Source organism: Bubalus kerabau, chromosome 17, assembly GCF_029407905.1.
Source record: "Bubalus kerabau isolate K-KA32 ecotype Philippines breed swamp buffalo chromosome 17, PCC_UOA_SB_1v2, whole genome shotgun sequence".
NCBI lineage: Eukaryota > Metazoa > Chordata > Mammalia > Artiodactyla > Bovidae > Bubalus > Bubalus kerabau.
Genome location: NC_073640.1, coordinates 67642912 through 67778309, shown reverse-complemented (window position 1 = coordinate 67778309; position 135398 = coordinate 67642912). Strand labels below are relative to the sequence as shown.

The 135398-nt window shown below is 55.2% G+C and overlaps 5 protein-coding genes and 3 pseudogenes across 9 annotated transcripts; 2 read left to right on the top strand and 6 right to left on the bottom strand.

The window, feature by feature from the left end:
* Positions 1-12477: 12477 nt before the first annotated feature.
* Positions 12478-16166, bottom strand: LOC129631460 (leukocyte immunoglobulin-like receptor subfamily B member 3; annotated as a pseudogene).
* A 22382-nt stretch (positions 16167-38548) lies between these two features.
* On the bottom strand, positions 38549-41567 carry LOC129631465 (leukocyte immunoglobulin-like receptor subfamily B member 4). The gene is made up of 6 exons (XM_055552496.1): positions 41386-41567; positions 41201-41236; positions 40742-41026; positions 40212-40514; positions 39156-39273; positions 38549-38787 (listed from the first exon to the last, which is right to left on the bottom strand). Exons 1-6 carry the CDS (start codon positions 41417-41419, stop codon positions 38748-38750), a joined length of 816 nt encoding a protein of 271 aa, XP_055408471.1. The 5' UTR covers positions 41420-41567; the 3' UTR covers positions 38549-38747.
* Positions 41568-41851: 284 nt separating this feature from the next.
* Positions 41852-49376, bottom strand: LOC129631456 (sentrin-specific protease 3-like; annotated as a pseudogene).
* Positions 49377-62040: 12664 nt separating this feature from the next.
* LOC129630762 (leukocyte immunoglobulin-like receptor subfamily A member 6) lies at positions 62041-78329 on the bottom strand (annotated as a pseudogene).
* A 12419-nt stretch (positions 78330-90748) lies between these two features.
* CDC42EP5 (CDC42 effector protein 5) lies at positions 90749-96029 on the top strand. 2 transcript variants are annotated; one of them, XM_055551880.1, is made up of 3 exons: positions 90749-90876; positions 91103-91244; positions 95547-96029. In XM_055551880.1, exon 3 carries the CDS (start codon positions 95547-95549, stop codon positions 96006-96008), a length of 462 nt encoding a protein of 153 aa, XP_055407855.1. In that variant the 5' UTR covers positions 90749-90876; positions 91103-91244; the 3' UTR covers positions 96009-96029. The 2 variants fall into 2 exon arrangements, with proteins under 2 accessions (XP_055407855.1, XP_055407856.1); XM_055551881.1 differs by lacking the exons at positions 90749-90876; positions 91103-91244 and adding an exon at positions 92605-94888.
* A 914-nt stretch (positions 96030-96943) lies between these two features.
* Positions 96944-98533, top strand: LENG9 (leukocyte receptor cluster member 9). The gene has a single exon (XM_055551879.1). It carries the CDS (start codon positions 96944-96946, stop codon positions 98531-98533), a length of 1590 nt encoding a protein of 529 aa, XP_055407854.1.
* A 38-nt stretch (positions 98534-98571) lies between these two features.
* On the bottom strand, positions 98572-108567 carry LENG8 (leukocyte receptor cluster member 8). 3 transcript variants are annotated; one of them, XM_055551876.1, is made up of 16 exons: positions 108435-108567; positions 106693-106785; positions 105903-106077; positions 105477-105578; positions 104816-104908; positions 104328-104580; positions 103990-104131; positions 103646-103834; positions 103095-103373; positions 102870-103010; positions 102440-102725; positions 101930-102031; positions 101775-101843; positions 101546-101675; positions 101263-101470; positions 98572-99305 (listed from the first exon to the last, which is right to left on the bottom strand). In XM_055551876.1, exons 2-16 carry the CDS (start codon positions 106728-106730, stop codon positions 98588-98590), a joined length of 2925 nt encoding a protein of 974 aa, XP_055407851.1. In that variant the 5' UTR covers positions 106731-106785; positions 108435-108567; the 3' UTR covers positions 98572-98587. The 3 variants fall into 3 exon arrangements, with proteins under 3 accessions (XP_055407851.1, XP_055407853.1, XP_055407852.1); XM_055551878.1 differs by having other exon boundaries at positions 99187-99766; XM_055551877.1 differs by lacking the exon at positions 98572-99305 and having other exon boundaries at positions 99625-101470.
* Positions 108568-111635: 3068 nt separating this feature from the next.
* TTYH1 (tweety family member 1) lies at positions 111636-125191 on the bottom strand. Of its 2 annotated transcripts, XM_055551855.1 has the most exons (14): positions 125066-125191; positions 121948-122126; positions 120000-120111; positions 118969-119189; positions 117121-117216; positions 115778-115850; positions 115149-115224; positions 114630-114685; positions 114385-114477; positions 113965-114057; positions 112599-112741; positions 112426-112471; positions 112152-112232; positions 111637-112042 (listed from the first exon to the last, which is right to left on the bottom strand). In XM_055551855.1, the coding sequence occupies exons 1-13, from the start codon at positions 125189-125191 to the stop codon at positions 112194-112196; spliced, it is 1353 nt and encodes a 450-aa protein (XP_055407830.1). In that variant the 3' UTR covers positions 111637-112042; positions 112152-112193. The 2 variants fall into 2 exon arrangements, with proteins under 2 accessions (XP_055407829.1, XP_055407830.1); XM_055551854.1 differs by lacking the exon at positions 112426-112471 and having other exon boundaries at positions 111636-112042.
* Between the last annotated feature and the right edge of the window lie 10207 nt (positions 125192-135398).

The window sequence follows — 135398 nt, the reverse complement described above, 5'->3', positions numbered from 1 at the left end:
TGCCCTTGCTCCCACCTCCCTCCCCTCTAGGTTGTCACAGAGCCCTTGTTTGAGGTCCCTGAGTCACACAGCACATTCCCCCGTGGTCTGTTTTACACAAGCTGGTGTGCGCATTTCCATGCTACTCTCTCCACTCATCCCACCCTCTCCCTCCCCTCTGTGTCCACAAGTCTGCTCTTTATGAGGGACACTCGGTCAGCATCTCCCTGGCTCAGTGGAGTCCATGTGCCGAGAGCCCAGAGGAGATGGTCACGGAATAAGAAAGGAAAATGACTCCTCTCCTGCCCCGGAGTGTGGTTTCCCTGTCACAGCCCCCTTGAGGGTTGTCTCTCTTTATCGCATCACCGTCCAGCCTGCCTTCCTGGGAACAAGCCCCTGGGTGCTTCCTGCCTCCTCGGGGCCCCAGGGTCCTTGGGCACAGTCTCCCCCTGGTCTTGTCATCACCTGCAAGCTTTAGGGGGTATTGATTGTGGTCAGGGCTCTCACTCTGTTGGAGAACAGATACTCTTGTAAACATGTGCCAGCTGCTCATGTAACCTGGGGTGGTGGTGCCCTTTTTCTCTGCGCTTGAGTTTCCTGCTCTCCTGTTGTCCCGACCCCAGCCCTCAGTGGGGCTGCGGGCTCTTGCTGCCGTCATCGTGGTCAATTTCCAGATGAGGTGACTGCAGGAGAGGGTGGACGTGAAGGGCTGCAGACTGAGACTGCACGAAGAGGGTGAGTGTGGTGCCCACCCAGAGCCTCCTCTGCTCCTAATGCTGCGACGTGCTCTGCAGAGTGTTTCTGAAACACGTAGCCACAGACCAGGGCAGAAAGAAAGTTCCCCAAATGGAGGGGAACCACAGCACAGCAGCGGAGGTAGGCCATGTGGCTCCGGTGGTGGGGATCATCTCAAGGTCAGAGGAAGGTGTCCACCCATGTGGACACACAGAGAGAACCATGGTCACAGAAACATAAAGGGAGGCAAGCATGTGGATTATTTTATAGAAGAACAGGTGGTCACTGAAAAGAGTTGAAAATGTTCAACGTGAACAATACAGTAGATTCAACACGTTAAAAAGTCATGCAGTCAAGAAGACAGCTGAGCGGCCACGTATGAAGTGGGAGTATGGCATTGAGGAAATGGTCCAGAGTGCAGCACAGAGAGCAGACAGGGAGATTCAGGAGAGGCGGGCCTGTGCTGAGGGCCAGTGTGCTATCTGTCGTAGGTGTCAGACGGGAAGACGTTCACGACAGACGGCAACGGCTGAGGAAGCAAATAACGGAGCCTCCTTTACTGACGAGAACCGACCTTCGAAGGGCTGGGACTCATGCGTGTGCACGTGACACCTGAGGGCCGCCCCGCTGGGCCCCTGACTGAGACTCCGCGCTCCTTACTTAGGGGCCCGGGCGGGATCACCGGCCAGAGATCCAGACACGGCACACTTGGGCTAAAGACCCCACACCCTGCAACGGAGAGCCTGTGTGTGGCAGCGACGTCAACAAATAGGTTAATTAATTACATATTTTTAAAAATAAATGGAAGTATCATCCGTATCTTGACCTTTCATAGTAAACTGAGAAACTGAAGGTTAAATTTAAAAAGTATTTTGTACTGAATTATACAATTTGAAACAGTTAATTCTATTTTAAGTAAATTTCAACTTAAAAAAAAAAAAAAAAAAAAAAAGAGGGTGGACTGAGGCCCTGAAATTGTCCTGAAACTACTTCCAGTGGAAAACGCAGATTATCAAGAGAATGACCAGCCCACTGGGAGCAGACTGCCCCCTACCAAAAGGGGGCGCTAAAGGGTACTGGAGCCACGCTGTCAGGGAATCAACCAGGAAGACTTCCCCCTGAGTCGGAGCACTTGCAAGGGGCACAAGTGAGAGCTTCATGCAGAGCACATCCCCAGCTTCCAGGAGGTTCCGCACTGCCTCCCGTTGTGGGCCGTGCCTCAGCCTCAACGCACCAGGTCCTGAGAGAGGAGGAGGGCTCTGGGGGCATGGGGCCCTTAACCTTGACAAGCGTTTTCCTCTCCTAGTACTTGAGTCACACGCTGGATTCCAAATAGGAAGTGTTCTCAAGCAACTTGATAAAAAGAGACTGAGCGTGAAAGAAGGCATTTCCAGAGGTGCAAGTTCTTGGATATTGACGGTTTTCACACAGAAAGGAATACTAAGAGATGGCAGAGAGACAGGGAGATGCAACACAGAGGAACGCATGGCCGAAAATGAGCTTTGGAAAAGTACACAGACACACGCTTGACGCACAAAACACCCACACGTGTGCATGGAGAGAGCCGTGCACAACCCACACACGTGTATATGAGTACCCAGAGTTCAGGTGAAGCACCGTCAGAACTTTGTCTTTTCTAAAGGAGGAGGAGGATGCATACGTGTTCAGAAATAAAAATGTAAATACGTATTTTAAGCACGATAGCAAGTGCGTAAAATGAGAAATGGAATAACTCCCAACGTGCCTGGTGTAATTAAATGAAAGAAAACCTTTTCAGCTTTACTGAGGTATAATTGAGAAAATTGATGCTGTAAAGAGCAATATTGCCTAGGAACCTGGAATGTCAGGTCCATGAATCAAGGCAAATTGGAAGTGGTCAAACAGAAGATGGCAAGAGTGATGGTCGACATTCTAGGAATCAGTGAACTAAGATGGACTGGAATGGGTGAATTTAACTCAGATGACCATTATATCTACTACTGCGGTCAGGAATCCCTCAGAAGAAATGGAGTAGCCATTATGGTCAACAACAGAGTCCGAAATGCAGTACTTGGGTGCAATCTCAAAAATGACAGAATGATCTCTGTTCGTTTCCATGGCAAACCATTCAGTATCACAGTAATCCAAGTCTATGCCCCAACCAGTAACGCTGAAGAAGCTGAACGATTCTATGAAGACGTACAAGATCTTTTAGAACTAACACTCCCCAAAATATGTCCTTTTCATTATAGAGGACTGGAATGCAAAAGTAGGAAGTCAAGAAACACCTGGAGTAACAGGCAAATTTTGCCGGGAGCCGGCATATTGCATATTGAGTGCATATTGAATATTGAGTGCAGCACTTTCCACAGCATCATCTTTCAGGACCTGGAATAGCTCAACTGGAATTCTATCACTGCCGGGAGCCGGCGTGAGGAACTCCGCCCATGACAAAGGTCATGAGGAAGGAGGCTCGGCATACACAAAGGCGGGATCGAGCCTCAGGAGTCCCCCTGGAAATTCTCGAGCATCTACCCCCCAAACCAGAGTCTGCCTACTTTCTGCTTTGTGCTTTCACCTACACCTCTGACTTTACAGGGGGCTGTCCCCCACTACCTCTCTCTGAAAAAAAGAGTTAGCTTACAGCTCCAGTTAATAATTCCTGGGTGTGACAGTGTTTCAACCTACAAACTCCTTTGGAAATCCTCTAGCCTGCCTGAATAGGTTTTTCCGGCCACATGTGATTGTTCAGAGCCTCCCAACTGTGAGAGGCAGGAGATGTTCTAAACTGCCTAAACACAGATTCCTTTGAGTAGTTAAAAGATTGATTAGAAATTGTATTGGTGAAGGGTTTTTCACTTGTTGGGCCAATGTTTGCTGCTAAGTCTCCATACTCCTTACCTACTGTGTCCTTGGCAGTGTATTGATTGATATAGTGGGTGTATAGAAATGTAAAATGCAGCTTTGTCCAATGCTTTTTGGAAGGCTGGTGCCTGACTTTGGAATAATCACCTTTAGAGAAAAATAAGTTTCTTAAAATGTTAACAGGCCTCCGGGCCAGAAGATGATGTCAATCACCTGAACTTTTGCATATGATAAGTTTGCAGGAAGAAAGCCTGGCTTGCTGCATGACTCTACCCCTTCCCCCATTATCCTCTATGCATAACTTAAGGTATAAAAACTACTTTGGAAAATAAAGTGCGGGCCTTGTTCACTCAAACTTGGTCTCCCCATGTCACTCTCTCTCCCAAATTCTAGCTGAGTCTCCATCTGGAGTGCGGAACCCACCATGCTTGCTAATTATGCCTGGGCTTCTAAGATCCGACCGGGGAGGCCTCAGTGTCTCCTCTCCTTCGGGAGAACGGAAGGACGCCTGCGGCCTACGTAAGTGGTGCAAACTTCTTGTCTTGAAGTTTTATTGGTCTCCCACGTAAACCAAGCTACTCAGCCTCTTTTCTCCACTGAATTTTCCTACTGAGCTATCCTCATTCTATTACTCTTTGTATCCTTAATTAACGTGTAATTAAGCAGTTGTTTCCTGACCCTCGCCTATGCCGTCTCTCCTTCAAATACCCTGGATCAGCTGGGGCTGGACCCCGGCAAAATTTGGCCTTGGAGTACAGAATGAAGCAGGGCAAAGGCGAATAGAGTTTTGCCAAGAGAACGCACTGGTCATAGCAAACACCCTCTTCCAACAACACAAGAGAAGACTCTACAGGTCAACACCAAAATCAGATTGATTATATTCTTTGCAGCCAAAGATGGAGAAGCTCTATACAGTCAGTAAAAAGAAGACCAGGAGCTGACTGTGGCTCAGATCATGAACTCCTTATTGCCAAATTCAGACTTAAATTGAAGAAAGTGGGGAAACCACTAGACCATTCAGGTATGACCTAAATCAAATCCCTTATGATTATACAGTGGAAGTGAGAAATAGATTTAAGGGACTAGATCTGATAGAGTGCCTGATGAACTCTGGATAGAGGTTTCTGACTTTGCACAGGAGCAGGGATTAAGACCATCCCTATGGAAAATAAATGCAAAAAATGGCTGTCTGAGCAGGCCTTACAAATAGCTGTGAAAAGAAGAGAAGTGAAAAGCAGAGATATTCACTTTGCTGTGAAAGATATTCCCATCTGAATGCAAGTTCCAAGAATAGCAAGAAGAGATACGAAAGCCTTCCTCAGCAACCAATGCAAAGAAATAGAGGAAAAGAACAGAATGGGAAAGACTAGACATCTCTTCAAGAAAATTAGAGGTACCAAGGGAACATTTCATGCAAAGATAGGCACAATAAAGGACAGAATAGGTATGGACCTAACAGAAGCAGAAGATATTAAGAGGTGGCAAGAATACACAGAAGAACTGTACAAAACAGATCTTGATGACCCAGATAATCACGATGGTGTGATCACTCACCTAGAGCCATACATCCTGGAATGTGAAGTCAAGTGGGCCTTAGAAAGCATCACTACGAACAAAGCTAGTGGAGGTGATGGAATTCCAGTTGAGCTATTTCAAATCCTGAACGATGATGCTGTGAAAGTGCTGCACTCGATATGCCAGCAAAGTTGGAAAACTCAGCAGTGGCCACAGGACTGGAAAAGGTGAGTTTTCATTCCAATCCCAAAGAAAGGCCATGCCAAAGAGTGCTCAAACTACCGCACAATTGCACTCATCTCACACGCTAGTAAAGTAGTGCTCCAAATTCTCCAAGCCAGGCTTCAAAGTACGTGAACCGTGAACTTCCAGATGTTCAAGCTGGTTTTAGAAAAGGCTGAGAAACCAGAGATCAAATGGCTGCAACTGGAGAAAAGCCCACACAGCAACAATGAATAAATAAACAAACATAAAAAATAGATTTCTAATGCAGGTTTTAGAAGATGCTTTGATAAATGATAGGAAATTCCCTGCTACTTATGACTTTTTCATTATAAATTGGTGGTGTATTTTATCCGAAACTTTTCATCTGTTATCATGATGTTTTAAAATTTGTTCTTTTAATATTTGAATTGTATTGATTGATTTTTGTGGATGAAACCAACCACACATTCTTGAAAAAAATAGGTGCACGTGTGTGATATGTGGTCCATTTTATTTACTGATAAATCCTCTTTGTGAATGTTTGTTTAGGAAAACAGAAACCAGGAAAAAAGAGCTTCCTGAGATTTTCCCATTTTGTAGTTTCCATGTCACCATTTGGTCTCAGGTTTTTCTGGTGCAGTGAAATGTTTTGTGGAGTGTGCCCTTCCTTCCTTCTCCCCTCTCTGCGTAAGCTGGTGTAAGCTCGGTAGGTGTGTGTACGAGTGTGTGCTTCATGAGTGCCCACATGTTCAGATGCATTCACCTGTGAAACTCTCTGGATTCAGAGTTCACTTTAACATATAGGACAATTCAGATTTTCTGTTTATCCTTATGTCCATAATTTTGATAAATTTTATTTTTGAGGCTTTTGGTCTGTGTCATCTACATTTTCTACTATAATAGCATAAAACTGTCCTTCGATGAAGTTTTATCTTTCTAAAGTCTGAAGGACCTGCTGTCGTGTCCTGATGGCGGTAAAGCAATGCCTTCTCTCTGTCCTTGGTCCTTGTGCCTAGCATGTGTGAGTGTGATCCACGCTCTCAGGGACGAAGCTTTCTGGCTTTTCTGATTTTCCTCTCCTTGTTTGTCCTCAGTGGTCGCTACCCTTGTCATTGTTGTTTCCCTGTTCCTCCCTTCGTTTGGAGTCATGTGCTGATCTTTTTCAAAATCACTGATAATTGAGAGTCTGTTGCCTTCTTTATAAAATATGAGGATATTAATTACCTTTTTTAAGGAAACTGAAACATGCCTTTCAGTTTTTTAGTAATCTGTTTATTTGTGGCTGTGCTGGGTCTTCCCTGCTGCGCGTGGGCTCTCTCTGGTTGCAGCGAGTGGAGGGTGGTGCCTGGCTGTGCACGGCCTGCTCACGCATTGGCTCCTCTCGAGGAACACCGGCTCTGGGCACCAGGGCTTCGGCAGCTGCAGCGCCCCAGGCTCAGCTGTCCAGCAGCAAGTGGATCAGACCCATGTCCCGTGCATTGGCTGGCAGACTCTTAACTGCTGGGCCACCGGGGGTCCAAGATGCTGTTTCTGAGGGTAGAACCAGTTGACCGGAAAGGGTCCCAGGGGCTCCCGGTGGTCTGTTAGGAGCCCAGGTACTGCTGCTGGTGGTTAGGTGGTATCCACTGCTGGCAGCTCACGTGCCTCCTGGGGTCTGAGATCTGGTCCCGGAGCCTGGGGTCGGGTTCTTCCGGGGCTAGTGAATGGCGAGAGCAGCGTACTCACTGCTCTCTGGGGGCTCTGGGCTCTGGGCTCTGCTGGGGGCTCCCCTGACGGGGGGCCGGGGGTGTGGCCGTCCCCTTTCTGACGGTCGAGTGGTTCAGCTGGGCGTAGGTCACGTCCTGGGGGGCTTCAGATGTGGCAGCCTGCGGGGGTAAGGTGTGTGAGATGGGGCGCCTGGGGGCCCGGAGAGGAGGGACCCATCTGCTGTGTGTTTGTCCATCCTTCCCGGAATCCCCCCGACTGGGAGGACAGGGGGGCGCCTTCGGCCTTCGTGATCTCGGGGGCTCACAGGGTGCCCGTCCCCTCCTGGGGCCTGCCTCCCGCCTGTTTTGCTGGAGGGAGACAGTGAGGCAGGACAGGCGCCTCCTGGGTCTGCCGCCCTTGGGTCAGGTCAGCTCTCTTTCCTGATGGAAACTCCAGGGGCCTCCTGACGCCCGGGAGCCTCCGGGTGCTTTGTGCGGCCCTGGTTTCTGTCTGAGCCCAGACCTCTTTCTCATCTGGCCCAGCACATAGCCGTCTTCCTGCTAAAGCGCGTCCCTCCCGCCTCAGGATCTTCCTACCGAGTGTGCCTGCCCCGAGCGCCCAGTCCCGTCTCTTGATTTACTTTCCTCGTCAGCACCTTGCATTCTAGGACTCCACAAGCTTGTTGGCGTGGGGCCCTTCTCACTGCGAGGTCAGCGCCTGCCGTACCTACAGGGCCTGGGGGGTGGCGCCCGCTCTCCCCTGCCCTTTGCTGGGGGGTGAAGGAGGGAGCCTGGGGCGTGCAGGCCATCCACTGATGCATGCATCCTCATGAGACCTGGGGCTTCACCCCCACACCAGAAGGTCAGCCAGAGGACATGGAGCTGAGAAAGGCACCCCGAAGAAGGGGCCATGAGGTCACAGGCCAAGGGGAGTGTGGGGTCACAGCAGGACCCAGGGAGCCTGGAAGGAGGGGTGGGGTGGGCGTGGCTGGAACTGGGGTGTGAGCACAGCGGCCCGTGTGCTGGGCTGAGTTTGGCAACAGGAGGTCTGTGGTGGCCAGACAGGAGCAAGGGTCTCACCCGATGGTCCAGTGGCAGCCCCACCTCAGAGTGTGCGTCGCTCACGACAGCATCTGCAGCAGAGCAGGGGGCACCTCTGGGTGGGGTTCCAAGAGCCTCAGGGCTGGAGCCCCTGCCTTGCACCCTGTAGGGTGGTGCTGCGTAGTCCCCCACCTTTCTGAGCATCCCCCCCCCTCACGGCCTCCAGAGGTCTCTGTGCCCCCCCCTACCCTGCACCTGGGGGAGCGCTGTGTGGGGTTTCAGTCCCCAGCCCTGGTCCCCCACCCTTCTGAGTGTCCCCCCCTCACTGCCTCCAGAAGTCTCTGTGCCCCCCCGCGGGCTGCCATCTCTCCTGCTCACAGATGGCCTGGTCCTGGGCATCTGTGGCTGGGCTGGAGCTGAGGAGGAGACGGTGTGTCAGGGGGAGAAGTTGGGGTGCTGTGGGCGGGGGGCTCTGGGGGTGTTAGGGTGGGAGTTACCTGCTCTGCTGGCCCCTGTCCTCGGGCCCTGGGTCTGCGGCCCCTGTGGGAGGTCGGAAATCAGCCTCAGCCTGGGCTGGGTCCCAGGACAGAGGCTCGGACCCGTGGACATGGTGCCCCCGCCCTCCACGTGGGATTCAGGAGGAGAGAAGGCAGCCTGGGCTCGTGGTGCATGTCAGTTCGTGACATTGAGAAGGAGGGGAATGGCTTAAATGAGTGCAGGTGGGCTGACAGTGGGTGTTTTTTTCCACAAGATTTTCAGATTTGAGATTCTGGAAAAATTTTTAAATGAAATATCGTTGGTTTGTAATACATTAGGTTCAGGCATACAACATATGATTCAATGTTTTTATAGGTTATACTCCATTTAAAGTTACTACGAATTAATTGCTACATTCCCTGTGCTATCCAGTATATCCTTCTTGTTTATTTCATACACAGTAGTCTGCATAGGAACCTGGAATGTCAGGTCCATGAATCAAGGCAAATTGGAAGTGGTCAAACAAGAGATGGCAAGAGTGAATGTCGACATTCTAGGAATCAGCGAACTAAAATGGACTGGAATGGGTGAATTTAACTCAGATGACCATTATATCTACTACTGCAGGCAGGAATCCCTCAGAAGAAATGGATTAGCCATCATGGTCAACAAGAGAGTCCGAAATGCAGTACTTGGATGCAATCTCAAAAACGACAGAATGATCTCTGTTTGTTTCTGAGCAAACCATTCAATATCATAGTAATCCAAGTCTATGTCCCACCCAGTAATGCTGAAGAAGCTGAAGTTGAATGGTTCTATGAAGACCTACAAGACCTTTTAGAACTAACACCCCCCAAAAATGTCCTTTTCATTATAAGGGACTGGAATGCAAAAGTAGGAAGTTAAGAAACACCTGGAGTAACAGGCAAATTTGGCCTTGGAGTACAGAATGAAGCAGGGCAAAGGCTAATAGAGTTTTGTGAAGAACATGCACTGGTCATAGCAAACACCCTCTTCCAACAACACAAGAGAAGACTCTACACATGGACATCACCAGATTGTCAACACCAAAATCAGATTGATTTTATTCTTTGCAGCCAAAGATGGAGAAGCTCTATACAGTCAGCAAAAACAAGACTTGGAGCTGACTGTGGCTCAGATCATGAACTCCTTATTACCAAATTCAGACTTAAATTGAAGAAAGTAGGGAAAATCACTAGACCATTCAGGTATGACCTAAATCAAATCCCTTATGATTATACATGGAGAAGGCAATGGCACCCCACTCCAGCACTCTTGTCTGGAAAATCCCATGGACGGAGGAGCCTGGTGGGCTGCAGTTCATGGGGTCGCGAAGAGTCAGAGACAACTGAGCGACTTCCCTTTCACTTTTAACTTTCCTGCATTGGAGAAGGAAATGGCAACCCACTCCAATGTTCTTGCCTGGAGAATCCCAGGGACGGTGGAGCCCGGTGGGCTGCCATCTATGGGGTCGCACAGAGTTGGACACGACTGAGTGACTTAGCAGTAGCAGCAGTAGCAGTATGATTATACAGTGGAAGTGAGAAGTAGATTTAAGGGCCTAGATCTGATAGATAGAGTGCCTGATTAACTATGGAATGAGGTTCGTGACATTGTACAGGAGACAAGGATCAAGACCATCCCCATGGAAAAGAAATGCAAAAAAGCAAAATGGCTGTCTGGGGAGGTCTTACAAATAGCTGTGAAAAGAAGAGAAGCAAAAAGCAAAGGAGAAAAGGAAAGATATAAGCATCTGAATGCAGAGTTCCAAAGAATAGCAAGAAGAGATAAGAAAGCCTTCCTCAGCGATCAATGCAAAGAAATAGAGGAGAACAACAGAATGGGAAAGACTAGAGATCTCTTCAAGAAAATTAGAGATACCAAGGGGACATTTCATGCAAAGATGGGCTCAATAAAGGACAGAAATGGTATGGACCTAACAGAAGCAGAAGATATTAAGAAGAGGTGGCAAGAATATACAGAAGAACTGTACAAAAAAGATCTTCATGACCCAGATAATCACAATGGTGTGATCAATGACCTAGAGCCAGACATCCTGGAATGTGAAGTCAAGTGGGCCTTAGGAAGCATCACTATGAACAAAGCTAGTGGAGGTGATGGAATTCCAGTTGAGCTATTTCAAATCCTGAAAGATGATGCTGTGAAAGTGCTGCACTCAATATGCCAGCAAAGTTGGAAAACTCAGCAGTGGCCACAGGACTGGAAAAGGTGAGTTTTCATTCCAATCCCAAAGAAAGGCAATGCCAAAGAATGCTCAAACTACCTCACAATTCCACTCATCTCACATGCAATAAAGTAATGCTCCAAATTCTCCAAGCCAGGCTTCAGCAATACGCGAACCGTGAACTTCCAGATGTTCAGGCTGGCTTTAGAAAAGGCAGAGGAACCAGAGATCAAATTGCCAATATCCGCTGGATCATGGAAAAAGCAAGAGAGTTCCAGAAAAACATCTATTTCTGCTTTATTGACTATGCCAAAGCCTTTGACTGTGTGGATCACAATAAACTGTGGAAAATTCTGAAAGAGATGGGAATACCAGACCACCTACCTGCCTCTTGAGAAATGTGTATGCAGGTCAAGAAGCAACAGTTAGAACTGGACATGGAACAACAGACTGGTTCCAAATAGGAAAAGGAGTACGTCAAGGCTGGATATTGTCCCCCTGCTTATTTAACTTATATGCAGAGTACATCATGAGAAATGCTGGACTGGAAGAAGCACAAGCTGGAATCAAGATTGCCAGGAGAAATATCAATAACCTCAGATATGCAGGTGACACCACCCTTAAGGCAGAAAGTGAACAAGAACTCAAAAGCCTCTTGATGAAAGTGTAAGTGGAGAGTGAAAAAGTTGGCTTAAAGCTCAACATTCAGAAAACAAAGATTATTACATCCAGTCCCATCACTTCATAGGAAATAGAAGGGGAAACAGTGGAAACAGTGTCAGACTTTATTTTTCCGGGCTCCAAAATCACTGCAGATGGTGACTGCAGCCATGAAATTAAAAGACGCTTACTCCTTAGAAGGAAAGTCATGACCAACTAGATAGCATATTCAAAAGCAGAGACATTACTTTGCCAACAAAGGTCGGTCTAGTCAAGGCTATGGTTTTTCCTGTGGTCATGTATGGATGTGAGAGCTGGACAGTGAAGAAGGCTGAGTACTGAAGAATTGATGCTTTTGAACTGTGGTGTTGGAGAAGACTCTTGAGAGTCCCTTGGACTGCAAGGAGATCCAACCAGTCCATTCTGAAGGAGATCAGCCCTGGTATTTCTTTGGAGGGAATGATGCTAAAGCTGAAACTCCAGTACTTTGGCCACCTCATTCGAAGAGTTGACTCATTGGAAAAGACTCTTATGCTGGGAGGGATTGGGGGCAGGAGGAGAAGGGGACGACAGAGGATGAGATGGCTGGATGGCATCACTGACTCGATGGACATGAGTCTGGGTGAACTCCGGGAGTTGGTGATGGACAGGGAGGCCTGGCGTGCTGTGATTCACGGGGTCACAAAGAGTCAGACACGATTGAGCGACTGAACTGAACTGAACTGAGTCTGGGTCTCCTAGTCCATACCCCTAATCTGCCCGACCCCCTGGTAACCATTAGTTATTTTTCTATATCAAGGACTCTGTTTCTGTTTTTCATATACATCCCTTTGTATTATTTTCCAGATTCAGTATGACCAATGCTATCATGAAGCGTTTATCTTCCTCTGAGTTATTTCAGTAAGCGTAATACTCTCTAGGTCCATGAATGCTGTTGCAAATGGCAGAGTTCCCTTCTTTTTTATGGCTGAGTAATATTCCATTGTATGTATATGTGGGTATACACACACACACACACACACCACATTTTCTCTATTCATTTCTTGCTGGACAGTTGGGTTGCTGACATATCTTGGCCATTGTAAATTGCCTATATGAATATTGGAATGTTTGTATCTTTTCAAATTCATTTTATTGAAACATATATCCAGCAGTGGATTTTCTGGACCATATGATAATTCTGCCTTTACTTTTTAAGGAACCTCCATATGGTGGGAAAAAATTTTTTAAGCTGACTGTTCCCATGTCCTTGGTTTCCCTCTGTCTGATGCCCTAAGGCCTCCAGGGGTCCGAGTCACCCCGTTCCCTACTAACCGACTTCCTGCATCTGTCCTGACCCTGGTGTCGGAGGAAGAGGAAGAGGAGGACGAGGAGCAGCAGGACGAAGGTCACCGAGACCCCAATGAGGACACTCAGGTACCACGTGAGGCCTGGGGCACCAGAGACGCCTGAGTGAGCCAGGGGTGCCGTTTAACTGGGCACCTGCAGTATGAGGACTCATGCTGGGGTCTGTGTGTCCATCTCCAGCCCATCCCACCCATTTGCAGACGAGGAGACTGAGGCCCAGGGAGATCCAGCCTGGAGCAGGCAGAGCCGGGACTGGAACCAGGGCCATGAGCGTCCTGAGCTCCTCTTGTGCTGGCCCCCAGGAGGACACCAGCTTTCTGCTCTGGGGGCTCCTCACCTGCAGGGGGCTGTCCGAGGGTCTCACCTGGAGCTGAGGGTCCTCCCTTGTCCCCTCCCCTCCCCCACCTCAGCGGGTAGGGGCAGGATGCGTGGAGGGGCTTCTGGGTTCTCCCCTCCCTTCCCACATGCTGCAGTGGAGGGCACAGATCCCCACAGTCACCTCTTTGGGGGCTCCCTGTGCTCCTTGCCCGATGTGGGGTCATACCCAGGTCAGAACAGAGGAAATCTAAGATCTGGGGCACGGGTCTCTCCATTAACACTGGGAGAAGCTGAGGCCCGCACCGGGGTGTGGTGACGGTGAGGGAGTCCACATCAGTGTCTCCAGAGGCGCCTGAACGGGCAGCATAACTCAGCCCTGCTCCTCCGCAGAACCGCCACCACGTCCCCAAGAGCCTGCTCCCCTCTCTGCAGTTTCTGACTCCACTGTGGGGTGGAGCTGATGGAAAAACTGATTCCTGGAGGCCCCTGGGGGTCAAGAGGGGGTGGGGACGGGGCCGCTTTCCACCTCCGCAGCCCTGCTAGCCCCAGCCTGGACCCCGACCCCTGGCCCTTCACCCGGCAGCTCAGAGCCCCTGCAGCCTGTGTTTCCCGTTGATGACCTGAGGGGGTATTAGATCTTCTGGCTCCCACACCGCCCTGGGCTGGGCTGTCTCCCCTGAGCACAGAGCCCCGAGACGCCATAGGTTCGGATCTGGGTCTGTGGCTGGGAGAATGGGATCTTGGGAGGTTGAGCCCAGGAAGGGGTGCCCTGGGCTGACCCGGGGTCCCCACCTCACTCCCCTCCGCCCTGCACGGCCCTGTGGGCTCCCCAAGACCCTCGCACTGCCCACCTGCCCCTCCGGGACCGCAGTGCGGGAGAAAGGGGCGGGGCGCGGGCTCCGAGAGCCCCTCCCTCAGGGGGCCCCTCCCTCAGCGCCCCCTCCTCCACCACCGCCCTGCCCTCCCAGGGCAGAGCCCCGAGCTGCTGAGTTGACGGACAGACTGGGCCTCACCTGAGACCACGAGCACCAGGGGCTCACTGGGCTGTGACAGCAGGTAGGGGTCTGTGCTGAGTGAGCGGTAGCACCTGTAGGTGCCCCCGTGGGCTGAGGTCACAGGGCTCAAGGAGAACTCGGCCTGGTACCGCCCGACTTGGTCCTGGGAGCGCAGACGCAGAGGACTATGGGCTGCCCCCTCCTTGGACAGAAGGAAGGTGTCCGTCCTGTCTCCTGACTGACACAGCAGTCACATTCTGCCCCGGGGCCACCGAGGGGCCCGGCCGCACCGAGAAGGAGGGTCTGTCTCTGAGCCGTCCTGCAGAGAGGAAGGGGGTGCGGGCGTCGGGCCTGGTTCTGAGCGAGACTCCGCGGGCCTCTCTGGCACCTCAACGCTGTCTCTTTTCTCCGAGTCTCTCCCCTCCCCCCACCCCGTCTCTGTCCCTTACTGGGACCCCTCTCCCTGGTCCCAGCATCACCCCTGGGGCTCCCCGGTGGGGCCTGTGCAGAGTCTGGTCCCCAACTTACCCGCTGGCTCCTCTCCTGCCACCAGCAGCTCCAGGGGCTCACTGGGGGCCGACCACTCGGAGGAGAGGCCGTGTCCACCGTAGCATCTGTACCCGCCCCCGTGGACGGTGCCCACCGGGCCCAGGGGAAGTCGGCCTGAGACAGCCCCCCCTGGGGCCTCCGGGCAGGGCACTGGGGGAGATCCTGTCCCCCCTCCTTGGACAGAGCCAATCTGGCGTAGCTGACATCAAAGCGACACTGGAGGGTCAGGTTCTGTCCAGAGGTGATGACAGGGCCCTGCGGGGTCAGGAGGGAGGGCTTCCCAGACAGCCCTGGGGAGAGACACGCGCTGGGTTGTAGGGACCGCTTCCCCCGTGGATACCCCTCTACCAGCCTGGCCCCAGGCCTCGCCGTCTCAGTCTGTGTGTCTGTCCTGTGAGCCCCATGCTCCTCTCCCCACCCTCTCACAGGGGCTCCCCTGGGAGCAGAGACCCCAGTATGTTGTCTTGTCTGCACAAATGTATGGGGTCAGGACGGGATTCCTCACCTGAGACCAGGAGGTCCAGGGGGCCGCTGGGGGCCGACCACACCCTGGGGGTGTCCCTGTAAAAGCCGTAGCATCTGAACATCCACCCGTGCCCGGGGGTCACGGGGCCCACGGGGAACAGGGCCTGGGTCTGCCAGTTGGGGGTTTGCTGTGCAAGGTCCAAGAGGCCTCGTCTTCTCCTTCCTTGGTCGGAAGGAATCTGTTAAATCCCTGACAGGAGCCACACTGGAGGGTCACATTCCCTCCCGAGGTCACCACAGGGCTCAGCAGGGCTGAAAGGCTGGGTTTGCCGTAGAGTCCTAGGAGACAAGCAGGCAGCCTGTTCCGTGAGGCTCTCGCCCTCCCTCCAAGGGCTGGGCTGGAAGAGCACCCCCTGAGAGCAGACCCCCCTCCCGAGGGCAGAGCCTGAGGCCCCTGAGTGTCCCTCACCTGTCACCACCAGCTCCAGGGGTCGCTGCGCTCTGACCAGCCAGTGGGGGCGCTGTAGTAGCACCGAGAGCTCCCTGCGTGGTCCTGCCCCATGTAGTGGATGGAGAGCCTGGCCTTGTCCCCAGGACCCGGGGGTTTCTGTCTGTCCCAGAGAACCAGGCCTCCCTCTTTATCCAGATGGAACTCCTGGGCCTCCAGGGTCCCCCCGCACCAGATGGTCACGGGGCTCCCCCAGGGGACCACAGAGCCTGGCTCAACCCAGATGGTGGGTTTGGGGAGGGTCCCTGGAAGGAAATCAGAGGCGGGCTCACTGGGCGTCTCCCCCAGGCCCCGGCTCTCAGCCCAGACCTCCCAGACTCCCCTTCCATGAGCCCTGAGCTGCCCTCCCCCTTCCCATGGCCTGGGGGTGACCTCGTCCCCATGAGAGGAGGGAGCCGGGCCCTGGGAGAGACTCACCAGCCTGCACCTGGGTCCTCAGGCCCACACTCAGCCCTGGAAGAGAGTGCCCTGTGAGAGGTGTGCCCTCAGCTCTGAGCATCGCCTCTCCTCCCCGGGAGCCTCCTGGGCCGTGGGGTCCCCTGAGGGAGCAGGCTGGCTGGGGGGTCCCTCCAGACCACGGCTCCCCCTGCCCCTCCCATCTCACTGAGGCAGAGCAGGACGGGCAGCGTGGGGGCCATGGCATCTCCTCCCTGCGGTCCAGGCTGTGAGGATGGAGAAGACCTGGATGTCCTCTGGACAGACAGACCACAGGGTGTGTCCTCTCTGAGGCTGGGGCTTCACGTCATATCAGCAACGCCACAGGAAGGGGAACTACCTCTTCATGAGAACCTAGCTCTCATTCCTGTGACAGTCCCAGTGTGTTCCTGAGACGCTCATTTCAGGTGTGGGCAAGCAGGGCATGTCCTTCCCTCCGAGAGCCTCACCTCGGGGTCTGCTTCCTCCTATGCCCGTACAACAGAAGGTCTCCGGCGGTCCTCTCCGTGGACGGGTCACCTGGCCCTGTAAATGCTTCGGGGAGGATGCCAGCCCCTTCTGCCCTGCAGGGCTTAGATCCCCAGAGACAGAGGTCAACAGCTTCCTGGGGCTCAGTGGAGTCCATGTGGCTGAGAGCCCAGAGGCGCCACTCAGGGAATATGGAAGGAAACTGACTCCTCCCCTGCCCTGGAGTGTAGGTTCCCCCCATCACAGCCCCCTTCAGGGGCGTTTCTCTTTATCGCATCACCGTCCAGCCCACCTTCCTGGGAACAAGCCCCTGGGTGCTTCCTGCCTCCTCAGGGCACCAGGGTCCTTGGGCACAGTCTCCTCCCGGTCTTGTCATCACCTGCAAGCTTTCAGTCAGTTCAGTTCAGTCACTCAGTCGTGTCCGACTCTTTGCGACCCCATGAATCGCAGCACGCCAGGCCTCCCTGTCCATCACCAACTCCCGGAGTTCACTCAAACTCACGTCCATAGAGTTGGTGATGCCATCCAGCCATCTCATCCTGTGTTCTCCCCTTCACCTCCTGCCCCCAATCCCTCCCAGCATAAGAGTCTTTTCCAATGAGTCAACTCTTCGCATGAGGTGGCCAAAGTACTGGAGTTTCAGCTTTAGCATCATTCCCTCCAAAGAAATCCCAGGGCTAATCTCCTTCAGAATGGACTGGTTGGATCTCCTTGCAGTCCAAGGGACTCTCAAGAGTCTTCTCCAACACCACAGTTCAAAAGCATCAATTATTCAGCACTCAGCTTTCTTCACAGTCCAACTCTCACATTCATACATGACCACGGGAAAAATCATACCCTTGACTAGATGGACATTTGTTGGTAAAGTAATGTGTCTGCTGTTGAATATGCTATCTAGGTTGGTCATGACTTTCCTTCCAAGGAGTAAGCGTCTTTTAATTTCATGGCTGCAATCACCATCTGCAGTGATTTTTGAGCCCAAAAATATAGTCTGACACTGTTTCCGTTGTTTCCCCATCTATTTCCCATGAAGTGATCGAACTAGATGCCATGATCTTCGTTTTCTGAATGTTGAGCTTTAAGCCAACTTTTCCACTCTCCTCTTTCACTTTCATCAAGAGGCTTTTTAGTTCTCTTCACTTTCTGTCATAAGGGTGGTGTCATCTGCGTATCTGAGGTTATCGATATTTCTCCTGGGAATCTTGATTCCAGCTTGTGCTTCTTCCAGCCCAGTGTTTCTCATGATGTACTCTGCAAGCTTTAGGGGGTATGGGTTGGGGTCAGGGCTCTCACTCTGTTGGAGAACAGATGCTCCTGTAAATATATGCCTGCTGCTCATGTACCTGGGGCGGCTTTGTCCTTTCTCTGCGCCTGAGGTTCCTCCTCTGCCTGTTGTCCCGGCCCCAGCCCTCAGAGGGGCTGCTGGCTCTTGCTGCCGTCATCATGGTCAATTTCCAGATGAGGTGACGGCAGGAGAGGATGGATGTGAAGGGCTGCGGGCTGAGACTGCACCAAAGTGGGTGAGTGTGGTGCCCACCCAGGGCCTCTTCTGCTCCTAATGCTGAGACGTGCTTGGAGAGTGTTTCTGAAACACGGAGCAACAGACAAGTGCAGAAAGAAAGTTCCCCAAACGGAGGGGAACCACAGCAAAGCACGGGAGGTAGGCGGTGTGGCCCCGGCGGCCGGAGTGTTCTCAGGGTCAGAGGCAGAGGTTTCCACCTGTGTGCACACAGAGAGGCACCCATCCTCACAGGCAGGGAGGGCCAGGGCTCCGGATGGAGGCTGGTACCCGGAGCCCCCCTCCCGCAGTGTCTGGCGGGCACTGGGAGCCCTCCGCTCATAGCCTCAGGCCTGCAGTCAGCACCATGCAGCCTCCCTCACCTGGCAGGAAACACACTCGGCCCCACGCTATCAGCCATGGCGTCCATGTGCGGGAGGCTGTGGGGCCCCCATGCCCCATCCTGAGGGCACAGCTCTGAGCAGGGGCAGAGTCTGTGGCCGTGGACTCCGGGGCATGGTGTGGCTGCAGAGGGCCCCCCGTCAGACTGCCTCCCAGGCCACTCCCGGGAGAAACCTTCTATGAGAGATGGTGAGTGTGAGGAGTGGACCTCGGCCTGACCCCCAGTGAGGACAGTGCTGTGGAGAGCAGCCTGCTGAGACGTGGGGTGTCCGAGTCAAGGAAAGAGAGGCAATAGGAAAAGGTGAAGCTTATTTTAAATACACTGTTGTTCAGTCACTAAGCCGTGTCTGAGTCTTTGCAACCCCCATGGACTGCAGGATGCCAGGCTCCCCGGTCCATCACTGTTTCCCAGAGCTTGCTCAAACTGATGTCCATTAAGATGGTCATGCCGTCCAACCTCTCATCCTCTTTTGCCCCCTAATTCTTCTGTTCCCGATGTTTCCCAGCATCAGGGTCTTTTCCAATGACTTGCCTGTTCACATTAGGTGACCAAAGTATTGGAGTCTCAGCTTCAGCATCAGTCCTTCCAATGAATATTCAGGGTTGATTTCCTTTAAGATTGACTGGTTTGAACTCCTTGCAGTCCAAGGGACTCTCAAGAGTCTTTTCCAGCACCACAGTTCAAAGGCATCAGTTCTTCAGTGCTCAGCTTTCTCTGTAGTCCAACTTTAATATTCATACCTGACTACTGGAAAAACTGTAACTTTGACTAGACGGACATTTGTCAGCAAAGTAATCTCTCTGCTTTTTAACACGCTGTTTAGGTTTGTCATAGCTTTTCTTCCAAGGAGCAAGCATCTTAATTTCATGGCTGTAGTCACTGTCCACAGTGATTTTGGAGCCCAAGAAAATAAAGTCTGTCACTGCTTCCATTGTTTCCTCATCTATTTGCCATGAAGTGATGGGACCAGATGCCATGATGTTAGTTTTTTGAATGTTTAGGTTAAACCAGCTTTTCTACTGTCCCCTTTCACCTTTATCAAGATGCTCTTTAGTTCCTCTTTGCTTTTTGCCATTAGGGCAATGTTATCTGGATATCTGAGGTTACTAATATTTCTCCCAGCAATGTTGAATCCACGTTGTGCTTCATCCAGCCCAGCATTTATCCTGATGTACTCTGCATACAAGTTAAATAAGCGAGGTGACTATATACAGCCTTGACGTACTCCTTTCCCAATTTTGAACCAGTCAGTTGTTCCATGTCCGGTTCTAACTGTTGCTTCTTGTCTTGCATACAGGTTTCTCAGGAGGCAGGTCAGATGGTCTGGTATTCCCATCTCTTTAAGAATTTTCTACAGTTTGTTGTGATCCACACAGCCAAAGGCTTTTGTGTAGTCAATGAAGCAGAAGTAGATGTTTTTCTGGAATTCCTTTGCTTTTTTTATGATCGAACAGATGTTGGCAATTTGATGCCTGGTTTCTCTGCCTTTTTCTAAATCCACCCTGTACATCTGAAGGTTCTTGGTTCAGGTACAGCTGAAGCCTAGACTGAAGGATTTTGAGCATTACCTTGCTAGCATGTGAAATGAGACCAATTGTATGGTAGTTTGAGCATTCTTTGGTATTGCCCTGCATTGAGATTGGAATGAAAACTGACCTTTTTCAGTTATCAAGAGAATGGCAAGCTTATTGGGATCAGACTACGTCTTACAAAAAGGTGATGCCAGGAGATATTGGAGAAGCACCTTCATGGAATTCATTAGGAACAATTTTATACTGAGTCAAAAAATTATTTGTAAAGGAGAAACATGAAAGGGTCATTAGAGGGAGAAGTCTCTGAATCCTGAAATTCGGGCACCACTTCTGACCTGTGGGCAGAGTCTCAGCCACTAAGCCCACCAGGTCATGCTGCTTCTTCCTCAGCGAGAAGGAGTGCTGTGGGAGGATGGGTCCCTTAACCTTCACCTGTATTTTCCTCTCCTTGTCGCTGAGACACACCCTTCTTTAAAAAAATAAAATGTTTTCAAGTAGCTTGATAGAGAATGAGGGTGAAAGATGGCATTGCCAGAGGAGCCAGGGCTTAGCTATTGACTGTTTTCACACTGAAACGAATACTAACTAATGTCATGGAGCAAGTGAGATGCAAGAGTGAGGAAAACAGGGCCAAAATGTGAGCTTTGGAAGATTACACTGGCTCACACAAACGCGGCCACAGATGCATGACATGTAGGTACACAGGTGTGCACGCACGCACGCCCATACATGAGTGCTCAGAGTTCAGGTGGAGTATATTTAGGACCTTGTTTTCTTCAGTGGAGGAGGAGAATGCACATTTGTTCAGAAATAAAAGTGTCCGTACATATATTAAACATGAGAGTAACTGGCTTAAATTAGAAATGGAATCACTTACAACATGTTTGTTCTACTTAAATGAAGGAAAACTTTTCAGCTTTCTTGAGGTGTAACTGACAAGACTTGTATATTTCAAATGCAGAGCCTGATGTTCTGATACACGCTTACCCTGTGAAACAGCACGATCATGCTAATTAGCGTGTCCATCAGCTCCTGTAGTTCATCTTGGTTTGCGGATCTGGTGGGGACACTTCCGGGCTACCCTCTGAGCATTGAGTCTACAGTAGAGTATGGTCAGTGCTAGTCGCATCGCTGCACATCAGGTCTCCAGAACTTTCTCGTCTGCATCCCTGAAACTTTGACCCCATGACCAGCCCCTCCCCATTTCCACCCCCCCTCCCTTTCCCAGCCTCTGACAACTACCCGTCTGGTTCTGAGTCTATTAGATCCCACAGGTCAGTGAGCTCCTGCTCACTGTGTTTGCTGTCTGTCTTGCTTTACTTGGCATAATGTCCTCCAGGTTCATCGATGATGTCTCAAAAGGAAGGATTTCCAACGTGTTAAAGGCTGAAAAATACTCCATTGTGTTTGTGTGTCTCATTTTTCTTTTATTCCTTTATCTATTGACAGACCCTGAAATTGTTTCCATATCTTGGCCATTGTGAACAATGCTTCAGTGAACACAAAGGGCAGATACGCCTGTGAGGTCCTGGCTTCCTCACCTTTGGATACATACCCCGGAGTGGAATTGCTGGATCATATGGTAGGTAGTTCTGTTTTTAGTTTTTGAGGAAAATCCATAGTTTTCCATGGTAGCTGCACCGATTTGCCTTACCAACGACCATGCACAAGGTTCTCTTCTCTCTGCATTTTGGCAGCACTTGTTGTCTTTTTCCTAGGAGTCAAGTGTCTGTAACACGTGCAGTGACATCTCACTGGCTCTGGCGTGTGCTCCCCTGAGGACTGGTGGATGCTGAGCACCTTTCCATGTCTGTTTGGTCATTCAGACATCGTCTTTTGAGAGATACCTGTTCAGGTCCTGTGCCCATTTAAAAACCGGGTTGGTGTTACTTTGGGTTGAGTTGTGTGAGCTCCTTGTATATTTGAGAAGTAGCTCCTTATCAGATGTGTTTTTGCACACGTCTCCCGTTGCACCCATTGCCTTTCCTGTGACTGTTTCCTTTGCTGGGTGGGTTTTATTTACCGGACTCCCCCTGACCTGGTTCTGTCTTTGCTGCCTGTGCTTTTGGTGTCATATCCAAAGAAACCTTGTCCACACCCATGTCCCGACGCTCCCCCTGTGTTTCTTCTTGTTCTTTCATGGTTTCAGGCCCTGTGTTTAAGTCTCTGCTGCGTTTTGAGATGATTTCGCATATAGTGTGAGCTGAGGGTCCCGCTTCATTCTCCTACCTGCTGTCATCTGGCTCTTTCAGCACTGTTTATTGAAGGGACTCTCCTCTCCCCTTCTGTGTTCTGGGCACCTTGTGGAAGGTCAGTTCACTGAACCTCTTTAAGACAATTGTTTTCACTAATTAGGAACTCCTACATCTGCATTTCTGGACGACTGTCTCTTGCCCTGGGTGGAGTCACAGTGCCCCAGTTCTTGAGCCCCAGAACTACTTTGTAGAATCATAGCTGCTTTTTTGTTAAACAGAGGCAAGACCTGCCGGGGAAGGGAAATGCAATTTATCCACATTCAACATAGAAACGCACGGTACTCTTTCTGAAACCTCGTGGTTCAAACTCCCAGTCCAGGGCTTTCTGCTGAATTCATCACCTTGAAGTCTGCAGTGCTATGATGTGGCAGAGATGTGGGAATGAGCAGTTTAGGTGGGAGGTTCATTTAACCAGTGAAGTGTGAGACTCTCACCGAGGGGTCCTTAAGAGCCTCGCTGGACCAGTTGGGCTCATCGTCTCTCCTGGACGCAGCTGGCTTTTTCTGAGGGCGGACGAGGCACCGATTCAGCGGGAAGTCCTGGGGGTGTCTCCTGAACAGGGTCTTGCCGCGAGGACAGACTCTGCTATGTCTCTCATGTGCCCTCTAGTGGCCATGGGCAGGATGGCTCTAAACTGGAAGAAAAGTGCCTTTCAAGGTACGAGAGATGAAGCTAGTGGTAAAGAAGCCGCCTGCCAAGGCAGGAAACCAGAGAGTCTCGCGTTCAGCCCCTGGGTGGGGAAGATGCCCGGATGATGGCATGACAACCCACTCCAGTATTCTTGCCTGGAGAATCTCATGGACAGAGGAGCTTGGCAGGCTACAGCCCATGGGTTTGCAAACAGTCGGACATGACTGAAGCACACACATGTCCCAGTGGTGTCGGAGGGTTCTCTTTTCTCCACACCCTCTCCAGCATTTATTACCTGTATTTGTTGATATCCATTCCAACTGGTGTGTGATGGTAACTCATTGCAGGTTTCATCTGCATTTTTCTAAATATTGACAGTGTTGAGCATCTTCTCGTGTGCCCGTTGGCCATCTGTATATCTTTGGGAAAATGTCTGTTCAGTTCTGCCTATTTTTGATGGGTTGTTTGTTTCTTTGATTTTGAGTCATATGAGCAGTTCATATATTTTGGTCATATCATTTGCAAATGTTTCTACCTTTCCATATGTAGTCTTTTCTAGTTGAAGGTTTCCTTTGCTGTGCTAAAGTTTATAGGTTTGATGAGGTCCCATTTGTTAATTTTTGCTTTTATTTATTTTGCCTTGGGAGGCTGATCTATGAAAATATTGATACAATGTATATCAAAGAGTACTTGGCCCATGTTCTTTTCCAGTAGTTTTATGATGTTATGTCTAACATTTAGATCTTCAAACCGTTTTGAGTTTTTTATATAGTGTGGGAGAATGTTCTAGTTTCATTGATTTACATGTAACTGTCCAGTGAACCCTCCCACCTCTTTGACCTGGAAATGAGAGGCCACCTTCACTCTGCCCTGCATACTGTGGGGCTGATTCCCTTGGTGCCCTTGATTCTCAAGCTCCGGGAATCAGCACCACGGACAGAGGCGAGGAGGCCACCTTCACTCAGCCTACACACTGTGGGGCTGATTCCCTTGGTGCCCTTGACACTCAGGCTCCCGGGAATCAGTACCACGGACAGAGGCCACCGTCACTCTGCCCTGCACGCTGTGGGACTGGTTTCCTTGGTGTCCTTGACTCTCAGGCTCCGGGAATCAGCACCACGGACAGAGGCGGGGAGGACGCCTCCTCTTCTCTCCCTGCCCAGCTGGGTGGCTTCCCCTTCACGCAATTCTTCTCACTATGAGCAGCCAGTAGGGACCAGTGAGCTCAGTTATACTTGGGACCTGAAGCCCACTCCCTTCATCCCCACCCCACCCTAGACCCTGTGGGAAACAACCTGTAAAGGTTTAGTGGGGAAGGGGGAGCAGGAGGTCGCCCAGGGCAGGAAAACTCTGTCTCCTCTAGGCTAGGAGGACTCGGTTACTCAGCGGACGTGGAGCTCGCGCATGTGGGTGGGGTCTGCAGGCCCCAGCTGCTCCCTGGAACAAGGACAGAAGGAGGATGTGGGGGTGTGCCTGGGTCTTCATGCTGCTTTTAGCTCCATGTCTTCCCTCAAAGCCCAGAGCGTTCCCCTCTTAAGTCCCCTCTCTGCACACCTAGCACTGCCTGGACCCTGGGGAGGGAGTATGTGGAGCAGAGGGAGAGGGGCCCCCTTGTATTATCCATCCCTCCGTGAGGTGGGGTCTCCTCTGGCTGACATCCCCGTGTCTCCCTTCTTCCCATGCAGCCCAGAGCTGCCCGGGGACAGGGCTGAGCTGTGGGTCTGACTTCTTAGTGGGAATGGGCAAGTGTCTCCTCACCTAAGAGCAGGAGCTCCAGGGAGTTGCTGGGGAGGGACAGCATGTGTGTGTGTGTGTGGGTGCTCTGTGAGCTGTAGCACCTATAGGTCCCACTGTGGGCTGAGGTCACAGCACTCAGGGTGAAGTTGGCCTGAATGGGTGGAGCCGGGTCCTGCAGACGAAGGTGCTGGGGAGCAGCGAGCGACCCCTCCTTGGACAGATGGAAGGTGTCTGACCGGACCTCAGAGCGACACTGCAGGGTCACATTCTCTCCCCGGGGCACTGAGGCCCCCGGGCGGGCAGAGAGGGAGGGTTTCCTGTGCATTCCTGGGGGAGAGGGCAGAGGTGATGAGCAGAGAACCCCTCCCCATACCCCGGACCCTGAGCAGGGGGCTTCCCTGTGAGCCCTCCCAGCTCCTCTCAGCCTGTCTGTGTGTCTTTCCTTAATCTCCGTGTCTCTCACTCCTGTTTTCACATTCCCCCCCAGACCCCTGCCCCACCTGGGCCTCTGCTCCAGCACCCTCTCCCCGGACCCGTCACCACAAAGGCCAACCCTGGTCCAGCGCCCTGAGCAGACAGTCGGGACCTGGGCCAGGACAGGGGCTCCTCACCCGTGATCAGGATGTCCAAGGGGGCACTGGGGGCCCACCACATGTAGAAGAGGTTGTGTCCACTGTAGCATCTGTACCGGCCGCCATGGGCGTGGCTCATCCAGCCCAGGGGGAGGTCGGGGCTCTGCTGCCCTTCTAGAGAGAGGGGAGGGGTGAGCCCCTCGTCCTTGGTCAGAGCAAATCTGCTAAGGCCGGCCTGAACGACACTGGAGGGTCAGGTTGTCTCCGGGGAGCACAACCGAGCCGGGCTGGGTCGACAGCGAGGGTTTCCTGTACATTCCTGCGGGTGAGGGGCTGTGTTAAAGGGGGACTGCCACCCTAGTGACCCCAGGTGTGGGCTGGGAGGGCAGGGGCCCCCTAAGCACACACTCTGCTCCTCTGCCCATGAGGAGGCTCCCACGGTGGGGGGGACCTGGAGGGACCCACCCCGCCCTCTTACCTGTCACCACCAGGAGCAGGGGGTCACTCTGTGCTGACCAGCTGTACCTGCTCTGATATGCACACTGATACTGCCCGGCATCACTTGAGCTCAAGGATTCAAAGGGCAACCTGGCCTTGTTCCTGGAACCCTGAGGGCCCTTAGCCTCCCAGTATACAGAGCTCCTCTCTTTATGCAGAGGGTAGACATCAGCCAGCAGAGACCCCTGACACCAGATGGTCACGGGGCTCCCCTGGGCGACCATGGTGCCTGGGTCAGCCCGGATGGAGGGTTTGGGGAGAACCTCTGGAAAGGAATCAGAGCTGAGGAGTCAGGGCACCTTCTCCCCCAGGTTTCCCAGCTGCCACCCAGGCCCCTCCCAGATGGGCCACCAGTGGCCCTGACCCGCTGTGCTCCCCAGTGAACAGGGGTGGTGGGTGGAAGCAGGAGGTCTGGGGGCTCACCTGGTTGTCCCTGGTCCCCTGGGCCCCAGCACAGCCCTGAAGAGAGTTCCCTGTGAGTGCCCGCCCCACCACATGTCCTGGACGCTCCAGGTCTGCTCTGCGCCCTGAGGTCTGGGGTCAGATCCGGGCTGAGGACATTCCCCTCTCCCCCAAGAAAGTCTGTCCCCACTGAGCCTCCTGCATCCTGGGGTCTCTGTCTCTGTGCTTTGGACAGAATACCATTTGAAAACAGTGAATGGTGTTTTTTTAATCCACTCATCAGCAATGGACATCTGGATTGTTGTCCTTTTTTGTCTCCTGTGGCTACCTCAGTGAACATACCTGCATAAATGTTTGAGTATCTGTTGGCGGCTTTCTGTTTTTTAATTGTGGTAGGAGCGCTTAACAGGGGGTCTGCTTTCTGTGCCGCCTGGTGCACAGCACGGTGTAGCCAGCCACAGGTCAGCACTCCGTGCCTCAGCATGTCTCCAGAGCCTATTCATCTTGCAGAACTGAAACTGCACCACAAAATGGGCCTTCTACGCCAAATGCTAATTCCGGTTTGCTTTTCCAGGAACTGCCAACTTGCTTTGCACAGTGGTGGAGCCATTTCCCATTCTCACCCGCAATGTCACAGCTTCAGGTTTCTCCACTGCCTCATCACCAGTTGTTAATTTCTCAAATCATGGTCTATCTCCTTGAGTTCCAACGGTATCTCATCGTGGTTTAACTTTCATTTCCCTAATGACAGATGTTCTAAACATCCTTTCCTGTGCTAGCCATCCACCTGTATATCTTCTCTGTAGAAATATCTATTTAAGCCTTTGACTGTTTTAAAAATATTGGGTCACTTCTTGTTATTGAGTTAAAGATATTCTTCATGTATCAGGATACTATACTCTGACTAGACGATGTGCTAATATTTTTTTCAAATTTTGTTGGCTGTCTTTTATACTCTGGAGAGTGTTTTTGAGGTACCACCAGGGTAAATTTTGGTGAAATTCATCTTTTCTTTTTCTTTTCTTTTCTTTTCTTCTGGTCCTTTTCCTGTCATAGCAAAGAATCTATTGTCAAGTCAACAGATGAAGATTTACTTTCTGTTTTCTCTTAGAGAATTTTAGCTGTCACATGGAGCCATTCTGAGCTGATCTTTTTATGTGGCGTGTGTCACATCGATCTTCGTTCTGCGGGTGGATATCCGAATTTCCCAGCTCCGTTTGTCTCAGAGAATGTCCTCTCCCCCTTGAGTCGTCTTGACCCTGTCAGAACCTCCCGCCCCCCCCCCCCCCTCGGTCGTCTGTTTGTGTGTCAGCTTCCATTTTACCCCTGAGGACCGAAGCAGAGAGCGGGGGAGGGCTCGGGGCCCCTGCCCTGTCCGCACCACCTCCTGAGGGCCTTCCCGGTGCCCGAACTTGCTGCCCACCTGCAGGGACCGGGGCAGCTGTCCTGTCTGGGGGTCTCAGGGCGCCTGCTGCCGCCGGAGCTCGGAGCGTCCCTCCTTCCCCCGCCCCGAGTCGTCACCTGCTCAGTGCTCGGCACACGAGGCTGCACACCCGGGATGGTGGTGCAGAGAGATCCTCTGATCAAGAGGCCCCAGGCTTCCTCCTCTCCACACGCAAGTTCTCTCAGGGAGGGGAGACTCGTGTCAGGCCCGTTATTTCAGGGCCTGTCATCAGAGCTCTCCTTCTGCCGGGGCCTTTCCATTCGCCCGATGACAGCACCAAGGCTCAGGGTCACTGGGTCTGTTCTTCAGGCTCAGATCTCCAGAAATTTCCATCTGGGAATGGAAGCCCGGCAAACCTGACCCCAGAGCCTGACTCCCCTGTGCGCGGCTGCCGGCCTTGGTTAGAGAGCCTGGGGTTGAGATGACATCCGACCATGCCGGTGGGCGTGAGGGTCCTGCCAACTCCTCAGGGCGGCACTGGGTAGGTCTGAGCTGGGAACCGTGTGGCAGAGCAGGCAGATTCCTGGAGTCAGACACGTCAGTGGTTTAGACCGTTGCCCTAATCCCGTGTGTTTTAGGTAAATTCCCGCATGAACCTGGGAGCACCCTCACAAAAGAGACGCCCCAACCTCGTAGTTTCGTGGTGGAGTGCGTGGTGTGTGTGGTGTGCTTGCGGCACCCACATGGGCGGGGCCCCAGGAGGCCCCCCGGAAGTCCTGGCGGCACCGCGGTGTGCACCCGCCGGCTGCCCACTGCTGCGTGCAGAGCCGCTCGTGGGCGGGGCTCTGCGATCAGACAGGCTTCCACCTGGCTTTAATGCTCTCCGGTTACCGTCTTGACATGTGAACGTGGGGCCCTGCATTCTCGATTTTCACTGTTCCCCTAAATTATGTAGCTGATCCCGGCTCTACAGCTGCGCTTTTGTATTTGATCGGCTCATTCTAGTTCGTCGCTGCGAGGACCTGGGCACAGGAACTCCAGAGGAGAGGGACGCCCTTCCCTCCATGAGCATTCTCCTCCACCCACTGCCCTCACTGAGGACCAGATAGAGCCCAGGCTTCCTGATTTGGTTCACTCTGGAACCAAACATTCTGTGACCCCACCCTACCGCGCATAGGGTTGAACCCTTCACGTCCATAGTGGCGACCTCCAGCCAGATTGAGATTCTTGATTTTTATGTTCAGAAACTGACATGGACCCCATTCAAATTCTGCACCTCATGTCGTCCGGTGGTAGAGTGTGTGTCTGAGGCCCTGTTTCCCCCTGGTCAACGGCTCATCGTCTGGCTGGACTCATGATGCCGATCGGGCAGCTGAGGTCATGGTGTGTGGAAACACGCTGAGAGTGTGTGGAGAGTTTGCCGTGACTGATGGACGGCTACTTTGCTGTGAATCAGCCCCTAGGCAGGGGTTGGCCTTCCCCAGCCTGCTTCAGCCCCGCTCCACTCAGAGGTGAGAAGCTAGGGAGGGTGATGGAGCAAAGGGACGGCTCACCAGTAAGGAGCCACAGACAGGAGTCAGTACCTGTGGGTCAGGAGGGACAGGACCGCATTCCAGCAGCCCCTGAGCTTCCCTCTGACAGTGCCCCCGCCCCCTCCTCCGTGTGTGAGGACCAGGAGGTCACGTGGGAGCTTTCCATCCTCTAGTTGTCAGTTCAGCTCAGTCGTGTCCGACTCTGTGACCCCATGGACGGCAGCATGCCAGGCCTCCCTGTCCATCACCAGCTCCCAGAGTTTACTCAAACTCACGTCCATTGGGTCGGTGATGCCATCCAACAATCTCATCCTCTGACGTCCCCTTCTCCTCCCGCCTTCAGTCTTTCCCAGCATCTGGGTCTTTTCCAATGAGTCAGCTCTTCCCATCAGGTGGCCAAAGGATTGGAGTTTCAGCTTCAGCATTAGTCCTTCCAAAGACTATTCAGGACTGCTGTCCTTTAGGATGGACTGGTTGGATCTCTTTGCGGTCCCAGGGACTCTCAAGAGTCTTCTCCAACAGCACCATTTAAAAGCATCATTCTTTGGCGCTCAGCTTTCTTTATAGTCCAACTCTCACATTCAAACGTGGCTACTGGAAAAACCATAGCTTTGACTAGACGGACCTTTGTTGGCAAAGTAATGTCTCTGCTTTTTAATATGCTGTTCTAGGTTGGTCATAACTTTTCTTCCAAGGAGTGTCTTTTAATTTCACGGCTGCAGTCACCATCTACAATTATTTTGGACACCCCCCCCCCGGCCCCCAAATAAAGTCTGTCACTGTTTCCACTGTTTCCCCATCTATTTGCCATGAAGTGATGGGGCCGGATGCCATGATCTTAGTTTTCTGAATGTTGAGCTTTAAGCCAACTTTTTCACTGTCCTCTTTCACTTTCAAGAAGCTCTTTCGTTCTTCTTCGCTTTCTGCCATAAGGTGGTGCCATCTGCATATCTGAGGTGATTGATATTTCTCCCGGCTGTCTTGATTCCAGCTTGTTCTTCATCCAGCACATCTTCCTCTAGTCCTAAGAATCCACAAAGTTCTTCCTCCCAAGTAACACGTGCGTCTCCTTGTGAATTGGATGCAGCGGGATACATGACACACATACACAGTGTTTCTTCACTTTTTCGCTATCATGCTTGAAAATTGGTCTGTATTACTGTAGTAGTTGAACTTGGTGACTGTCTGTCATTTAAAACTCCACCGCAGGGCGGGTCGGAGCTCGTTGGTGGCTGTGCCTGTGAGCTGAGGGCATTGCGGTCCGGGTGGGTCGCACGCGGGGGGGGGGGGGGGGGCGGTGCTGTGCCAGGCGCGCGGGGCGGGGCGGTGCGGAGCGGTGCGGGACGGAGCGCGGCGGTGCGGAGCGGGGCGGTTCCAGGCGGGGCGCATGGCTGCCGGGAGGGGCTGAGCCCCACCGAGCCGGTCTACCTCTCCGCGCCTCACACAGCCTGAGCCATCGGCTCCGCAAGGGCGAGCGCGGGTGCCTGGTCAAGTGGGGCGACGGGCCCCCCAGACGCAACGGCTGGGCGCCAAGGAAGACACCCCGACCCGAGCCTGCCTCGGCTTTCCAGAAGAGGAACCCGAGGGGCAGGTGAGAGGCTGGAAGCGCGGCCAGCGCCCTGGGGCAGGCCGGGGACGCGCACGGGTATGTCCACCTGTAGGCGGCGCTCCAGGCTCAGGAACCCGGCGCCCCCTCCAGTCCAAAGCCTCTCTTTCCTCTCCGTCCTCTCCGGCCTCCCGGTCCTCCTAGTCCTCAGAAGGAGAGGATGAGCCGACTTAGACGCCCGGGGGCCCCGGCCTGGAGACTCACCCGGTGCCTCAGAGGCCGCCCGGATCCTGGTAGGCAACCCCAAACTGAAGCATCCCATCCCGAAGAAGCGGGCCGCAGCCCTTGGCCCCGGCGCTGAAGTCGGCCCGGAGGCTCACGAGCCGGCCAGGGTGCCGAAGACGTCCGAAGGGACCTGGGGGCGCCGGGCGGCCAGCTGCTCCATCCCTGCAGGCAAGAGAGACCATGTCCACGCCGCACACCCCGGGCAGGAGGGCCTACCGACCTCGGGAGAAGCTGGGAAGACGGCGGGGAGAAGAGAAGCTCCTCCTGGGGCCCTGCCCGGCGCCGGCAGGGCCTCTCCGGGTCCGTCCAGACCAGCCGGGACTAGGGGCCCATCCGCGGCCTCACGGAGCGGTCTTCGTCCCCGACGTCACCGCCAGCCTGCTCACGGTCCCCGTGAGGGAGTTCCCTGCCGCCCTGGGCTTCTTCAACCTGAGGTGTTTCTGACAGCGCCTGGGCGCCGGGCTCCCCGGCCCTTCTCTGGCCTGTGGCTCTGCTCTGATACGGGGGCTGGCGTCCCAAACTCTCCAGGGGCCGGTGGCCTCCATCACGGGCAGGCTTGGGGGGAACCCGCCCGTACCTGGCCCTGCCTGTGACTTCAGCAGGGGGGCCACAGTGACGCCCTGCTGCCTGGCCCTGCTGCCTGGCCCCGCCCTGGTTCCTGCCGCTGGGCCTTCACTCTGCTGCGCATTCGTCTCAGGCAGTCTGGGTGGCCTGGGGCTCAGCGAAATGTTCCCCAAGAGCGTCCTGTATTTCTCAAGCCCTACCGTGTTCGCTATTTGAACTGCCTCCGGGGTCTGTGAAGACCGCGGTGGTCAGCTTGCCTCCCAGTCTCCCCTGGGCAGGGGTGTTAGAGCAGGGGGCTTCTCCAGGTCGGCTGGACTGCCCAGTGGCTGGAAGAGAAGGGGTAATTAAGGCTGGGGAGAGGCAAGGCCTGGGGGCCACTCCAGAGAGGGCTCTGCTCGGTGTGTGGAAGCAGACAGGGGAACGGGAAGGGGCTATGCTGGTGAGAACTGCCCCTCAGAGCATTGCATGAGCAAGGGTGGCACTGTTCCCCGTCCTGGCCCTGCCCCGCCTCCTGACCGCTGAGGGCTGAGGCCTTCACGCAGAGGACTGGGTGGCAGTCGGGCTCAGGAACCCTGGCGAGTGGGCGTGGGGGCCGTCTCACCCTGATTCGGGTCAACAGCTGCAGTCCCTAGGTGATGACCCCTAGTGCACCCGGGGTGGGGGGCGTCCCGGAACTGTTCCACCTGAACCTCCTGAATCTGGGGGACAGGAGGGGAGGGTGTCCTTCCACTGCCATCCTTTCTGCCCGCCTCTGCAAGGACTGCCTTAGTCCTAATGGTGGCTTCGCAAACTGCCCCAGACACCCGGGGTGGTGGGCGGTTGCTGGAAGGAGGTCTCCCCGCCGGACCTCCGCCCGGGGTGCAGTGCTTCTGCAGTCCTCACGCCCTCCCCTGACAGTCCCCCCACCCCTGGGCTCCAGGTGCTCTCTGCCAGCTGAGAGGCTGTATCCGTGTACCGCCTGGGAAGTGGGCCAGGTCTGAGTGTCCAGCTGGCAGAGGGCTCTCAGAAAGGCCAGCGCTGCCAGCCCGACCGCCTCCTGCAGAAGGCTGAGTCCCAGGGCTGTGCCGGCCATTCAGACCAGCCACAGAATCTCCGCTGCTGACTTGGGACTGAGAGGAACCTCGGTAGTGGGTCACTGGTCTTCGATGCCGAGAAGTGGGAGTGCAGGATCATGGTGGGCTGTGGTTTCTGGGGCTGGGCCCGCCGGAACTCCGGTCCCCTCTGTCTCTCAGCCTCCAGGCCGAACAGGAAGAGATGGTGTGTGTAGCCAAGGCAATTTCAGCAGCGTGCCTTTGGGGACAGGTGCACCCCCAGGACCTGGTTGAGGGGCATCCACCTGCAGCTTCTGGCTCTTGTAGGTGGTGGCCGTGCTGGCTGCAGCAGGAATGGGCGCCCCTTCCCCGGGCAGACCCGAGGGCCGGAAGGTGGGCAGTGAAGTGGAGTACGTGCCCTCCAGGGTCCCAGCAGGAGATGCAGAGAGGCCAGCACACCATGCCCTGTCCTGTCCTCCGATGGCCCTGCATGTGACCACAGGGGCTCCCCTGGGCTGCCTCGCCACCACAGTGGTGAGCACCAAGTCTTGCCGCCATGGAGGCCATGGAGCCCAGCCGGAGCTGTCCCTTCCCGGCCCTCAGGGCGCCCCTGCTCCGGGCTCATGATGGCCCTGCCGCCAGGGCGCCAGACCCAGCTATGTGAGCCCTGGAGTCTGAATCTGCGCACACCTCACTCCAGCCACTCTGGTGTTGCATGTTTTTCTTGGTGCTTCTGACGCCAGGTGGTTTGTGTGTAAAAGTGTGTGTGTGTGCGCGTGCATGCACGTGTGCAGGTGTGACCACCTTTGGGGAGGAGTTGGACAGATGCGCAGAGCTGGCCGTCATGTTTCCTGAGAAGCAGAAGTAGTGCTTGCCTATTTGCTGCTGTGTGTGGCTAGGCGCTGCTCACACATCTGGCAGCGTTTCCTTTTGTGAACCGCATCACAGTGCGGATTGAGTTGGGATTTCAATCCTGTTTTGTTTTTCGGTTTGCTTTTGTAATGGATGGGAGGAAGTGGCCAGTCAGGACCCATAGGAGACGTGGGTTCAGTCCGTGAGTCAGGAAGATGCCCTGGAGGAGGAAATGGCAACCTAACCCAGTATTTTTGCCTGGGAAATCCCATGGACAGAGGAGCCTGGTGAGCTACAATCCATGGGGTCGCAAGAGTCGGACATCAGTGAGCACACAAGTTCACACGTACATATATACATATATGTATGTGTATGTGTGTGTATAAGGGATTTGATTTAGGTCATACCTGAATGGTCTAGTGGTTTTCCCTACTTTCTTCAATTTAAGTCTGAATTTGGTAATAAGGAGTTCATGATCTGAGCCACAGTCAGCTCCCGGTCTTGTTTTTGTTGACTGTATAGAGCTTCTCCATCTTTGGCTGCAAAGAACATAATCAATATGATTTCGGTGTTGACCATCTGGTGATGTCCATGTGTAGAGTCTTCTCTTGTGTTGTTGGAAGAGGGTGTTTGCTATGACCAGTGCATTTTCTTGGAAAAACTCTATTAGTCTTTGCCCTGCTTCATTCCGTATTCCAAGGCCAAATTTGCCTGTTACTCCAGGTGTTTCTTGACTTCCTACTTTTGCATTCCAGTCCCCTATAATGAAAAGGACATCTTTTTTGGGTGTTAGTTCTAAAAGGTCTTGTAGGTCTTCATAGAACCATTCAACTTCAGCTTCTTCAGCATTACTGGTTGGGGCATAGACTTGGATTACTGTGATATTGAATGGTTTGCCTTGGAAATGAACAGAGATCATTCTGTCGTTTTCGAGATTGCATCCAAGTACTGCATTTCAGACTCTTTTGTTGACCATGAAGGCTACTCCATTTCTTCTGAGGGATTCCTGCCCACAGTCATAGATATAATGGTCATCTGAGTTAAATTCACCCATTCCAGTCCATTTTAGTTTGCTGATTCCTAGAATGTCGACATTCACTCTTGCCATCTCCTGTTTGACCACTTCCAATTTGCCTTGATTCATGGACCTGACATTCCAGGTTCCTATGCAATATTGCTCTTCACAGCATCGGACTTTGCTTCTATCACCAGTCACATCCACAGCTGGGTATTATTTTTGCTTTGGCTCCATCCCTTCATTCTTTCTGGAGTTATTTCTCCACTGATCTCCAGTAGCATATTGGGCACCTACTGACCTGAGGAGTTCCTCTTTCAGTATCCTATCATTTTGCCTTTTCATACTGTTCATGGGGTTCTCAAGGCAAGAATCCTGAAGTGGTTTGCCATTCCCTTCTCCAGTGGACCACATTCTGTCAGATCTCTCCACCATGACCCGCCCATCTTGGGTTGCCCCATAGGGCATGGCTTAGTTTCATTGAGTTAGACAAGGCTGTGGTCCTAGTGTGATTAGATTAGTTTCCTGTGAGTATGGTTTCAGTGTGTCTGCCCTCTGATGCCCTCTTGCAACACTTACCATCTTACTTGGGTTTCTCTTACCTTGGATGTGGGGTATCTCTTCACGGCTGCTCCAGCAAAGTGCAGCTGCTGCTCCTTACCTAAATCAAATCCCTTATGATATTACAGTGGAAGTGAGAAATAGATTTAAGGGCCTAGATCTGATAGATAGAATGCCTGATGAACTATGGAATGAGGTTCGTGACATTGTATAGGAGACAGGGATCGAGACCATCCCCATGCAAAATAAATGCAAAAAAGCAAAATGGCTGTGTGGGGAGGCCTTACAAATAGCTGTGAAAAGAACAGAAGTGTAAAGCAAAGGAGAAAAGGAAAGATATTCCCATCTGAATGCAAAGTTCCAAGAATAGTAATAAGAGATAAGAAAGCCTTCCTCAGTGATCAATGCAAAGAAATAGAGGAAAGCAACAGAATGGGAAAGACTAGAGATCTCTTCAAGAAAATTAGAGATACCAAGGGAACATTTCATGCAAAGATGGGCTCGATAAAGGACAGAAATGGTATGGGCCTAACAGAAGCAGAAGATATTAAGAAGAGGTGGCAAGAATACACAGAAGAACTGTACAAAAACGATCTTCACGACCCAGATAATCACGATGGTGTGATCACTGACCTAGAGCCAGACATCCTGGAATGTGAAGTCAAGTGGGCCTTAGAAAGCATCACTACGAACAAAGCTAGTGGAGGTGATGGAATTGCAGTTGAGCTATTTCAGTCCTGAAAGATGATGCTGTGAAAGTGCTGCACTCAATATGCCAGCACATTTGGAAAACTCAGCAGTGGCCACAGGACTGGAAAAGGTCAGTTTTCATTCCAATCCCAAAGAAAGGCAATGCCACAGAATGCTCAAACTACCACACAATTGCACGCATCTCACATGCTAGTAAAGTAATGCTCCAAATTCTCCAAGCCAGGCTTCAGCAATACGTGAACCGTGAACTTCCTGATGTTCAAGCTGATTTTAGAAAAGGCAGAGGAACCAGAGATCAAATTGCCAACATCCGCTGGATCATGGAAAAAGCAAGAGAGTTCCAGAAAAACATCTATTTCTGCTTTATTGACTATGCCAAAGCCTTTGACTGTGTGGATCACAATAAACTGTGGAAAATTCTGAAAGAGATGGGAATACCAGACCACCTGACCTGCCTCTTGAGAAATGTGTATGCAGGTCAGGAAGCAACAGTTAGAACTGGACATGGAACAACAGACTGGTTCCAAATAGGAAAAGGAGTACGTCAAGGCTGTATATTGTCCCCCCGCTTATTTAACTTATATGCAGAGTACATCATGAGAAACGCTGGGCTGGAAGAAGCACAAGCTGGAATCACGATTGCTGGGAGAAATATCAATAACCTCAGATATGCAGGTGACACCATCCTTATGGCAGAAAGTGAAGAGGAACTAAAAAGCCTCTTGATGAAAGTGAAAGCAGAGAGTGCAAAAGTTGGCTTAAAGCTCAACATTCAGAAAACGAAGATCATGGCATCCGGTCCCATCACTTCATGGGAAATAGATGGGGAAACAGTGTCAGACTTTATTTTTTTGGGCTTCAAAATCACTGCAGATGGTGGCTGTAGCCATGAAATTAAAAGCCACTTACTCCTTGGAAGGAAAGTCATGACCAACCTAGATAGCATATTCAAAAGCAGAGACATTACTTTGCCAACAAAGGTTCATCTAGTCAAGTCTATGGTTTTTCCTGTGGTCATGTATGGATGTGAGAATTGGACTGTGAAGAAGTCTGAGCACCGAAGAATTGATGCTTTTGAACAGTGGTGTTGGAGAAGACTCTTGAGAGTCCCTTGGACTGTAAGGAGATCCAACTAGTCCATTCTGAAGGAGATCAGCCCTGGGATTTCTTTGGAGGGGATGATGCTGAAGCTGAAACTCCAGTACTTTGGCCACCTCATTCGAAGAGTTGACTCATTGGAAAAGACTCTGATCCTGGGAGGGATTGGGGGCAGGAGAAGAAGGGGATGACAGAGGATGAGATGGCTGGATGGTATCACTGACCCAATGGACGTGAGTCTGAGTGAACTCCGGGAGTTGGTGATGGACAGGGAGGCCTGGCATGCTGCGATTCATGGGGTTGCAAAGAGTCGGACATGACTGAGTGACTGAACTGAACTGATGTGTGTGTATATATATGCATGTGTATGTGTGTATATGTGTATATATATATGTGTATATATGTGTGTGTATGTGTGTATATGTGTGTATGTATGTATGTGTGTGTGTACGTGTGTGTATGTGTGTCTATATATATGTGTGGGTGTATGTGTATGTATATATTTGTGTGTGTGTTTGTGTGTGTGTATATGTGTGTGTGTGTGTGTGTGTGTGTATATATATATATATATATATATATGTCATCAAAGAGGGTCCTTGTTTCTCTTTGCACTCAAATTCTGATCTGAGTAAGAGGGAGCTGGGCTTCAAGGTTTCATTAGGGGAACCTTCGGGGGAGGACCAGAGGTTTGGACCGTTGCCAAGCACTGGCTTGGTTTGTGTTTACACTAAAAAAGAAAAGCCAAATAATTCATGTATGCCACTTCTAGTTCCTCTCAACTATGGCCGTCTGCTCCACTAAGAGAGAGAGAACAAAGGTGGACATGCTGTTGCCCTGGGAAGCCTAAGGTCCTTGCTGACCCAGCACAGCAACCCAGCGCCTGTAATTGTTCAGATCAGTGGGTCGAGGAAGGGCCCCCCACGCCCCCGGGAAACCCGCAGTGGTTTGGGGGTCGGTGTGGGAGGAAGGGAGAGGCGTGCCTGGAAGACCAGAGGTTTCCAAGTACAGCAACTGATTGGCGGGTTTCCCAGCAGTTTTGGAAAGCTAATACTAGCAACAGGTTGCAGATCTTTCTAGACTGGTGTTAATGTATTTTACAAGGGAGAATCACTAGCAAATGGTTTCTGAGGAGTTTTGTCTTAACTTTTTGTTAACTCAGTATGTCAGTGCGGTCTTCTCTTAACTCAAAAAAAGCTCCATCGCATGCATTCATGTTTGTGAGGTTTTCTGTGATCTGTCTGATGTGAGCGACCCTCTGACCTTACTCTCCTGTTTGTGTACTGGTGGTTAGGCACAATTTCCCCCTCAGTTACATAACTCTGGGTGGGGGCTGTGTGTCTCTCCCTTTTAACTGATGGCTGTTATTTCCTCCCCAAATTACTGAGGCGGTTTGCCCTTCAAGCTGCAAAGTATTGGAGCCAAAGTGCTCCGTGTTTTCTCCCGCAACTGGTACTTGCATAGTTTTCTCTTTCCCCCTCGTCTGATGAACTAAGGTTTTGGCATCTGATTTCGTGGAAAGTGGGGCTTGAAACTGACATGGAAATGATCTAACCTAACACAAAGGAGACATCTGTGCGCGTGGGGCCATCGGTGGGGGCTGGCTGGATCAGACTCGCTCCTATGGGAAAGTCAGCCTGCTCCTTCCTTCCCACCCGGCCTTCAGCGCATTCACCCGGGCTCCTTGAGGTTGGCCACGGAGAGCGTTTGCACCAAAGGGGACACACAGCTCACACATCTGGGCTCTTTATAAACTGTTGTATTCCTTAGCTGTTTACCAGCAGAGCACCTGGCTGTCACTTCAAACGTCAGGGTGTCCCCTCGCAGCGATGGTGTCTGCAGAAACGACACCGGGTGTCATCTGATGAGAGCAGGGCGTGAGGGGTCCAGGGGGTTCAGGGAAGAGTTCTGGATCCATCTGCTCCCGGTGGGGCCCCACCTTCACCCATTTATTCAGTTTCTTACATGACAATCTGTTTTATATACAAAAGTATTTATTTATTTGTTTTTGGCTGTGTTGGGTCTTCACTGCTGCTGCCCCCGGGCTTTTCTCTGGTTGTGAAGAGTGGCGGTTACTCTCCAGTTGCAGCCCAGGGCTTCCCCTGCTGCAGAGCGCGGGGGCATGCGGGCTCAGTCGTTGGGGCACATAGGCTTAGCTGGGATCTTCCGGAACCAGGGATCAGACCCGAGCTCCTGCACTGGCAGGCGGAGTTTTAACTCTGGAACCCTGGAGAAGTCCACATCATTCTGTTTCTGAGAAGGGATGGAGGTCTTAGCGCACACCAGAGGCGGCTGGCATTAACAATGAAGCTCACGTCCTCCATAAGTGGACAGAGCTTACCGGCATGCAGGGCGAGGACCCGCCCCCTAGCATTGGGAGGTGCCTTGAGCCGGGGGTGAGCGGAGACAGGAGTCGGGGCTTCCGCCCTGGGAGGGAGGGGCCCCCGCGTCCCGCCCCGTGAGCCAAGGCCGAGCCCCCAGCGCCCCGCTGCCGCCGGGGCCTCCTCCCGCCCAGCGGCGCGTCTCTCCCCCGGGGTCAAAGGCTCTTCTAGAAGCTCCTGGGCCGGAAGCTCGCCTCCCGGGCTCCAGCGCTCAGGGCGGTGCGAGGTCCCGGTTCTCACCTCCGGGCTGCTTCTCGGGCTTCTCTGTGGTCGCGCCGAGCCCGGCAGAGCAGGATCCCAAGGAGCAGCAGGACCGAGGCCGCGAGGCCCACCCGGATGAGATTCTGCACCGTGTAGTCTGGGTTGAGGGCGCACTGGTCAGCGCTGGCCCCGTCACCAGGAACCGGGGTGTGCGCCCAGGGCACCCGTTCCTGGGAGAAGACGTGGCCCCGGAGCCCAGCCCCTGACGGGGACGATGTCCTCGTTCCCACTCGCGGGTCTGACCGCGGTGCTGGGGGAGGGTGTCAACGGGGCCCGAGGGTCCTGAAGGGAGGCTGTGGGTGGGCCGTGTCACGAGGCCTCTCTATCTTACTGTCTCAGACGTTCCTGCTCAGGACTCTGAGCTGACGGAGCTCAGACACCACAGGGTGGGGCCCACCCCTGAGCGGTGGTCTGCGGGGTCCCATGGACCCATCACCGCCCCCCACAGGCGCTGGCTCAGCCCTCTGCCTCTGTCAGCTTGACTCTGCCTGGGGAGGGGGTGATCCCTGGAGCTTCCGGGGGCAGGATGGATTGGGATGGGCCTGCTCTTTCCCAGACTGATTCCCATGCAGCAGCCTCAGGCCCCTGCAGCCTGTGGCTCCCCCGTCATCTCCGCCTGACTCCCCACCGGCCCTTGACGATCTGAGGGGGCCTTGTTCTCCCAGAGAATATCAAAGCGCCCTGGGGTGGGCTGTCTTCCCTGAGCAGAGAGCCCCGAGACTCCCCAGGTTCGGATCTGGGTCTGTGGCTGGGAGACTGGGTCCTGGGAATGAGCCCAGGAAGGCGTACGCCAGGCTGACCCGGAGTCCCCACCTCACTCCCCTCTGCCATGCACGGCCCTGTGGCCTCCCTGAGACCCTCACACTGCCCACTTGGCCCTCTGAGACCCTGGTGAGGGAGGAAGGGGCAGGGCACAGGCTCTGAGGCCCCTCTGTCATGGGGCCCCTCCCTCAGCGTCCCCTCCTCCACCACGGCCCTGCGCTCCCAAGGCAGAGCCCCGAGCTGCTGAGTGAGAGGGACAGACCAGGGCCTCACCTGAGACCATGAGCGCCAGGGGCTCACTGGGCTGTGACAGCAGGTAGGGGTCTGTGCTGAGTGAGCGGTAGCACCTGTAGGTGCCCCCGTGGGCTGAGGTCACAGGGTTCAAGGAGAACTCGGCCTGGTACCGCCCGTCTTGGTCCTGGGAGCGCAGACGCATGGGGCGATGGGCTGCCCCCTCCTTGGACAGAAGGAAAGTGTCCGTCCTGTTTCCTGACTGACACAGCAGGGTCACAGTCTCCCCCTGGGCCACCGAGAGGCCCGGCCGCACCGAGAGGGAGGGTCTGTCTCCGAGCCGTCCTGCAGAGAGGAAGGGGGTGCAGGCGCCGGCCCGGGTTCTGAGCAAGACTCTGCGGGCCTCTCTGGCCCCTCAGTGCTGTCTCTGTTTCTCCGAGTCTCTCCCCTTCCCAACCCCCGTCTCTCTGTCCCTCCCTGGGACCCCTCCCCCTGGTCCCAGCATCACCCTTGGGGCTCCCCGGTGGGGCCTGTGCAGAGTCTGGTCCCCAACTGACCCGCTGGCTCCTCACCTGCCACCAGCAGCTCCAGGGTCTCGCTGGGCTCTGACCAGTTAACTCCGATGAAGTGGGAACAGTGGTATCTCCCTGCCTGCTGCTCTGTGACGTGCCTGATGGAGAAGCTGGCTTTGTCCCAGGGCTCTAGTGGCGGATGTATGTTCCAGGGGGCTGAGCTGCCCTCTTTTTTCAGGCTGAAGCTTTTGGCATGCAGGGGCCCTTGACACCAGATGGTCACGGGGCTCCCCGAGGGGACCACAGAGCTGGGCTCAGCCCAAATGATGGGTTTGCGGAAGGTCCCTGGAAGGAAATCAGAGGCAGGCTCACGGGGTGTTCCCCCCCAGGCCCCGGCTCTCAGCCCAGACCTCCCAGACTCCCCACTCCATGAGCCCCGAGCTGCCCCCCGCTCCCCGCAGCCTGGGGGTGACCCATATCCCCATGAGAGGAGTGAGCTGGGCCCTGGGACAGACTCACCGGCCTGCACCTGGGTCCTCAGGCCCACACTCAGCCCTGGAAGAGAGCGCCCTGTGAGAGGTGTGCCCTCAGAGAGCAGTGCCTCTCCTCCCCGGGAGCCTCCTGGGGTCTGGGGTCCCCTGATGGAGCAGGCTGGCTGGGGGGTCTCTCCAGACCAGGGCTCCCCCCTCCCCACCTCATCTCACCGAGGCAGAGCAAGGCAGGGAGGGTGGGGGCCATGGCGTCTCCTCCCTGCAGTCCAGGCTGTGAGAATGGAGAAGACCTGGGTGCCCTCCAGACAGAGAGACCCACAGGCTGTTGGCAGCCTGAGGCGGATTTTTCTCGTCAAGGGTGTCACTTCAGTGTCCCCACAGAAAGAAGAACTGTCCCTCCCAGGAAGCCTGGCATTTGTCTCCATGACAGAGCAGGAAGCCAGCCCCGTGACTTCCTGAGACGCCCCTTCCAGATGAGGAAGGCCAGGCTCCTTCCCTCTGCAAGCTTCGCCTCGGGGTCTGCTTCCTTCTCTACCCGCCCATCAGCAGGTCCCTGTGGGGTCCTCACCATGGCTGGGGTCATGAGGCCCTGGAGATGCTTCAGGGAGGATGCCAGCCCCTGCTGCCCACAGGACTCAGATCCCCAGAGACACTTTTTTTTTTTTAATTGGAGGATCGTTACTTTACAATATGGTGCTGGTTTCTGCCATACATCAGCATGGATCAGCCATATGTGTCACATGCCCTCCCTCTAGAACCTCCCTCCCCTCTAGGTTGTCACAGATCCCCTGTGTGAGCTCCCTGAGTCACAGGGCACATTCCCCCGTGGTCTGTTTTATACGAGCTGGTGTGCGTGTTTCCATGCTACTCTCTCCATTCGTCCCACCCTCTCCCTCCTCTCTGTGTCCACAAGTCTGCTCTTTATGAGGGGCACACGGTCAGCGTCTCCCTGGGCTCAGTGCCGTCTGCGTGGCCGAGAGCCCAGAGGAGATGCTCAGGGAATAAGGAAGGAAACTGACTCCTCCCCTGCCCCGGAGTGTGGGTTTCCCCCATCACAGCCCCCTTCAGGGACTTGTCTTTTTCTTGTATCGCTGTCCCCTGCCCTCCTGGGAAGAAGCCCCTGGGTCCTTCATGGCTCCTCGGGGCTCCATGATCCTTGGGCAGGGCTTTCTTCTTCATTCTGTGCTTTTTGTCTAAAACTTCTATGACAGTAAGCTGAATTAGATCTCTGAGTTATCTGGAGAAATTGATATTTACTTGTTGTTGAGTTGCTAAGTTGTGTCTGACTCTTTGCGACCCCACGGACTGCAGCACTCCAGGCTTCCCTGTCCTTCACTATCTCCCAGAGTTTACTCAAACTCATGTCCACTAATCAGTGATGCCATCCAACCCTGTCATCCTCTGTCCCCTTCTCCTCCCACCTTCAATCTTTCCCAGCGTCAGGGTGTTTTCCAATGAGTCAGCTCTTCACATCAGGTGACCAAAATATTGGAGCTTCACCTTCAGCATCAGTGCTTCCAATGAATATTTTGAGTTGATTTCCTTTAGGATTGACTGGTTCGATCACCTTGCAGTCCAAGAGACTCTCAAGAGTGTTCTCCAACACCACAGTTCAAAAGAACCAATTCTTTGATGTTCAGCTTTCTTTATGGTCCAGCTCTCACATCCATACATGACTACTGGAAAAACCATAGCCCTGACTAGACGGACCTTTGTTGGCTGAGAGATGTCTCTGCTTTTTAGTACACTGTCCAGGTTTATCATAGCTTTTCTTTCAGAGACCAACCAGCATTTAATTTCGTGGCTGCAGTCACTGGCTGCCGTGATATTTATTTAAATATGTGTTAATCACCCACTGCTTGTGTGAATTGAGCAATCAGGTTACAATCGGACTCCCTCCCCCCCCCCCCATTTTTAAAAGTTCTTTTCAATCTAAGTTGATTTGGGAGACTGAGATTCGAGTTTTCCTCTCTTGAAATAGTCTTGTCAGATATTCATGGTATTCATGATAGGCTATGAAAATGTGTGCCAATGTGTTTACTCCAAGATAATGGCTGTAAGTCAAGAATATAGCCAATATTTTATAATAACTTTATATGTAGTCTATAACATTTTGAGTATAATCTGTAAAAATTTTGGATCACTAGATTGTACACCTGAAACGATGATAATACTGCACATCAACAATACCTTAATAGGAATAAAGAAGGACTTCCCTGGTGGTCCGGTGGTTAAGGATCTGCTTTGCGAGGCAGGGGACACGGGTTCATCCCTGGCCGGGGAACTAAGACCCGCACGCTGCAGAGCACACAGGCCCACGTGCTTCGACTGCCGAGGCCACACACTGCAGCTGGAGCGGTGGCCCCTGCAGCGCAAGATCCGTGTACTGCAGCACAGGGCAGCGAGACACAGTCACACGTAAACATGTGTATGTGTAAGTCAGTCCACCGCACCAGCCAATCAGTGTCTCTAGACGCTGCCATGACAAGGGAAAGGATTGAGAGCAACGTTTGGGTGTTTGGGAGTGATGAGCCCTGAAAAGTAAGAGGCCTTTGCAAGTTGTCCACGTGCTACTGAGCTGCCTGCTGGGTGGACTGGGCAGGTGGCTTATGGGTCGCTGATTACATAAGGCTGGCTCTCAGGAAGGAGGTGGGTTAGGAAATACTTGTGAATGATGAGCATACAGAGGGTGCAGCTGTACTTTGGGATCTGACAACCTAAAATACAGACTGGTCTCATGTGTTAACACAATGGCTGGGGTGCCCTTCCTGTGAGAGGAGGTGCCCAATGCCTATAGGTGCCCCCCAAGGCACATTGTTGGGTGGTTCCACTGCATCTAAGTCCACAGGGCCGGAGGGAAGAGGAAATGGAGTGAAGGGGAGACAGGGGATCCTAGGCTAGGGTGAGGCTAGTCTACACGGGTTTCTGTGTGAATAAGAAAGGGCAAGCATCTCAGACCCCCGGGACTCTCTTGTGCAGTGCACACACTATGCAACCATCCCTGGCAGCAGTACCATCTGAGACATGGACACAGCACCAATTCAAAGGAATCACGTTAAGAGGACCAGGAAGGCGGGGCCCACTTGGCATCAGGAGGGCCCCCGCTGAGCAGTGGCATCCCAGCAGCCCGGGGGCGTCCTATTTCAAGAGGAAGGCTGAGGTCAGAAGCTGCTGGGAGATGAGTGACAGGAGGGGAAGTGTCCCGGCTTTACCTTATTCAAAAGAGCAGGGCAGCACTCCCCTGGTGGTCCAGTTGTTAAGACTCAGCGCTTCCGCTTCAGGGGGCAGGAGTGTCGACCCCTGGCCGGGGACCTAAGATCCCACATGAGGAACCAAACAAGACCGTGTGGGAGTCCCCCATAGCAAGCCGGGACTCACTGGGCTGCCCAGCTGTTTGCCCTCCTCAGACAGCGAATCACGCACGGCTGTGTCTGGGGAGTGATAAACTTCATTTCATGCCGAGATTCCCGAAACCGTGCAGTCCTGCACACTCCTCTCTGGGTCCAGCACGGGGCAGGGCTGTGTCTGGGATCACAGAGACAGAAGCGTCCACGCTTCCTCATCCCGAAGCCCAGACCCTCCCCACCCAGTTCTCCTGCCAGGACCCAGGACCCGCATCCTCTCCAGTTATGCTTGTTCACTTTCTGGGCTTGAGCTGTGGAGCTGGAGTGAGGGGAGGAAAGCAGGATTACAAAGCTAGGCAGCGCTGGAGGAGCTTCAGGGAGAGGTGGGAGGTCGGCGGAGGTGGGGGTGGGGAGTGGGTAAGGCTTGGGAAGAAATGACATTTCTCTGGGGGCTCTCATCTTAGCTTCAGGGTCCGAGGCAAGCACCTGCATGACGTTAGAAATTGGCTTCCACGATATCCCAGACCCAGCGCTCAGACTGTGCTAAGATCGCAGAGGATCTCAGCCCTGAGAAGGTCATAGTCGCCCCCAGCTCTGCCCACGTGGCTTCAAGGTAAACAGGAGCAACCTGCAGCACACAAATGTCTTACTCTCTTATTAAATCTCCTCATTCAAAGTGATCTTATAGTAATTTTATTGTTTTACAGGGAAACTTACAAGAATTGCCTTTTTTCCGACATCATCTTGACCTACATTCCCAGTTGAGTAATATTTTACCCAAATGAGATAGAGATAGACATAGAAGCAGATGTAGAGAGAGAGCTGTTGGAAGAGAATGACGTGGTCAGGGAGGGACGCGGCGGGAGAGTGAGTCTGCTACATATGTGTGTACACACACAGAAACATGTAGACACACAGATGTTTTTCTGATATAAAGTATGCATGTGCTCAGTCGCTCAGCTGTGTCCAATTCTTTTCGACCCCATGGACTGTAGCCCACCAGGCTCTTCAGTCCATGGGAATTTTCCAGGCAAGAATACTGGAGAGGGTTGCCGTTTCCTAGGGGATCTTCCCAACCCTAGGCTTCCCTCATAGCTCAGTCGGTAAGGAATCTGCCTGAAGTGCAGGAGACCCGGGTTTGATTCCTGGGTCAGGAAGATCCCCTGGAGAAGGAAATTGCAACCTACTCCAGTATTCTTGCCTGGAGAATCCCATGGACTGGTGGGCTACAATCCACGGGGTCGCAAGAGTCGGACACGACTTGGTGACTAAACCACCACACCCGACTCAGGGATTGAACCCACATCTCCTCCATCTCCTGCATTGACAGGCAGATTCTTTACCAGTGCACCACCTGGGAAGCCCCGAGATAAAGCATCATTACCGTAAAAACACCAGTGTGTGCCTCCCATAGACATGAACACTTGTCTACGTGACCCTGAATCTGCCAATTTGGAGGTCTTTACTGACGTAAATTTTACCAAGTCATCAGTCCCAATTCACATTTAGTCACCTGCCAGACAGCCCCAGTTTTTCCTTTTGGTCCAGGGTTTCACCCAGAAGCATATGTTGCCTGTGGTTGTCCTGTTTTGCCGCCCCCCAGAATCTGCATGACCCCCCAGTCTTGGTGCCTTGGGCCCCAGACCGCCTTCAGGGGTACAGGATTTGTAGATGACCTTCAACCTCTGCCAACCATGTGGACGGATGAGCTGACCCAGGTCACTCGTTGTTGGACAGAAGCCCAGAAATGAGGCTGTGGTCATCTCCATGGTGTCAGGAGCCCAGGTGTCCCCCCTTCCCCACCCTGGTCATGCATGCTCATCGCCTGGTCACGTCAAGCAGGCATGTGACTGGCTTCTCACGGCAAAGTCCCCAGTTCTCCCTTGGAATTCGATCTGTGTCAGGATAGATGCTGGGTTCTCGTCCAGTATTGGGAGACGTACAACATACGTCTGGCAGACACACAATTGCCATTGTTAGTAATTGTGGATGAGTCTCCCCTGACATGAGGGGAACTAAATAATGGTGCTCTCTTTCCACCCCTCCCTCTGTATTGATAAGTTGGCATTCTACTCTAAAGTTTTCTCTTTTTCCCATGTAGTAATTTATTTATTCATTTATTTGCATTATTACTATGAACAGGCTACAGTCCACAGGGTCGCAAACAGTCGGACACAACTGAAGTGACTTAGCATGCATGCTTGTAGTCCACCAGGCTCCTCCGTCCATGGGATTTCCCAGGCAAGAATACTGGAGTGGGTTGCCCTTCCCTTCTCCAGGAGATCTTCCTGACCCAGGGATCGAACTTGGGTCTCTCCCATCGCAGACAGATTCTTGACCATGTGAGCCACCAGGGAAGCCCTAACAAGCACTTAAGCCTATAACTGTTTGCATGTCAATCAAGGTATGTGTAATATATGTCTATATTATAGACATATAATGTATATTAATTAAACATAGTTGATTTAATTAAAACATTCAGTAGTATATACAGTGTATATATTATATACAGTGATTCAATTTTTGTTATAGATTATACTCCACTCAGAGTTATAAAATATTGGCTACATGCTATATAAGATATCCTTGTGACTTATTTATTTTTTGTTTTATCACCAAAGGATCCTTTGTTTACAGAGCAGGGACCATGGCATATATATATATATATATAATATATAATGTTTGAAGATTTGGCAGGCAATAACCCCGTTACCCACCCACCATGCCCGGATTTTTCTGCCCCTCACCGCCTGCCCTGCACATGGAAGGCAGGTGCTGCCCCATCCAGGCCACAAGGCCATACTCTCCTACAGACAGCGGGAAATTGGGGATTTTTCCATGGCCACCCCTTGAACATCAGAAATCAGCAAGTATTTGCTCAAAGAAAACAAAAATACAGAAATCAGTTAAAACATTTAAATATGGAAAACCAAAGAGAATTGGGTGGAAAGAGGCTAGAGACCAAAGGAAGTGGAGCTGCTTGGGAAGGGTCTTGCACGTTCCACTGCTCATTAACGACGGGCCTGAGGCCTGGGCCCCGAGGCTGGCCCCGTCTGCGGACACGGCTCCTCCTAGATCGGCCGCCGAATCTCAGGCGCGTCCTGCTTAGCGGAGCTGAGCGGCTGAGACAGGACCAGGTGCGGGCAGCCCTGCAGCACAGAGGCGCTGCCGTCACTGGCGTTGTTCTGCCGGCCACATTCATGTTGAAGGAACCTTTCAGCCGTGCTGGAGGTCCAGCTGGTCTGTCTTCCTGGCCTCTGCCTGCAGATACCTGGCCGTAGGCTGAGGGCAGCGGTGGTACAGGGCGCCCTGAGAGTCAGAACAGGTGTGCTGCCTGACGTCAGCAGAGATGAGGGCCCACGGGGCGAGCAGGAGCTCCCTGCTGACGATGTCCACGTTTTCGGCCCACCCTTTCACCCCGTCATGACCCGTGGTACGGAGTTCATCGTAGAAGAAACTGCTGGAGAAGTGCACCTTTTCAGGGACCGTGTCCGTGGCCAGGTCTCCACCCACGTCTGCCACCGGGTCACTGAGCCAGTTCTGTCCATGGACAGAGTCCCCGAGTCACCTGTGGTGGGCACATGCCCTTATGGGTGATGGGAAGCCCCTCAGCCTGGCATTGCCTGGCATCCGCGGGTATGGCTGGCTCCACTGCCACCCCAGGCCCTTCCTGGAAGGTGCAGACAATTCTGGCAGGAAAACGTCCTCTGGTTCCTCCATGCCCTCACCCGTGCTGAGGGGGACGAGGCTGCCATCTGTCTGAAGGAATTCATCCGAGATGCTCTGCACGCAGGAGACAGGGTCCTCCTGCGGGGTGCTGTCCTGCCCAGCTTCCGCCAGGCTGCTCGGCTTCTCCTGCAGCACCCACATCTGGGCCTGGAAGAGCTCCTGGGCCACATGGTCCCTAGCCCTTCACGTGCTGCTGATGAGGATGCTGGCCTCAGGGTGCCAGACTTCACTCTCCTTGTGGCCCAGGTGATTCCTCCAAAGCCGCTGGGCAGAGTCCAGGAGACAAGACCCCGGTCAGGGCCCAGAGGAGACGTTGGAGTCCAGCTTAATCCACCTTCCTCCACGGGGGCCCCAGAGGGCCCTGGTGGAGACCCTGTCACCCGCTCCTCAGCCATGAGAGCACCTAGCAGACCCGGCCAGGGAGGAGGTGGTCCCCGTGGGGAAGTCAAAACGACAGCAGGGGGAGGGCACCTGTGGTGTTGCAGCCCCTTCCCGGGGTGAAAGGTGGCTCTCGGGGTGTGCAAGGTCCGCCGCCGGCCCCAGTGGCGCCCCCAGAGCTTGCAGTGGAGTGGCAGCGAGGGAGGGCGAGGCCGGTGAGACGCCCCCAGCTGAGCCCAATGAGGGGCGGCCTCCAAGCTGCTGCTACCCCCTCCTCATCTTCACCTTCGTCGACCTGTTTTCATCCTCCTCTTCACGAGCTGAGGCGTCAAAAGTGGCCCGAGGGACAGGGAGGCGTCCGGGGGGCACTGTGGTCCCTGACCCAGCATCCGGCCCAAATCCTCCACCTGATTTGAGTCGGGGTTTGGGGGATTCTCTTGTGGCTCAGAAGGCAAAGGGTTTGCCAACAATGTGGGAGACCTGAGTTTGACCTCTGGGTTGGGAAGATCCCCTGGAGGACGAAGTGGCAACCGACTCCAGTATTGTTGCCTGGAAAATCCCATGGACAGAGGAGCCCGGTAGGCTACAGTCCATGGGGTCGCCAAGAGTCGGACACGACTGAGCGACTTCACTTTCTGCTTTCTTTCTTTAGGGGGTTGGGGGCCAACGAAGATGCTGCCGCCTGGGACTTGGATAAGCGGGGGCTATACCGGGTCCAGGAGGCTCAGGCTAGTCTTGCAGAGTCTCTTTCATCTTCCCGTAGCCTAGCGTGGGGAAGCCGGGCAGACAGGCCCGAGGGCGGGCGCCTCCGCCTCAGGCTTCCCGGCTCACCTCTCCCTCGGCCCCGCCTCTCCTGCCGTCTCAGTTCAGGGTTCCCGCGCTTCCGGGTCACGTTTACTTTATGCGCAGCAGTGTATGCCTGTGAATCCCCTCCCTGCTCCCCTCTCCCCGCCGGTAACCACTGGCCTGTTGTCTACATCGTCAGACTGTTTCTGTGTGTTATAGTCATTCACAGAAGTTATCTGTTAAAAATGAGGTTGTACTGACATTTCGAAATCCAGTAGCCCCCTCCCTCCGAGCATTCTTTGCCAACTGCGTTAGCAAGTCTGAGATTTCCTCACAGCAGTTGCAGCAGTTGCGTAACTCGGCTCCTTGGACGCATACTCACGTACTCGCTTAAAGCCGCCGACCCCCCCATCCCGCCGCCGCTCCTCATCCCTGCGCCCGCTCCCGCTGAGCCGCGGTACCCGCCCGGGATGCCCCTGCGTCCCCGGGGCGGCCCCTCGGATGCCAGCCAGCCCCCTGCCACCTCCATGCGGGAGCGCCTTCCCCACTTTCCCTCTTCCCGGGAATCCCAGATCTCTGTCCAGAGGATCAGGCAGTGAAGTGGGGATGGAAGGAGCTTTCTAGGAACTTTAGACTGTTTAATGGGCAGGACGCTCAGAACCGAACACAGGCCCCTCTCCCTGGTGCGGGGCTCCGGAGGGTGCCCTCCTAGGTCTCTGGCGCCAGGCCTCCCCATCCCGTCTCACCTGACTTGCTGCATTTTCTGTGGTACTCCTGTCAGAGGAGGGAGGCGGGAGGAGCAGGGGATGAAGGGCACCGAGCCACGGGTCAGAACGTTCTGGTGCTTTCCAAGGCCCTGGGCACAGCGACGACCTGCCAAATGCCCCAGTGAAGCCATGCAGCTGAGCACTCCTGGGTGCAGACTTGGGCGGCGGTCCCAGCGTCCATCTCCACCAACTCTCCCAGCAGACAGGCCACGGGAGAATGCCGCCAGGCTCCACCCACTGTGCAGACCAGCGCACTGAGGTTCAGAGAGGGACATCATGGAAGTGGAGCCCAGGACTGTGCCCCAGCTGGACACCAGCATGGGGCTTGGGGGCTCCTTGTTGATGGGTGTGGCCTGTCTCCTTGGCGCTGTGTGCCCCAGCCTGTCCTGAGCGAGAACTGAATGCACCCCGTCACTGCCACTCCCGTTTACCAACCAACAGAGGCTTTGGGGACCTCAACACGAGTGACTGGGGGGCCTCTGCATGGGATGGAGTCTGTATCCTCTGCAGGCCAGCCAAGAGCTCTCTTCCCCCCAGGAAACCAGCCTGTCCTCAGATATCTGAGGGGCCCTGGCCCCTCTGAGAGACTCTGAAACTGCTCCGGTGGCCTGGGATCCCCCTGAGCAAAGAGAACCAGACTCCCCAGTTGTTGAATTGGAGCCTTGGGGGTGGGGGCCGGGCCCTGAGAGTGTCCAGGGGATGAGCCCAGGAGGGCCTGCGCTGGGCTGACCCAGGGTCTCCACCTCACTCCCCTCTCCCCTGCATGGCCCTGTGGCCTCCCGAGACCCTCCCACTGGCCGCCTGCCCCTCCAGGACCCCAGGCGAGGGGAAAGGCAATGGCGGGGGGTGGGAGGCCTCGGAGGGCCAGAGTGGACTATGGTTTAGGGAGTGGCTTTCTGAGGAGGTGGAGACCTGGGGTGAGAGTGAGACCATTCCAGAGAGGAAGGAAAGTTCCAGAGAGCCCTGGAGACACAAGGACTGTGTGGACGGGAGGAGGGGGGAGGCGGTGGCGGTTATGCGTTGCTGCCCCAGGCGCAGGGGCCCTGGATTATGACAGAGACATAATGGACCGTGAGGCTCCGATTGCTTCATGAGGATCATGTGTGCCACTGCATTGCAAATAGGCTAGAGAAATCCAATGTGTAAATTAAACACTCAGCAGCAACTGAACTCCAGTAACTCGTAAAACACCCGTAGAGAAATGCTCACCAAGGATTTACCGTGTGTCCCTGGCGTACCCTGTAGCAGTCACAAAAAGAATCAGAAAAGACAAAGAAATCACCACGGTTTTACTCTTCCCATGGAGTTTCAACTGGAGACGTGGGATGGATCGGCCAGGTCTAGATGACCCTAAAAAAAGCAGATATGGGAAAGCACACGTGTGTTAAACGGCTCACCATTGTGTGAAGTCATCTGAGCGTGTGTGTGTTTGTGGTGTGACTGCAGCCTTCGGGTTTGGAGCAGAACAGAAGTGAGAGCTGAGGTTGGGGGGCCTCCTCTGGGGCATGACGAACAGCCTTGAGTTCACTTAGAAGAGTTTGGAGCTCGCCCTGAAACTGGTGAGGAGTTTGAGTGGGACACGGTTCTGAAGGGGCAGGTAGCAAGGTGCTGTGTGGAGGATGGACTCGGGACGGGAGCCCAGACCCGGGAGCCTGGGCTTCACTGGCTGCCTCGGCGGGCGGAGACCCGGTGAGCCCCGGGGTGGGGGGAGCAGGCCCAGAGTCGGGGTGGTGCGATGCTCTTCCGCTCACCTGGGAGGACAGCTCTTCCTCCTGGGCCTGGGAGCCAGGTTTTACCTCGCACAGTTCCTGCCCGACGGGCTGGTCTCTCCATCTGCTTGGAGAAATCACTTGAGGTATTTCTGTTTCTTTATCGTCCCCTTCAAAGCTGGGTGTCACCCTTCACACCAGACTGTGCAGACCTTTCAGGATTCAGGCCCAAATGACCCTCCTGTTGGAAGGCATTAAAACACACACACACACACGTGCACGCGCACACACAGAGTCACACACACACACACACACGAGTCACACGCTGTAATGCAAGGTGTGGTGCCACCGCTTCCGAGATGGCTGAAGGCCGCTTCCTCCCTTTCCTCACTCGGTTGCTCTGAAATGACAACCCTCACCCCCACACGTGTCGTAAGAGTTCACTTTGCCCGAATCATGGGGGAACAAAAGCAGCCATTCGTGGAGTTTGGGAGGAAGCATCTGGGGATCTGAGAAATGAAAAGGACGAGGTCACTGCGTCCCGAGAGATAGAAGGAAGAATCCTGACACGGAGTCCAGCTGTGGCGTCACCACGGCAACAGTCTTCCATTGCCGGGGAGGGTTATGGTCTTTCCAAACCCATCTGGATAAGTCTGTGGGCAGATGCTGACTTGGACAGCTGCTTCCCCCTTGGGTGTCAGATGCAATCATCGATGACAGATGAGTGGATGTCAGACAGTGTGCAGCAGAGGGACCCCCGCATGGCGGGGGGGGGGGGTGGTGCGCCCTTTGCCTCTCCCCTTCCGTCTATAACCAGGGAAGTACCCACAGCTCAACCAAGGACTTCCATCCCGCACGCCGGGGTGCTGGGTGAGAAGGGAGGCGTGCAGGATGCCTCAGGAGGGTCCCAGCTGGGCGGGTGCCCGCAATCCCCACCCTCTGGGCACAGCCGGGGGTCCTGCAGCCCCAGAGGAGAGGCAGCGCACCAAACCTGGGCCTCCTGTCCTCGGGGGGCCCCCACGATCACAGGGAGCCAGCCTCGTGCCTGGGGCCATGTCCCACCAGGCACGGAGATTCCCGGGACTTCCCCATCCGCAGCTGTGGAGCCCACACACCCGACAGCACTGGGCGCACGTCTCCCCTCTTTACTCCACGGTGACAGACCGTGTGGCTCAGGGGCCCCAAACTGGGGGAGGAGCCCGCTGTCCTGGGGACCCAGGCACCGGCGACCCTGGGGCCACCAGCTTAGTGTCAGAGGTGGGACCTCCGACAGAGGCACTGGAGCGTGGAAGGCACCGGTTCTCAAGTACATTCCGGCACTCAGGCAAGAGAAACCCCAGACCTGTGCTGCGTCTCTGCCACCTACTGGAAAACAGAAGCAAGTCCTCCGATTTCCACGGTGTTGAGTCCTTGAATCAAGCAGAAAGGGGCCCCAGGACAGGAGTCACTCGAGGCGGCAGTAGGAAGAAGCACCGTGACATTGTGCCACAGACAGAAAAATGGCAGTCCTCAAGAAAGGAGCCGAAGGTCGTGGAACGTTCCGATCTGATGGAGACTTCAGAGGAGCTGCCGTGAGGAAGGTCAGATGCGCTCTAAGGAAACTCAGTGAGGCCTCTCAGCGAGCTCAGGGATGTGATGAATGAACTGAACTAACGCATCACCAAGGAGACTGAAATTCTAAAACAAATAGGAAACAGAAATGGTGGAGCTGAAGACCTCAGTGAACAAGATGAAGAATGCTCGGAGAGCTCTGGCAACTGAGCAGCCCATGTGGAAGAGAGAGTCAGCAAGCTGGAAATCAGGAAACTAGAAATGACACCCGCAGAGGAGGAAAGCGATCCAAGGTATTTAAACAGGAGGCAGGAGAGGAGACCAAGAGGCCAGCGTAGGAAGACTCCGGCTCTCTTCCCTCCACCAGCGCCTCAAAACCTCAGCTACCCACAGAGCAAGCAGCGCTGCATGGCCAGGCTGTAGAGAGACCCACGTGGAGTCAGGTTGGAATGACCTACCGCCGTGGCAGGGGACACGGAGGACATGGGGGGTATCACAGGGTAGGGGGTCTCCCTGGGGAGCGGGCGGTCTGAGTCATACATGGAGCATCTCAGCCCTGAGTACCAGTGCTGGGAGGAGGAGCCACCTCTGCTGGCTTGCACCCCAGCAGGGCTCACCAGAGGGCTGAAGGAAACCCAGAGTCTGCCCTTGAGAGCGTGTGGGCAGACCTGCCTCCTCTGGAGGGAGGAGACTGGAAGCTGACTGGGGCTCCAGCACCCCGCCAGGACTGGCCGCGAGCAGGCTGCAGCCAGCCCTGGCCTCCCGCTCCCTAATAAGGCAGAGCCGCCTTCGCCGATGGCAACGCACACACTTGCAGAGGTGTACGTATGATTACGCTCAAAATCCTTGGAGCCAGGCTTCAGCAGTACATGAACCAAGAACTTCCAGATGTTCAGGCTGGATTTAGAAAAGGCAGAAGAACCAGAGATCAGATTGCCAACAGTAGTTGGATGGTAGAGAAAGCAAGGGAGTTCCAGGAAAACATCTGCTTTGTTGACTATGCTAGAGCCTTTGACTGTGTGGATCACCACAAACGGGAAGATTCTTAAAGAGGTGGGAATACCAGACTGCCTTGTTTCCTGAAAAACGAGTATTCAGGTCAAGAAGCAACAGTTGGAACGGGGCATGGAATTACTGAGAAGCAACAGTTGGAACGGGGCATGGAATGACTGACAGGTTCCGAGTTGGGAAAGGAGTACGTCAAGGTTGTGTGTATATTGTCACCCTGCTTATTTCACTTATATGCAGAGTACATGCAAAATGCTGGGCTGGATGAAGCTCAAGCTGGAATCAGAATTGCCGGGAGAAATATCAACAACCTGAGATACGCAGATGACACCACCCTAATGGCAGAAAGCGAAGCGGACCTAAAGAGCCTCTTGATGAAGGTGAAACAGGAGAGTGAAAAAGCTGACTTAAAAATCAGCATTCAAAAAATGAAGATCATGGCATCTGGTCCTATCACTTCATGGCAAATTGACGGTGAAACAATGGAAACAGTGACAGACTTTATTTTCTCAGGCTCTAAAATCACTGTGGACAGCGACTGCAGCCATACTCCTTGGAAGTAAAGCCATGACAAACCTAGACAGTGTATTAAAAGGTCCACCTAGTTAAAGCTATGGTTTTTCCAGTAGTCACATACAGGTGCGAGAGTTGGACCATAAAGAAGACTGAGTGCCAAAGAACTGATGCTTTTGAACTGTGGTGTTGGAGATGGCTCTTGAGAGTCCCCTCGACTGCAAGGAGATCCAACCAGTCAATCCTAAAGGAGATCAACCTTGAATATTCATTGGAAGGACTGATGCTAGAGCTGAAACTCCAATACTTTGGCCACCTGATGTGAAGAGCTGACTCACTGGAAAGACCCTGTAGCTGGGCAGGATTGAAGGCAAGAAGAGAAGGGGACGGCAAATGATACGGTTGGATGGCATCACTAATTCAGTGGACATGAGTCTGAGCAAGCTCCAGGGGATAGTGAAGGACAGGGAAGCCTGGCGTGCTGCAGTCCATGCGGTTGCAAAGAGTGAGACACAACTGAGCAACTGAACAAACATCTGGGAACATAGAGGAGAGCTGACTAGAGGGAACGGTGGACCCAGGAGGCGCCTCTTGTGTCTCTGTCTCCCTCCTGCAGACAGGCGGGCTTCAGACCCCCAGGAGGGGACGGACACTTTGGTGAACCCCCAAGATTGAAACTAAGGTGGGGAGGTGCTCCCCTTCCTTCCTCCCTGTCGGGGGGATTGCTGGACATGAAGGACAGACAGGGGAAGAAGACAGACAGATGGTCGGTCACACCATCAAAGGATGGGTCCCTCCTCTCTGGGCCCCCAGGTGCCCCATCTCACACACCTTCCCTCCCCCCGCAGGCTGCCACGTCCGAAGCACCCCAGGACGTGACCTACACCCATGGCTGCACCCCCTGGCCCCCGGTGGGGAACCCGAGCAGACCTCAATGAGCACGCGGCTCTCGCCATTCACTAGCCCAGGAAGGACTCAGACCCCAGGCTCCAGGGCCAGATCTCAGGCACCCCAGAAGGCACGGGAGCTGCCAGCAGTGGACAGCACCTAATGACCAGCAGCAAGTCCTAACAGACCACCAGGAGCCCCTGGGACCCTTTGGGAATCACCTAATTCTACCCTCAAGGATACCTAATATCCTCATATTTGGGAAATAATGCAATGGATATCTCAAAATCAATGTGTTATTTGAAAACCAAAACCAAAAATCCAGACAAAAAAACAAAGAGCAAAAAAGATGATAGAAAATGTTTTTGACGAATGATAAAGTACATGATACATGTGGAACCTATGAATTGAGAAAATTGAGGACCGTGAATGAATATACCAGAGAAGTCTAGAAGAAACCCGATGACCTGGTTTATCATACCCAGAATTTAGGGGAAAGTAGAAACAATTTTCAAATAAAGGTGCAATTGGGGAATAACAGTGACAAAGATAGCTAAAAATGAAGGCAACCACAGAGTAGAAAAAAATCAGTTACGGCAAAAAGAAACTCATTCTTGACAACGTTCATAAACCCTGGCCACCAGGCCCAAGGTAAAAAGAGAGAAACCACACATTTCTAATACTAAGAAGGAAATTGCCAAGACTACCACAGATTCTATAGACTTTATAAACATAGTGACAGAACAGTATGAAACATTTCGAAACGTGCTGACATAGAAGATACAGATGAAATGTACAATTTCAAGTACACAATTTCAAGTGTACAATTTCACTTCAAGTGTACAATTTCAAGTGGTAAGCTTCACATGGAAGATTGACTGGATCTTCTCTCACCTTATGCATTGACCCTGTAGTCAAACGCCCACGACTGCGGTATGTAGAATCTACAGAAGTCAGACTGAGGCGAATGGGGTAGAATGCCAGTGACCAGGGTTGGAGTGAGGGAGAAAGAGGGGGACATTCTGGTCAAGGTCACAGTCTCCCAATTGCAAGGTGAGTAAGTTCTGGGCATCAGATACACAGCACTGCAGTTATAGCTGGTAACACTGTATCGCATTTTCGAGTCTTGTGAAGAGAGTAGATCTTTAAATCTTCTCATCACGAAGAAATGGCAACCAAGTGATGAGCTGGAGGCCTTAAGTAAAGCTATGTGGTAACCACTTCCCCAATGCACGTGTCAGTTCAGGAAGCTTCCCTGGTGAGTTCTTCCAAATACCTAAGTACTAACTTAAAAAAAAAACTGAAATATTTCTCTGTGTAATTTAGCTGGCTGTGCTGGGTCCTCTCGGCAGCGCGCGAAGTCTTCGCTCTCCAGTGGCAACTGGGGTCTTCAGCTGCGGTTTGCGGATCCTTAGTGTGACAAGTGGCATCTGGCTCCCTGACCAGGGATGGAACCTGGGCCCCTGCACTGGGGGCGTCAAGCCTCAGTCACTGGACCACCAGGGAAGTCCCAAACTATTATGTACTTATTAAGCACACACACACACTCCGTAACTGCATAAACTTTTCTTTCAAACAGAAAAAGGAGGCATATACCTCAACACTTCAACACATTTATCAGGCCAGAAGGATATACTCACCAAAATCTGACAAGGGAATTTTAAACAGGAAAGGGAAAGGATGATCTCTCCCGTGGGCTTGGATGTAAATCCATGAACAGTGTACACAAGCCAGATTTAGTGACATGTTCAAGGGACGTTACTCGTGACCGTACTGTGGGTTTGTTTGTTTTTGGATGGACAGAGTAACTTAAAGTTTTAAGAATCTATCACATCATGCAATCTATCGATACAACAAGTGAAAAGAATAATCACCTCAACACATGTAGGCAAAGCCTTTGATACAATATGCTAACAGTTTCTGCTGGAAGTAAAAACACTTCAGAAGTAAAGGGGATTTCCTTTCATCAGTGAAGTCACGTTTAACAACCAGCCCTAGATGTCACTTGTAAAGGTGAGGACGGGGGTCCTCTCCTCTGTGCCCGGCAAGGATCCACATATGTCCCCACGACCACGGCTCTCACCCGCACATTGGCGGCACCTACCAAGGAAGTGAGACCAGCCAGAGCGGGCGGCTCTGGAGAGGGCGAGAACCAGACTGCGTTACCGTGAGACTGCGCTCCTGTGTGCACAGAAAACAAAGTAACACGGAGATGTTGTGCTTTAGTTAGGAAGGAGTTCTCTGGGAGTTCCTTGCTGGTGCAGTGGCTAAGACTCCACACTCCCAGTGCAAGGAGACCCGGACCTGGTCAGGGGACTAGATCCCACAGGCCACACCAAAGACCTGGTACAGTGAAAGAAAGAAAAAAGGTTTAAAAGTGGTTTTCCAACATTGCTGGACACATGATCAATATTTAGAATTCCAGCTGCCTTCCAGAATTCCAGTCCTGGGCTGAGATGAACTAAATGAAACTTCTTGTTTCTTGACCTCATGCCAGTGAGCCCGATTCCATACTCCTGACCTCTGGAGCTGTAAGATCAGGTAAGTTTTTCAGTTCCCCAAGTCTGTGGCCATTTGTGGTAAACGGGATCCAATACAACCACTTATTTTTCTTTTGGTTAGATTTGCATAGTACATTTTTAATCCTTCTACTTTTTTTAATGGTGTAAAACCTACACACTGATATTTTCCACTGTTGACACATGATTAAAGCATGTAGGTCAGCGGCCTTAAGCACATCTACCATGCTGGCATTCATGGCCACTGTCCATCTTCCAGAACATTTTCGTAAGCCCAAACAGAAACTCTGTACCTGTTAAGCGAGAATCCCTTAGGTCCTCTTAGAACCAGCCCCCGGTCAGCTCCGTTCCAGTTCCTGCCTTTAGGGATTTGCCTGTTCCCAGCGGTTCATGTCAGGAAAATCATACAGTAGGAGATACTTTGTGTCAGGCTGATATCACATGGAGTAATGTTTCCAAGATTCCTTCATATCTTTTACTTTTATATGTTGTATTTGAAGTGAGCTTTTTCTAAACTTCATAGAGTAGGGTCTTGGTGGCGGTGGTCTTTTCTTAAACCAGTCTGACAGCCTCTATCCTTGAATTGCTGTGTTTGGCGCATTCTCATATAATGTTATTACTGATGAGATTGTTCTTCAGGTTTACCATCTCATCTTTTAAAATGTTCTTCCTCTTCTTTCTTGTTCTTCTGTTTACCCTTTCCTGCTTTTCCTCAGATTTAGAACTATTTTTAGCATTCCGTTTTAATTTTTCCATTGCTGCTGAAACTATACCTCTTTGCTGTTTGAGTGGCTGTCCTAGGGATTATCAGGTACGTCCCCAGCTTTACACGGAAAGAGAATTTTATCTCTTCACGGGAAGTGTAGAGACCGTATAAATCTATAAGTCACATTGTTCTTACCCCCTTTATTTTGTAGTTGTCGTGTATATTATCCCTACACTCGATTCCAGGGCCCTGTCGGGGCCTGTGGGACCAGGTCAAGGTGGGTGAGTTCTCCCCCGACCCTCTGCTTCAGCCCCACGACAGGCCCCAGCCTTGCCATCGGTGGGGAGCACAGTGCATGTGGACGGATGGTGACCAGTCTGGGAACAGCCTTGCAGTGACATCTGGGAGAACCGAGGGCAGAAGGGCGCCCGACGCTTCAGCTCCGCATCCTTTCCAGGAATCCCCTGACACCCTCCGTCTGGGCTGACCCAGGGCCATGGTCACCAAGGGGAGCCCTGTGACCCCCTGGTGTTAGGGGTGTCTACAGGCTGAAGCCTTCTGTCAGTGAAGAGAGGGTCTCCGGACCCTTGGATACCGGGCCCCACAGGACTCCAGTAACAAAGCCAATTTCTCCTTGAAATCCAGGAGCTCACACTGCAGGGCTGTGTCAGCGTGCATACCACAGTGGTCAGAGCAGAGGGAGCCCCTGCCCCCGGTGGGGACGGGGGAGAGGGAGGAGCTGGTCCTTCCACTGAGGGCTCCTCCTCAGAGGCAGAGGGGCGGAGTGGGGGCTCCCAGGACCCCTCCATGCCCAACTGCATGTCCCACTTGCTGCGTGTGGTGTGCAAGAAGATCAAAGATCCCGCGGGCCCCACCTCAGACCCAGCACAGTCCGATAAAGGCAGTCAGTCATTTGTTAAGAAAATGAATACATAATCTCCAGCAAAGCATCCCGAACTGATACACACGTGGAACTAGTTACCACCACAGCTTCACTTAACCACTCCATATCATCACAGCTACTATTTCCTTTTTTGTGGTTAGGGTCTCTTCACAAGACTCGAAATGTGATACAGTGTTACTAGCTATCATCACCCTGCCTTATGCGGAATGCCAGACCTTATTTAGCTTATAACCACAAGTTTCTGCCCTTCGACCAGTGTATCTCCCCCTCCGCTCACACCAACTCTAGTAACCACCACTCTACCTTCCTTGTCTCTCATTTTGACTTTTTTAGATTCTACATAGTTCAATCATGGGCATTTGATCACTGAGCCAACGAATAAAGTGATCAATATTCCATTTAATCTTAAGTCCATTTAGTAAATTGTACACTTGAATATTTCCATTTCCTCTTCATTTTCTGGATGTTGGTATCAAATGTTTCATGTTCTGTCACCAAATAAATTCTGTAGGATTTGTTCTGCTGCCTGTGATTTCGTTCATGATATTAAAAAATATAGTTTCTCTCTTTTTACCTGGGTTGCGGTGGTTAGGATTTATGACTGTTGTCAAGAATGAATGTGCTTTTTTGCCTTAATTGATTTTCTCTGCTTCTTGATTGTCTGCATTATTATTCCCATCTTCTACCTTCAAGTGAAATAATTTACTATCTCTTCCTAAATTGTTGGTGTGAGTGGTGAGGTCACTGATTTTTTTAGGCTTTTGTAATATATTCATTCATGGTTCTAAATCTTCTAAATTCATCATCTTTTTCCTGCACGTATTGGCGTTTTAAATTCATACACTTGATGCATATTGTCTACATTGTCATTTACTGAAAACAGTTTCCAGCTTCTGTGTTGTCTTGCTGTTTGTTATGTTTGCTTTTGGTTTTGGTTCTCAATGCACACATTTATCTTTGTACACGCACAGACATAGTGGAACATTTTTTTGCAAGCTTATTCATCACAGTCAACAATTGGATGCAATTCAAGTGTTTATTAATTGGTAAATGAATGAACAGAACACACAGTACATACAATCCCTGGAATATAGTCAACAGGAAAAAAAGAAGCTATAGGTCAATGCTAAACACGGAAAAAAATTCAAAAGAAATTATGCTAAATTTAGGAAAACAGCCTGGATGAAAAGACTAAATATTTTTAATCTTATTTATATGAAATATCCTAAAAAGCAAATTTATAAACACAAAAAGCAAATCAGTGGCCACCTACGGCCGAGATCAGAGCACACCTGCAGACAGGCAAGCAAAGTTTGAGGGACGGAGAAATGTGTTCTGCGACTGGTTTGTGTGGTTGCACAACTGTATACGTTTACTAGTAACCATTGAATGGTGCGTGCACTTACAATGTGTGATGGGCAGAATAAAGACCCCCCCAAAAGATACCTACTTTCCTATCCCCCAAGCCTGGGGCATGTTACCTCACATGGCAAGAAGGATCATGCAGCTGCGACTGAGAGGAGAAGGGGGCATGATCCTAAATTAGCTAGAGGGGTCCAAAGAGTTACCCACGTCCTCAGCAGTGGGAGAGGGGAGCAGCCGATGCATTCAGAGAGAGGCAGCAAGTCTCATCTTCCATTTGGGCTTCAAAGATGAAGCGAGGATCCACAAGGCAAGGACTGGGACAGCTGCTGGAAGCTGGGCAGAACCCTTAGCCAACAGGGAGCCTGATTCCCACCAGCTTAATAAGTTCCATTATTCCAAGAAACTCAGTGAGACTGTCCCCTTCAGCTTCCAGGAGGGAGTAGAGCTTGGAGCCAGTTTTCTTTTCATCCACACACTGATTTTAGACAAGTCTGTTGCATTATTTCATGAATGTCAGGATATTGGTTATCTTTGAGGGTACAACCAGTTGACCCGAAAGGGTCCCAGGGGCTCCTGGTGGTCTGTTAGGAGCCCAGGTACTGACTGCTGGTCGTTAGGTTGTGCCCACTGCTGGCAGCTCCTGTGCCTCCTGGGGTCCCTGAGATCTCATCTCTGGAGCCTGGGGTCAGGTCCTTCCTGGGCTAGTGAATGGCGAGAGCCACGTGCTCACTGGGGTCCGCTGGGGGCTCCCCCTCCAGGGGGCTGGGGGGTGCGGCTGTCCCCCTTCTGAGGGTCGAGTGGTTCAGCTGGGCATAGGCCATGTCCTGGGGGGCTTCAGATGTGGCAGCCTGCAGGGGGGAAGGTGTGTGAGATGGGGCGCCTGGGGGCCCGGAGAGGAGGGACCCATCTGCTGTGCGTCTGTCCATCCTTCCCGAATCCCCCCAACTGGGAGGACGGGGCGGGTGGGGCGCCTCCTGCCTTCGTGATCTCAGGGGCTCACAGGGCGCCCGTCCCCTCCTGGGGGCCTGTTGTGCTAGAGGGAGACAGTGAGGCAGGACAGGCGCCTCCTGGGTCCGCCACCCTCCTCCAGCCAGCTCCCCACTGTGCCAAGAAGAGGTTTGAAACCTCGGGCCAGGTCAGCTCACCCTCCTGATGGAAACTCCAGGGGCCTCCTGATGCCCGGGAGCCTCGGGGTGCTTTGTGCGGCCCTGGTTTCTGTCTGAGCCCGGACCTCTTGCTCATCTGGCCCGGCACACAGCCGTCCCTCCTGCCTCAGGACCTTCCTACCGAGTGTGCCTGCCCCGTGTGCCCAGTCCCGTCTCTTGATTTACTTTCCTCATCAGCACCTTGCATTCTGAGACTCCGCCAGCTTGTTGACGAGGGGCCCCTCTCACCGCGAGGTGAGTGCCTGCTGTACCTGCAGAGCCTGGGGGGTGGCGCCCGCTCTCCTGCGCCCTTTGCTGGGGGGTGAAGGAGGGGGCCTGGGGCGTGTAGGCCATCCACTGATGCATGCATCCTCATGAGACCTGGGGCTGCACGCCCACACCAGAAGGTCAGCCAGAGGACAAGGCCCCTCACAGGGCAAGGGGAGGGTGGGGTCACAGCAGGACCCAGGGAGCTGGGAAGGAGGGGTGGGGTGGGCGCGGCTGGAGCTCGGGTGTGAGCACAGCGGCGCGTGTGCTGGGCTGAGTTTGGCAACAGGAGGTCTGTGGTCTCACCCAATGGTCCAGCTGCAGCCCCACCTCAGTGTGCGTCGCTCAGGGCAGCATCTGCAGCAGAGCAGGGGGACCGCTGGGCGGGGTTCTGAGAGCCTCAGGGCTGGGGCCCCCACCCTACACCCCGGGGGCGGGTGCTGTGTGGTCCCCCACCCTTCTCAGCAGGGGCACCACTGGGCGGGGTTCCGAGAGCCTCAGAGGGACAGAGGCTTGGCCCCGGGGATGTGGTGACCCCCGCCCTCCACATGGGATTCAGGAGGAGAGAAGGCAGCCTGGGCTCGTGGTGCGTGTTTCGTGTTCATGACATTGAAAAAGAGGGAAATGGCTTAAATTAGTGCATGTGAGCTGACAGTGGGTGTTTCCTGTCTGAGTTTTCGAGTCTCTGGACAATGTTTTCTAAGCTGATCTTCCCATCTGTTAGGTTTCCCTTTGAGTGGAGCCTGAAGACCCTAGCCTCCAGGGGCCCTGGTCACCCTGTTCCCTACTCACCTGACTTCCTGCGTCTTTCCTGACCCCGGTGTAGGAGGAAGAGGAAGAGGAGGACGAGGACCAGCAGGACGAAGGTCACCAAGACCCCGATAAGGACAATCAGGAACCACGTGAGTCCTGGGGCACCAGAGATGCCTGAGTGAGCCAGGGGTGCCCTTTAACTGGGCACCTGCTGTGTGCAGAGTCGTGCTGGGGTCTGTGCATCCACATCCAGCCCATCCCACCCGTTTACAGACAAGGAAACTGAGGCCCAGAGAGGGAGATCACTCACGGGCCCTGGTGACCCAGCCTGGACGGGGGAGAGCCGGGACTGGAACCAGGGCCGTGTGCAGACTTGTGCTGGCGTCTGTGCATCCATCTCCAGCCCATCCCACCCGTTTTACAGACGAGGAGCCTGAGGCACAGAGAGGGAGATCACTCACGGGCCCTGGTGACCCAGCCTGGAGGTGGCAGAGCTGGGACTGGAACCAGGGCCATGGGCACCCTCAGCTCCTCCTGAGCTGGCCCCCAGGAGGACACCAGCTTCCTACTCTGGGGGCCCCTCACCTGCAGGGGGCTGTCTGATGGTCTCACCTGGAGCTGAGGGTCCTCTCTTGCCCCCTCCCCTCCCCCACCTCAGAGGGGCTGGGGGCAGGGGTGGGCTTCGTGGAGGGGCCTCTGGGTCCTCCCCTCCCTCCCCACATGCTGCAGTGGAGGGGACAGGCCCCCACAGTCACCTCCTCGGGGGCTCCCTGTGCTCCTCGCCCGATGCAGGGTCACACCCAGGTCAGAACTGAGGAAATCTAAGATCTGGGGCACGGGTCTCTCCTTTTACACTGGAAGAAGCTGAGGCCCGCACGGGGTGGGGGTGGTGACGGTGAGGGAGTGCACATCAGTGTCTCCAGAGGCGCCTGAACCGGCGGCATATTCAGCCCTGCTCCGCCCCGGACCTGCCACCACCTCCCCCAAAGCCTCACTCTTACTCTGCTGTTCCTGACTCCACTGAGGGGCGGGCTGATCCTCTGAACCTCCTGAGGAATCAGAAAAGGGTTGAGGGTGGGGCGGCTTCTCCCCTCCTCAGCCCTGCTGCTCCCCCCATGAGGCTGGGCCCCAGCATCTCCTGCTCCATGACCCCCACCCTTCACCCATCAGCCTCAGAGCCCCTGGAGGCTGCAATTGCCCCGCTTCTCTGCCCAACTTCCAGCACTGCCCCCAGGACACCAGGTGTGCTGAGACTGGAAGCAGAGTTCAATCAGGTCAGCCAAGGACCCAGGGACAGGCCTGGGGCCAGTTGTCCACTCACTTTACAGAGACCCCGTTGTTTCAGGAGCTGTTACGTTTAGCCCCTGTCAGGGGCTGGGGCCCCCAGAGGATTCTGGATGACCCCTGTGGCTGCGGAGGGGCTGCAGCTACCTGGAACCCACTCTGCTCAGCGCGTCTCTGAAACTGCCCCGCGGCTGCCCCTGGCTCTCTGCCTCCTTCCCCCACCCCCGAGAAGTCCGGTGACAGGATGTGGGAAAGGGCGTGGGGGGAGCATTTCCCTCCGTCCCTCTGAAGCTTGGGTCCCCGTCTGTGTGACCCTCCTTGACTCTGTGGAGCCCCCCAACTCCCACCCTAGAAAGGAGGGGCTCCTTCAGAGCTGACCACTGAGCCTCACCTGAGACCACGAGCGCCAGGGGCTCACTGGGCTGTGACAGCAGGTAGGGGTCTGTGCTGAGTGAGCGGTAGCACCTGTAGGTGCCCCCGTGGGCTGAGGTCACAGGGCTCAAGGAGAACTCGGCCTGGTACCGCCCGTCTTGGTCCTGGGAGCGCAGACGCAGAGGACTATGGGCTGCCCCCTCCTTGGACAGAAGGAAGGTGTCCGTCCTGTCTCCTGACTGACACAGCAGGGTCACATTCTCCCCCGGGGCCACCGAGGGGCCTGGCTGCACCGAGAGGGAGGGTCTGTCTCTGAGCCGTCCTGCAGAGAGGAAGGGGGTGCCGGCGCCGGGCCTGGTTCTGAGCGAGACTCCGTGGGCCTCTCTGGCCCCTCGGCGCTGTCTCTGTTTTTCCGAGTCTCTCCCCTCCTACCACCCCGTCTCTGTACCTCCCTGGGACCCCTCCCCCTGGTCCCAGCATCACCCCTGGGGCTCCCCGGTGGGGCCTGTGCAGAGTCTGGTCCCCGACTGACCCGCTGGCTCCTCTCCTGCCACCAGCAGCTCCAGGGGCTCACTGGGCGCCGACCACTCGGAGGAGAGGCCGTGTCCACCGTAGCATCTGTACCCACGCCCATGGACGGTGCCCACCGGGCCCAGGAGGAAGTCGGCCTGAGCGAGCCCCACCTGGGGCCTCCAGGCAGGGCGCTGAGGGAGGTCCTGTCCCCCCACCTTGGACAGAGCGAATCTGGTGTAGCCAACGTCAGAGCGACACTGGAGGGTCAGGTTCTGTCCAGAGGTGAGGACAGGGCCCTACGGGGTCAGGAGGGAGGGCTTCCCAGACAGCCCTGGGGAGAGACACGCGCTGGGTTGTAGGGACCGCTTCCCCCATGGATACCCCTCTCCCAGCCCGGCCCCAGGCCTCGCCGTGTCTCAGTCTGTGTGTCTGTCCTGTGAGCCCCATGCTCCTCTCCCCACCCTCTCACAGGGGATCCCCTGGGAGCAGAGACCCCAGTACATTGTCTGCACAAATGTATGGGGTCAGGACGGGATTCCTCACCTGGGACCAGGAGCTCCAGGGGGTTGCTGGGGGCCGACCACACCCTGGGGGTGTCCCTGTAAAAGCCGTAGCATCTGAACGTCCACCTGTGCCCGGGGGTCACGGGGCCCACGGGGAACAGGGCCTGTATCTGCCCGTCAGGGTGTTGCTCTCCATCCACGGTCCAAGAGGACTCATCTTCTTCCTTGGTCAGAAAGAATCTGTTCAATCCCCGAAGGGAGCGACACTGGAGGATCACGTTCCTTCCCGAGGTCACCACAGGGCTCGGCAGGGCAAAGAAGCTGGGTTTGCTGTAGGATCCTAGGAGAGAAGGAGGCAGCTGAATCCGTGGGGCTCCCATCTCCCCCACCCAGGGCTGGGCTGTGAGAGGGACACGCCCTGAGAGCAGACCCCTCCCGAGTGCAGAGCCCGAGGCCCCCGAGAGTCCCTCACCTGTCACCACCAGCTCCAGGCGGTCACTGGGCTCTGACCAGCCAGTGGGGGTTCTGAAGTAGCACTGAGAGCTCCCTGCGTGCTGCTCGGTCCTCTGTGGGATGGTCAGCTGGGCCTTGTCCCCAGGCCCCGGGGGTTTCTGTCTGTCCCAGGGGACTGAGGTTCCCTCTTTATCCAGATGGAACACCTGTGCCTCCAGGGTCCCCTGACACCAGATGGTCACGGGGGTCCCCAAGGGAACCACAGAGCCCGGCTCAGCCCAGATGGTGGGTTTGCGGAAGGTCCCTGGAAGGAAATCAGAGGCGGGCTCACCAGGCGTCCCCCCCAGGCCCTGGCTCTCATCTTAGTGGAATCACCACACAGCATAATTTTCGCATTTTAGTGGAGAATCCAGAGAAGGCAATGGCACCCCACTCAAGTACTCTTGCCTGGAAAGTCCCAGGGACGGGGGAGCCTGGTGGGCTGTGATCTATGGGGTCACACAGAGTCGGACATGCCTGAAGCGACTTAGCAGCCGTAGCAGCAGTGATCAGCACACAATGCAATTCACTCTCTCGCTTCTTTTACTTGTTGGAAGCTTGCAAAGTTGCACAGCCCTCACCCGCATCCAGTTTGGGAATGCTCCCGTCACCCCCGCAGTGGACAGCCCCACCCCCTGCCCGTCCCAGGGGCAGGTGACTTCCCGCCACTGCGGTTAGTCTCCCCACTGACATAAGGACCCTGAGACTTGGTCACATCTTGCTTAGGATGACATGGGAGGTGACAGAGCAGCTGGGGGCGGCTCCCTCCCTGCCCACGGCCACTCCAGAGACAGGGGCAGGGGGACACAGCGGGGGATGCCCGGCTCATTCCTGGGACGAGCAAAGCAGGGCTCTGAGTGGGTGGGAGTGACCTGCGCTGGGTCTGAAGGGACGGGCCACTGCCTGTGCTTGGAAAGATTGTGTTGGGGGGTAGGTGTATGTGCAAGTGTGTGTGTGGGGGGGTGTATATATGTGTGTGCGTATGCGGGTGTGTGTGGGGTGTATGTGTGTGTGTGCAGGTATATATGTGTGTGTATGTGTGTGGGTGTGTGTGTATGTGGGCAGGTATGTGTGTATATGTGTGTGTGTGTATATGCATGAGTGTGTGTGTGTTTGTGGAGGAGTTGGAGTACAGGTCTGGTCCCACATTCCCTGGCGGGTGAGGGTCACTGTGTCCAGGGTGAGCCTGCAGGGACCATCCCTGGGTTTTCTCAGTATTCTCTTCCTCCATCCCAGTGTATTTCCATGTCCTTGTCACTGAGGCTTCTGGAAACCCCACGTGTCTCAACTAGGCAGGGGCGCGGTGGGGGTTTGGGGGATCTGGGAGGACTTGCAGCCCTGAAGCAGGAAGTTGGCCTCAGTTAGGGAAGTCCCTACAGGCAGGGGCCGGCAGAGTGCGCTCCTCACTCACTCATTCACCCACCCCTCCCTCTTTCTTTCCACCACATCTAGTTCCCATCCATCTGTCCATCCGTTTACTGAGGCCTCCATGTGCCTCTGGCTCCACAAATACGGGAAACACCCCGGCGCCTGCCCAGGCCGAGCTGCCCCCCCGGGGGTGGAGGGAGGGGGTTCCTGAGCTAAGAGCACACGTGGAGGACGGTCCCCGGGCTGAGGGGCAGGGCGGAGAAGTCACCGTGGGGAGGGCCGGGTTGGGCGGCGAGATTCAGAAAGGGAAAGAAAAACCAGTGAGCGGCCATCCTCACGGCGGGGCGGGGGTGGGGGGGTGGGCAGGGGAGGCTGGTCCTCAGCGAGCGCTGTTTGCACGGGGCTGCGGGGCTGGGGCGGGGGGGGGGGGGGGTGGGGGGCGCGAGCTGGCGGGCTCAGCCCGGTCCTGAGGGTCGGGTCGTCCCTGCGGGGCCATCGAGGGCAGAGGAGGGACAAGGGAGACCCGGGCCAGGGTCCCGCCCTGGGGCTGTTAGCAGCTCGGGGTATAAGCCGGGGCCCCTAGGCCCCCGGGTCGGCTCCGCTCTCATCGAGGTCCGTCTTGGGGAGGCGGGGGTTTGGGGGAGACTCACCCTGCTGGGTGCGGGCCATCTGGGCCAGACAGAGCGCTGGAAGAGAAGCTCTAGTGAGAAGATGCCCGCCTCGCGGTTTCCTCACGGGCTGCAGTCCCGGATCCCTCGATGAGCCGTGGGGTGGCCAGGTGTCTTTCCATCATTTCCCAACACCGCCCCCCACAACATTACGTCTGAGTGCAAGCCCTCTCCTCACTCTGAAGTAATCTCAGACAACCCGACCCTCTCCTCCAGGCCAGCCCGGCTCAGTCTGCGCTCACCCCACACCCAGTCCGTGTCCAGGACCAAACCTTTCCCGTCACTTGGGTCTGAGCCAAAGCGGAGGGCGCAGCCCCGGGGATGGAGGGGGAACCACGTTGCCCCCCAGGATTCCGGCGTCTCCTGGGCTGGAGTCAGGGCTGAGTGCAGCCCCTCTGCCCCTGGAATCCGTCCGGACACCCCCAGGCTCACCCAGGCCCAGGAGGGTGGAGGGCCCAGGCGCCATGGCTCAGCCCTGTCCCGATGCGCCCTGGAGTCGGTGCTGAGGGATGGAGCCCTCACGGGAGAAGGGGATGTGCCCCGGGCCTTTATGGGGCGGTTTCCAACCAGCAGCCTCACACAAAGGGGAAGAGCGCCCTCTCCGCCAGTCACACTTCCCCCCAAGGGGACCTGGGGGCGGCTCCCAGCTGTTCCTCCCTCTGAGCTCCCATGAGGCTCAACTCCTCTCCGGGTGCACCCTGAGGGGGGAGCCCCATTCTCCACCCGTGAGCAGAACACACTTTGTGCAGCACACCGACTTGACTGTCAGTCCCGACTCAGTTCTTGGGCAAAAGTTGCATCACTTTATGCCAACGGTTCCTCGTATTGAAAATGGAAAACTCTGAAACCCTCCTCTGAGTGTTTAATATTGCAATATATATTACATTCCCAGGAGGTGTTAAGTGCATTAAAAACATCTTATCACATGGGTTCTCTGCCCCTTTCCCCAGGCGGTGCTGGAACCGGGGGAGGAAGGGCTGGCCGGTGAGCACACACAAAATCCCAGAGTTGAGTGATGGGGAGACAGACCTTGGGACCTGGCCCTGGGCTTGGGACCCAGTGGGGCCTTCAGCTGGGAGCTGAAATGAGAACAGGTCTTGGGGGTGGGAGGCATGTGTGCACACGGAGCCTGCAGGACAGGAGCCCCGTCGTGGAATCCCTTGTCCTCTGTCCCTGAGGCCAGGGAACAGCTGCTTCTCCCGGGAGGAACTCCACCAGACGGTGATGGTGGTCTACACAGCACCGGTGCTCAGTCTTCCTATTAACAGAAACCTAGTTCTATCTGAGGGGCTGTGTTTCAACCCTGGACTAGGGAAGAGGGAGTGGAGAGGATGTGGTCTGGGCTGAGAAAACCTGGCATTCTGTTGGTGATGGATACGGTTTCTCGCTGCCCACCGAAATGTCTTTATTTCACTTCCAGTTTTGAAGGATGGATGTTTCCTTGAGTTCTAGGTTGGCAGTTAGTTTTTTCAGCACATTAAATATGGCATTAATCACTTCTGTTCAGATAAACTGTACCTCCTCTTGTTGCTCCTTTGAAAATTATATGTCTTTCCCTGCTTTTAAGGTTTTGTCTTTGGGTTTTTCAGCAGTTTTTCACTGATGTGTTTCTGTGTGTGTGTGTGTGTGTGTGTGTGGACTTTTATTGAAGTATAATACACAAACAATTGCACATGTTGAATGCACAGTTTGGTGAGTTTTCACAAATTGAGCACTCACGTTTTCCAGTAACTTATCTCCAAAGGTAATGACTTTGCTGACTTCTAACAGCATGGGTTAAAATTGCGTGTTTTGGTTCTTTATCTCAGGGTGAATATTCTCTGCAGCCTCTTTGTGTGTGTGCGTGTGTGTGTGTGTGGCTTCCTCTGCTCAACCGAATATTTTAAGATTTGTCTAACACTCTGGGTGCTGTGGAGTATTTTCCTGTGTGAATCACCACCATGCGTACATCCCCCCAGTGTAAAGAGGCATTTGCTTAGCTTCCAGTTTACGTTAGGATGGAAAGTGTTGCTTTGTATGTCTTAATTCATGTCCAGTGATGTGCGTTTCTGTTGGAATAAACCTCGGGGTGTAATTGCCATGTGTTGTGCTGTGCGTTTATTCAGTTCTAGTAGGTACTTATGAATATGTTTCGAAGTGATGGCATCAGTTCAGTCTGAGCATTCTGGTTGCCCCACATCCTTACCCGCCCCTCCGCTTTCCCACTTTCTTATTTTTGCCCCCCTATGAGGGGTGGTGGTACCTTTGTGGTTTTACTTAACATGTCTCTGGTAACTGATAAACTTGCGAAATTTTCCATCTGTCCTTGGCCATTTGGATATTAATTTTATTTTTGTGAAATGTCTATTTGAATCATTTTCTCATTTAAAAATTGGGGCTAACTAACTTTATTATTATTATTATTATTATTTTTACTAAATAACGGGATGCTTTCTCATTCTTATTAGGCATGTGACTTTTTTTGTCAGATGTGTTTACTGTGAATATTCCTATTCTAGTGGAGGTTCGCTTTTTTTTGGCCACACGGCATGTGGGGATCTTAGTTCCCCAACCAGAGAGCCAAAGCTCTCCCCTTGGAAGTGGGAGCACAGAGCTGTAACCACTGGACCACCAGGAAGTCTCCTCATTTCTCTTATCTTATTGAAATATATCTGATGTGCAATGTTATGTTAGTTTCAGGTCCACCTCATAAGGATTCTACATTTGCATATGTTCTGAAATGATGACCACAGTAAGTCTGGTTAACCATCCATTCCCACACAGATTTATTACAATGTTACTGACCATATTCCTCAGGCTGTAGTTACATGCTTGTGACTTATTTATAACTGGACGTTTGTCCCCTTCATTGGTTTGCCCCTCCAGTCCCCCTTCCTTCCTGCAACCACCCATTCGCTCTGTTTCTATGAGTCTCTCTCAGACTGTTTTCTTTGTTTTGTATTCTAGATTCCATATATGAGATCATACAGTAATTTGTTTTTCTCTATCTGACTTATTTCACTTAGCATAATGCCCTCTAGGTCCACAAATGTTGTTACAAATGCCAAGATACACACACACACACACACACGTATCAAAGATTATTACTCGGTCATAGAAAAGGTGAGAGAACCTGTCTGTGCTCCTCCTGATGGAATAACATGAAGTTGACAGGAGTTTGTGCTTAGTCACTCAGTCATGTGCGACTGCGACCCCATGGACTATACAGTCCATGGAATTCTCCAGGCCAGAATGCTGAAGTGGGTAGCTGTTCCCTTCTCCAGGGAATCTTCCCAATCCTGGGATCAAACCAGGTCTCCCACATTCCCGGCTGGTTCTCTACCAGCCGAGCCACCAGAGAAATGCCGGTCATAGAAAACAAGGACTATATAGGTAGAAAACGAGTGCAAGAGACTCAGACGCACACCACATCTCCTGTGTCCATTCGTCTGCTGAGTGCTCAGTTAGCTGTTTCATATCCTGACTGTTGGAAATAATGATGCATCGAGCATCGCCATGCCTATAACCTTGTGAATTGGTGTTTTTGTTTTCTTTGGGTAAATACCAGAATGGGCCTTGACTGGATCACGTGGCAGCTCTATTTTTAATATTTTGCGGAACCTCCGTGCTGTTTCCTGCAGTGGCCGCCCCGGTTTACATTCCCCAAAAGTGCACATTTTTGTCCCCCACAGTGATTTGTGCTGAGGCACCTTTTTGTGCCACTACCACACTGATCCAATCACTGTAGCTTTGTAGTATAGTTTGAAATCAGAGTGTATAATCCCGCCAGCATTATTCTTCTTTCTGTTATTGGGATTTTTTTTTTTTTTTTGCCATTAGGGGTCTTTTGTGTTTCCATAGAAATGTTAGAATTGTTCATCTCATTTGTGAAAAATCCCGTTGGTATTTCAATAGGGATTGCATTGAATCTGCAGATTGCCTTGGGTAATATAGTCATTTCAACAATATTAATTTTCCAATCCATAAGCATAGAATATTCAGGAACATCTCCAGGAATGCCAGCCCTCCACACTTCCCTCTGCTAAGCACCCATCTGTCCGCCTGTCTGCCTGGGGTCAGGGTCAGGCCAGGTTTTAGGGGAAATGCACCATTCTAACTGTGATCGTTAATTTATGTGTCAACCTGCCTGGGCTAAGGAGCCTTGAAGTGAAGTCTCTCAGTCGTGTGCAACTCGTAGCAACCCCATGGACTGCAGCCTACCAATCTCCTCCGTCCATGGGGTTTTCCAGGCAAGAGTACTGGACTGTGTTAGGCATGTCTGCGAAGGAGACTCTGGAAGACATGAGCTGGGTTTAGTTGCTGAGAGAAGGGGTCCACCCTCACAATTTGGGCAGCTCCACCCCATTCCCTGGGGCCCCCACAGACCAAGAAGGGCCAGGGGGTGAATTCCCTGCCTCTTCTTGCGCTGGGACGTCCAGCATCTCCAGCCCTCAGACTCAGAGCCCCTGGTTCCTGACTCCCCAGCCCCAGGCCGGGCCTGACACCGCCGCCCTCCCGGTCTCGGCCTTCACACCCACACTGACTGTCACACACGCACACTGACGCTGTCACACACCCACACTGACACTGTCAGCCACTCTCCTGGGTCTGCAGCAGGTCCTGGGGCGGACTCTCCACCTCCTGAACCCCGAGAGTCTGTTCCCATGATGGCCTCCTCTCAGAAATCCCCATACAACTGTGTGATGACCTGTCCGTCCTGGAGAGTCCTGAGTAATACGGTAATGGTGGGAAAATAAGACATAGACAGAGAGGAACACAGAGAGAGGCAGAGAGAGAGTGAAACAGGGAAACTGAGCACAAGAATGAAACCGGAGGAAACGAAGGTGAAGACCACCGAGTTAGGACGCAGGTCTCTGCAGGAACTAACCGCGAGTGTGAATAAGAAATGAAAGATCAGTACTAATAATGAGCTGGGGGCTGGGCACCCTCCTCTGAGCCAGGACAGAAACCTCCCAGCTGGCGAGATACAGCCCGCCCTGAGGTCAGGGCAGGGCGTCAGGTGTCCACATGGGTCTGTGGCCCTGTCACTCAGAGCTGGCCGACCTTGGGCAAGTTATCTAATGTTTCAGTCCCTCAGTTCTTGCAGAAAATGGGAGAAGAGAGTAGGACATTCTATGGAGGGTTCCTACCAGGGTTAAATGTGCCAATGTTTGCACAGAACTAAAACAGCCATTGTAGGAGCTGGCTGAATCTAGGATGAATTATTAAAATATGCTTCAGATGTATAAGAACACTTAAAAATACCAGATCTGCAACAGGCATGCTGGTTTCTTGTGTCTGCTCATTCATGTCTGACTCTGCAACCCCATGGACAATATCCTCCAAGCTCCTCTTTCTGTGGAGTTTTCCAGGCAAGAATACCAGAGTGGGTTGCCATGCTCTCCTCCAGGGGATCTTTCCCGCCCAGGGATCCAACGGGAGTCTCTTGAGCCTCCTGCATTGGTAGGCTGGATTATTTATGTTTCTATTAAAAATAATAAAAGACACAAAAATTGGGAACTGAACTCTGCTGTGCCCTAGCAGGATTTGGGGGTAACGTTCCCATTTTCACTGAGTGGGAACCTCAGGTCTGACTGCACAGTAAGCAGGACAGTGACCACGCGTGGGATCGGAATTCTCCTGGCGAGAGGTTCCCAGTGACCCTACATCCTTGGCGGCACTCCGGGGCCGTGGTCGTGCGGACCCCAAGTGTTTCTTTGTTGAGACAGCGTGGAGTGGCCTCATTTAGAAGCCCTGTAACTTCAGCAGTGACGTGAAGTAATCAAGTGGGCAATTGTGGCTGGGCCTGAATCTGTGGCTGGACCTGAAAAAGGTAAGCAGCTTGGGATTGGCTGGTTTAATGATTTCAGCGGGTTGTGGGATGGAGAAGGTGTCCCTTGTTGGCCTGTACCTGGCCCTGGAGTGTCAAGGGCAGGTGGGTAGTGGCCGAGACTGTGGAGACCCGTAAAAGAGGTGATGGGGGTGTAGACTCTGGATCGACTGGTTTGTGTTGGATAATTGCTTGGCTTGGTGGTAAAGAATCTCTCTGCCAATGCAGGAGACTCGGGTTCAATTCTTGGGCTGGCAAGGTCCCCTGGAGAAGACAATGTCAAGAAGACAATTGTCATTAAGAAAGAATACAGAGACCCTGGAGAGGAAGGAGGGGATCTGGTCCTGTAACACGGAAGTGAGGTCCATCCAGCTGTCTGTGATGGTGGTGTGGGTGTGGGTGGGGCTAGGGGTCAGGGAGAAAGGTATGAGGTCTCCCTGGTGTGGAATTCAGAGAGCGCTGGGCGGACTGACATCGTGCACAGGGAACGGAAGACGAAGCTCTGACTCAGGCAGAGACGGGGGTCTGCTTTCTGCACACCCAAGGCCAGGTCACCCCTTACCCATTCTCACGGTGGGAATGTGTGTTTCAGCTGTGTAATTATTACAGCCAATAGACCCCCAAAGTCTAAGGCCTCTTGATAGGAGTTAGTTCCTCCCTCAGTAAACAGGTGAAGCTGATTCCAGCTCAGCACGGTGGTGATTTAAAATGCTGTGTATTTTTAAAATGTGAAGGATAGTGAGGGAGCCATCAGGAGACGCCTGGCTGTTGAAAAGGTATTTTGCAACTCACAGTTCCCAGGAGGAGGGGGCATGGATGCCACCCACCAAGGTCACAAGACAAAGCTCCAGAGACAGAAAGGAGATGGAGTGAGAGGGGAATGTGGGCAAGAGCCTTTATTGTGGTTGCCACAAGAAAGAATGGACAAAAAAAGGTAAGCAGCTTGGGATTGGCTGGTTTAATGATTTCAGCGGGTTGTGGGGTGGAGAAGGTGTCCCTTGTTGGCCTGTACCTGGCCCCGGAGTGTCAAGGGCAGGTGGATAGTGGCCGAGACTGTGGAGACCCGTAAAAGAGGTGATGGGGGTGTAGACTCTGGATCGACTGGTTTGTGTTGGATAATTGCTTGGCTTGGTGGTAAAGAATCTCTCTGCCAATGCAGGAGACTCGGGTTCAATTCTTGGGCTGGCAAGGTCCCCTGGAGAAGACAATGTCAAGTCACTCCAGTATTTCTGCCGGGGAAATCCCATGGACAAAGGAACCTGGCGGGCTACAGCCCATGGAGCTGCAAAAGAGTCTAACACTACTTTGCAACTAAACAACAACAGTTTGATAAGAGCACCAGGAAGAGGATTCCTGCTAAGAAGCGGGTAGGGGGTAGGGGGCGGGGGAGGAAGAGGGAGGCAGGAGGCCAGAGCAAGTGACTCAGACATATTATTGGCTCATCCAGAAAAAGGTGTGTCCAGTTTGAACCCTAAAATTAAAGGTCCAGTTATTTTTCAGGCAAAATGAGTTTATTTAGGAACGGCCGAGGAATTGCAATTCAGGACATTCAAACTGTGGCAAACCAGCGTCAAGTCCAGAGAGCAATGGAGAGGAATGTTCCTTTATACAGAAAAATGAGGATGCTTGAAGGGATGTGCTTTAAATGCAAATCTGTTAGAGAAAAGCAAGCTGTGCAGGTGGGATGATTTCTCATTGGCTGGAATGGCTGGACTGTGGCTGTTGCTGATTGGTTAAAATTTCAGTGTTTCTGATTGGCTCAGCTGTGGCTGTTTCTGACTGGCTGGTCTGTGGATGTATCTCATTGGCTGGACTGTGGCTGTTTCTCACTGGCTAAAATTTTGCTGTTTCTGATCTGCTCATCTGTGGCTATATTTCATTGGCTGGACTGTGGCTGTTTCTCACTGGCTAAAATTTTGCTGTTTCTGATTGGCTAATCTGTGGCTTTCTCACTGGCTGGTCTGTGGCTGTATCTCATTGGCTGGACTGTGGCTGTTTCTCATTGGCTAAAATTTTGCTGCTTCTGATTGGCTCATCTGTGGCTATTTCTTATTAGCTGAATTTTCACTGTTTCTTATTGCCTGGGCTGTGGCTGTTTCTAAATTGGGAAAGGAGTCCTTCAAGTCTGTATATTGTGACCCTGCTTATTTAACTTATATGCAGATGAAGCACAAGCTGGAATCAAGATTGCTGGGAGAAATATCAATAACCTCAGATATGCAGACGACACCACCCTTATGGCAGAAAGCGAAGAACTAAAGAGCCTCTTGGTGCAAGTAGAGAGTGAAAAAAAATGGCTTAAAACAACATTCAAAAAACCAAGATCATGGCATCTGGTCCCATCACATCATGGCAAATAGATGGGGAAACAATGGAAACAGTGAGAGACTTTATTTTGGGGGCTCCAAAATCACTGTAGATGGTGACTGCAGCCATGAAATTAAAAGACACTTGCTCCTTGGAAGAAAAGTTATGACTAAGTTAGACAGCATATCAAAAGCAGAGACATTATTTTGCTAACAAAGGTCTGTCTAGTCAAAACTATGGTTTTTCCAGTAGTCATGTATAAATGTGAGACTATAAAGAAAGCTGAGTGCTGAAGAATTTATGCTTTTGCACTGTGGTGTTGGAGAAGACTCTTGAGAGTCCCCTGGACTGCAAAGAGATCCAACCAGTCCATCCTAAAGGAAATCAGTCCTGAATGTTCATTGAAAGGACTGATGCTAAAGCTGAAACTCCAATACTTTGGCCAACTGCTGCGAAGAACTGCCTCATTTGAAAAGACCCTGTTGCTGGGAAAGATTGAAGGCGGGAGAAGGTGACAACAGAGGATGAGATGGTTGGATGGCATTACCGACTGGATGGACATGAGTTTTGAGCAAGCTGTTAGAGTTGGTGATGGACAGGGAGGCCTGGTGTGCTGCGGTCCATGGGGTCACAAAGAGTGGGCTACACTGAGCAACTGAACTGAACTGTGGATGTTTCTCAATGGTGGGACATTCACCATGTCTCATTGGCTGGAATTTCCCTCTTTTTCATTGGCTGGGCTGCGATGGCTGTTTCTTATTAGCTCATCTGTGGCTGTTTCTCATTGGCTGGACTGTGGCTGTGTCTCATTGGCTGGACAGTCACTGTATCTCATAGGCTGAAATTCCCTGTTTCTCATTGGCTAGGCTGTGGCTGTTTCTCATTGGCTGGACTGTGGCTGTGTCTCATTGGCTGGACAGTCTCTGTGTCTCATAGTCTGAAATTCCATGTTTTTCATTGGCTGGACTGTCGCTGTGTCTCACAGGCTGAAATTCCCTGTTTCTCATTGGCTGGGCTGTGGCTGTTTCCCATTGGCTGAACTGCTTCTCATAGACTGGGCTGGCCTATTTTTCATTGGCTGTACTGTGACTGCTTCTCATTGGTGGCTGTTGCTGGACAAGAAGAAAAAAATCATCATTTTTCTGCTGGATTGTAAAGTAACCATCCTTCTACCCAGCAATGTAAGGTAAGCTGCAGCAGAGAGCAATGGTGAAAGAGCTCTGCCTCGGAGCTTCCCAACTCCATTTTCAATTCATTTTTACTGTACATGTATCACACATGTTAAAGCATCAACTTTACAGAAACCTGAAACAGGACTAATACAAGAGGTACAGGGAGCTCTACTCCACTGTCATCCTGGCAGCCAGGCACCACTCTCAGTGTGCTGCCAAGGTCGCCCAGGGCATCTGCATCCACCAGCAGAATGACCAACAGTGAGGATCTTGTGAGGGAGGGTTTGGGGCCAGGCCTGGAAGCAGCTCCGTGCATCCTGCTCACTGTGAACGTCATCCCAGGACACACGTAACTGCAAGGAGGCTGGGAGACCATCTCGCTGGGCGCCCAGGAAGGGAGGCCACGGTGCTGTGGGCAGCCATAGTCCTGTCACACAGGGGCTACCTGTCCCTATGGGCACCTGGGGTCACACGGTGGGGGTGTTTCTAGTCTCCACTGCTTCCTACCGGACCTCCTCTTACACAGAGGTTCTAGGACACAGGAAATAGACTCTCAAGAATTCATTATTTCACAAGCTAGTGGAAACAGAAGGAAACATCCCTGCAAGGAGACGTGTAGAATTTAGAGTGAGGCATTCAAGCCCAGAGGAGCCCACAAATGGAGGTGGTGCTGCGGATGGACACCCACTCAGGTAGACAGGAACCAGCTGCTATGTTACCTTAGGTGCAAAAGGGGTCTTTGCAAGGGTGACTGAGTTAAGGCTCTTGAGAAGGGGAAATGAGCTTGGATATTCTAGGTAGACTCAATGTAATCACCAGAGTCCTTACAAGAGAAGCAGGCGGGTCAGAGAGTGAAATGAGACGTGACCACAGAAGCAGGAGTCCTAGTCGGAGGATCCGAAGATGGAGGAAGGGGCCATGAGCCAAGGAGTGCGGATGGCCCCCAGACGCTGCAAAAGGTAAAGGAATGGAGCCTGCTGTGGAGCCTCCAGAAGGAACACAGCCCTGCCCACCCCGGATTTCAGCCTCATGTAACTGATCTCAGACTTCTGACTTCCTGAACTGTAGGGAAATAAGCTGCGTTGTTTGGTGCTGCCATGTGAGTGGTAATTTGTTACAGCAGCAGTTGTATGCTTGTTGGGATGAATGGCCTCCAATCCCAAACCTGACAGGCATTAGCCCGGTGAGGGGTGAAGGTCAGGTCAAGGACAGTGTCCTACAGCTGCTGGGTCCTCTTGTGTTTGGGGAATGCATGGCGTCCAGTGGGAATGAACTGGGGTGGGGTGGGAGATGGGAGCCTGCCGGTTCCTCGGGGTGGACCTAAAGCCTGAGGGGCCCTCCCTGTGCAGTCATGGCCTCACCAACTCCCTTGGCCAGCCCACCGTGCCCACGCATGTGGGTGTCTGCATGAGTGTATGTGTGTGTACAGTGTGTGCATATATGTCTCTGTGTGTATACGTGCATTCAGGGGGTATGTAGGCATGTATACACTTTACACTGTGCAGGTGTGTTTGGGTACATATGAGTGCATTTGTGCATGCATGGCTGTGTGCTTGTGAAGGGATGGGAGCTGTATGCAGGTGGGGCAGCTCTGAGCCTTCACCCAGACACAAGTCCCCTCAGACACACTCTTGGGTCAGAAAACACTGATTGTCTTGTTTTTGTCTTGTTTCCCTCACTGAGTTTTGGGGGACGGTGGAGCAGAGACTGGGACCTAGAACCTGTGTACCCAGCGCCACATGCGGGGCTGATGCTTTTGAACCTGTGAGAACATTGACTGATGAACAAGGTGAAGTGTGATCCAGAAAACTGGGTATCAGCTATCAGCTACATGAGTGCAGCCCAGATTCAAGATCACCACCCGCACTCTAGGAAGGTTTGCAGAGTCAGCTGAGAAGACAGTGAAAACGCATCTCTGGGGGTAGTGGAGGATTCACAGAACATGTCTGAAATCAGCTGAGCAACTGTAAGAACATAACTGGGTCTCTGGAAACAGCCAAGCACCAAAGCTGGGTCTCTGGAAACAGGTGCTACACCTTCTCTCCAAGGAGCTGGTTGACTGTGGGAGGGACCACATGGATACTGAAACTCCCAGAAGTTGATGGCGGGTCTCAGGACTCTAGTTCTTGCCTGCAGCAGAATTGACTCGATGACTTTCCAGAAAGGAATGATTCCACAGGGAAACCCATTCAACGTCTGCTTTAGGCTTTTGCAAGAGTGACTTCCCTTCTAGGCTGCCCAGGCATAACCATCAGCGGTCCCTTCCCTCTCCTAGTGTGCCAGCGGCCTCGTCCCTTTCTCAGCGCGGAGCCGGGCCCGCAGTGACCCTGACCTCAAGGGGGCGGTGCAGAGCTGCGGCCAAACCCCCGAGTCTGGGGTCCAGTCTGGTGGCCCTGGGCTGGTTCCTCCCTTCCAATCCTTGCCCTTTTGGACAAGAACCTGTAAGCTCCTTTCTGCATAGGAAAAGGGACGGAGGCTCTGAGAAGGTCTGGGAAGTGCCGCCCACGATGGGCTGTCCTGGCATTACTGCCATCAGGCGCCTGGTGCAGGGTCATCTAGCCAGGTGGGTGCTGTTCCCAGGATCCTTATGAGTGTCAGAGACACCCCGGTGCCCTGCGCCTGCCAGCCCCGTGCTGCGCTCTCACAGTCCCTGAGCCAAGCCCGGGAGAGGGCTGTGCCCCCATTCCAGCACAGGCCGCCTCCCAGACACCCCTCCAGGTGAGGATCAGCTACTCACCAGCCGAGGAGCAGCACTGAGTGGTGGGGGAGCTGACGCCTCCAGGGGCTCCTGTGATGGTGGGGGGACAGGAGAAGGACTGGTGCTGTGTGGGGGCTGCCCAGGGTCTGTTCTACTCAGCCTGGCGCCTCTCCATCCTGAGCATCTGACCACGGGCCACGCACGGCCTTCACTCAACCCCGGACAACACCCCGAAATTCCTGAGAAAAGGGGGCCGGGGCCAGACAAGGTGGAGCCCCCTGCTCCATCGTGCTTGGGTCACACCCTCTGCAGCTCCCGGAGCTGTGCCCCGCATCACTGCCCAGACTTTTCATGGTGACCTCCTTTGGTGGTGACCTCCTCTGGGGGTGGGGGATCAGAGTGTGCTGGATGGACCCCGACTCCAGGACACCCTGGGGGCTGACCACACACAGGACAGGCACGGCCTCCCCCCAAAGGTGCCCTGAAGCACCATCCAGCCCTGGTCCTTGTGACTTGCCCGGTGAAGGGTGGACCTCACCACGGAGGGGGGGCACTCGGCCTGGAGGAGCCACACATTCTGACCCTTGTCTGGGGGACAAGACACAGGTTCCACTGAAGGTCTGTCTCCCCCATCTCCGGAAGCCCATTCCCAGCAGCCCAGCAGGGTCGGATCTGTGCGCCCCCCCACCACCGATGCTGGGGCTCAGCGTCCAGGCCCCATGATATACAGGTGAGACCAGACTCAGGGAGCTGAGCCAGGCGTGGAGGTGGGGGCTGCTCTTCATTGCATTGCGTGGGCTTCTCACTGCAGCGGCTTCTCTTGTGGAGCACAAGCTCTAGGGCGCGAGGGCTCAGCGTACAGGCTTTATTTGCTCCGGGGCATGTAGAATGTCCCCCGGGGCCAGGGACCGAGCCCATGTCCCCTGCATTGGCAGGAGGATTCTTATCCACGGGAACAGCAGGGAGTCCGAGTTGTCTTCTGATGGCAGTACTATGTGGTCAGTCTGATCCTCATGTCCTGCGTTTTTGAGCTCCCCTCCCTCCTGAACAGTTCTGGCGCCTCCTCTGGGTGGCCCCCATACATCCCTAACTGTATCTGGACACCCTCCCTGACCCGCCAGGACCCAACCCCAGGGAGGCAGGCTCTGCGGCTGCTGCCCGCGGTGCTGACCGGGATTCGACGGTTGAGTCTGGTTTCAGCACCACGGTCAGAGTCTATGAAGGCAAGGCAGCCTCCACCATTTCCTGCTGTCTCGGTGGGCCAATTTTCATCAGCTGAGCCCCATCCATGGTCCTCTTGTGTGGTCTCCACGCAGGAGTTAAACAAAACATCCAACCAGAGCATGCGGGTAAACTGGACAAACACCAGGAGGGTCGTAGTAGTTGACAGTGACTCAAATTCCGTTCATGATCCATGCACCCCGATGAGGAGTACAATGCTGAAGCTCGTGGTGCTGGCGCCGCGCTGGAGCAGCCAGGGGGTCATATGATGTTCGTTTTCCTCTACCCCCTCAGAACTGTCTTCTACCAGACCAGGGTCAGCATACCAGGTATCTAGGTATGGCCCAAAGATAACAGACTGGGCTCACACCAAAGCAGGTTTCAAAACTTAGATCTGCCTCTCGCTCACTCTGTGTCCTTGGGAACATCGTTATGCCTCCCTGAGGCTCACTTTGCTTTTCTGTGAAATGGCAGTAACAATGGTGTCTGCTTAATGGGAAGCAGATGGTCAGAGACTATTATATTCTGTTTCTCATAGGAGGCGAGCAGTTTAGCTAAGAGGCAGGATCTGGAGGAAGACGTCCTGGGATTGTATCAGAATTCTCACTGATGCTGAAGCTCCAATACTTTGACCACCTGATGCAAACAGCTGACTCACTGGAAAAGTCCCTGATGCTGGGAAAGATTGAAGGCAGGAGGAGAAGGGGGTGACAGGGGATGAAATGGTTGGATGGCATCACCGACTCGATGAACATGAGTTTGAGTAAGCCCCGGGAATTGGTGATGGACAGGGAGGCCTGGCGTGCTGCAGTCCACGGGGGTCACAAAGAGTCAGAAAGGACTTAGCAACTGAACAACAGCTGCCTTTTATTAACTTTGTGACTTAGACAAGGTCATGTCACTAGTTTGTCATCTATCAAGTGAAGATAATGCCAGGACCTGCTCTGTAGGGTTTTCGTGAGAAACTAAATGCTTTACGTGTGATGCGAGGGGTAAAATGTCTGGCACGTACTTGGCACGCATTCAAGAAAGCGGGCTGTTATCACTGCTATTACCACACCGTCATCACCAAGCGCCTAGACACAGTCTGAAAAACTACTTCTGCTTGGTGATGACTGCTGCTTTTATGAATTTTTCTTAGGGTTTCTGTGAGGGTCCTAAGACCTCTGATACTGATGAAGAAACTAAAGCTACAAGCTGAAAAGTGACTTGCCTAGGAAACTGGGGCTCCAATCAAGGCCATCTGACACCAATGCGTGGTCCCACCTGCCCCCCTTTAGCAGCAAGGCAGGAAGAACCTTGGGAATCCCCCACCCCCATCCCCAGATGGAAGACCAGGGCTCATGGTAGTTTGACCAGAGGTTTGCACAAATTCTCTCTAAGCCCTTCTCTATTTCCTCACCTTTGCCAGTTGTGCCCGGATACTCCCTTCCTTCATGGACCCTGCGGTGGATCCCAGGAACTTTTCCTGCTGGCGTTGCAGCCAGGAGGCGGGAACTGCAGACAGTCATTTGGAAATATTGTCGGTTATCCAACCACGGGGAGGAGGGGCTCTGGCATCCAGTGGGCGGAGCCCTAGGGCTGAGCTGAGCATCCCACAGTGCACAGGACCCTACACCCCACAAAGAATGACCTGGCCCCAAATGCCAATAGCTCTGGGTGCAGAAACGCTGGTCTGTGTGTAAGAGACCAACACAAACTTGGAAGGTGTATACCCCACACCAGTTTCATGAGAATTGGATTGAATGAGGTCATCAGAACCTTATTGGTTAGGGTTACTTTTCCTTTCTACCTTTGCAGGGACAGGGGATTCCCAAGCGGTCCACTGGTTAGGGCTCTGCACTGTCCCTGCCGAGGGTCTACGTTCGGTCCCTGGTGGGGGAACTAATATCTCACAATCTGTGTGGTGCGGATTCCCCACCACCACCCCCAAATCCTTCCTTTCTATCTTTATAAGGAGGGAGTATCATTTATGTAACTGAAAAGTACATTTACAAAAAAGAAACAAAAATAGCAGCGGGTGTATCCAAACCAAAGAAACAAAACTGCTTCTAAACTGTGGGGGGGGGGGGAGTTGCGGGGGTGGGGGGGGCGTGTTGGGGGATTGCAGGCGGCCCTCAGAGAGCGCAGCTGGAAGGAGTGGGGAGCTCCAGAGGCTGACCTCAGCCCTAGGGCTCCACCTGCGGATGGTGAACGTGATCCTGTCTCTCTCTTCAGCCTCTCTCCTGATTTCTCTCTCTCCCTCCCTTGCTCTCAGTCTCACCCGGTCTGTCCCTACCCTCCCTGGCTCCCTCCCTTCCCGCTCTGCCTCTAGAAGGAGGCTCTTTCAAAGTCCTTTTGGTTCTTGGAAATACTTCTTGATGGCAAAACACGAAACCTGGGTCACTCCCCCGATCAGCAGCATCCTCTGCTCGCATCCCTGAGCAACAGGGGAAATTCCACACTTCCGGTGTAGGTCAGCGCACTTCCGGTGTAGGTCACTGCACTGCAGGCCTTGGTAGGGGCCCTGCCACGCTGACTCAGTTTCCTCGTCCGTTCAGTGGACCTAATGCACCTGCCTCATAGGTTGGTTCAAGGCCTAAATGAGAGAGCATGGGAGCAGGGCTTGGGACAGAGCCTGCGCACAGCAAACTGTTCCGTAGATGTTGTCCTGCAGTTCGACCCCTGGGTAGGGAAGATCCCCTGGAGAAGGGAATGACTGCCCCCTCCAGTGTTCCTGCCTGGAGAATCCCACGGACAGAGGAGCCTGGCGCGCTACAGTCCTTGGGGGTCGCAAACAGTCAGACACGACTGGGCGACTGACACTTTCGGATCTGAACCAGCTTCCCTTCCCTTCCCAGCACAGCTGAACCTCATCACCCAGGCCAGGGCCAGCAGGACAGAGCCCCACAAGCACCCCCGCCTACTAGTCCAGGCTGCAGCCTCCCCTCCGCCCTTCCTCCTGCTTTCCAAGCAGAGCCCCTGCTGGGGAGCTAAACCTTCCTCAGGTGCCCTAGATGGGGCTACCCGACACCTGGACCACTGGCCCAGTGGCGATTTCCTTGTAGAATCAATATGAAATACCATTAAAATTTTAGTTCTGGCCCCACTAGCTACAGTTCAAGTGCCGACAGCCAAATGTGGTTACTGTACCAGACACGCCCATCATTCCAGAAGGTTCAGTTCAGTTCAGTTCAGTTGTTCAGTCGTGTCCGACTCTTTGCGGCCCCATGAACTGCTGCAGCTCGCCAGGCCTCCCTGTCCATCACCAACTCCCAGAGTCCACCCAAACTCATGTCCATTGAGTTGGTGATGGCATCCAACTATCTCATCCTCTGTTGTCCCCTTCTCCTCCTGCCTTCAATCTTTCCCAACATCAGGGTCTTTTCAAATGAGTCAGCTCTTCGCATCAGGTGGCCAAAGTATTGGAGTTTCAGCTTGAACATGAGTCCTTCCAATGAGCACCTAGGACTGATTTCCTTTAGGATGGACTGGTTGGATCTCCTTGCAGTCCAAGGGACTCTCAAGAGTCTTCTCCAACACCACAGTTCAAAAGCGTCAATTCTTCTGCGTTCAGCTTTCTTTATAGTCCAACTCTCACATCCATACATGACTACTGGAAAAACCATAGCCTTGACTAGATGGACCTTTGTTGACAAAGTAATGTCTCTGCTTTTTAATATGCTGTCTAGGTTGGTCATAGCTTTTCTTCCAAGAAGCAAGCGTCTTTTAATTTCATGGCTGTAATCACCATCTGCAGTGGTTTTGGAGCCCCCCAAAATAAAGTCAGCCACTGTTTCCACCGTTTCCCCATCTATTTGCCATGAAGTGATGGGACTGGATGCCATGATTTTAGTTTTCTGAATGATGAGTTTTAAGCCAAGTTTTTCACTCTCCTCTTTCACTTTCATCAAGAGGCTCTTTGGTTCCTCTTCACTTTCTGACATAAGGGTAGTGTCATCTGCATCTCTGAGTTTATTGATATTTCTCCCGGCCATCTTGATTCCAGCTTGTGCTGAAGGTTCTGTGGGACAGATCCCCAGCCACCCCACCCCCCCACCTCCACCCCACCGGCTCCAAAGTCCTGTCCATCATAGAACCCTCCTCTCCTGTATTTTCCATCTCTCCTCAGGGTCAGCCTGCCTGAGTTCAAATCCCACCCACACAGCTTTACAGCTGCATGAACTAAGTTTCCTAAGGCAAAACAAAGTGGAAAACCCATTGGGAATAGTAATACCACCCTCCTCTCACCCACAGAGTTATTCCAAAGATTAAGATTACGTAAGAAGAGAGCTTAGAACTGCTCCTAAATGATTCCGACCCTTCCATGAGCATTAGCTGCTATTCTTGTTGTTGTTATGTACTTTCTTCAAGATGCTGAAATAAGTTCATAGCCCCTTTTTAAAATCTGCATGAATGAGTTCCAAAAGAGACTGCCAAGTGGGAAAGAAGTGGTAGCCCAAAGTCACCCAGCGAGTCCATTTTCGTGTGTTTAGCAGCTGCGTCTTTGGCGGCACAGGGTCTTGGTTGTAGCACGTGCGATCTAGTTCCCTGACCAGGAATTGAACCTGGGCCCCCCTGCATTGGGAGCACGGAGTCTTAGCCCCTGGACCACCAGGGAAGCCCTGCCTTTGTGTGTTTAAAATGTGTTTACTTAGAGCAGCACGTTGATCGGCTGTTCTTAAGCAGGGCCTTTATCCCCCTCCCGGGGGCGTTTGGAAACAGTGATGAGTCTAAATCACAGGGAGGGAGAGCTACTGGCATCGGCGGGTGGAGCCCTGGGACCCTGCCGAGCATCCCCCGTGCACAGGCTGCCCCAACCACAAGCAGTGACCCAGCCCCAGATGCCAGCAGCTCCCACTGCGGACCACGGAGCTACGTGTAAGAGCTCAACCCAGTGGAATGGTGCATTGCTGTTGTTTAGTCGCTCAGCCGTGGGCGACTCTTTGCGACCCCATGGACCGTGGCCCGCCAGGCTCCTCCGACCATTCGATTTCCCAGGCAAGACTACTGGAGTGGGTTGCCATTTCCTTCTCCAGGGGATCTTCCCGACCCAGGGATTGAACCTGTGTCTCCTGAATTGGCAGGTGGGTTCTTTACCACTAAGCCAACAGGGAAGCCCCTTGAAAGGTGTATAAAGTGAAGTTGTTCAGCCGTGTCCGACTCATTGCCACCCCATGGACTGTAGCCTGCCAGGCTCCTCCACCCATGGGATTTTCTAGGCAAGAATACTGGAATGGGTTGCCATTTCCTCCTCCAGGGGGATCTTCCTGACCCAGGGATCAAACCCAGGGGTCTCCTGCTCTGCAGGCAGACTCTACCATCTGAGCCACCAGGGAAGCCCTGGAAGGTTTATACCTCAAACTAATTTTATGGCCTTGGACTGGACAAGATCATCAAAACCTTACTGCTGCTGCCGCCGCTAAGTTGCTTCAGTCGTGTCCAACTCTGTGCAACCCCATAGACGGCAGCCCACCAGGCTCCCCCATCCCTGGGATTCTCCAGGCAAGAACACTGGAGTGGGTTGCCATTTCCTTCTCCAGTGCATGAAAGGGAAAAGTGAAAGTGAAGTCGCTCAGTTGTGTCCGACTCTTAGCGACCCCATGGACTGCAGCCCACCAGGCTCTTCCGTCCATGGGATTTTCCAGGCAAGTGTACTGGAGTGGGGTGCCATTGCCTTCTCCCAAAACCTTACTAGCTAGCGTTTTTTTCTTTTTCAAGGAGGATGTGTTCAGGTACCCTTTATGTAACTAAAAATTACTTTTTTGAAAAAAGAAACAAAATAGCAGCAAATGTATCCAAACCAAGCAAAGAAACAAAATGCCTTCTCTGACCCCACCTCTTCCTCGGGATACCCTGTCTCCTTCCCCTTCCTTCCTTGGATTCCCCAATCCTCCACCCTGTCTCCCTCCCCTCCCCCACAGCAAGCTGGCTCCCACCCACCCAGCCCCCACGGGCAGTTCTCACTCAGGCCACCGGTGGCCTCTGGCTTGTTACCAAATGCAGTGGATTTTTTTTTTTTTTTTTTTTTTACTCAGCCTTGGTCTGCTTCTGAGCCTGCAGCGAGGGGACATGTGTGGACACAGACTCCTCATGGTTCCTTCTCTGTGGCTGCTGGGCTCTAGCCCAAGTGCCTCCCCTTTTTATCTCTCAGTGTCACCCTTTGCAGCCACTTCATCTCCGGCCTCTGTTCTTCCCACTTCAATCAGAACCAGCTACATAGTTTTCAGGGTGCGTGGCAAAGGAAGATGTGGGGTCCTTTGTTCAAAAGGATTAATAGTTCAAGATAGAGCAAACCATTAAACAAGTACAGGGCCCTGGTGGGCACGGCGCCCCCAGGGACCGTACAGGCACTCCCCTCTGCTCTGGTGGGGCTGACTGCCCTTCCCTCTGCTCTGGGTCAGGTTCTCCGGGGTCTCTTGTCCTCCTGCTCCTCCTCCCAGGCTCTCCAGCTTGGCGGTTGCCCCAGCATCCCCCAGGACCTGCCCTCTGAAGGTCCTTGGGGTAGACAGAATGCATGTCTAAAGATGTCCAGGTACAAATCCCTGGAACCTATGACTAGGTTGCGTGTGTGCTAAGTCGCTTCAGTCATGTCCGACTCTTTGCAACCCCATGGACTGTAGCCCGCCAGGCTCCTCTGTCCATTCGATTTCCCAGGTAAGAATACTGGAATGGGTTGCAATTTCCTCCTCCAGGGGATCTTCCCAACCCAGGGACTGAACCAGGGTCTCCTGTGTCTCCTGCACTGCAGCTGGATTCTTGGGGGTTTTTTAGCTACATTAGGCCTTTGTTGCAGCATGTGGACTTTCTCTAGTTTCTGTGAGTGGGGCTACTGTCTGATTCAGGTGCACGGGCCTCCCGTCACAGTGGGTGCTTTTGCAGAGCGCAGGCTCTGGCCCGGGTCTCTAGCGGTTGCCATGTGAGGGCGCAGTGCCTATAGTTCACAGCCTCTAGAGCGCAGGCTCAGTGGTTGTGGCTCCAGGGCTTAGTCGCTCTGCAGCACATGGGATCTTCTGGGATCAGGGATTGAACCCATGTCCCCTGCATTGGCAGGCGGGTTCATAACCACTGAGCCACTGGGAAGGCACAGACACCTCAGCAGCATGTAACTTGTACTGATTACAGAGTAACGCATTAGATCTAGCCATTACCATGGCTGTTATCCAGGTGGACCTCACGTAATCACGTGAGCCCTAAAAGCAGAGGACCTTCTCTGGCCAGAGGCAGGACAGTGGAGCAAGCCTGCAAGTCAGGGAGTTTGAAGCCTAAGAGGGACTCAGGTGGAGAGACAGGGTGAATGCTGCAGAATGACGCAGGCTGCCTGCCGCAGCAGACCAGGTGCAGACCAGACCAGGTCGGGGAGTTTGTCTTTTGTTTGTCTGCTTGAGGTGATGAGTGTTTTGGAATCAGATAGAGGTGGTGATTGTACGACATTGAGAATATACTAAATCCCTTTATAATGATGCACTGTAATGTGAATCCAAACATCAACAGAAAATAACTAACTAAAATGCTGTTGTTATTTAAACATTTATCTTGGGTGACCGCTCTCCCACCCCCACCTTAAACTTTGCCTTGAACGTGAAAGAAAAACCTGTTAGTCGCTCAGTCGTGTCCGCCTCTTTGCGACTCCATGGACCGTAGCCCGCCAAGCTCCTCTCTCCGTGGGATTCTCCAGGCAAGAATACCGGAGTGGGCTGCCGTGCCCTCCTCCAGGGGATCTTCCCCGCTCGGGGATGGAACCCGGGTCTCCTGCATCGCTAGCGGATTCTTTACCATCTGAACCACCGTCCCAGCCTGTTTCAGCCCATCCCCCTTCTGGACTGTGAAGTGGACTCTCTGCCCCTTCAAGTTCTGACCCTGTTTTTCCCGCTTAATACCCGACTCAGGACAAATCAGAAGCTCCCCGTGGCTTCCAACCCCGATCTCTCCAGGCAAACCAGGCTCCACCCGGGACCTCAGGGCCCTGGGCTCCACCTGGCGGCCTGGCCCGCTCCCTCCAGTCCTCAGCCCTGTAAACACGTACTTCTCCCGCTTCGGAAGATTCAAGTCAAGCCACACCTGCTCCTTATCCAGGACCCACCCTGCTCTTGGCCGCAAAGATGGCTCAAACGGTAAAGCGCCTGCCTGCAAAGTTGGAGACCTGAGTTTGAGGCCCGGGTGGGGAAGATTCCTCTCCAGCATGCTTGCCTGGAGACTCTCCAAGGACAGAGAAGCCGGGTGGGCCCCAGTCCATGAGAGTCGGATACGACTGAGCGCCTTCTCTTTTCTTTCCCTCCTCTCCAGCCCCTCCATCCCAGCTCACAACCGAGCCGGCCTCCTCCCCGGGGTGGGGCTTTTCCCGCACTCACCCCCTTGGGGAGCGTCCTCCCGCCCCCACCCCCCCCCCACCCTGAGTCTTCTCGTACCGCTCGGCGCGGACCCCCAGCTAGGTGACGCCCAGGCCCGGACCTTCAACTCCCCAACGCAGGCAGGGAGCCGCCCTCCGCGGCCACCTCCACCCGCTCCTACCGCCGGTCTCACTGCCTGACCTTGTCGGCTTCTCTCTCTCTTCCAGGCCCCACACTCGCTCCCCCAACCGCTGCAATCTGGAAGAAATTACTCTTTCCAAACAGCCAGACTTCCCCACTTGCAGGAAATTCCAGGCTGGCAGGGGAGGGGCCGGGCTGGGGGGCCGCCCCGTCCATCCAATCCCCCACCCCCTCCGCGGTCCTTCCACCCGCACATCCAGTCCCGGCCACTTCCCGCCCCCACTCTCAGCCTGGAGGGGCCTCCGCTTTTCCGCCGCGGCTTCTTAGTCCTTAAATTCTAGAGGCCAACTTTTTTTTTGGGGGGGGGGGGTTCGGGGAGGGGGATAAAGGAGGCCTGGGAGGGGCCTACTGCCTTAACCCTCTCGGACCCAGACGGGACTGGGCGGGAACTCTGCGCCCCTCTGGGCTCCCATCATGGCCCCCGAGAGGGGCTGACGCTTCCGTTCCCGGTGCAGGTAAAGAGGGGACCCGGTGGCAGGGTCTGGAGGCGGGCGTGGGGCTCAGACTCCCGGGGCTGGTGGAGGGGAGGCCGGGGGATGGTCTGGGACCCCTTCGCGTCCTGAGGCCGAGGAGGAACTGAGTTAGGGCTCCCGGGACCCAAGAGAGAAGCAGGGGGCGCTGCGGGCCGGCCGCCCGGGTCGTGAGTGCCCCTCCAGATTCCGCCTGACGGGCCCTTCGCAGGTGAGATCCCGCCCGGAGGAAGGCGGAGGGAGGCGCGGGCCTGGGACCAGGAGGCGGAGGCGGGCCCCGAACCGAGAGGAGCGGGTCCCGGGCGGAGCCGGAGCCTGAGAGCGCGCCCGCCCGGTTCGGCAAGGACCGCGAGGTAAGGGGACACTGGCGGCCCCGGGGTCCCCAGGCAAGTCCAGAGGGGAGCGGGGCAGACAAACGGCCGAAAGGACGGCGGCCGCTGAAGCCCGGGCCGCAGCCACGTGGCCTCAGGAAGCGCGCTCTGGAGCCCCAGGGGGGTCGGGGTGGGGTCCCGGTCCCCGGTCCCCCTGCGCCGTCCGGGTGCCGCCCGCCTGGTCGCCTCTCCCACGGGGCTGAGAACCAGCCAGGCTGGATGTGGGGCGGGCTGGGGCCCGGAGAGGACGGAGCAGAGCCAGCTGTGCGTCCCCACCCCCCCTGCAGCTGGAGCCTCGGTAGGAAAGAGAGGGGGGGGGCGCGTGGAGGCGAGAGGAGGGGCGCGCGGGTCCAGGGTCGCGGCTCCTGCTCTCTGCCCGGCCCGAGGTCGTCACACACAACAGCTCCTCTGTGCGGAGTTGGCCCCGCCACTGGCTCTTTCCGAGCATGACCTCATTGTATCAGGCACACAAGGGAGATTCGAGCCTTCAATTTCAGGGGACACCCAGGCTCGGAGAAGTGGATGGACTGCTCCCCACACCCTCTCCACCCCACCCCAGCCCTCCCCAAGTCACCCCGAGTTCTCAGAACTAGCCAGGAGGAGCGGTGGCTTTCAAAAACAATTTCTAACTCGTTGGTCTTACCTGGAATGGAAAAAAAAAAAAAAAAAAAAGCAAACAAACAGGGTCAAGGGTGTAGGTCCCTGGCCTTGACATGAAGCATTATTTATTTTCCCACGGGTCTGCACGCCCTACCCTTTGGGGACCATGAGCGATATAACGTCCTTCCAGCTCCGGAGTTCCAGATTCAGGTGGTATTTGCTGCTGTGTGACCCAGGGCCAATTACCTCACCTCTCTGTGGCTCAAGCTGTCACCCACATCTCTAAAACGAACATAATAGCAGGGTTCTCCCCTCATAGGGGACTGTTAGGAGGACTACATGAGTTCCTTCATGTGCCTGAAGTGCTTAGACCCCTGCCTGGCCCAGGGTAAGTGCTTGGGAAACAATGTCAGCACCATGAGTCCACTCTAGGACAGCCCCTTGCAAATAGGCATTCCGACTTCCCAGTTTTCAGAGGAGCAAACTGAGGTGTGAGGTTGAGAGAGGTAGTTAGGTAGTTCCGGCTGTGTTTTTTTTTTTTTCCTCCTTCTGTCTGCATGGCTTGTGAGAGACCAAGATCTTAAGGAGCTGCTAAGTGCTGGAAAATGCCAGAACTATCACCCTGTAGGGTGGTGGGAGGACGGGATGAGGGCAAGGTGGGGGGTGGGCAGGGAGAGGAAGCAGAGGTGGAGAGCCGTCCAGGGAGGGCCAATGCATGGGGCAGCTGGCAGCTGAAGCCATAACTCTGGGCTCTGGAGACCCGCAGAGCTGTTTTGTGACCTCGGGCAAGTCACGTACCCTCTCTGAGCATCTGTTTCCTTCTCTGGGACAGGTGAGGATGATCCAAGTTTGGACCACGGAGCACACAGCATTTTCTGTGTGCTGGCTACCACGCTAAGACTTTCCCTGGGGCAATATCTCACCAATTCTTTTTTTTAGTTCCCTAAACAGGGATTGAACTAGTGCCCTTGGCAGTGAAAGCTCATAGTCCTCACCACCGGACTGCCAGGGAATTCCCCCTCACTATTTCTTGCAAAGAGACTAAGAATTATCCTATGAGTAACATTCCATTTTTGAGATGAGGAAGTGAGGTCAGAAAGGGTAAGTGATTTGCCCAAAGCAACCCAGCAATGTGCACAGTCAGATCCAAGTCTGGGCAGCTGGCTTTCTGAGTTCTGCTTTTTTTCACCTGTAATTCATGGCTCAGTGAGACGGGGCACTGCTAGCTCTGAGAAATAATTTTTTTTTTTTTTTTTTTTAACTGTAGATTGAGATTCGTTAATGAGCAGAGGTCAGCGTTGAAAAAGACTAACAGGGAATTCCCTGGTGGTCCAGTGGTTAGGACTCTGGGCTTCCACTGCAGGGGATGTGGGTTCGATGCCTGGATGGGGAACTAGGGTCCTGCATAGCACGGCCAAAATAATAATATAGATTAGAATCGAAACTATCCATGTGCCTAGCATGTGCTGAGTAGTCTCATTTCATAAAATGTTGTTTCCCTTATATACTGGGTGGGATGGGGAAGGAATGGTGATTGTGTTCCAGATTGCAGTAAAATATATTTATTCACCTGGGTGGAGGTTAGGGAATTTTGAGAAGTGCTATAGAGGTGGTCAAGCAAGACTGGTTTTTCAAGAGAAATAAATGTAAAGTGTGTATGTGTGTTTGAGTAGGGGAGTGGACAGCCCTCAGACCACAGCCATCTATAATTATTTCAAATCCTTTAGCTTTAATTTTTCTCCACCTAAAAGCTGGTATTTTCCAGGGTGGTTGTTACTAAAAGGACAATGCTTTGCCTGCTTCAGAGGATTTTATGAAATCTAAATTTTGTTCCACAGTTTTGTTTGGGGACACATCTCCCCCCACCCCCAATGCTATCACTATCAATTGGTGGTGTTACAAATATAGTTTTCTCTGAGTGTTTCTGTGTGCTCTACAAGGAAGGTAGTGTTATTTTACCCATTTTCAGATAGAAAACAAGCCAAGCGATCACATCATTTATCTCAGTTCATACAGTTGGCAAAGGGTGGGGCTTCAATTCAAATAGAAAGAATGTTTATTATTATTATTACAACAGTGACTGTTAAAAGTACAAGGTCATCAAAGTCCCTCCCAGAAGGTCCGTAAAAACAGCCAGGTTCCAGGATATGGGCAAAGGTTGGTGGCCATATCTATTTACCATCAAGTCGTGAAGTCATGAAGTCATGTGGCCATAGGACACCTGGTTTATAGTTCATGAGCTGCCAGACTGGAATTTATGCCATTCTTGCCGTGTTTTAACACAGGAAATTTTGCATTATTATTACTGTTACTCTTAGCAAGAAGTAAGGTATTATGTGGCTTGTTTCAAAACCAGATAATTTGAAATTGTAAAACACTGTGTAAAATGCTGTGGGTGTCGGGGGGATGGTCTCAGTGGTAAAGAGCCCACCTACAAATACAGGAGATGCAGGTTTGATCCCTGGGTGGCGAAGCTCCCCTGGAGGAGGAAATGGCAACCCACTCCAGTGTTCTTGCCTGGAGAATCCCATGAGAGAGAAGCCTGGCTGACTGCAGTCCATAGGGTTGTAAAGAGTCAGACACGACTGAGCGTGCATGCGGACACACGCACACACACATACATGTGCAAGTATACAGATTCCCAGGCCCACCCTAAACCTCCCAAATTAGAATCCTCAGGCCAGCCTACATCATGACTTTCGTGTGTCCCAGGCAAAGCTTTCATGGACATAATTATATATGTTATAATTACATTTTATGACCGTGTTGGTATAAAGACAAACATAATCCAGACATTTTGAAATAAATCAAAACACAGCGTCCCTCGGCTCAGAAGGGGCTTCTGTACCTTGTGTATTGACAGGGTGGGGGGCTCCCCTCGTCTGAGAGGGTCTCCTCTGCCCTCCTCTGGGCTGTGTGAGCTCTGTGGGCCTGGAAGGTGGTGCCGGAGAGGAAGACCTGCGCCTGTCCCCGCCCTGCGTGAGCTGGCGGCCAGCGGCCTCAGTTAAGGACCGAGGCTCAGAAAGGTAATAATAATAAATTAAAACGTTTAAAACTGTATGCGGGCCTCTAGAAGTGTGGCAGGCGCTGGGCACCATGTCTCTTCCCCTAAAGGACAGGGGCAGCTCTGTCTTAAGGGTGGAATGAGTGACAGTCGCTCAGTCGTGTCCAACTCTTTGTGAGCCCATGGACCTTAGCCCGCCAGGTTCCTCCGTCCAGGGAATCCTCTAGGCAAGAGTACTGGAGTCCCTTCTCCAGGGGACTTCCCGACGCGGGGATCGAACTCTGGTCTGCTGTATTGCAGGCAGATTCTTTACCGTCTGAGCCACTAGGGGAGCCCGTCTTCAAGGTGGAGTTTCTGCCATTTGGGAAGCAGTCTGCAGGCTTGGTGAAGCGTGTTTTGCTGGTTCTCTGCAGTACGAAATCCTCAAACGTTAGTTCTAAGTGCAGTTAACATACAGGCAGACCTAAATTTGAGTCTGAGTTTTTAATCAAGCAGCTATGACTTCGGGCCTCAGTTTACGCAGCTGTAAAATGGAGTAACCCCCGTACTCCCACCACGGTCGTGCTGTGCGTGTCCGGAGCATCCTTTGCACCGCGGGCTAGGCCAGGGCTGGGAACTCGGCAGGCATGCCAAGGCAGCGCCCCTGGGGGAGGCCGTGCTAACCCGCCCCTACCCCGCAGATGCCGGTGCTGAAGCAGTTGGGCCCCGCGCAGCCCAAGAAGCGGCCGGAGCGCGGCGCCTTGTCCATCTCCGCGCCGCTCGGCGACTTCCGGCACACGCTGCACGTGGGGCGCGGCGGCGACGCCTTCGGGGACACCTCGTTCCTGAGCCGCCACGGCGGCGGGCCGCCCCCTGAGCCCAGAGCGCCGCCCGCGGGGGCGCCGCGCACCGCGCCGCCGCCCGCAGTGCCGCAGGCCTCGCCGCCCGCTCTCCGCGCGCCCGCGCCCGCCGACCCGCTGCTGTCCTTCCACCTGGATTTGGGCCCCTCCATGCTGGACGCGGTGCTGGGCGTCATGGACGCGGAGCGCCCAGGCGCCGCTGCCGCCAAGCCGGACGTGGACCCCGGCCCCGGGGCGCAGCACCCCCGGGCCCGCTGCCTCGCCAACGCGGGCCTCGAGCCGGACGACGTCATCGGCCTGTAGGCACCCCCATTCCCTGCGCTCTTACCGCCCAGCGCCCCACTTCTTTCTACATAAACCGATAAGGTCTGTGTCCCGGGTTTCGTTTGCTCACTTTGCACGTGGAGAGCGGTAACGGGACGGGGTGATGGGGTCCCGGCGCCCCTAAGAGTCAGGTGTGTCGCGGGGGAGTTCTGGTACCCACCGGGTGGATAGTGGTAGAAATTCGGTGGTCCTGGTGTAATGGGATGCGGCCCCTTTAAGAGGGGCGGGGGCGTGGCGCGGCCCCTCCCAGGGGCGGAGCCCCGACGCGGTCACTCCCACTGCACTGTTCTTTCAGCAAAGTGGGCGGCGAGCCGCTGCCGGCCGGACGCAGTTCTGAGCTCGGACCGACGCTTCCCGGGGGCCGGCCAAGGGCTGTGACCCAGGGAGCTCCGCGCCGCCGGTGGATCCCGCCCAGGAGGGCCGCCCTTTACCCCGGGAGCGGCCGCGCAGGAAAAGTGGCCGGGAGGAGGCGTGGCCCCCTAGGAAAGGGACGCCCCGAGGCCGACAGGGGTGCCCGGAGTCCGGGCTGAGAAGTTCATGCTGAGCCCGCAGGCGTCCAGTTCTCCCGCGGAGGGCGAGGCCCGAGCGGGGCCCGGAGGAGCGTGGCAGCAGTGCAGATCCTTAGCGGGGCGGGGGCAGCCAGGTTCTCCGGGGCGCACGAGTGGCGAGCCGCGCTTGCGAACCCTAGGGGAGCCGAGCCGCGCTGGCTACGCGCCCGGGAGAGGCGGGGCCACAACATAACCCGATCGCCCGCAGGCTTACCCGGGCTCGGCGCAGGGCCGGCCCACGCGCGGGGTGCTTCCAGGCTGGGCCGGGGCCGAAGCCGCGCCCGTGACGTCACGGCGGGCCGGGCAGGGCTGACCCCGCGAGGAGCGGCCCGTGCCGGGCGAGCGCGCCCACCGTACGCTACGCCTATGGCGGCGGCTGGAGGGCCGGAGCCGCCCGCGGGGGTCTCGGTTGCGGAACCCGGGCCCCCGCCGGCCTGCCGCTTCTTCCTGGAGGGCCGCTGCCGCTTCGGCGCCCGCTGCCGCCAGCCCCACCCCGGGGCGCCGGCGCCGCCGCAGCCGCAGCCTAGAGGCGAGGCCTTAGACCAGGCCAAAGCCAAGAAGCCGCCGCTGCGCACGGCTGAGGCCGTCATCCAGCGCATCCGCTGGGACCCGCGCCTCGACCCGGCCGACTTCTCCGTGGGCTACCTCGACCGCTTCCTGGGCGTGCGCGAGGAGCCCTTCCTTTCCTTCTGCTGGGACGAGCCGCTAGCGGCGCTCGCGCCGGGTGTTCTGGCCGTGCCGCAGCACCGGGTGCGCTACTTCCGCTTCCGCGGCCGCCTGGTATGGGACCGCGCCTCGCGCACAGACCTCGTCTTTGGCTCCGGCTTGGCGGCTGGCCGTGGGCCCACCATCCTGGACGCGCTCGACGGCGAGGACGCGCACGGACCCGGCGGTGAGAGCGACGGCGTGAACGCGCACCGGCCCGGGGATGTGCACGACGGTGGAGACCGGAGCAGGGACGCGCACGGGAACGGGGATGCGAGTGACGGCGAGGATGCCAACTCAGTCGGAGATGCGCTCGGAGGTGAGGATACGGACGGGACCGGAGGCGCACTGGACAGCGTAGGTGCCACCCGCCTTGGCACGGATGCAGGGGGGCCCGTACAGCCAGCCCAGACGCGACTCCGGGCAGTTTTGGCCGAGGCTGGGCGCCTGACGCCGGCAGGCGTATTAGCGAGGACCCAGGAGTGGGAATCGGCGGATCCTGGAGGCCAAGCTTCCCCGTGGATGGCGCCAGGAGGGGCGCTGCAGCCATCTGCTGCCGCCACCGCCAGGGCCATGGAAACCCGTGGCGGGAAGCCCCCGGAAAGCTTCTCTGAGACGGGAACCGAGTGGGGTCCCGGGATCTGGCCTGTGGACCGAGGAGCGGCCGCGGCTGTGGGCCCTCGCCAGCCCCGCCCCACGCACTTTGTGGCGCTCATGGTGACGGAGCCTGAGCTGCGGGCCGAGGTGGCCAAGGTCCAGGAAGACCTGCTACGAGGCTCACCAGCTTGCGCGGCCTTCACGGTGCCGGCTGAAGCCCTCCACCTGACCCTGGCCCTGCTGAGGCTGGCGGGCCCCGGGGAGATGGCGGCGGCCGTCACCGCGCTCAGACGCGCGCTCTCTGACCCCAGGCTTGAGGTCCCTCTGAGGCTGAGGTTCGGTCGCCTGGTGCGCCTGGGCTCTCACGTGCTCTGCGCTCCCCCGTCCCCACCCCTGGAGAGCCTGGCCCAGAGGCTGAGCCAGAGGCTGGAGGCCGAGGGGCTGAGGGTGCTGCGGCCCCTCGGGGGGATACGCCCCCACCTCACCCTGGCCAAGGTGCCCCAGGGAGCCCAAGTCTGCCTCCCCGAGGTCAGCCCGCGGCAGGAGCTGGGGAGCCAGCCCCTGGGGACACTCTGGCTGTGCCGCGTGGGCAGGGCCGGGGGCACCTACCAGGCCGTGGCCGAGCTCCCCGTGGGAGGTCAACCCCAGAAATAAGGGCCGGGCCCCAGACAAGGACAAAGCGCGCACGCGGCTTCTCTCTCTCTCTCTTTAATTTTGGTTTCTCTCAAACTTCCAAGTGGTGCTCAGTGCTCCAAGGAAAGAATGAAGGAAGGAAAGGGGAGGGGAGAGGGGGGAGAGGGGAGGCAGAGGAGGACATCTGCAAGAGAAGCAGCCTGACAGTCCAGCTGTTCGCAACTCATCGCACCCTCCAGTTACATGGCAGAAGAGGGAGGGAGACGGAAAAGAAAAGGGGAGGAAGAAAAATAACTTAAATAAACACACACAAAAAGAAAAGAGAAGGAAACATGACGTGAGCTGGTGATCCATGAGGCAGGGAGGGAGGGTAACCGCTTTACCTGTGCTGAACCGAGGGAAGAGTGCGAGGAGGGGGAGGACGGGGCAGGGGAGACACGGGGGAGGGGGACACGGAGACAACTCAATACAACTGCAGACGAGGCGGCCCGGCCGGCGAGGTCCCGCGGCGGCCTCCGGAGTCCTCAGTGTGGCGGCGGCGTGGCGGGTGGCGGCGGCGACGGCGGCTTCTGGGCTCGGGGGCCGAGGGCAGGGCACAGTCTCTAGGCGGCTCCCCTCGCCCCAAACACTGAGGCCCCGGAGGGCTGGCAACAAGAGTCTGTGGAGCGGCAGGCGGGCGGCGGGCAGCGGGCATGCCCCCACCGCAGGCGGGCGCGGGCGGAGCGGCCTGTCTTCTTGCCCTGCCCCCCGGCGTGGGATGGGCCAGGGTGCTGGGTCGGTACCGGAGTACGAGCTCGAGAGAGAGAGAGAAAAAACACTGAGACAGCATTAGTGGAGGGCCAGACGGACAGACCAGCCTACAGACCGCGCCCCCAGCCCTCCGCTGCCCCCTACTCCTTTCCCAGCCCGACCCTCTGAGGCCAAAAATAAAAACGTAGAAAAATCTCTGTACAGACTCCCCGGTGGGAAAACGGGGGCAGGGACGAGGGCTCTTCCTGGAGCCCTCTCCCCACGAATTAATTTACATCCCAAGTCCATGGCTCAAAGACAAGATCTGCAGCCCGGCCCCCCCGCCCCCGCGGCGCTGGTGCTCAGAAGGCTGGCAGCTGCGCCAGGCTGAGGCGGCAGTCGATGCTGGAGTTGTCCGGGCCCGTGTAGGCCAGGCCCAGGGGCTCCAAGAAGGCCCGGCAGGCGGCCTCGCCCTCGAAGGCCAGCTCGGCCTGCAGGTAGGAGACGGGCAGCGCTGGGCGGAAGCTACGGAGACAAGAGGAGATGGTGATGAGGCGGCAGTGGACGCGGGAAGGCCCCATGGGCTGGGAGGGGGCACCCCCGTTCGGGCGCCCGAGAGGTTTCCTCAGCGCGTTAGCTGCCAGCCCGCTCCCACCCGCAGCCTCCCCACCTCAGCGGCTCGGGGGGGCCCGGGGTGGGGTTGGGGCCCCAGCCCCGGCTGCGCCCCCCCTTGCCCTCACTTACCTGAGCGGGGGACAGGAGGAGGGTATGGGAGGGAAGGGCCAGCTGGCTCCTCTGCTGGCTGAGGGCCTGCGCAGACCCTCACAAGAGGGCCCACCGCAGCCGGGGGGGCGGGGAGGCGGGGGTCGATGCGAGGGGCGGGGGTCGATGTGAGGGGCGGCGACTGACCCTATCTGGGGACCACCCCTCCTGCTTGCCTCACCCTGGTCAGAGGAGGCTAAGCACCCAGCTAAGAGGAGGTGGGCCGGTGCCAGCCAGCAGCTCTGTGTGCGCCCTCCCAGCAGCGGGCCCACCCAGCTGTATGCACCCAGGAGCAAGGCTCCAGGGGCACAGCCACTGAGCGTGCACTAGTGGGGGACACGGGACCCTTCCTGCCTCGAACCCTGGCCGTCTGTGGGACTGGCCCTGGGACAGGAGGCGCTCTCTGCCAAAGACGCGGGCCCCTTCAGACACAGGCCCCTCGGTGCTCTGGGCAGGCAGCAGCCCGCGCCCTGCCTGGTCTGCTGAGTCTGCCCCACTGCCTGTCTTTACGCGGCCCCGCCCTCTACCTCACCCTTAAATGTTCTTACCCCACACTGGAGCCCACAAGGAGCCTCCTAACCTTCAGTGGGTGTTCATCCCCACCCAGACCGCGCCCCGTGGCTCCCAAGGCCCCTGGGACCTCTAAGCAGGGATTGGCAGCCTGTCACCTCAGGAGGTGGCCCTGCTGGGGGTGACCTGGGCACCACGCAACGCTCAGCACATCCCTGGCCTCCAGCCCTAGAAGCCGGGACAACCCCGGCCATGACAAAGAAGGGGTGTCCTGAGCCCACCTGGGGCGCCTCCCTCCTAACAGATACGAGCACACCGTTGCCCAGGGCAGAGGGCACCCTCTTTGGTGGCCGTCCAGCCTCGCTTACCCGTGACACCTGGCCCTAAACTCATCTGAGCCCTCAGGAGAGCACAAGGCCCGGTTGCTGAGCCCACAGCTGCTGAGGGCGGGGCCGGCTCTGCAGGCTGCCCCACGGGGCGCTCAGCCTCTGGGGGGACTCGGCCTCAGGAGGATCAGGGAAGCAGGAGGCCTTGGAGGAAGGGGGCCTGGACAAGGGGATGATGTGGGGGGTCCAGGCTGCCGAGAGCAGAGAGCAGCAGAGTGTGTGGGTGTGAGGGGGGTGGCTGTGCAGGGGGGGGGGCGGGTCCAGACGAGGGCGGAGCGCACAGGTAGGGGGACGAGACAGGGCGCCCGCGGCCTGGGTGGGGCGGAGGGGCGGAGGGCCGGGGCGGAGCTCAGCTTTACATACGTTTTGATCATTGCCTTGAGCGCAGCCTTGCGCTCCCGGTCTGCAAACTTGTCCACGAGGTAGCCAGACATGCAGGGCGCGTGAGAGTAGAGCCGGAAAAAGCGGTGGTAGTTGCCCAGAGCCCAGGCAGCCCTGAGCGCCAGGGCGTGGGCCACGCAAGGGTCCGCCTTCAGCTCCCGAGTCAGGTACGCCAGCTCTGTGGTGATGTCTGCGGCCAGAGACTCGGGGTCAGGGGGCTCGGGGGGCCGCGTCGGGAGCCCGGGGCTGCGGTCCTGCGCCTCACCTCCCGAGTTCTTGGTAAAGATGTAATAGAGAATCCGGTAGGCGGTAAACTCGCCCACGTTGCCTGGCAGGTTCTCGGCGTACAGCGACTTGAGCTGCGTCTGGCACTGGTTGAACTCTTCATGGTCCCCCTGGAGGGCAAAGCGTGAGGGGGCAGAGTGAGGCCCACACCGCTGGGAAGGGGGACGGCTGAAAGCCCAGGGTGAGGTGGGGCCCTGCCCGCCCCTCACCTTCTCCAAGGCGATGCGCGCATGGGTCTCGTATACCTCCACCGTGAACTCGGTGCGCACACCCTGCACCTGATGGCAGGACAGCGGACGTCACGGCAGAGCCGGCATCACCCCATCGGCTGCCTCCCTGGCCCCCTCCCCGGCCCCCGCCTCACCGTGAGGTCCTGCCGGATGGACTTCATCTGCTCACAGGCAAAGGCATAGTCCTGCTTCTCCTTCCAGTGGGACTTGACCATGCACAGCGACTTCTTCAGAACCTGGGGCAGGTGAAGTAAGGCTCAGTGTGACCTGGGCAGGACCAGTCGGAAGGGCTAAAATCCGCCAAGGGCCCACGGACTTGAGTCCCAAAGTGGGGGCTCCAACGTCAGACCCTCAGTGCGTGTCAACATTAGAAACGAGCACTGCAAACAGTAAGAGCGTACTCCCGGCCTCAGCCTCCCACACCTGTGCGCCAAGCTCGGGCCTCGGGGACGCACCAGGTCTCGCAGGCCCCGGCCTCCTCAGTAGGGATGGAGGCACCAAGGCTGGCCCCGCCTCCTGGACTCGTCTCCCGAGTGCAAGCTCTGGGTCAGCACCCCTGGGTGTGCCAGCCCCCTGCCCATCATCGCCCATCCCTGGCCTGGCCTCCTGGGCACGGAGGTGCTGCCCTAGCGCTGGGCACTCACCGGCACAGGGCGCACTGTGGACGGGTCGGGAGCACAGGTGAGGCGCAGGTAGTGCTTGGTGACGTCCAGGCAGGTGCCCACGATCTGCAGCTCCTGCCAGTCAGGGTCGGCTGCACTGCCCTCCAGGCTGCCCACCTGCAGCACCAGGGGCTCCAGGCGCAGGCGGCGCGAGTGTCCATGCTGGAAGCGCGCCGCCCGCTTCTGCTTCTTCAGCTCGCGCTCTGGCTCCTCACACTCCAGGGCTGCCATCTTCTTGCGGCTGCGCTTGGTGGGCGCCAGGTCGTGCCTGGGGGAGGGGGTGGGGGGGGGCGTGAGGGTACGGGGTGGGGGGCATGGCATTGCCCTCTCGGATGCTCCCCAGAGACATCGACCGCCCTCTTCCTCCCAGGACCTCCAAACCAGCCCCTCCCGCCGTCAGCCCAAGGCTCACCTCTTGCCCCGCTGTGCCCGGCCCCGGCCCCGGTCCATGTGGGCTCCCCGGCCTCCCCGGCCCTTCGGGGGTGGGTTCCTGCGGCCCACAGGGTGACACTCGTTGCCTGAGCAGGAACTCTCGGAATCCGAGTGCGAGTCGCTGCCGGAGGGAGGGGCGGGAAGGTAAGGCCTGGCCCGGTCCCTGTGGGGCCTCTCCCCGTCGCCCGCCCGGGGACCCCGGCACCTGCGGCGGAAGTGGCGGGTGGGGGAGCGGGAAGAGGAGCGGGAGCGGGAGTCAGTGCTGGAGGAGGAGCTGTGGTCCTTCATGAAGACGTTGCGGTTGCCGAACTTGGCGAAGCTGCTGCCTCGGGCTCGGCCAGCGCCCCCAGCCCCTGGCGTCCCTCGCTGGGACTGCGCACCCCCGCCCCTGGTCGCGGAGGCTGCCCCCCTGGGAGGATGGAGGGTGCTGGGCGCCTCCCACCGCTTCTTCTTGGGGCTCTCAGCCACAGGCTCCCGAGTCAGCCTGAGGACACGGCAGAGCAGAGCATTACAGTCTGGCGCCTCCCGTTCCCTGCCCTGTGCCTTCAGGAGGAAGGACACCTCCCCAGGCATCACACACAGCTAACAAGGTACAGAAAGGGAGGTGCTCCGAGCCGCTGAATAACACACCCCCCAGCTCGCATGCCCCGGAATTCCAGCCCAGCCAACTCCTGCTCCAGGACCCAACCCTCCTGCCCACTTCTCTGCAGGGCTCCCTTCAGCCCCAGGCCCCCTGTGTCTTTCCCCCCGACTCACCCGGGCAGGGGCTCACGGCTCCAGTCGATGGTGTAGGCCGAGCCGTCCTGCAGCCGTGCCTGTAGCACCTCCTTGAGCAGCTTCTCCGTGCGGTCCTTGTCCTCCTCCGACTCACAGGCCGTGAAGCAGCGCTCCACGTACTCCTTCATGTCCTGTGGCCAGTCGTCCGGCTTCCCAGACAGGTTCCCCCTGGCAGAGGGTGGGCATGTACAGCCGGTTAGGGAGCAGCCCCCACACCTGGGCCAGGACCCTCGTCAGCCCCCCTTGTAACACCCAGGGAGCTCACGGGAGGGAGGGAGGGAGGGAGGGAGGGTCTACTTTCTCAGGGATGGGCGGGCACTCACCTGTGGTTCTGGACTTTCTCGGGGTTGGGCTGGGGGCCGAAGCTGCTGTGCTGGCCCTCTGTGGTGGAACTGAAGTTCTGGTTTGTGACAGGAAAGGGCCGTTTCTGGATGTTGAACTTGAGTCCCCCAGTCCCAGGGGCTGCTGTGAGGGCATGAAAAGCTGGGGTCAGCTGGCCCCACCCCTCAGAACCGGACACCTGAGCTGGGAATCCCGTCTCCTTCCCGAGCAGCCACACCCACAGCCTGGGCGGTCCCAACACGGGAAGCGAGGTCAGAGTGCAGGGTGCCCAAGTGAGGACCGCGCCCCGTGCCCCCGCTCCCCACCCCGAGGCTCTCACGCTTCATGCGATTCCATAGCTGCTGGCCCTTCTTGGGCTTAACGGGCTCAGGGTAGGTGTGCTGCCCGTAGGCCTGGCCCGACGTGGGTCCTGCCTGGCTGTGCTGGGTGGCGGGGGCTGTCCCAGGCTGGGGGCCGCTGCTCAGAGGATGGGTCCCGTGCGGGGGGTTGGCAGGCTGCGGGGGTTGGGCCGTGGGCAGCTGCTGAGGGGGCGCCTGGTAGGGCATGCCTTCGTCCATGCCCGGGACGGGGGGCTGTGGGGGAAACGGGCGCTGAGAGTGGAGCAGGTGCTCCAAGCCGGCCCTCACTCCAGTTTTCACCGTCGCGTCCCTCAGCGTACAGCTCTCCCCACCCCGACCTCAGAGCGACCCTCGGGTACAGACTCAGCTACCACAGCCACCCTCCTGACCGCCAGGGGTCCCCGGGCTCCTCCTCACCTCCCACCATGCCCCTGCCTGGACGGGCTGCAGGGATGGGCATGGGCATTACCTGGTTCAGAGGCCCTTGGTGCTGGGGCGCAGCTGAGCCATAGGAGTTGGCCATGCCGTACTGGGAGGGGGAACCGTAGCTCTGGTACACACTCTGCCAGGGGCAAGGAAGGAAGGGGTCAGCCGCAGGCCCACTCCTTCCGGGGCAGGGGGCCTGGCCCTGCTTTCTCCCAGTCCTCAGAGGCAATCTGCCACTGACCTCTCACCCCTCCCCTTTCCACAGCATAAACGCACCAAACTGGCTCATGCTACAGGTTACAAGATAAGATGTAAACCTCCCTGTCCCACGTTTCACAGTGTTCAACAGCCATCTACTGAGCGCTACCCCATCTAAACACAACAGAACAACTGCACACACAGAAACCCAGTGCTGATGAAGTCAGCTGCAGACACCTAACACTCCCCCCAGTGAGTGAAGCAAGAAGGCCAAGCAGAGAAGCCGAGTGGCAGGTAGGGTGGGCGGCGGGCCTGCCACTCCAAGGAAGCCTGTTCCGGGCAACCCTCTGCAAGGAGCGTAGGGACAAGAGGGCAGGGAGTAAGGAGCAGGAGTGGGCCTGGGGTGCGCCGCGGGAGGCCCCGAGCCGGGGAGGGTCTTCCTGCGGCCGCCCCTGCTGTGGTCAGTCCATCGGCTGCCCTGGAGCCCGCGCCCGCGGGGCACTCACCACCGGGTAGTAGTAGCTGTAGGGGTAGGTGTAGTTGTACTGCTGGTACCACTGGTAGTACTGCTGCTGCTGCAGGGCCGAGGCCTCTGCCTGCGACACGTACTGCGGGCAGAGGGTGGCGGGCCTGAGGGCTGCAGGCGGGAGCCCCATTTCCCAGGAGTTAACTGCTCAGGGACGGAGCCGGGTCTGCACCTCTCCATGGAAAGCCACCCCCTCTGCCATCCCACCCAGGCACCTCTCCCTCCTTAGGCTGGACTCCCCGAGGTGAGGACCATATGGCCCTAGACTCCTCGAGGAGACAGACCGGGTATCCCCACTCAAGGGCTCCAGGAGCACCTTCAGAGCGCCCTGCCCTGGTGATCCCAGAGGACGCCACTGTGCTCCCCGCCCCGCTCAGGGTTCCCAGTCCCGCGGGACGTCTCTCACTTGTGCACTGGCCACAGGCCCATTGCTGCTGGCCTTGGCGGAGCTGCCGGCGGCTCCCGCTTTGCTGATGCTGGCCAGGGCCTGGCGGGCCTTCTCCCACTCTGGATTCTCGTGCATGGGAGTCTCCATGCCGTTCTCTCTGCCTGCCCCGGCCACCATACTGTACTGAGAGGACCTGCAGGAAGAGCACGTGAAGTCAATCCCTGCTCCCACCACAGACGGTGGGCAGGATGGAGGCCAGCAAACGACAGGGCTGGAATCCCACAGCCTCAGCGTCTAACCTGAGGCGTGCTGACAGTTCCTGCTCACAGCTCTCCGCGAGCCGTGAACGCCACTGCCTAAGGTGCTTCACCAGACGCCTGCTACGTACAGCTGTTAAAAGTCAAACAAGAAGATGCCCAGTATCCACAGAACTTAAAACCTGGGGCCGAGCAGGCCTAAATGTTTTAGGAATCCACAAATTCTGTCTGATGCCACCTCAGTCAGAAAGTTAATCACCACACTGTTTTGGAAAAAATAAGGAACTAAAAAAAAAATAAAATAAATTGAGCATGAAGTGTTAGAGGCTGCCCGTTTCATCACAGTTGATGAACCGAGTCATCAGAATTTTGTGACTCAGGCACTGTACTGTGAATGATGAAAGCTCACACAAGCCTCACCCCCAGCCCAAGCACAGGGACGATCACATCATGACCCCCATGCTGAGTGAGGGCCCACCCAGAGCCCAACACTGGGCCTTGCTTCCTCTCACCACCCCCCACCCCCATGCTATCCCTCCAGCCCCACTAACCAATCTGTGCTGCGCTGATCACCCACGTTGGCCGCCATCTGCACCCTGGGGTGTAAGGGGTGGACCTCGGGAGCCAGAATGCTTTTTCACTGCCTGTAAGGCAAAAAACGAATTAGGGAGAATCAAGAAGGAGCAAGAAACATGTCACAAACCAGCGAAGGGAAGCAGATGACTCACAAGAAGCCAGAGAAGGAAGGAGCCAATGGGGTAAACAGCCTGAAGAGAATAAATAAATAAATGGGCTACAGTCCCAGGGAAAGACCCTGGCTGCCCCCTGCAGCGCTCTAGCTGGAAAATGAAGGATTTGAAAGCAAAAAAGTTGAAAGGAATTTCCCAAAGAGAAAAAAAAGGATCTGAAACCCAAATGAAGAAAGGGAAAGGTTCAAGGGAAACCCTGAGACAGATTGGAGGAGGGGCAGAGGGTGGCTGGGGGGACCTCAGGCAAGGGGTAGGGAGGAAGCGCTAGTGAACAAGGTCTGAGTGAAGCTTAAGGCTGGGAGGCTGGGAAAAACTTCTGAAGGAAAGCCTGTAAAGAGGGACGTGTTTGAAGGAGTCTTGAGACAAGAGAAAACACTGGAGAATGGAGAAACCTGGGAGGAAATGAGGATTTCCAGAAGTTACTCCTGGAGCCAGAAGAAGGCAAAGAGAAGAGCCCTGAAATAAAGAAAGAAGTTCTTAGAAAACTCTTAGACTAATTTCCGGAAGGTCCCCTAAGGACAGACAAAATTCTTACATGGGAGGTTCCTAGAAACAGCAGTAGGTCTGGGAGAAGAGGCATCAAATCCTCTTGGCTGGAGGTCTAGACAGAAAGTTTTGCGGGTGCCTGAAAAGACCCCTAATATCATTAGGGACTTAAGAGCGGGAGGGAGACGACTGCAAGAAAGTGAAGGAGCACCCTGGGGGCGAAGACTGGGTGGGAGGGACCCGGACTCGAGGGGATAACTGAGAAAGATGAGTGTGTCCAAAAGCCTGATCCGCTGGGGAACCCAGAAGTGCTACAAGTGGGGAGACAGGTACAGGAGTCTAGAGCCGGGAAAAGTCCTAAAGAAGAAAGGGCCTCAGAGAAGAGAAGGAACGGGAGTGAGCGAAAGGGTGGGGGGCGCGGAGGTCGGCGGTCCCGAGAGGTAGGGGCATTGAGGGGGAGCCCAGGACAGGAAGACTTAGGGTAAGGTCTGGTGCAACTCGGGAGGGAGGTTTCCGGGCAGGTCTGAAGGGAGGAAGGAGACGCGGATGCGAGTGGGGCACCTGGCAGTCCCGCAAGCCCAGGGAAAGCAAACGAGAACGCCGGACGGAGGAACAGCCTGCCCGGATCCCGATGCCAGCCATCGGCCCCGGAGACACCGCCCCGGACGCGCCGCGCCGCGCCTGCGCACCACGTCCCGGGGACCGGGGCGAGGCGGCGAAGAAGAGCAAGGGGGCCCGTCGCCCGGGGCAACGCGGTCCTCCGGTGGAACCGCCGGGTCAATGGGAGTTGAAGAAAGGGGTGCTCGGGGCCCAGGAATTCCGAGCGCGGGGGCGGGGAGGGCGGCGCCCAATGGCGCAGGCGCGACGGTGCGCGGCCGCCCGCCCTGCTCCCCGCGCGCAGGCGCACTGGTCCGCGTCCCCGCCACACCCTGTCGTCGCTCGCGCGCGGCGTCCGTTGGTGCGACGGCCGCCAAGGCCTCGGGGGCCGCAGGGCGGAAGGCCAGAAGGAAACGCCGTCTCCGCCCGCCCGCCCGGCCACCCCTGCTCGCCACACCCACCTCGGCCGTACGACCCCGGGACTCGTCAGCGGCGGTTCCAGGCGACGGCAACAGGGCTCTGCGACTGCTCTTGACCCGGCTGGCTCCTGTCTTTAAGTTTCGACGTCCGGACTGCGGCGTCTTGACGTCACGCCGATGCTTCGCTCCGCCTCCCGTCACCGCGGGCAGCCAATAGAGGCCGCGAACTTGCTTAGAACCCGCCCTCCTGTGACGCAACCACGGGGGTGGGCGTTTTAAGACAAGGCGGAAACTGGACTGCGGACGGTGGCCCTGAGGGGACATGCTCGGTAGAGCGCTCGGGCCCTGCGCCCTCCCAGGCATCCTTGTTTTGGCCCAGCTGGTGGCAGCCATTACTATTTATAGGTATAAATCGGTGTGCTGAGTAGTTCTGAGAATCCCCACCGTGCAGTGATGTGGGACGATGGACTCAAAGAAGACCTGAGAACAGCCTCCTGCCGGAAAGGGGAACTTCCCTAGGAAATGAAGCTGGAAGTGTGCAAACACACAGGGGCGGGAAGCAGGCGTAGCTTGGGAATTGCGGGGGTGGCTCTGGTGGAACAGAAGTGAGGGGTCCTGGCGTCAAGAGATAGGTCTGTGGATGTTTGCAGGTAGCAGGTTCTGAAAGGCCATCCTTGTCCAGCTGAAGAACTGGGACCCTCCCGTTTAAAAAGGGCTTCCCCGATGGCGCTAGTGGTAAAGAACCTGCCGGCCAATGCAGAAGACACAAGAGACACAGGTTTGACTCCTGGAGGAAGGCATGGCAACCCACTCCAGTATTCTTGCCCGGAGAATCCCATGGACAGAGGACTCTAGATAGCTGTAGTCCATAGTAGACTGTTTCAAAGAGTCGGACACGACTGAAACGACTGGACATACACACACACAATTTAAAAAGGCCTGTCTGTAGATTCCTTGCAAGTACTCTTTTCAGTAATCCTGTTCCCACCCACAGTTCTGAATGATAGAATTATCCACTGCAGTTACCACTGGCGGGTCACTGTGGTTGCAGTAGGTGGTATTTAAGAAGCAGCAATTTCTTTCCGATTTTCTGTTATTAAAAACTTTTGCTAATAATGCATGTCATTTTGTTAGTATTAGCACAGTTGATCTTTTTTTTTCATCCCTTCACTTTTTAAATTAAACTCTTCGTTTTAGAGCAATTTTAGGCTTACAATAAATGTTGCAAAGATAATTCAGGGTCCTGCCTACCCTACACCCAGTTTCCCTGCAACACTGTAGTATGTTTGTTAAAACTAAGACACCAACGTTGGCACAATATTGTTAACTGCAGACTTTGTTTGAATTTCACCACTTTGCCCAGAAAATGAAAATAGATTTAACTTTTGTTAAAGTTAGACCAAAATGGGTTTTTTTCCTTGATTAGGACTGTAGCCTGCCAGGCTCCTCTGTCCATGGAATTCTCCAGGCACAAACACCGAAGTAAGTAGCCATTCCCTTCTCCACGGGGGATGGAATCTGGGTCTCCTGCATTACAGGGAGTCTCTTAGGCATCTGAGCCACCAGGCTTCCCAGTTAATGATGACTCCCGGAAAATCAGGCAGCATGAATCTCAGGGTACTCTGTGAATGTCCAACACATCCAGCGGCATCGGCTTCTGAACACAGACTCAGAGGCACTAGAGGGCAGCATTTGAGAGCAAAGCGGCTAGAAGAGCCTCCAGGCCAGCCCCTCAACAGGGCACCAAACCGCTCAGTCATGAGAGTGACCTGTGGGTTGCCGCGGTGTCCCTCTTTGGAAACCATGGTCCATTTCTCTTTCCCAGCTTCAGGCCCACACGTCAAGGGCTTTCCTGAACATTTCTTGCAGTGCTCAAGATGGAAATGATTAGCAAGCATGGAGCAGTCCCCCCATGGCAGAACCCGCATTGGGCATCTGGTGCTTGGGGCCAAGAGGCCTTTACCTAAAACCCTTGGGGCTTTTTTCAAGAGAGAACATTTGGTTTATTTTCCACAGAGGACATGACCTTTAGTACTCAGCATCGGGAGTAACCCCATCAGTGTTCCCACAGAGACACAGATGGACATTCACACCAGACAGGCAACTTGTTGTTTAGTTGCTCAGCTGTGTCCGACTCTCTTGTGACCTTGTGGACTGTATATTCCACCAGGCTTCTCTGTCCATGAGAGTTTCCAGGCAAGAATACTGGAGCAGGTTGCCATTCCCTTCTCCAGGGGATCTTCCTGATACAGGGATCGAACCCAGGTCTCCTGCACTGCAGGCAGATTCTTTACCGCTGAGCCACCGGAGACGCCCAAAGTTTTAAAGTTCACTTCCTAATCATCAGGGTTTGAATGCCTTTTAGTCTGTCCCCTGGTGTTTGGATTTTCATTTTGTTCAATGGTCTTTTCCCTTGCTTATTTTTATGTTGGGTGGTCTTTTTCTTGATTTGTGGATATAACTTTGCAGCTTATATGTATGAAGAATTATCTATTTCATTGCTGTTGTTTTAATTTTCCCCAGACTGTCAATCTGCCTCTGGACTCTATGGTATTTTTCTCATTCCACAATTTGTCAGATAAGTTACTTTTTTGTTTCTGTCTTCAGGATATCTCGGTGAAAGCCCTCCCTCTACAACTAAGAGATACAAGAGTCTCCTCCTTTCTCTTGAAATACTTCTGTCCCCTTGTGCTATGCTATGCTTAGTCACTCAGTCATGCCTGACTCTGCAACCCCATGGACTGTAGCTCACCAGGCTTCTCCGTTCATGGGATTCTCCAGGCAGGAACACTGGAGTGGGCTGCCATGCCCTCCTCCAGGGGATCTTCCAGAACCAAGGATGGAACTCAGTTCTCCCGCATTGCAGGCAGATTCTTCACCATCTGAGTCACCAGGGAAGCCCCTTACTCGTCTGCATTTGGATTTTTTTGCCCGTGTTGTATGCAGACTGTTTTCTTTCAGACGGAAAGCTAATCATATCAGCATTCCTTTGAAACCAGTCCTTTTTGCCCTGACTTGAAATCTGTCTTCTGTCAGACACACACACACTCTGAGATCTATTTCTAGACTGTCTTCTGTTCCAGGGATCCGCGTCTCTTCCTGTGTCAGGACATTTGTGCTGCTTTAGATAGGGTGCCAGGGGAGGGGGGATTTTTTTTTTTTTTTGTAAAGAAAGTGGTGCAGCATCGGGACAGGAGCAGAAACACCTGGGAGCCAGGAAGCCAGGTGGGAGCAGAGGTGATGGGCTCTCTGCCCACCCCCACCCCCAACTGTGAGGCCAGATCAGGGAGAAATAAGGATCCAGCTGCTTGTAAAATAAAGTCTTCCCTTTTATTTCAAATCAGCCCATTCCCAGGTTGGGTGCTGCAAGTGGAGAGCAGGGGCCCTAAGTCCTCTGTGGTGTGGCGGGGGCCAGAGGACACTCTCATCCCTCCAGGGATGAGGGGTGGCGGGGCTGGCTTTCTCCCCTCTCCCCACCAAGGCCCTAGGCCCAGGCCTGCCCTCCGGGCTTACTTCCAGGGCTAAGGACACGGAGAGGGGAAGGGCAGGGAGGCAGTCCTGTTTAAGGTGTCCGTGGCCAGGGCGTTGTTAGTGGTGGGAGCCCAGTGAGGCTGGATTAGTGGGGTCTTCTCCGGCAGCTGGGGAAGGAACTGCAGAGAGAGGCAAAAACAGACCAGATGCAGGTGGGAGGGAGGGAAGGAGGTGCGGTCAGGGGCTGGAGGCCAGCTTGGAAGCTGGGGTGTCAGTCTAGACACTCACCAGAGACGGAGACCAGGCTCCAGTCTGGACTGGAGAAAGGGCTCAGATTGATGACTGCCACTGCACGAAGCGCTTAGATTCCTGCCAGGGAGACATGAGCAGGGGAGGGCATGATTAGGGAACTGGCTTGGCAATGTGTGCCCTCAAACCAGGACTCCAGGCCCCCAGCCCCTCCTCCCTCAGACCCGGGGGTCCAGGCCCCCAGCCCCTCTTCCGTCAGACCAGGGGGTTCAGGCCCCCAGCCCTTCCTCCCTCAGACCCAGGGGCCTGGTACCTGAGGGTTGAAAGGGTCATCATCGTCTGTGTCCTCATAGTCGTCACTGGGGTGCAACAAGGGGCGTAGCAGAGAAGCAGGAAGGGGGACCCATGAGAGCGTGGTCCCCAGCAGTGGCTCGATAGTGCTCCCACATCCCCTCCCCCAGGACTTCAGCCCCCTCCCCTCCTGACCTGGGTGGGAAGAGGGCCCAGGCTCGGGGCAGGCTGCAGAGGACAGTGGCCAGGGCCCCAGCAGACAGGAGGGAGAAGAGAAGCAGAAAGAGCAGTCCTTCCAGGGTGTCTTCACACAGGCCACGCAGGGCTGAGCCATAATCCTGGGGCGGGAGAGACAGGAGGGGTCAGCGGGCAATACCCATGGCCCAGACCGTCCACCTGGCTGTGCCTCACTGAGAAAATCCCTCAGCCTCTCTGTGCCACAGTTCCTCCCCTGTCACAGAAAGCACTCAGCACACGATAGGTGCTGTGGTCGCTGTCGTTTATCACACCTGCAGGCATGACCCCAAGTCACGACTTCCTGTCCATCACTGAGAACCCAACACCCCACGCCCAGCTGCCGCTGCAGCTTGGCCCTTATTGGGTGCCAGACTTCTCGTCCCGGACACTTCCCACGCTGTGTGTGTGTGTGTGTGTGTGTGTGTGTGTGTGTGTGTGTGTGTTGAGGGGCGGGGGTGCATCCCTGGCCTCTGCCCACAGCACTCTCTCCGGGGGCTGAGACTCCCAAGGATGCCTCCACACAGTCCCCAGGGGCAAAAATCCCTGGCTTAGAACAACACTGAGAAGAAGGCTTTAGCAAAACAACTGGCGTAGACCTGCCCCCCTGCACGGTAACGCCTGCTCAGGAAACACTGTCTGACACGGCTGTCATCCCTAGAAACCAGCGATTCCTGAATGCCGGACTCTCAGTCATTCAGCAGGAACTGGCATGAATGACAGACGGCCTGCTAGGTGCCAGGCGCTGCTCCAAGCGCCGGGGCAACTTCGGTAACCAAGCCCCAGAAGGTCACTCAGACCACGAGGAGCTGATGAGAGGAGCTGATGAGAGCCGCGGTTTGGAAAGTAGTACCGGGCGCCCCTCCCCTCCCCGCTACAGCAGAGATGGTACAGACAGGAAGGAACCCTGCGGTGGGAGGTCCATGACCGCTCCCTGAGGAGGAGGGGGACGGGGAGGATGGGGGTGCACAGGGATGAGGCCGGAAACCAGCCAGGGCTAACCACACGGGCCCCTGGAGGTCAGGCGAGAAGCCAGGACTTTAATCCGCAGGCTGGGGCAACTGCTGGAGGCTTCTAAGCGGAGGAAGAAGATCAGATTGCGTTTAAAAGGCTCACTGGGCTGCGGGCTGCTGTGGGGAGCGGGAAGAGGCTCTGCCGCAGTCGGGAGCAGACGTGCTAGCGTGAGCTGTGCTTGGAGTCCAGAAGGACTTGCTGGAGGAAGGGTTGTTGAGGGTAGGGGCAGGAAGCCACATGGAGAGGCCTAGGTTTCCGGGTCCAGGCAGAGGGTCCCCTGGGAGCATAACTTGGGGAGGGAGACAGGGGTCACCTTGTGCAGGCCACGACAATGTAGCAGTGCCACCAACTGGTGGAAGTTTCCTTCTGTTACGTTCAGCGTCTCCTCCAAGGACAGCACAGGCTTCTGTGGTTGGAAGGGGGTTGTTATTCCAGGAACTCTCCGGGCTCCGCCCACCGCACCAGGCCCCGCCCCTCTGCCCGCCCCACGTCCTGGGCCCCGCCCACAACCGCCGAGCCGCCCCTTCCTAAGACTCCACCCACACATTCAGGCCCCGCCTCTCCGCCCGCCCCACACCCCGGGGCCCCACTCACAGCCCTCGGCCTTCCCCTTAGGCGGGCCCCGCCCACAACCGATGACCCGCCCCTTCCTAAGACTCCGCCCACCGCTCCAGGCCCCGCCCCCTTCCCCGTCTGGGAGTTGGGATGTACGGGGAGCACCCGGCCCGCCGACCTGCGCAGAAGGGAACTGGGGCACAGCTTCCCGCTCCAGGCCCTGCAGCTGGGAGTGGATGTTGGCCAGAGCTCGCTGGGACAGAGTCAGCCTCTGCGAGAAGACGGAGGGAGAGAGGAGGGCCCAGCGGTTGACCACCCCCGCCCCCTCCCCACCCCCCGCCTCCTCTCCTCCCACCCCAGGGTCCCTAGATCCAGGCCCCAGCCGCACCCTCCTCCCCCGGCTCCCTCGCCCGCAGCCCTAACCTGTTGAAAGGGGTTGGAGACGGCCTGGTTGCAGAGGAAATAGTAGTTCAGGATGTCTGAAGCGGGAGCGAAGACGGGGGAGGCCGTAAGCCCCGGGATCCTCCCCGCGGACAGGCGGTGGGGCAGGGCCACACTTTCCACCCTCCCCTCTCAGAGCCCTCCTGTGGTCCGGCTGGCCTCGCCCTCCGAGCCCCCCAGCCCTCCGAGCCCCCACTCCCTCTGCTCCAGCGGACTCCCTTCTGCTGCAGCCACAGCCCGAACGCGCTGATCTGAACACCCCACAGGGCTGCTTCTGCACCTGCCCTGACCCAACTGGGCTACCCACTTTCTCCAAGTGGCCTAGCCCGCCCCTCTCCCTGATCCCTTGTCTCAGCGTCTTTATCCCTTCCCTCTTTTCCAGCTCGCTAGGGCAGGTGCTGAGAGCTTCTGCTGGGCAGAATTGGGCAGGGCTGGCACCCCCACCCCACCGCAGGCGTAGAGGCCTGAGGATGCAGGGCGTGCACCCGGAGGTGTGATCACCTGAGCCAAGGCCGGTCTCCTCCTGGGTCAGGTTCAGGATGTAGCTGTCTGGACTGGAGCAGAAGTCACTGAGGCCCTGAGAGCAGCACAGAGGGGGCTTGGACAGACACGCCCCCACCTCACACGCCTCAGGGTCCAGACCTCCAGCCCCTCCTCCTCAGACCCGGGGGTCCAGGCCCCCAGCCCCTCCTCCCCCCTCAGACCCGGGGGCCCAGGCCCCCCACCCCTCCTCCTCAGACCTGGGGGTCCAGGCCCCCAGCCCCTTTTCCTCAGACCCGGGGGTCCAGGTCCCCAGCCCATCCTCCTCAGACCCAGGGGTCCAGGCCCCCAGCCCCTCCTCCCCCCTCAGACCCGGGGGTCCAGGCCCCCAGCCCCTCTTCCTCAGACCCGGGGGTCCAGGTCCCCAGCCCGTCCTCCTCAGACCCAGGGGTCCAGAACTCCAGAACCCTCAGCACCTAGGACACTGGCTTCAAATCGCAGAACCTGTAAGCCTGTCTCCTAAGTCTTGTCTCTCAGGATCTGAGGCCTCTGTTCCCCTCCTCCCCAGGCCTGGAAGTCAGGGGCCTTCAGCCCCTGGAGTCTTGGAGCCCAGGTGCCTGTCCCCACCCCACCCCACCCCTGGTGCTCACCACGGCTGTGGCTGCCTCCAGGCCCATGGAGCCCCAGCTCAGGACCAGAACCAGGAGACTCATCACCGTCATCCTGTAGTGGGGGAGGAGGGGTGGGATTGGAGTTCTGGGGTTCCTAATCTCCCACCTCACCGCTTCCCACCCCAGATCACATCACAGCCCTACCCTTCCCCCACCAACCTCTGGAGCCAAGAGAATAACAGTTAGGGGCAGAGCAGTGGGCAGGGAGAGGATGGGCCCGTAGGTGGTGACGTCAAACTGAACATCTGGCCCCACTGGGGGGCAGGGTCAGGGGGTTGGCAGTGAGAAGGGCCCTGTGTGGGCAGCTCCTGCCCAGGTCTGCCCCGCCTTGCCCCGGACTGTGGGACCGTGGGAGGGCGACTGCCCAGCCTGGGGCCCCAATTCCCAGCTCTGAATTCCGCAGGAGCCTGCTCCCAGCTTCACCCATTGGTCAGCCTCCAATCAGCCCAGGAGTGGTCTCAGCTCCAGGGCTGAAATCGCCTCTTGGTTTTTCTCTTTGCAGGGGGATGGATCATCATTGGAGGGTGGTCTGCTAGTGAGAAGGGTGCCTGCAGGGGGTCAAACTGAAGGCCTGGCCCCAAGTCCCAGACCGCCCACCATGTTTACCATCTCCAAACTTCAGAGGAGGGCCTGGATGGAACAGCAGGCCTGCTCACCCCAGGGGGGAGCATGGGGATGGTGGTGGGTGCCAGCGTGGACCCTCTCAGGGCCAGAGAGGATATAAGGGCTCCTCTGAGTGGGATAGGCTGGCCTGGATGGAATCTCAGCTCCAGCACTTTCTGGCTGTGCAACCCTGGGCAAGTGACCTAACCTCTCTGATCACCAGTCTCCCTTTCTGTTAAATGGGGAGACGGGAAGGACCTCTTCGTAAGGTCAACGCGAGGGTTCCAGAAGAGTATCAGGCATACAGAATGAACCTTTCAGTAAGAGTGTGGTCCTTAATTCCATGCACCACGTGACAGCCTTCTGCCCTCATCTGCCGGCCAGACAGACCTCTGAGGGCACCTCGGGTCTCGGTGTTGTCATGGCAACCAAAGGGGGCAGTGATTGCCCCCGACCTCAGCACAAGCATTATTACTGTTATTTCTTTTCTGGGACTTTGTTGCACTCCCTGTGACAAGGACAGTCTGCTGCCCCAGCCCCTCCTGGGCCGCTCTGTGTCCCTACGTGCCCGCCCACCCCAGGAACTCTCTGAGGTCTGTGGGACAAGGGAATGAAACCAGCGTGAGCCTTGGAAAGCCGGCGGCGGCCCTTCTCACAAGAGCACTGTGGGATCTCGCCCTGTGATGTTCCCCACTGTCAGGAAGGCCACCCGGACTTACACGATTACCAGCCACTTGCTCTGCCTCGCCAGGCCCAGGAGGGTGAAGAGACAGACCAGCAGCTCCAGGAGCAGCAGGAGGACGTAGGCCAGCCACCTGGGGAGGGGGCAACAGGCGTGAGGCAGAAGCAGCCAACCCAGCCTTTCGGGTGCCCAGGCTCCTGGAGTGGGACACGGCAGAAGGTGACAGCACCCCACGAGGGCCCGCCTCTGCCTGGATCTCTGTGCTCTCCCTGATGGCCAGTCTCCAGGCCTCAGCCAAGCTCATCTCTGAAACGGGTGCACAGGGGGCCGGTCACTATCGCCATTTAGAGCACAGGGCCTGAGGCAGATCACCGTAACCGCACCCGCACCAAGCCACGCACGAGCCCTGTGACTGGCACTCTCGGAGATTTGGCCTCTCGGAGCCCCAGCCCCTCCACCCCAGGCTGGAGCGTCTTAGCGGGACTTGTTCTCAGGCCTGCATCCAGCATCACAGGGCACAACCCAAGGGCTCTGCGTCTGCAGGCAGATGGGCTGGGCCACAACGCCAACCCCTCCGCTTCCTGCCCACCCACAGCTTCTGTGCCTCGGTTTCCCCTTGGTAACTCTTGGGGAGAACAGCAGCACCTACTTCCTAAGGCTGTCGTAAGGCTGAGAGAACCCATAAAGCACCAAGGAGTGTGCCGAGCATGTGGGTGCACCTAAACGTTAGCCTGAAAACGAATCAGGGAACTCTAAAGGGTACCGAAGAATTCAGTATCAGTTAATGATCGACACTCTGACTGCAGAGGACAAAGCCCGGGAAGCTACAGCACAGTGCTGGCCCATGGGAGACGCTCAATTAATAGCAGCATTCTCAAAGGTCCCCACGTGGGCAGAGTGGCAAGGGAGCCGCCACCTTCTCCGTGGCAGCCTCTGCTCGGGCCTCCGTGGGGACTGACTGTGCACTCCTTTCCCGGACCGTGGGAGGGTCAGGCTGTCTCCAGGAAGGGGAAGCTGGGCCCAGTGGCTCCAGCTGACCTCCAGGTTCCCTATGTGGCCACTGACAGCTCACGTGCTCCAGCCTCACTGGTTTCACGGGGCAGATGGCACTTCTGTCCTTACCCTCCATGAACAGCAAAATTTTCCCTCTGGGAGAACTGGCCAAGTCCCCTGAAGGACTCCCAAGTGCTAGACAGTCTCATATGCATGAATGACCACGCATGCACGCATGCACAGTCGCTCAGTCGTGTCCGACTCTTTGCGACCCCATGGACTGTAGCCCCGCAGGCTCCTCTGTGCAAAGGATTCTCCAGGCACGAATACTGGAGTGGGTTGCCATGCCCTCCTCCAGGAAATCTTCCCTACCCAGGGTTCAAACCCACATCTCCTGCGTCTCTGGCATTGCAGGTAGATTCTTGGGTGTATCCAACAGCTGAAATGGAGCTCTGGCCCCTGGACTTGGTCACAACCCAGAACTTGAATTCACTGGGACCCAGGCCTGTCTGATATCCACGGTGGGCATCCAAATTATGGGCTGCTTCAACCCGGGTCTGCCTCCCTGCTGGAGCACAGAATCTAGGACAAAAGTCTTCCCTGTCTCTCTGCCCCCATGTCTGGTTGGGCCCCAGGTGTTAGATGAACCAAAGAAATCATTCCTAGTGGACGAAACGACGAGGACTCCACCGTGTTGGCTGCTGAGATGGGTGGCTGTCTGATGTCCAAATAACTGGTTCTCTCCCCTCCTTCAAATGTTACCTTTTCCGTGTGGCCTTCCTGGAATGACCGTCCCCACACCCCCAAAACTGCCAACCTCTGTCCCCAGACTCTCCTGTTCTCATCTCCTGCCTAATTTTCTCCACCCAGGACAGGAAGAGAGGCCACCCACCTGTACTCCTCTACAAAGGACACATCCTCGGCCACCTGCAGGGGGCTCAGGGGCACCCCCTGCCAGAAGGCCAGCCCCTGGAGCTGCTGGGCCACGGTTTCCGCCTGCCGCCGGGCACCCCGGGCGGCAGCCACCAGCTCCGTGCGCTGCGTCAGCACCTCCTCCAGCGTGGTCAGCTCCGTCCTCACGGCCTCGTCCAGCCTCTCCACCATCTCCAGCACCTGGGCGCGGGGGTAGGGGTGGGGAGGCGTCTGGAGTCAGGGGAGGGTGTCCTCTGGGCAGGAGGGCAGGGGCCAGGGTGGCGGGGGTGAAGCAGGAGTGAGCAGGGCTGGCTGTCTGGGATCGGGCGCTAGGGCATCTGAGGATGCAGGAAGCGAAGGAGGGGGCCTGTGGTCTGGCATGTGTGCTTCTGTGGCTTCTTTCCGGAGTTGGAGAGGTGAGAGGGTGAGCCCCAGGGCTGAGATGAAGCCTGGCATCTTAGGACTGAGCCTGGGTCGCAAGTCTGGGTTCCGTGGCCCAGGGCTGCAACTGGACATGAACTCTAAGGTCTGAGGTCGGGCTGGGTCTCGGCCTCACGTCTGGAATCGTAGGGGTCAGAGCAAGCCTTCCTGGCTGAGTCCTGGGTCTCAGCGTTCAGGTCTCCTGCCTCGCACTTGGTCAGGGGCCAGGTCTCTGGCCCTGGATTTGCCCTGAGGGCAGGGTCTTGGTGTTTAGTGTATGAATGGTTTGGGCTGTGAATTGAAGCCCAGGGCTGGGGATGCAGTGAGTCTGGGGGTCTGGGTTTGAGTCTCTAGTCCCACATCTGGGCTGAGGTTCTGAGGGTGCCATGCATGGAGCCCTGCCTGGCTGTCAGCATTGGGTGGACAGTCTGAGATCTGCATGTTGGTTGGAACCTGACAGTCTGAACCTGGGGTCTCAGCTCTGAGTTCAGACCCTGTTTCCTGGGGGTGGGGAGGGGGGTTCTTCTGGCCAGGTGTGGGGAAGCAGTCTGGGTGTGGGTCTAGGGTCTGGCCCGTGTCTGGTCTCCTCACCAGGTGGTCAATGGCGGTGAGCGTGTGGTTGGCGTGCAGTAGTGCAGAGCTGAGCTGGGACACCCCATCGCTGGTCTCACTGTTGCCATAGAAACCGACGCCAATGCCAGCGCTAAGAGGAGGAGGGAAGGGAAATCACAAACGGTCCTGGGACCCTGGGGGCCGCCCCCCCCCCACACACCCAATCGCGGCTCCCATCCCATCCCATTGGTTCAGCCCTTCGTGGGAAAGCAAAGTCTCCAGCCTGGCCCCCACCGGTTGCCAAGGTAACCGAGAAGTCTCACTCCCCCGGCCCAGGGACGTCATTGTGATGCTAATGGTGGGTGGAGAGGTGGCGGGGAGGGGGCCCCCAGATTTAACTCGCACCTCCCCGGAGTGAACCCCTGTTGTGCTCAGCCCCAGAGTGGGGAGTTCTCACCTCTGGGGTCTGCCAGCCCCACCCGCAGCCCCTCTATTCTTTTCCCCAAACATCCAGGGTCCTCAGCGTCAGTCCCTTCAGGCTCCAGCCGTCCTCTGCCCCGCCTCCTGGGGGTTCCATGGAGCCACCACCTCCTGGGGGGTCCCGGAGCCTGGACCTCCCAGCCTTCCCCCTCCCCTGGGGACCCAAGTGTCTGGACAGCTGGGAGGGAAGCAAGGGAATGTGGGCCGATGGGCCAGAAGCAGGGCGCCCCCTCCTTCACCTCAGTTGCCAGCAGACAGAGCTCCATTGTGGGGCCTGAATACGGTCTCCAATCTCCCCCCACCCCCAACGCACTGTGGCCCTTTGCGGAGGGGAGCCAGGGCCGCACTGGGGCGGAGGAGGCCCGGACGCCCTCACGGCTCCCAGCGCCCCGCCCCCAGCCCTGGGATCGGACACCGGCCGCTACCCATTGTCCACGGTCCCACAAAGCTGCTCTTGTTCCCAGGCCGCGGGGCCGCCGGGCCGCTCCCCCGCGGGGCCTTTGTCCACCTCCCCAGTCGGAGGGCCTGAGGAGGAAGCCCTCGCCCCCGCCCACACCCCAAAGCCCCACACTGGGTGGGGGGGCTCCCTGCAGGGTGGCAGAACCATCTTTCTGGCCATGGCCCTCCCAGCCCGCCCCCAGTCCCCACTCCAGGGGCAGATCTTGAGCGCCCTGGTCTGTCCTCCTTGGTCTGTCCTGGGTGGTGGGGGTGCCTTGCTGGGAGGGGCCGCCCGCAGAGATAGCCCTGGGCACAGGGTGTCTCCTCAGGCGTCCTGTCCCTCTCCGCTCTGCTGGTGTCCCAGGAGGCGGCCCTGGGCTCCCAGGAGCTTTTGGGTCTGAATCTGCACTCTGCCACTTGGCCCAGGCGGCCTTGAGAAGTTGCCTCTCTCTGAGCCTCCCTCTTCAGAACTGGTCATGACAACTCTGAGTCAAGTGAGGTCACCGTGGGAAGGAGTCAGGCCAGCTCGGGTCTGCTCCGGGATCACAGACATCCCTCTACCATCCCTGACGGGGCCATCACTGGCTCCATGAGGGCAGGGCCCTTGTCTGGCTTGGTCAGGCTCCCCTGGTACTGTTGTAGATACTCAGGAAATAACTGCTGAATGAATGGATCAATGAGTTAATGAATGACATCACTAGTTCACATTTACAGAGCCCAGCTGGGGACCAGGCACTGAACATTTCACTCACTCACACCACAACTGGGAGGTGGGTGTGACAACAGTACCCATTCTAGAGATGTGGAAACTGAGGCCTGGAGGAGTTATATCACTCCCGCAGGTCACACAGCTATTCCACTCAGAGACAGCAACCCCAGCAGTTTGACTGCCCAGCCTTCAGCCCCTACCCCATCCTGCCAGGGAAGTCATGTCTCCTCTCCCGGCCTCAGTTTCTCCATCCATCGAATGGGAGAGCAAGTCTCCCTGCTGGGATGCCACCAGGAAGGCTGCTGATAGAGAGCTTGGGGAGCCCTGTCCCCCTGCCCGCCCACCCTGGGGCCCCATTACCAGCCGACGAGAAGAGCAGCGATGCAATTCCAGGTGACACACCCTCCCCCGGGCGGGGGGCTCTTGGCCCCGGGGGGTTCGGGGGGCCGGCAGCAACAGAAGCGGATGAGGTAGACAGCGATGAAAATGAGGCTCAGGCCCAAGCCCAGGCCTGCCAAGGCCGCCACCAGCAGCAGGGCCTGGGGAAGGAGGGGGGTGACAGGGCGTCAGAGGGGCTCTGCATGCCCTCCCCAAGTGGCTGGAGGTGCTGTGTCTGAGATCTCAGTGCAGGTGGCGGGCATCCTGGCGAGATAAGCAGCAAGCCCACCCCGTGGTTTCCAGGTCTGTGCTGGGGCTGTGCAACTTAAGGTTGGAGGGCGCTTCCAGTTGGGAGGCCCGGGTCTTGGGCTCCAGTTCCGCTCTACCCTCCAAAGGCTGTGTGACCTTCAGAGGGCCCATCCCCTCTCTGAGCCTTAGTTTCCTCCCCAGAGAAACCAGGTAGTTGGGACGAAGCCCCATCCAAGGACACGAAGAAACCTGGACCCTAGAACCGTGGGGGATCAGGGGGCTGGTGGGGGGGATGCAGCTCCTGGTGGTGTGTCTGAGGCTGGGGGTGGCAGGCTTCCTCCTCCCTCCTCCCGCTGGTCCTCCCCACTCCCTGCTTGCTCACTCTCCCCAGGGGCTGAGCTCTGCACACCCACCACAGTGAGTCTGTCACCCCGGGCCTCAGGGGGAGGGCGTGACAGCCTCCCTGACAGTGTGCCTGTGCACACAACTCAGAGATGGGGATGGGGAGGCTGAGAGTGTGAGGGCCGAGCAGGCGGGGAGGAGAGAAAGGCAGGATGGGGGAGACTCATCCAGGATGGGCGGGGGTGGGGGGAAGGAGCGACTCAGAGGAAAGAGAGAGATGGAGACGGAGACAGAACCAAAGGTGGGAGGACAGAGGTGGGGAGAGGAGCCGTGGTTGCAGCCAGAAGAGCCTTGCACAACGACGGGGCGCTCCTGTCGGAGGCAGGGTTTTCCACTGCCTTTCTGGGCTCTGCCCAGAAGCCCAGAGAGGGGCCGCGCTTTCCCTTCAGCCACACAGCACTCGGGGGCAGCAGCCACAGCACACCCAGACTTCTGGACTCACGAGTGCTGAGTCCTGGCTCTGCCTTGTCCTCACGCTGGGGTGTGTGTGCTGGGCGTGTAGGTGAGTGTGCATGTGTGTCTTTATGGGAGTGCCTGCGCCTGCAGGCGTGAGGGGGTGATCTGTATGCACTTGTGCGGTTCTGAGCACAATTCCTAGAATCCGTGAGTAGTCTCTGGTGGTGGTAGGGTGTGTGTTTGTGTGTGTGTGTGTGTGTGTGTGTGTGAAAGAGGTAGTATGTGAATGTAGGTGTCAGTGTGTGTGAACACATGAGTGTCTGAATGTGTGCCTACATGAGTGATATATGTGTGTGCATGTGTGAGTCTTGCAAGAATGTGTATCTGTATATGGGTGTGCTTGCTTGCTTGCTAAGTCACTCAGTCGTGTCCAGCTCTGTGCAACCCCATGGACTGCAGCCCGCCAGCCTCCTCTGTCCGTGGGATTCTCCAGCAAGAATCCTGGAGGGGGTTGCCCTGCCCTCCTCCGGGGGATCTTCCTGACCCAGGGATTGAGCCCATGTCTCTTATGTCTCCTGCATTACAGGCGGGTTCTTTACCACTAGCGCCACCTGGGAGGCCTGTATATAGGTGTATATGTGTGCAAATGTGAGTGTGTTTGTGTGTGAATGCATGTGTGCGAATGTGTGTCTGGCTGGGTGTGAGTGTGCCCCCCAGCGCAGTGGTGCCCAGCCCCTGATTATCTTCCCAGCTGTGTCCTCAGGGCGCTCTCCCTAGGGGGCGATGTCCCCTCCTGCCGGTGGGTCCCAGAGCTGTCACCCTGACTGTTGACAACGGGGCGCAGTGGGTCTCCCCAAGTGCCTCTGGCGGTGGCCGAGTAGGCACCGGCGTGGGCAGGTCTGCTTGGCCGTGAGCAGGTGTCCGTGGACCGGGCTGGGCAAGCCGGAGGCCGTGGGCGCGGGCCTGGCGGTGGCCGCGTGGTGGGGAGAGGGTGGCGAGAAGCGGGCGGGGAGGAGCTGCTTACCGGCTCAGTCCAGCCATGACCCAAATAGCTCAGAACACAGCACTCATCCCCGCTCCGCTTTCCTGGGACCCCCCCCCCCCCCACTCCGAGGCCTGCCAAGCCCCAGCCCCCTGTCCCGGGAGCTTCCCAGGACCATCGGAGAGGTCCAGACCTCACAGGCAGAGCCCGGGACCCACCCAAGGCTCCACCATCCTCCCTACCCCCGCCCCGCCCCCAGCTCAGCCAAGCCTTGCTCATTAATCTCAAAGTCAAGGACTTGAATTAAACTGGGTCAGGGGACCCCGTTCTTTCGCCCCGAGTGGGGCGTGACCCAGGCTGGGCCCCCTTCCCCAGGGACTCCGGTTTCCTGAAGGCTCCCACCCGGCCCCACCCTCTGGCCCCCAAAACGAACCTCGTCCCCAGCCCTCCTCCCCCGCCCCTCCCGTCCCGGGACTGGCTGGAGGTCTCCTCTCCCAGCACCTCCAAGTGGTTTTCCCAGCTCTGGCCCTAAGACCCCTCACACCCACTGCCCCATTTCAGGCTTCGATTCTTTCCCAGAAGCGCGGCAACCCCCAGCCTCTTCCCCTCCACCATGCCAGCGCCTGTCTCCTGGGTCCCGCCTGAACTGGGACATGTTTAACTGGACTGCCCCGGTCCAAGGAGGGAAGGGTCAACCTTTAGGACGCGGTGGACCCCTCTGATGACGACCCAGGAGGCCGGCTTCCCGGGCATCCTCTCTGAAACCCGGGAATCCACGGCCCCCCCCCCCCCCCCGTCCCCTCCCTCCTCTGGGACCCTGGGGCCCAGGCCCCAGCCCCTACCTTATTTAAGGAGCTAGGGGTCTGGCTCCCTGCGCCCATCCCAAGGGAACCTCCAGCTACGGGTAACCACGATCCTGCTCCCTAGGGTACCCCAAAGTCCAGGCCCGGCCCCAACCCCCAGAGAACACAGGAATCGGTCCCCAGCCCCTTCTCCCGCGGGACCCAGAAGCTTTGGAGCACCCCCCCCCCGCACCCCCCGCCACACCACAGACCCCCTGACCGCTCCCACCTGCTGGTATTCTCGTTCTTGGGGCGCGAAGGCGCTGGGCACTGGTCGGAGCTGGAAGTCGGCGCGGGGCAGCTGATGGAGCAAATGGACCCAAGCCGAGGGTCGGTAGCCCGGGGGTGCCCCCATGGCCCCCGGGGAAGGCTCCGCGGGGCCGACGCCGGGGCTGCGGGCGCCTGAGCTGCGGAGCCGGGCGCGGGCTGAGCGGGGTCTGACGGGGCTCGGGGCTCGGGGGAGCACGCGGGGGGAGGGAGGGGGTGGGGGGCGGAGATTGGGGGAGGAGGGGGGCGGCGCGGCCGGGCAGGGCCGGTGCTGCCCCTGGCGGCCGCGGAGCGCACTGCGGCAGCGCGAGCCCGGCGCCCCGCGCCCCCCTCCCTCGGGGGCCACCGCCACCTGCGGCCCGCGCTCTGCACCGCTTCGCTCCCGGAGGCGCCCGGCAGGGCTGGGCTGAACAGCGACATCCAGCAGAGGGCCGCGCGTACTGTCGTACCACCCTACAGCTCCACGATCCCTTTATCTTCAGGAAGAACCTTCCTATCTAGGTCGCCAGTATTTGCACAGCGTTTTACAAATAAGGATCAGTTACCAAGAATGGTCTGTTGCATCAGTAAAATTCCTCACTGCTATGAGCGTATTCTCACCTGTAACCCATTTGGGTGAAAATCCTTCTCCCACTCAAGTCTGTATAAGGACACAGCTTCTCTACACAAACCTCCCTATGTGAATAGACCACGCTGGAGTGCCTACCGACATGACTGTGTATAGACCACTCCGGAGTGCCTATCGTACCCTCATGTCTGTGTACAGACCACTCCAGAGTGAGTACCCACAGGTTTGTGTACAGACCACAGTGGAGTGTGTACCCACACGTCTGTGTACAGACCACTCCGGAGTGCGTACCCACATGACTGTATACAGACCATTCCAGGGTGCGTACCTGCATGACTGTGTACTGAACACTCCAGAGTGCATACCCACATGTCTGTGTACTGACCATTCCGGGGTGCGTACCTGCATGACTGTGTACAGACCACTCCAGAGTGCGTACCCACACATCTGTGTACAGACCACTCCAGAGTGTGTACCCACAGGTCTGTGTACAGACCACTCTGGAGTGTGTACCCACATGTCTGTGTACAGACCACTCTGGAGTGTGTACTCACATGTCTTTATAAGTGTAGAAGGATTCTTCCCACTTGAACAACAACCCTACTCATCTATTTGGGGACCCCTCCCATCTTTATAGGCTTTCCTGGTGGCTCAGAGGTTAAAGCATCTGCCTCCAATGTGGGAGACCTGGGTTCAATCCCTGGGTTGGGAAGATCCCCTGGAGAAGGAAATGGCAACCCACTCCAGTATTCTTGCCTGGAGAATCCCATGGACAGAGGAGCCTGGTAGGCCACAGTCCACGGGGTCACAGAGTCAGAAATGAGTGAATGACTTCACGTTCACTTTCGCATCTTTATAAGGATGCCTCCCATGTGTTAAAGATCCTCTCTAAACTGATTAATCATTACTTCCATGTGCATGAGGATCACCTTGCCCCTTGTCATTCATTTTACAGTTTATAAAGTATTTTTCCAGCCACTATGTCTGCTGAGTCTTATCAGGAATCCACCGATGTCACACTGATACAGGCGGAAGCAGGGGTGACCCGGCCACTTCAACACCACCACCCAGCCAGTCACTGCTGAAGTTAGGTTCCCAGGAAACTGTCCTAGGGGTTCCCCTACACCTTTGGAGCTGGGCTAGATTTTGCTACCTGGGGTCCCCATACCTGGCCTCTCTTGAAGTAGCGAGATGAGGTGGGCTGGGGGGGCGGAGAAAGGAGGGGGTGCTCCACCCACAGGGCCCCAATATTTTGCTGCAGATTGTTGAGAAAGGCCTGGGAGGCAGTTGCCCATCTCATGACCAGGGAGGAAAAATAACGGTGGTGGTGATGGTGGTGGCTGGGTGGGGGCGGGGGTGGTGGGGCGGTCAGGAAGGTAATGACAAGGGTGATAATTATGGGGCTGCCCCTGGGTATGATGTGATGAAGATGGTGAGGGTGAGGAGGGTGGTGATAATAGTGACTGTTGATGATGGTGATGGTGAGGGTGAGGATGAAGGTGGTGGTGATGACGGTGAGGATGGTGATCACGTTGATGAATGGGCAATCTGAGATGCCCTCTGACAGAGACTTGTTCCCCTTGACCTTCTCCGGCCGTTTTTCTCCGGGTCTGCTTCTCCTGGGGAAGACTATGGTTATTCCAGGGTGGTCCCGGAGCATTCCTAGGCTGAAAAAGCATCCCAGTACCATCTCAGACTCTACAGGCCTTGGGTGTGTGAGGATTGCCCCCCCCCCCACCGCCCCCGCCATGGGGGCAGTGCTCAGAGCATAGGTCGTTGCTACTTTGTCCCAGCCAATTCTTGCTGTGTGGGGAGCGGGACACCGCATCACCAGATGTTCCACATTTTCAAGAGACGACAGAAATGCGGATATTTTTAAAAGCAAAATCCCTCAGCTTTTAAATGTTAAAGCTAATTCAAATACAAAAAAATACTGTGTGGGCCAAATAAAACCTGTCCGTGGGTTGGAGCTGGCTGGTTTTTGTAAGCTCTGGTCTAGCCAGACGCTGAGCAGCATCGCTGTGGAAGGGGCAAGCGGAGGGAAATGGGCCTGCAAAGAGGCTGAGAAGGAGCAGTCCAGAGAGGCAGGCAGGAAGCCTGGGGAGGCAGCAATGCCACCTCCTCCAGGAAAGCCTCCTGGTCAGCCTGTCTTGATAAAAGACAAGGGCAGGTCCTGGCTAAAGAGTTTAGCCTGTGCTCCCTGTGAAACACTGGGAGACTCTTCTCTTTCATGGACTGATTGTGAGTACATATGGTTACGAGCCCATTTAGATGATACTCAAAACAGGCAGACTTAACCTTTGGGAGCAACAGCCCACCAGAACGGCGGTTGCCTCTAGAGGTGGGGACAGGGCTAGGAGGGTGGATGGGGGTTTCTGAGAATGATGCCATTGCTCTATACCTTGATAAGGTTTCGAGTTGCACAGGGTGGCTTCTCTTTTGCAGTACACTTGAGATTTGTGCAAATTTTGCATTTCACTGCAAATTCTACCCCAAGGAAAAAAAGAACCATTTAATGATATGCATGCTTAAGTATGGGGGCAAGTTCAGCGGTGTCTACAGTTTCCTTTGAAATGGATCAGCGTGCGTGTTAGTCAGTCGTGTCTGACTCTCCGCGACCGCATGGCTGCCAGGCTCCTCTGTCTGTGGGATTCTCCAGGCAAGAGTACCGGAGTGGGTTTCCATTTCCTTCTCCAGGGGATCTTCCCAACCCAGGGATCGAACCCAGGTCTCCTGCATTGCAGGCAGATTCTTTACCTTCTGAGCCACCAGGGAAGCCTGAAATGGGTCAGAAATGGATCAAAAAATAAATACGGTGGATTGACGGGGGATAGATATGTAATAAAGCAAAATATTCATGGTAGCATCTAGGTGGTGGGTATCTATCTATTCAGTGGAACATTCTTTAGTGCTTCATCTTTATTGAGATATTGTTGATATATAACACTGTGTAGGGTTCTTTGGAAACTTGTTTGTTCAGGTCCTTTGCTCATTTTATAACTTCCCTGGTGGTTCAGACAGTAAAGCGTCTGCCTACAATGCGGGAGACCCGGGTTCAATCCCTGGGTTGGGGAGATCTCCTGGAGAAGGGAATGGTAACCCACTCCAGTATTCTTTCCGCCACTCCCCTCCAAAAAAAGCAGCCCAAAAAAATATTTGGGCTTCCCTGGTGGCTCAGAGGTTAAAGCGTCTGCCTGCAATGTGGGAGACCTGGGTTCAATCTCTGGGTTGGGAAGATCCCATGGAGAAGGAAATGGCAACCCACTCCAGTACTCTTGCCTGGAGAATCCCATGGAGGGTAGATTATTTGTGTGTGTGTGTGTTGTTGTTTTTTTCCCCATTGTAACATTCTTTCAACTTTTTTGCCTATTTGAAACTTTTCATAATAAAATGTTGTGAAAAGAAAAGGACAAGGCCATAATTATGCATAGTTGCTCAGTCATGTTTGACTCTTTGTGACCCCATGGACTTTAGCCCACCAGTCTCCTCTGCCCATGGGAGTCTCCAGGCCAGAATACTGGAGTGGATTGCCATGCCTTCCTCCAGGGGACCTTCCCGACCCAGGGAGTGAACCCAGGTCTCCTGCATTGGCAGGTGAATCCATTTTAATGCTGCACCACCTGAGAAGCCCAGGATTCTAATTACAGCAACACAATAAAGTAGCATTGGATTACAACCCAAATAAGAAATAAAAGGCTGTGATTCCAGAATGATATAAATAATTGATCAAATAAAGTAATATATAGATGAGAGAGAAGGGGCAAATTCCCCACGCAGAAGAATTCCAGATAATTGATGTGGATACTCTACCCTCAAGGGTGGAGCATAACTCTCAACTCCTTAAGTGTGGGTTCAGTGAGATGACATCCTTCTAAAAAGAACAGCATGAAAGTGAGAGAAAAAGAGTAAGTTTGTAGTCGAGAAACCTGACAAGCCCTGCCTCAGCCAGGAATTCAAGGTCAGCATTAACAGTCCTGTTGATAGCACATAGCCTTGATGGGGGGTGAGGAGACTGGCATTTCACTTCCGTGGTTTTCCTCCCCCAGACCCGGACCCCAGGCTAATCATGAGAAAAGCATCCATCACATGCCAAGGGAGGGACTTCCCTGGTGGCTTGGTGGTAAAGGGTCCACCTGCCAATGCAGGAGACTGTTTGAAACTTTCCATGGACCCCTGATCCAGGAAGATCCCACTTGCTGAGGAGCAACTCAGCCCGAGTACCACAGCCACTGAGCCTGCGCTCTGGAGCTGCAACTCTGAGCCTGTGAGCTGCAACCGAAGCCACGTACCCTAGAGCCGTGCTGTGCAACAAGAGATGCCACCGCGATGAGAAGCCCACGCACTGCAAGTAAGGAGTAGCCCTCTGCCACTGGAGAACAGCCCACGCAGCAACAAAGACCCACCAACGGCCACAAATGATTCAATAAAGTTATTTTTAAAAAACCCCAAGGAGGGGGGGACATCCTACAAAACACTGGGCAGGTCCTCTTCAACGCTGTGAAGTTTATCCAAAAAAAAAGGAAAAGGGGAGAAACCACTGGAGCCCAGGGGAGCCTCGGGAGACTCGGTGACTTACATGTCACGTGGTCTCTTGGATGGGGGCCTGGAACAGAAGAAGGACATGAGGTGAAAACCGCGGAGCTCCAGGTAAAGTGTGGGCCTTGGGTAACAACCGTGCCTGAACCAAGGCTCACTCGCTGTGATGGGGGTACCATAGCCACGTCAGATCTTAGTGGCGAGGGCAACAGGGACCAGGGGTGGATAGCAACTCTCTGTACCATCCTTGCAAACTTTTCTGGAAGTGTAAAACTGTTCTAAAATAAAAAATTGACTTAAATAAAGCAATCCCCCCTTTTTTTTTAATAGAGTAAAAAAAAAAAAAAGTCTAGGCTTTGGTGCGAACAGGAAGCAGCTCCATTCCTTCTCCATCTGCCTTCACACTCCATCTGCCTGAGTCCCCTTTCCCTCCTCTGTTGCTATATGAGGAGCAGATATTCTACATTTTTCTTGCCATCTGGGGGTTTTCCACCTGTCCCAATTTCAGGGGGTCAACTGTCCAGCCTAATTTAATATCAGAATGCCCCCCTGGCATCCAGCTCGGTCACTCCCTGTTTTCCAAGGGGAGGCTTGAGCTAAGATGGGGGTAAGAGGGCCAGCCCATGGCTAGTTTGCCCGATCACCTCGCCCTCTTTGTCCAAGTCTGAGACAGACTCTCCTTCCCGTGTTGTGCCAGGCGTTCAGCTGCTGTCTCTCTGTCTCACGGGAATCCCCCTTCCTCCTTCCCTCAAGCCCACCAAGAATTCCTGCTGCCCTTCCTCAGCACCAGATTTCTGCTGCTAATGATGTTCTCCAGCCAAAGACCGCCAGGAACATGCTTGCTTGCAGTTGAACAACCTGGGTTTGTTACTCATCACAGTGGGAGAGAACCATGGGCTGAGAGGTGACACAGACCAAGGAACAGGGTGCTGCGAACTGCACTGTGAGTGCTCAGTCGTGTCCGACTCTCTGCAACCCCATGGACTGCAACCCACCAGGGTCCTCTGTCCATGGGATTTCCCAGGCAAGAACACTGGGGTGGGTTGCCATCTCCTCTTCCAGGGGAGTCTTCCCAATCCAATGATCGGAGAGGTGGTGGATTCTTTACCAGGGAAGTCCGTGGGCTGCCCAGAGTCCCCACCAAATTCACACATTGAACTTGTCATCCTCAGCACCTCAGAGGTGACTATACTTGGAGAAGAGGCCTTTGACAAGGTAATGAAGTTAACGTGAGGTCGTTAGAGGGGAGCCCTAATGGGATATGACTGCTGCCCTCACTAGAAGAGGAGATTAGGACACACACACGACAGACGGCCAGCCGTCTGGGGACACAGTGAGGATGAGGGCGCTTACGGGCCAAGGAGAGAAGTCTCAGAAGAAACTAAATGGGCCGGGACCTTGATTGCAGACTTTCAGCCTCCGGGACGGTCAGAAAATAAATTTCTGTTGTTGAAGCCCCCGAGTCTGTGGTTATTTGCCATGGTGGTCCAGGAAAGGGAGGCAGAGGGTGTGAGAAAGTGTTACAATTGGCTTTAGATTTACTGGCTCACTTTGAGCAGGGTCAGAGGAAGAGAGCTTGCCCTGGATTTGGGTGTTGTCAGGAAGCCGAGGAAACCCTGTGATTGGGTGTCTCAAGAAATCTTACCCACAAACAGCTCATACAATTCAATATAAAAAAACCCAATCCAAAAAAAAGGGCAAAAGCCCTAAACTGACATTTCTGTAAGGAAGACATACAGATGGGCAACAGGCACAGGAAAAGATGCTCAGCATCACTGATTATCAGAGAAACGCTAACCAAAGCCGCAACGAGGTTCACAGCTTCATGGCAAACCACACACCAGTCAGAATGGCCGTGGTCAAAAAGTCTGTAAACAATAAATACTGGAGAGGGTGTGGAGAGAAGGGAGCCCTCCTACACTGCTGATGGGAACGTAAACTGGTGCAGCCACTATGGAGAAGAGCGTGGAGGTCCCTCAAAAACTGAAAATAGAGCTTCCATAGGACCCGGCAATCCCGCTCCTGGGCAGATACACACAAAACATGGCAACTCTAATTCAAAAAGATTCATGCACCCCAGTGCCCACAGGTGGCGCTAGTGGTAAAGCATCTGCCTGCGAATGCAGGAAGGGTTCCATTCCTGGGTCAGGAAGATGCCCTGGAGAAGGAAATGGCAACTCATGCCAGTGTTCCTGCCTGGAGAATCCCTGGCGGGCCACAGTCCATGGGGTCGACATGACTGAGCACACACACAGTATCCATAGCAGCACTATATATGATAGCCAGAATGTGGAAACAACGCAAGTGTCCATCAACAGAGGGCTGGTTTAAGAACATGTGGTGGACGCATATAATGGAGTATTATTCAGCCATAAAGAAGAGGGAAATAATGCCAACATGGGTGGACCTAGAACTATCACACTAAGTGAACTCATACAGAGAAAGAGAAATAATATATGATATCACAATGTGGAATCTGAAAATTACTAATAATACAAAAGAATCTATATACAAAACAGAGGCAGACTCACAGACATTGAAAGCAAACTATGGTTACTAAAGGGGAAAGGGAGGGGCAGGGAAGGATACATTAGGAGTATGGGATTAACAGATACCAGCTACAACACATAAGAGAGATCTATGTATTTACTGTATAGCAGAACTATATTCAATCTTATAATAACCTATAATGGAAAAGAATTTTTTCTCTCTATATACAAAATGTTCTTTATTCATTTATATATATATCATTATATATATATCATTTATATATATGATATATATATATATATATCATATATATATATCAGTTCAGTTCAGTTCAGTAGCTCAGTCGTGTCCGACTCTTTGCGACCTCATAAATCGCAGCACGCCAGGCCTTCCTGTCCATCACCAACTCCCAGAGTTCACTCAGACTCATGTCCATCGAGTCGGTGATGCCATCCAGCCATCTCATCCTCTGTTGTCCCCTTCTCCTCCTGCCCCCAATCCCTCCCAGCATCAGAGTCTTTTCCAATGAGTCAACTCTTCGCATGAGGTGGCCAAAGTACTGGAGTTTCACTTTTAGTATCATTCCTTCCAAAGAAATCCCAAGGCTGATCTCCTTAATGTTATTATTTAGTCTCTAAGTTGTGTCCTACTCTTTTGCGACCTCATGGACTGTAGCCCGCCAGGCTCCTCTGTCCATGGAAGTTTCCAGGCAAGAATATTGGAGTGGGTTATCATTTCCTTCTCCAGGGGATCTTTCCGATCCAGGGATCAAACCCAGGTCTCCTGCATTGCAAGCGGGTTTTTCTTTTTTTACCCACCGAGCCACCAGGAACGCCCATATTTTCTGTACACTTGAAACCAACACAATATTGTAAATCAATGAAAACCCTCTAATTTTTAAAATTGACATACAAAAAGAGAGAAAGAGAGAGAGAGAGAGAAAGAAAGAAAAAGAGAAAGGAAGAAAGAAAGAAAAAGAAATCTTGTCAGCAGCAGGGCAGAGGAGAGCAAGGCTAACCGGGTACCAGGCGAGGAAGCAGGCTCCCGTCACTGGGAAAGCGTGTGTGCTGCGGCTGCGCAGTGACCCTGGCCGAGGCGGGATGTGTAGGTTGTCAGCCTCCCGCGATCCCTCCTGCGCATCCTTTCCCACCAGGCGCCGGCATTTTTCACCCTGATGGGCATGATCGCTTCTGACCAGTGCGGTATCTGCAGCCATGACCAGCCTCACTAAACTTCCTCCAGGCCTGGCCCGTGTCTCCCGGGTCCTGTGTAGGATGCCCCCTCGGGTCCGGGGAGGCCCGCAGCAGACCCGGACACGAGGGAGGAGTAACTTAGACGGTGACAGACTCCGTGGTGGGAGTCTGCCTGTCGCAGTTCCAGCCCAAGCCACCCGTGCCTCACCTGTCCCTCACACTCGCTGGCTCCTGTCCTGCTCTGGCCCTGCTGGCCCCTGTTCTCCACCTTGGCACCTCCGGGGCCCTCGCCCCCTCGGGCAGGCCTCTGGGATGTTCTGACTGCCTGGCGGCGTCCTCGGCATCACACCTGCTTCTGCTGTGTGTGTGTGTATGTGTACGTGCATGCCAGCCGCTAAGCTTTACCTCCCCTCACCCTAACCTCCACTTCCCTGGTGGCTCAGTCGATAAAGAATCCGTCTGCAATGCAGGAGACCGGGGTTCCATCCTTGGATCTGGGAAGAGGAGGAGGGCATGGCAGCCCATTCCGGTATTCTTGCCTGGACCATCCCACGGACAAAGGAGCCTGGTGGGCTACAGTCCATGGGGTTGCAAAGAGTCGGACACGACTGAGTGACTAACACCTCAACCTCACACCCTCAAAATCCAGAGGATCGGCCTTCTTCCACCATGCCGCATCTCCAACCGGGGGAGGCTCTGAGATGTCTTAGAATACAGGCCGCTGCATGTCTGATGCTTCTGTGTATTTATTAGACGCACCACCGGCTTGTGCGTTGGTTGCTCAGTCGTGTCCAGCTCTTTGCAACCCCATGGGCTGCTCTGTCCATAGGATTCTCAAGGCAAGAGTACTGGAGTGGGTTGCCATTTCCTTCTCCAACCACCAGCTTGCAGGATCTTAATCCCCAGACCAGGGATGGAACCTGAGCCCCTGCTGTGGAAGCACAGAGTCTTAACCCCTGGATCCCCAGGGAAGTCTCATGAAGCTACTCTTTAGGACACGCATGCGTTTACTGTCCATGGGCTTTCCCCCTGGGGCCTCAAACTGCAGAAATAGAGGAAATCCCCCTGCTGTGTTTTGAACAGCTTTACTGAGATATAAGTGATATACAGAAAGCACACATATTTAATATGTGCCATTCGGTGACTTTGGGAAAAAAGCATACAGTGTAAAAGCATTACCCCCATCAAGGCAATGTACATTTCTGACACCTCCCAGGCTCTTCTTGTTCCCTCTTTTAACATCCTTTTATGCTCTCCTTTGAGAAGGCTTTCTCTTTTATTTTTTTGCCCGCATGCAGGATCTTAGTTCCCTGACCAGGGTTTCACTCTTGGCAGTGAAATTTCCGAGTCCCAACCACTGGACCACTAGAGAACTCCCTACACTGTCATTTTGAAATGACTTAAGATCTACACAAGAGCTGTAAAGGTGGTACACAGACCTTTTGCTTAAGCTTCCTGATGTTAACATCTTACATAACCAGAGCTTTGTTGCTTAATCCCTAAGTTGT

Coding starts and splice junctions, on each gene's coding strand:
- TTYH1 (XM_055551854.1), bottom strand. CDS start 125,191: ATGGGGGCACCCCCGGGCTACCGACCCTCGGCTTGGGTCCATTTGCTC. Junction 120,112..121,947: donor GCTGCTCTTCTCGTCGGCTG/GTAATGGGGCCC, acceptor TCCTCCTCTTAG/CGCTGGCATTGGCGTCGGTT. Junction 119,190..119,999: donor TCACCGCCATTGACCACCTG/GTGAGGAGACCA, acceptor CCCCGCGCCCAG/GTGCTGGAGATGGTGGAGAG.
- LOC129631465 (XM_055552496.1), bottom strand. CDS start 41,419: ATGGCCCCCACCCTCCCTGCCTTGCTCTGCCTCG. Junction 39,274..40,211: donor CCTGGCGCTCATGGTCTCAG/GTGAGGCCCTGG, acceptor CCCTCAACCCAG/ACTACACGGTGCAGAATCTC. Junction 38,788..39,155: donor GCCCGAGAAGCAGCCCGGAG/GTGAGAACCGGG, acceptor ATCCCTTCTCAG/AAACAGAATGATGTGGACTT.
- LENG9 (XM_055551879.1), top strand. CDS start 96,944: ATGGCGGCGGCTGGAGGGCCGGAGCCGCCCGCGGGGGTCTCGGTTGCG.
- CDC42EP5 (XM_055551880.1), top strand. CDS start 95,547: ATGCCGGTGCTGAAGCAGTTGGGCCCCGCGCAGCCCAAGAAGCGGCCG.
- LENG8 (XM_055551876.1), bottom strand. CDS start 106,730: ATGGCGGCCAACGTGGGTGATCAGCGCAGCACAGATTG. Junction 103,011..103,094: donor ACCCGCCACTTCCGCCGCAG/GTGCCGGGGTCC, acceptor TCCCTCCGGCAG/CGACTCGCACTCGGATTCCG. Junction 101,844..101,929: donor CCATCCGGCAGGACCTCACG/GTGAGGCGGGGG, acceptor TCCTGCCATCAG/GTGCAGGGTGTGCGCACCGA.